This window comes from Dermochelys coriacea, chromosome 2, assembly GCF_009764565.3.
Source record: "Dermochelys coriacea isolate rDerCor1 chromosome 2, rDerCor1.pri.v4, whole genome shotgun sequence".
NCBI classification, from domain to species: domain Eukaryota; kingdom Metazoa; phylum Chordata; order Testudines; family Dermochelyidae; genus Dermochelys; species Dermochelys coriacea.
In genome coordinates, this window is record NC_050069.1 from 64752372 (window position 1) to 64896550 (window position 144179).

At 42.4% G+C, this 144179-nt stretch overlaps 1 protein-coding gene and 3 long non-coding RNA genes across 13 annotated transcripts in view; all 4 read right to left on the reverse strand.

The window, feature by feature from the left end:
- LOC119851440 overlaps positions 1-9081 on the reverse strand; it is a 13672-nt gene extending 4591 nt beyond the window's left edge. Inside the window, exons 1-2 of one of the 2 annotated variants that reach the window (XR_006278805.1) lie at positions 5642-9081; positions 4857-4942 (exon numbers count right to left, since the gene is read on the reverse strand). This is a non-coding gene — a long non-coding RNA (uncharacterized LOC119851440). Of the gene's footprint in view, positions 1-4856; positions 4943-5034; positions 5482-5641 lie in introns of those variants that run through there. The other variant, XR_006278804.1, reaches the window with a different exon arrangement.
- Positions 9082-26752: 17671 nt separating this feature from the next.
- YTHDF3 (YTH N6-methyladenosine RNA binding protein 3) lies at positions 26753-99756 on the reverse strand. 9 transcript variants are annotated; one of them, XM_043507800.1, is made up of 8 exons: positions 99221-99687; positions 97692-97716; positions 88412-88459; positions 87664-87749; positions 83147-84742; positions 28146-28300; positions 27576-27582; positions 26753-27201 (listed from the first exon to the last, which is right to left on the reverse strand). In XM_043507800.1, exons 1-6 carry the CDS (start codon positions 99242-99244, stop codon positions 28244-28246), a joined length of 1836 nt encoding a protein of 611 aa, XP_043363735.1. In that variant the 5' UTR covers positions 99245-99687; the 3' UTR covers positions 26753-27201; positions 27576-27582; positions 28146-28243. The 9 variants fall into 9 exon arrangements, with proteins under 9 accessions (XP_043363735.1, XP_043363733.1, XP_043363734.1 ...); XM_043507798.1 differs by having other exon boundaries at positions 26753-27582; XM_043507797.1 differs by lacking the exons at positions 26753-27201; positions 27576-27582; positions 28146-28300 and adding exons at positions 48675-49645; positions 69717-69861.
- LOC122458669 lies at positions 92338-97683 on the reverse strand. Its single transcript, XR_006278806.1, has 2 exons — positions 96429-97683; positions 92338-96206 (listed from the first exon to the last, which is right to left on the reverse strand). It is a non-coding gene; the product is annotated as an uncharacterized LOC122458669 (long non-coding RNA).
- Positions 99757-126536: 26780 nt separating the features above from the next.
- On the reverse strand, positions 126537-139161 carry LOC122458671. The gene is made up of 3 exons (XR_006278807.1): positions 139002-139161; positions 128249-128499; positions 126537-126645 (listed from the first exon to the last, which is right to left on the reverse strand). It is a non-coding gene; the product is annotated as an uncharacterized LOC122458671 (long non-coding RNA).
- Positions 139162-144179: the final 5018 nt, after the last annotated feature.

Consider the following 144179-nt stretch of genomic DNA (forward strand, 5'->3'; position numbering starts at 1 on the left):
CACTCTTTCTGAGTGGAGGGAACCAGAGTTTATTAAATTGTCTACTTCCCAGAGCAATTTTTCTGGGTGAGACTTCATGGGCCTAATGGTGGAGGGAAAAAATGAGAAATACCATTTGCCATCACAGCTGAAGCACAGTGTTACAGGAGTGCTCTTTAAACGATAGCTGTCTATGTACGTAAATAGTTAATATCAGAGTGCCAATAGATGAAGCTCCAGAATTTATAACATAGTTCCTAGGTTTTATAGGATCAATACAATTTGTGCTCCCTGCAAATGATTTCCTCTGCATAGCTCTTTACACGGAGCTCTTAACACAGAAAATTTTAAAATATCTCCACATCACAATGAATTAGACTCAAAGTGTGATTTCCACCACTAACACTAACCTCTACCCTACATCTGCTTCAGCTCATCAACCTATGAGGGTGCCTTCACATGGAGAGAGAAAGAGACACAATAGGCCAAAAGGAGAATTTTGCTGGGGCAGAAGCAGCATGCTTAGGGCTGGTGAAGATAGCACTCTCTTGCCCTACTTGAAGCGGGTGAGCCAGGAGTGGGGCTCGGTGTATGAGGGGACATATAAAGGCTCTGCAGTCCATATGTAGCCTGGGTCTGGTTGCCTCCCTAGTTGTTCTAATTTATACCAGTGGCCACACTAGCTTCCCAGTACAGGGAGAATCTGGAAGAATGAAGGTGGCATAAGCCTCTGGAGACAGCACAGAAGCTATCGCTAAGTCTTCATGTTTATAAGTGAAAAGCACAGATCACCAAATACCCAATGAAATAAGTTATTGCTTTGGTGAAGAGGAGCATATCCACTAATACAATGCAAAGCAAATCCAACCAGTGAAGTGGTTGTAACACCGACATACCCAGGTGCTCACCCTGGCTCTGCCCCCGCCCCACCCTGCAAAGCGCGGGGCCCAAGGCAGTCACGCCGATTCGCTGTACCCAAGGGACGGCTCTGCCTGGAGGTAAACCTGCACTGACCACTGTTAAGACTGACTTGACACCATTTAATACAAGTCATATGCTTTCCTCCTAATTAGCTAACAAGCCAATTAATTATGAGAGGCATCTGGTTTTGGCCTAAAGCCAACTGCAATGGTGTCATTAGGCTTTGCTTTGTAACAAAATTATGTATTACATTCTTTGAACTCTCAATTCAATTATACTGTACTTAGATTCCAAGTAGGTACAAAATATTTAGACTCACACTAATATTAGGCACAACAACAATAATTCTTCTCACATGTATGAAGAACCTTTAGTCCCAAAGGATCCCAGAACACTTTACAAAATTTGGACTCAATGCTACAAGACTTTTTCATGCATAACTCCTTTTGAAATCAAAGGGAATGCCCCTGGAGGTCAATGGGAATTCCACTCTCCATGGGCTTGCTGACTGGGCCCTAAGCTAGTTCCTATATAAAACTGCTTTTCAATGATGGACAGACTCTTATTATATATGTTTTAATTGGAAGCTGTTTCCATCACTGAAAATGTAGATATCTGCATTTTGTCTGGGGCAAAATGCAGACACTTTGTTCGTTTATGTATGTAGCGTTCATTTATGTAACACTAACATTTAATCTGCGTTCAGCTATAGTAGGGTTGCCAACCTGGTAATATTTAAAAACCGGACACTACAACAGGAGTGCCAATGAGAGACTGCTGAATTGGAATTAATTTGCAAACTGGATACAATTAACTTAGGCTTGAATAGAGACTGGGAATGGATGAGTCATTACACAAAGTAAAACTATTTCCCCATGGTATTTCTCCCCCCCCACCCCACCCCCCACTGTTCCTCTGATATTCTTGTTAACTGCTGGAATTAGCCTACCTTGCTTGTCACCATGAAAGGTTTTCCTCCTTTCCCCCCCTGCTGCCGGTGATGGCTTATCTTAAGTGATCACTCTCCTTGCAGTGTGTATGATAAACCCATTGTTTCATGTTCTCTGTGTGTGTATATAAATCTCCCCTCTGTTTTTTCCACCAAATGCATCCGATGAAGTGAGCTGTAGCTCACGAAAGCTTATGCTCTAATAAATTTGTTAGTCTCTAAGGTGCCACAAGTACTCCTTTTCCTCAGAACAAGAACCTCCATGCAAAGGAGGACTGGGGTCTCCCTGGAACAGAAAGAAGGCTCTGAGTTGCTTTAAACTCAGGCTATTTATCCAGAAGTCCTTTCTTTGACTGTTGGCCTCTGGAAAATGCAGTTGGAAAATAGGCAAGCATCTTCAGGAGGTGGTACGTCTTCTGGCCGTGTTACAATCTGAGTGAATTTGCCTCGTCAACCTTCACTGTTCTTAGTTCCTGGAAGGCTGTGGTCACCCTCCCCCCAGAATTACCTGGTCCACAATGATACATACACTTAACACAGTAAGATCTCCCAAAGATATTGCACAAAATTGCCATATCTGTCACCCTGTGTTCTATATCACCACTGAAGAATTCAGTGACAGAAATGCTTCTGTTTCTTCATTTTGCACTCCAGACTGAAAGCAGCTGTGATGATTGCATATTATAGTGAACCCAGCTGCTTTCACTTTGGAGTATCACTCATTTCCTTATTCAAAATACTGGACAGACTGGCTGTTAATCCTTCTACTTACCTCAAAGACCTTTTCTTTCTATGACTGCACCACCTTCCTGCCTCTACTCATCTAACACTGGCTACCTCCTACCCCACAAGCCTTTTTGCTGTGTCAGTGATGCTTCCTGAGATCTGAAAGGATCCAAGAGGGGTGGATGACCAGCCTGGGGAAGACATTCCCTATTTTCATTAGGTCTGAGCCTGCCAAATCTGGATGTTATATATAATTTTAGCCAGCAAGACTCAAAGGCAAAAATTCAGAAGAAGGATATTTTTGTGTTGAAGGCACTGGACTGGGAGTCAGGAGATCTGAGTTCAATTCCCATCTCTGCTACAGACTTTCTGTGTGGCCTTAGGCAAGTTATTTACTCTTCCTGTGTCTCATCTGTAAAATATGGATAATTCTTCCCTACCTCACAGTGGTGCACCGAGGCTCAGTTCATTAGGGTTCCCTGTGGAAGGGAAGTTTCTGAGCACCCCACAAACCCTAAACATCACATTTTTAAAAAATCAGATGCCCACCTCCCAATGGGGTCCAAAACCCAGATAAATCCATTTTACTCTGTATAAAGCTTATACAGGGTCAACTCATAAATTGTTCACCCTCTATAACACTGATAGAGAGAGATGCACAGCTGTTTGCCCGCCCAGGTATTAATACATACTCTGGGTTAATTAATAAGTAAAAAGTGATTTTATTAAATACAGAAAGCAGGATTTAAGTGGTTCCAAGTAATAGCAGACAGAACAAAGTGAATTACCAAGTAAAATAAAATAGAACACACAAGTTTATGGCTAATACACTAAGAAACTGAAAACAGATAAAATCTCACCCTCAGAGATGTTTCAATAAGTTTCTGTCACACACTGGATGCCTTCCTAGTCTGGGCACAATCCTTTCCCCTTGTTCCAGCTCAGGTGGTAGCTAGGGGATTTCTTGTGATGGCCGCTCCCCTTTGTTCTGTTCCACCCACTTCTATATCTTTTGCACAAGGTGGGAATCCTTTGTCCCTCTGGGTTCTGAACCCTACTTCTCAATGGAAAAGCACCAGGTTAAAGATGGATTCCAGTTCAGGTTACATGATCACATGTCACTGTAAGACTTCATTATCCACTTGCCAGCACACAGATATACAGGAAGACTTGCAAGTAAAACAGAGCCATCTACAGTCAATTGTCCTGGTTAATGAGAGCCATTAAGATTCCAAACCACCATTAATGGCCCACACTTTGCATAACTACAATAGTACCTCTGAGTTATATTTCATATTTCTAGTTTCAGATGCAAGAGTGATACATTTATACAAATAGGATGACCACATCAGTAGATTATAAGCTTTGTAATGATACCTTACAAGAGACCTTTTGCATAAAGCATATTCCAGTTACATTGTATTCACACTCATTAGCATATTTTTGAAAAATCATATAGAGTGCAACGTCACAGTACCCATGAAGTGTAAACTGATACAGTCACCTGCCCCATGAGCGCTATGACTTTGGGCAAATTACATCATTGCTCTGTGTCTCAATTTCCTTAACTATAAAATTGGGCCAATGATATTGACCTCCTTTGTGAAGTGGTTTAAAATCTATGGATGAAATATGCTAGTTAAAGAGTAAGGTATTATTACTTAAGTTAAACCACTCATTGAAGACTGAATATTTTATTATTTTTACTGCAGCAGGGTCAAGAAGCCCTAGTCACTGATCAGGACCACATCATGCTAGGCGCTGTATGAGCAGAAAATAAAGATGATCTGGACTCGAGTACAGGTTTCCCCTCCACACACACATTACATCTTTGCAAACAGTCTATTTTACTAAACACTTCCAGTTATTTTAAAGCACTAAACTCACATATTGCTAGACTGCAGTCGGAACTCCTCTACACAGCCCCTTATATGTAAGATATTGCATCAATGAGGAGATCTATTTTTTTATATTTTGGAAAGGCAGTCAGTGGAGCAAACACCTGTGTTTCATGCCACCCAGAAGATGATGAGTTTGGCACTAGCAGACAATTGACACTTGGCAATGGAACGCTCTGGTGGCTTCTAAGGAAAATGCAAACAAAAAACTCATTACCCAAGAGTCAGTCCCACAGACATGATATTGGATTTAAGGCTGAAACTCATTCTTGCAGCAGCTGGTACTTAGCATTATCTTTCTGTATGTAATAGAAGTTGCAAAAACTACAACAAAAATAACCAGAGATGATTAGGTAATGCCTCCTGATCCAATCATTTGTTACCTTATATGTTACAATTGCCAGTTGCAGTAAGCCTGGTCTCATCAGCATTCAGCACTGCAACTGTACAATGGGTATGGGCAACAGACCTAAAGAAGACACAGAAAAAAGGAGTAAAAATATACCCTTCATGTTAGATATGGAATCGATTATGTACTCCCTCCCCTGCACCCAAGTTCACTTACTCATGTCAGCCAACAAGCATGAATTAGATTCAATAAATGCCATATGTGTGGCATGAAAGCCTATGAATACATAGGCACTTGTTTGCTAGCAAGCCAGAAGTCAGGACATTTCTGGTTGTGGGGAGGGGAGGATTCACCACCCACATCATCTGTTACACCGAAAGAGAAAAGTCTTGATTACTGCAGCCTTCTCCTCCCTTGCTTCCATAACAAACAAATCACATCACCCTCCACGCCCTCCAGCCCAGACATAATGCAGCTCCTGCACTAATTTCAGCCCCCTCACCATTTCACTCCACTGACTCCACCACTGTCACTGCAGCAAGTTCAACCTTCTTTTCTTCCCCTCCAAGCCCCCTCACAGCTTTGCCTCTCCCACGCAATCTACTCTTTTCTGTTATTGTGCTGCCCATCGGGTTGCCAACTGTCTAATCCCGCAAACACAAAGATTCTTGCCCTGCCCCCTGCCCCACCCTTTCTGAGGCCATGCCCCTGTCCCACCTCTTCCCCAGGGCTCCACCCTCCACACCCCCTCCCTCTGTCACCTGCTCTCCCCCATCCTCATTCACTTTCACCAGGCTGGGGCAAGGGGTTAGCACTTACCTTGGGTGGCTCCCAAAAGCGACCGGCACATCTCTCTGGCAGTGGCTCCTAGGACAGGAGGGCCGGGGGTATCCGGCCAATGAGAACTGCGGAGTCAGCGCTCGGGGCAGGGGCAGCACGCAGAGATCGCCTCCCCATCAGGGCTGCAGGAATGGTGCTGGATGCTTCTGGGAGTGGCACAGAGCCAAGGAAGGTAAGGGAGCCTGTCTTAGCTCCGCTGCCGCGCCGAACTGTTAGCACCCAAAATCTCCTGGGTTGGCTGAAGTAGCCTCTGGGAGATAGAGCATGATTCCAGGAGCCTCCCAGCGAAAGCGGGAGGGTTGCCAATGCACCCGCTGCTCCCATAGTGTTGCCAACTCCAACGATTTTGTCATAAGTCTCATGATAATAGTTGATTTCCTTAAAGCCCCAGCTCCTGGAGTCAAGTGATATGTGATGATTTCAGCCTTCATTCTTAAAGAAAAAATAAGTTCCTAGCCCTCATGGCTGTGGAGAAAGCTTCCAAATGTGACCCCAGTGCACCTAAAGGCTCAAAAAGCAGAAGGCAAATAAAAAAAACATTTATTGTTTGAACATAATCTCATTATTTTCAAGCCTCTCTCATGATGTTTGAATATTTGGGGTTGGGCGGTACTGACTCCACCTTTGTCCACTTCTCTCAACTGTCTTCCCACCTTCTTCTATGATGCCCCTTACTTGCAACACCCCCCTCTCCAAAATTGTTCAATGAGGCTACTATTCTTCCTCCTTCAAATCCCTTTTCAAGCTCATCTTGCCAAGATACCTCCAAGCAGTTGGCTAACGAACATTGGCTGGGGCCATTTCAGGATAGCTGATGGTTATTACATGTTGGTTATATTTTGATTATATATTTGATTTCTCTGCCCCACCCTTTGCATGTTGCTTATTTTCGAAGACTGTGAGCTCTTAGAGGCAGGGACTTTGTCTTCATGTGTCAGGGGAAAGCCCCTAGAGCATTATGGGTACTGCCAGAACACAAACACCAATAATATTTGAAAGAAAAATGGGCTTTTTCCTCTTGAAAGTCCATGAACCGGATGATTGTCTTTGAAGCAACTTCTGAGGGGAAATGCCTCAGAGTATTTAGCTGAGGTTGCTGTTTGTTTTGCTATTCCTCCCAGGCCATGGTGTGGTTTTGAGTCCATCTTGGAACCACAAAGATCCTCTTATCACCCCTTTTCCTTTCTTATTTCTTCCCTCCTCCCACCATAAAACTGTATAGTGCAGCAGCAGGTGGATGCCATTCCTAAATCAACCAGGTAACCCACAGTGACCCTAAACCACCTGGAGCAAGCTGTCTCTACAACACATTTGCAAGCCCCCAGGCAGATCTTAGGAACAAAAGGGTTAGGCTCTCAAACTCTGATCCCCACATGGTAGCACATTGTGCTACTGCTAAGCTGGTCGACAAGGTGTCATCTAAGCTGTTTTAATATAATGCAATAAGGAAGCTGTATCCTTTGGTTCAGAAAGGACACGTAACTCTGGATAGTGGGAGAGGGGGGCCCAATTTAAGGGTTTTGGGAAGAGACGGGGCATATGACCACCCCACACATGCTTCTGGAGGAGCAGCAGCTGAGCCAGGAGCACCAGGGTAGCAGTGAGTGAGCCCTTCGGGAGCATCTCATGGCAGCTGGGCTCCACCTCCATGGTCGGGGCCAGCTCCAGGAAGTGTTGCCAGCTGATACTGGGCTCCTTTAGGAGAGAGTCAAGAGCACCTCGGGGCGCAGCTCACAGCTGTGCTGCCTGCCCTGCCTGGGGAGCGCCCAGGTGTGCAGAGATGCCCCGGCTCCCATAGCACGGAGAACTAGGGGCCCAAGTGGGCCAGGTGGCTCCCACCAGCTTCCACTCAACTGGCTCCTAGCAGGAGGCGACAGTTTGAAAACCTCCATGCTAAATGGAAGGCAGAAACCTGGGGGGATATGTGAATCCACATGCCATCATTAATGTAAGATATAAAGAACTGCCTTACATACACATGGGAGCTAGGCACCTAACTGGGCATTTTTAAAAATCCCACCCCTAGAAATATGAGTCTGGTTATTCCATAGATTAGGAAGTAGGAAGGAAGTTCTTTCTTAGGGTGCCAGGAGGGATGAAGTGTAAATAGGAGGCTTCATGATCCAATGATCAGTACACCAGACTGAGAATCAGGACACCTGGCTTCTAACCCTGATTCTGCCACTGACTTCCTATATCAATCTCCCCTCTGTATTTTCCACCAAATGCATCCGATGAAGTGAGCTGTAGCTCACGAAAGCTTATGCTCAAATAAATTTGTTAGTCTCTAAGGGTCCACAAGTACTCCTTTTCTTTTTGTGAAATCAGACAGGTCATTAAATATCTTTGTCTCAGTATCCCAATCCGTGAAAATAGAGATGATGCTAACCTATCCTTGAAAAACACTTTGAGATGTAGAGCAGGGGAGGTCCATATAAGTGCTAAACACTGTATTGTTAGAAATGAAAAGAAAAAAAACAGAAGTCAGGAGACGAGAGTTTTAATGAGAGCTCAGCTATGGTGGAAGCCCACTTGCTATCACCAGACATATTGTCATTGCTTTTTTTTCCAGAGATTATAATCTGTAACCGGAAGAATCTTGAAGAGACCTTCCTGCCTATTTAGTAAAGGACTTCAGTAAACAATAATAGATGATAGATGAGTGCCTTTTGAGGCCCTAGGAAAATGCTATGTAAACAACAACATTGTGCTGTGTAAGCAATCTGTAATTTTATTAGTAACTATTCTCACTAACATAATAGCAGAGTTAACAGCATTTTCACATACTTGGGAAAAGTCAGTGCTAACAAAACACTTCCAAAATTTACTAATAGATCAGAAAGTTCCTAATGAGATGATAAACTTTCTTACAGGAAAAATATTGCGTTCACAATTCTTTGTCAGATTTAAGAGCAGGATTCTGCACACCAAGAACACAAACAATTGGTGGCAAAGGTGCTCTTCTTAACGGAGATATTTTCAAACTCCTACGCTATTGCCATCTGCTGGCAGATTGTAGATACAAAGTCTTTCTGCTGCAGAGTACCACGGAAATGTCTATTAAGGCCCAAAACACTGCTTCACTAAAATCAGTAAAAAACTCCAATAGACTACTACGGGAATTGGATCTGACACTGAGACAAAAGATCAGACTATGGGAGTGGGGAGAACTGATAAAGAATAATAGTTTCTCTTCTTCACTGGGACTTTTAGGGTAGGTCTACGTTTGCGGCAGAGTGTAGAGTACAGTCACTGCCTGCCAATCTAGCATGGGTATAAATAGCAATGTAGATGGTGAGGCCTGGCTAAGGTGAATAGAGTGTCCTACATACCTGAACCCCAGGGCATAGGCACTGACTCCGTGGGTGCTCCTGGGCTAGAGCACCCACGGGGAAAAATTAGTGGGTGCTCTACACCCACCAGCAGCTCCCTGCCCTGCCCCGCTACCTCACCTCCACCACCTCCTCCCCTGAGTGTGCTGCATCCCCACTCCTCCCCCATCCATCCCAGCGCTTGCCGCCGCTAAACAGCTGTAGCAAGCTCCGGGATGGAGGGGGGAGGAGCAGGAACATGCCGTGCTCAGGGGAGGAGGCAGGGAAGAGGCGGGGCCAGAGCCGGGATTTGCGGAAGGAGTCGAATGGGGCAGGGAGGGGGTGGAGACTTTGGGAAAGGGGTTGGAATGGGGGCTGGAGGGGCGGGGCAGGGGTCGAATTGGGGCAGGGCCAGGGGCAGAGAGGGGTCGAACACCCACCAGTGACATTAGAAGTCAGCGCCTATGCTCCAGGGTATATACCCTATAAACCCAAGCAGTGCTCCCATGTCAGTACTGCTGTTTTTAGTAGTGTAGTGTCCTGCTGCCAGAGCCTTTCCCTACCACAGTGAAAGACACCGGCATCAGGAAAAGGCTCTGGCAGTGAGCTGTCTTCAGACAGTGCCCTGTGCCAGAGGCTTCCTAGGTAATGAACAGAACTGGGCAGTTTCGAGAGATCCATGTCCAGTTGTCCAGTCCCAGCTTCTAGCAGCTGGAGGTTAGGGACACCTGGAGCATTGGGTTACGTCCCTGACATTTTGGAAAATAGGCATTGCTGGTCCTATCCTCCATCAATTTATCTAATTCTTCTTTGAACCCAGGGGGGGAGGGCTAATGGGGGGGGGGTCACAACACTGCATGGCAATGAGTTCCACAGGTCGACTGTGCGTTGTGTGAAGAAATGCTTCCTTATGTTTGTTTTAAACCTGCTGCCTATTAATTTTATCAAGTGACCCCTAGTTCCTGTGTGATGACAAGGGTTAAATAATACTTCCCTATTCACTATCTCTATATGATTCATGATTTTATAGACTTCTGTCATACATCCCCCTATTGGTCACCTCTTTTCTAAGGTGAAAAGTCCCAGTGTTTTTAATCTCTTCTCATACAGAAGCTGTTCCATACCCCTCATCATTTTTGTTGCCCTTCTCTGAACCTTTCCAATTCTCATACATCCTTTTTGAGATGAGATGACCAGAACTGCATGCAGTATTCAAGGTGTGGACATACCATGAACTTATAGAGTGTCATTATGATATTTTCTGTTTTATTATCTATCCCTTTCCTAATGTTCCTAACATTCTGTTAGCCCATTTGACTGCCACTGCAGATTGAGTAGTTGGTTTTAGGGAACTATCCATGATGACTCCATATTCTTCAAGTGGTAACAGCTAATTTAGACCTCATTATTTTGTGTGTATAGTTAGGATTTGTTTTCCCCTGCACTTTCCTTCATGCACTTTTCAACACTATATTTTATGATGGTGCCCCCCATAAGGCTTTATGGAAATATGCTTATGAATGTATATATACGACATAACTGGAATATGTTTTATGCTACATATGCCATATAACATATCTCTGTAGAGGTTATGATCTACTGAATCTATTAATCTTATTTGTATGCATGTATCATTTTTGTATTCGAAGTTATGAATATTGGCTGTATACGTGTCTGATTCTAAGCAGGTTTTAGTGAAGCAGTTGGTCAGCTTTCTGAGAAAAGACTATTCTCAGTAAGTGCCCAATCAAAAAGCCCTTAAGCCAACAATGAATTTGGAGACACCACTCCACATCTGTGCTTTACCAGGAATGTGGCTTGGCTGGTAAGGAACTCAATCATGCATGGACATGTGACTTGCCCAGGTGACTCCACAACTCCATTTTGCAGCTGGGCTTTGCATAGGAGAGAGGAGGGGGTCTCCACCCACAAGAGAAAGTCTATTTAAACCTCTGGGAAACTCCTCCATTTGGTCTTCAGCTAGCTAAAGAGAGAACCTCTCCACCCCCTGAAAGAAATTGGAACAAAGGACAGTAACTACAGGGGGTATCCTCAAAAAGATTGCTGGACCCAGACTAGAAAGTGACTAGTCTGTAAAAGGAAGCTGGAACTGGTGAGATTTTATCTGTATTCAGTTTTATTATTGTACTAGACTTAGACTTTCATGTTTTATTTTGCTTGGTAATTCACTTTGTTCTGTCTGTTACTACTTGGAACCACTTAAATCTTACTTTCTGTATTTAATAAAATCACTTTTTACTTATTAATTAACCCCGAGTATATATTAATACCTGGGGGGGGAACAGCTGTGCATACCTCTCTATCAGTATTATAGAGGGCAAACAATTTATGAGTTTACCCTCTATAAGCTTTATACAAGGTAAAACTGATTTATTTAGGGTTTGGACCCCACTGGGAGTTGGGCATCTGAGTGTCAAGGACAGGACGCTTCCTAAGTTGCTTTCAATTAAGCCTACAGCTGTCAGAGAATGTGGTTCAGACCTGGGTCTGGGTATGCAGCAGGCTAGTGGGTCTGGGTCAAACCAGGCAGGGCACTGAAGTCCTAAGCTGACAGGCAGGAAAGCAGGAGCAGAAGTAGTCTTGGCACATCAGCTGGCAACTCCCAGGGGGGTTCTGTGATCCAACCCGTCACCCAGTTTAGTGAGATTCCTCTGTAACTCTTCTCAGTCAGCTTTGAACTTAAAAATCTTGAGTAATTTTGTATTTATTTTGCTACCTCACATTTACCCTTTTTTCCAGATCATTTATAAGGCTGTTGAACAGCACAGGTCCTACTACAGATCCTAGGAGGACTCAACTATTTATCTATTCGTTATAAAAACAGACCATTTATTCCTACTTTTTGTTTCCTATCTTTTAACCACTTACTTGTCCATGACAGGACCTTCCCTCTTAAGCCAACTAAGCAGTCATGGGTTAAGAGCCTTTGGTAAGCCTCTTAAGAGTTACCTTAAGAACCTTTGGCAAGGCTGGTCAAAGGCTTTCTGAAAGTCCAAGTATACTATATCCACTGGATCACCCTTATCCCCAGGTTTGTTACCCTCAAAGAATTCTAATAGATTGGGGAAGCAAGATTTCCTTTACAAAAGCTGTGTTGACTCTTCCCCAGCATATCATGTTCCTCTACACATCTAATAATTCTGTTCTTTACTATAGTTTCAACCAATTTTCCTGGTACTGGAGTCAGGCTTACTGGCCTGTAATTGACAGGATTGACTCTGAAGCCTTTTTTAAAAATATGTATTACATTAGCGATACTCCAATCATCTGGTACAGAGGCTGATTTAAGCAGTAGGTTACAAACCACAGTTAGTAGTTCTGCAATTTCATATTTGAGTTCCTTCAGAACTCTTGAGTGAATAGCATCTGGTCCTGGTCACTTATTAAAAAGAATGGCTCAGGTTTGGTAATCTCCCTCACATCCTCTGTAGTGAAGACAGATGCAAAGCATTTAGCTTCTCCGCAACAGCCTTGTCTTCCTTGAGAGCCCCACAGATCATGCGGCAGGCTTCTGATGTACTTAAAAAGAAAATTGCTAGTCGTTTTTGTGTCCGTAGCTAGTTGCTCTTAATTCTTTCTTGGGCTGCCTTAATATGTTTTTATACTTGACTTGCCAATTCCTTTCTATTTTCATCAGTAGGATTTGACTTCCAATTCTTAAAGAATGCATTTTTTGTCTCTAACTGCCTCTACTCTGTGGTTTAGCCATGGTGGCATTTTTTGTTTGGTTCTTTTTATTTATTTATTTATTAATTTTGGGTATACTTTTAGTTTGAGCCTCCATTATGGTGTTTTAAAATACTGTTTGCAGGCATTTCACCCTGATTATTCCTTTTAATCTCCATTAAACTAACTTTCTCATTTTTGTGTAGTACCCCTTTTTGTTAAATGCTACTGCAGTGGATTTCTTCAGAATTTTTCCACCTACAAGGATGTTAAATTTAGTTACATTATGATTGCTATTACTGAGCAGTTCATCTATATTCACCTTTTGGACCAGATTCTGTGCTCCACTTGCAACTAAATCAAGAATTGCCTCTCCTCTGGTGGGTTCCAGTATTAGCTGCTCCAAGAAGCAGTTGCTTAAGATGTCTAGAAATGTTATCTCTGCATCCCTTTTTGAGATGACATACATACAGTCAATATGAGGATAGGTGAAATCCCCCATTATTGTTGTGTTTTCTGCCTTTGTAGCCTCTTTATTCTCCCTGAGCATTTAACAGTCTCTGTTGCCATCCTGGACAGGTAGGCGGTAGTATATTCCTACTGCTTATACTCTCATTGTTCAAGTATGTAATTTCTATCTACAGAGATTCCATGGTACAGTTTGATTCATTTAAGATTTTTACTTCATTTGACTTTCTTTCTTTCACATATAGTGCCACTCCCCAACCAGCACCACCTACTCCATCATTCCTATATATTTTGTACCCTGGTATTACTGTGTTCCATTGATTTTTTCATTCCACCAAGTTTCAGTGATACCTATTATATCAAAATCCTCATTTAGTGCCAGGCACTCTAGTGCACCCATCTTAGTATTTAGATTTCCAGCATTTTTAGATAAGCAGTTGTACATTTTGTCAATATTCAAGTGCTTGCCTTCATGTGTTAAACGTAAATGAGTCCTATTTAAATGTGACTGTTCCTCACACCCCTGAGCGACGTAAGTTTCACTGGCATAAGTGGTAGCTTGCACAGCACTATGTTCTTCCACCAACACAGCTATGGCCACTCGTGGAGGTGGTTTTATTATGTCGACAGGAGAGCTCTCTCCCATTGGCATAGAGCAGCTACACAAGTGATCTTACAGCGGTGCAGCTGCATCATATAGCTGCACCACTGTAAGCTCACTAGTGTAGACCTGGCCTATGAAAGACTGACTTTCAGTAGCCTGGAAAAGCCTTATAGAATTAAGATAAACTTTACTGAATTAACTTAATCCTTACTAAATTAGTTTTAATACCTTTCGGCCCATTTTATTAAAAATACAATTGTGTACACAGCATTATAACCTCTTTCTAGGAAGGGGATGCAAATGTAATTCCTCCTTTGAAGCCATCCCCCTTGAAAGGTCCATATATACTTCTACAAACTAGACTCACCAGTGACCAAGAGACAAAAAGGATTTCTGGGTAAATTGCCTCGTTTTAAACAGACTCATGGCCTCTTTTCTGATCCAGTATACGGATAGCATTTCTGGTCCAAGGTGGGCCCCAATCCTTATGGAAGGGTCAGAAGCATTAATTACCAACCCAAACTCTTATCAGAGCGAGGGGGGAATCTCTGGTGAGTTTATTAGCATGTGTATAGGTTCTTTTAAATATATTTTTTTCTATAGTGCTTTTACCTTAAGAATAAAATAGGTTGCATAAAAAGAGCTGTGTGGTATCCATAACTGATAGGCAATCACACAGCTAACTGTCTCTGCTAGCAACTGTGTTTGACTGTTTCTGCTGGGAACAACAGTGAAGGCAGGGAACCGTGCAGCCTGGAAATACACCAGTCAGCAGGGAGTGAGTTGTGGGTCTCCCCCTCCCTCCCAAGAAAGGCAACTACTGTGGAGCTGGAAGCCTGAGGGTGGGTGTCCCTGCTGGGCCACTGAAGGGAAATACAGGTGTAGTTGCCCTGAACTGTGACAGAGACAACAAATGGATCCACAGTCAGCTAAGGGAGGAAAAGGAAGCAATGAGACAATATTGGTCAGCATGTGGGCAAGATTCCTTCCCCACTCTGAACTCTAGGGTACAGATGTGGGGACCTGCATGAAATACCCCCTAAGCTTATTCTTACCAGCTTAGGTTAAAAGCTGCCACCAAAGTGTCTAACAATAACAACAGGGGAACTGCCCACTTGGAAATGTCTCCCTCCCCCTCAAAAAATATCCCCCCAAGACCTACACCCCCTTTCCTGGGGAAGGCTTGATAAAAATCCTCATCAATTTGCATAGGTGAATAGAGACCCAAACTCTTGGATCTTAAGAACAATTAAAAAAGCTAACCCTTCCCTTTATATTTATGACAGCATGCTAGGCGGTGGTATCAGCACACCAGCAGTCTAACCCGTGTCAAGTTTTTGTAGTCGTCATGGAAGAGTTTTGAGGAGGAATTTGAAAATGAATAATGAGGTCGTTTGGCAGGTATTTAATCAGAAGTACCTTGCAATCTTGATGGGCAGCACATGAAAAAGCACAAAGGTGCTTGTTTTAAAATTTAACAAGTGAGTGATGGAAGCCAGCATCATGGGCCAATTAGCAGCAGAAATGGACAGATTGACATAAACCAGAGATGATGGGTGCAATTTCTCACTGCATCCTGGCCTCTACCCAATGTTTGCTGAAACCTGGAAGTCTGAGAAGCTAGTAGAATGACAGCCTTAGCCAAGGCACCACTGGTGGGAGCCCTGTTTGGAGGACTGCCTTAGCTCCACCAATTGGTCCAACCATGCTATTTATGCCAGAAGGGAGGCACAAGAAGTTGTCTAACCAACAAGGTGATTTCCTGTTGTGGCTGCATTGGACCATGCTTGTGCTTGCCTCCTGCACCCATCCCAGTTCCTGATTCCTTCTCTGCTCCTAGCTTCTGCCTTCACTCCTGTTCCCACTGTGCTTTCCTCTCCTCCAGTTCCTGCCTTTATCTCACTTCCATCACCAGGTACCAGTCCTGTCTGACCTCAGCTTCGATTCCTGACTCTGGCTTGACCTCTGGCTGTGGTAATTAGCAATTGACTCTGGTGGTGACCCTCAGCTTTGTTCCCCAACCTGGAAGCCTGCTCTGCCCACTAGATCCAAGTCCTGCTTGACTATTAGACCAGACCATCTGCTTCCCAGTCCACAACAATAGGAGTTGTTAGAACAGTTAGAGGTCATGAAGGCTTTTGAAAGTGAATACAAACAGCTTATATTTGATGCAATAGGGAAGAGGGAGCCAGTGGAGGGATGCAAAGAGCAGGGTGATATCGCCAAAGCAATGGGCTAGGAGAAAGATCTTTCTAGCAGCATTTGGAATGGATATGAGCAGAGTAAGACTGCATTTGTTAAGGCCAGAGAAAAGTATATGGCAATATAATTGACACTTGAGATGAGAGCTTAGATGAGTGTTTGAGCTGTGTGGATGGATAGGAAAGGCTGTATCTTACAGATATTATACAGAAAGATTGGAAAGTTTTGGACATAACCTGGATGCAAGAACCTAGAGAGGTCCAACTCGAGGATGACACTCGAGTTATGGGCCTGAGTGATGGTCAGGATGGTGGTGGTGTCCACAGTGATAAAAAAAGAAGGTAGCAGGCAGGGCTTGGGGGGTAAGATAAGGAATTCTATTAGCCATGTTGACATCCACAAGGTGTCAGACAGGTTGAGAATTTAGTTTGGACAGAAGAAGACAGGACTAGACTAGAGAGATAGATCTGTGATCAGCATAGAGATGGCAGTTGAATTTGTGTTTGTGGTTGAAATTACCTAGAGATAAGGTGTAGAGCAGAAGAGAAGGGAACCGAGGGCAGAACCCTGCAGAACACCCACAAAAAGCTCAAGGGCAGCTGGGAAGGATCCTCCAAAGGACACACTGAAGGAGCTATTAGAGAGATAGGAGGAGAACCAGGAGAGGACAGAGTCATGGAAACCAATGGAGGCAAAGCTGACTGTTGAAGATGGCTTACAGGTCAAGGAGAGTGAGGACAGAGTACTGATTCTGAGATTTGGCTAGGAAAAGGTCATTCCAGACTTTCGATGAGAGAGGGTTCAGTGGAAAACAAGGGCTGCTGAACCTGGATTGGGGAGGGTCCTAAAATGGATTTGGAGAAGAGAAACTCCAGACAATGGCTGTAAACAGCATGTTCAATGAGCTCAGAGATGAAAAGAAAATGAAACAGTAGTGGAAGATCCGAATGGATTCAAGGATGAGGATTATAAAATGGAAGAAACCAATGAATGCCTGTATTGTGAGGAGAGAGTGCCAGAGGAGACTGAAGTTAAGGAGAAGAGTAAAGTAGGGGATGAGAGTGGGCGCTAGGGTGACCAGGAGATGGGATGGGATGAGGGTTACTGTGGCACGTCAAGAGGTTAGAAGAAGAGAGCAGACAAGAAACTTCTGCATCTGTGACAAGGGAGAAGGTTTATAGGAGGGGAAGGTCAGATAATAATTTGTCAATTTTCTCTTGGGAAAATTTGGCGAGATTCTGTGCAGAGAGAAGTGGAAGCAGGAGGGGAGGGTTTGAGAAGTCAGTCAAAAGTGGTGAAAAGACAACTGGGATTCAATTAAATTGGAAAAGTACCTCTGGCAAATTTGCAGATGACACAAAATTACTCAAGATAGTTACATCTAAAGCATACTGTGAAGAGTTAAAGGGGGATCTCACAAAATTCGGTGACTGGGCAACAAAATGGCAGATGAAATTAAACACTGATAAGTGCAAACTAATGCACAATGGGAAAAATAATCCCAACCACACATGTAATGATGGGCTCTAAATTACCTGTTATCACTCAAGAAAGAGATCTTGAAGTCGTCATGAATAGTTCTCTGAAAACTTTAGCTCAATGCACAGCAACAGTCAGAAAGACTAACAGAATTTTGGGAACTATTAGGAAAGGGATAGAAAACAAGACAGAAAATATCACAATGCCATTATATACATCTATGGTGCACCCACACCTTGAATACTGCATTCAGTTTTGGTCACCACATCTCAAAAAGGATATAGTGGAACTAGAAAAGGTTCAGAGAAGGGCAACAATCATGAACAAAGGTATGGAACGGCTTCCATTTGAGAAGAAGCTAAAAAAGATTAGGGCTGTTCATCTTAGAAAAGAGACTATTAAGGAGGGATCTGATAGAGGTCTATACAATCATGAATGGTGTAGAAAAAGTGAGTAGAGAAGTGTTATTTATTTACCCTTTCCCACAATACAAAACCAGTGGTCACCCAATTAAATTAATAGGCAGCAATTTCAATACAAACAAGAGGAAGAACTTTTTCACACAAACACACAATTAATCTATGGAACTCATTGTCATGAGATGTTGTGATGGCCAAAAGTATAACTGGGTTCAAAAAAAAGAACTAGATAAGTTCATGAAGGACAAGTCCATGAATTACTATTAGCCAAGAAAGTTAGGGTGTAACCCCATGCTCAGGGCGACCCCAAACATCTAACTGACAGAAAAAGACAGGAATGGATCTCTCCAAAATTGTTCTATCCTGTACACTAATCCTGAAGCTCTAGTACTGGCCACTGTTGGAAGACAGGACACTGGGGAAGATGGACCATTGATCTGACCCAGTATGGCTGTTCTTATATTCTTAGAGTTGTTTGGCTAGAAGATGGCAGAACTGAAGGAGAAGAAAATTAATTTGTAATGGAGGAAGTCAGCCTCGTCACAGAGTTTCTGTCAGACACAACACAGTGCAAGTGCGGGGTGAAGGAAACAGATGTTGGGGGTCAGTCAGGACTGGGGTTTGGCAGGATGGACAGCCCTTAGGATGGGAGAGAGGGGCAAAAGAGTCCAGGGTAGAGAAGAGTCAATCATGGAGAAAATCAACAACCACATCAATGGAAGGAACAGAAAAGAGGGCAGGGAGGAGAGGAGCAGAGAAGTCATCAACATTGTTGGACTGAAAGTCACACAAAGGCGAAGTGACAGGGCATGGGGGTGATGCTGAAAGAGATTGGTTCATAGCTGGAGAGAGAGCAATTCAGCAACAGATCAGAGAAAGAGAGAGCAGTGCTCATTGAAGACCAAGTCAAGTGAACAGCACTTTTAGTGATTGGGAGAGTTGAATCAGCGCTGCAGGCCAAATGAAGAGGTTATGACAAGGAAACGTGGCTAAAGGATCAAATGGGTCTCAGCTATAAATTGAATGGATGTGGGTATTTCAACACCAGCCACCCTTTGCCCTTAACGGTTAGGTGATAGCAAGATGATGGCAAAACTGAAGTTAGAACTCAGGTCTCCTGACTCGCACATTAGTGCCCTATTCTTTGGACCACACCACCTGTCACGACAGCTGTGGAGCACTGGCATGAACATTTGGTACATGACAATGCCCTTTTCTCTCTTTTTGAAGAAACTGGGGGGGGTTGTTTGTTTTGTACTAAAAGATCAGGGATCCCATATTTAAAATAAAACCGTATGACTAAGCATAGATCCCCAACCTGTTTCAATTTTTTTTCAAACCAATGAAAAGTTATGAATGACTGTTAGTATGATCAACAAGAGACGTTTTGAGAGTTCTGATTTATAGTCTTTGCAATAAACATTGGTCTAGATCTATTTATAGTAAGCAAAAAGAGCAAATAGTTTCCAAACCTTATTACGGAACTCATCTTTCTAGTCCAGTATCCTACTTCATGCACTACAGCAAAGTAAAGAAATAACATACTGCACTTTAAACAATTGTAAAATCTCCTTCCTGACCATGGCAATTGTGGACTTTACTCCCAGAGATTTGATTAGCATTGCCTTAACTTATATAACTACAAACTTGATTTTTTTTTAATGCATGAAGGTTGATAAAGGTAATAGCGTGGATATAATATACTTCTGTAAGGTGTTTGACTTGGCACCACATATTTATATTAAAAAACTAGAATATAAAATTAACCTGGTACGCACCAACTGGATTAAAAACTGGCAAACTGATAGGTCTTAAAATGTAACTGTAAATGGGGAATTACTATTGAGAGGGGGTGTTTTAGCGGGGCTCCTCCAGGATCAGTTGTTGGCTCCATGCTATTTTTATCAATGACCTGGAAGAAGATATAAAATCATCACTGATACAGTTTGTAGATGACACAGTAATCAGGGGAGTGGTAAATAATGAAGAGGACAGGTCACTGATTCAGAGTGATCTGGATCGCTTGGTAAGCTGGGTGAAAGCTAACAACATCTACATTTAGCTATATTAAAATGTATATTCTATATACATCTAGGAGCAAAGAATGTAGGCCATACTCACATGATGGGGACCTCTGTCCTGGGAAGCTGTGAATCTGAAAAAGATTTGGTGGTCCTGGTGGATAGTCAGCTGAACATGAACTCCTAGTGTGACACTGTGGTCAAAAAGACTAATGTGATCCTTCCTTGGCTGAATCTGAAGTAGGAGTGGAGTGGAGAGGTTATTTTACCTCTGTATTTAGCATTGGTGCACCTGCTGCTGGAATACTGCGCCCAGTTCTAGTGTCCACAATTCAAAATGTTGTTGATAAATTGGAAAGGACTCAGGAGAATTGTACCTGAACCTGAAGGATTAGAAACCTGATAGCAATAGACTCTATTTAGCTTAACAAAGAGAAGGCTAAGAGGTGATTTGATCAGTCTATAAACACCTACATGGGGTACAATAATTCAATAATGGGTTCTTCAATTGAGCAGAAAAAGGTATAACATGATCCAATATCTAGAAGCTGAAACTGGACTGGAAACAATACATCCCTTTTTACAGTAAGGGTAATTAACCATTAGAACAATTTGACAAGTATTGTGGTAGATTCTCCATCGACAATTTTTAAATTAAGACTGGATGCTTTTTCTAAAAGATTTGCTACAGGAGTTATTTTGGTGAAGTTCTATGGACTGTGTTATACAGGAGATTAGACTAGATGATCACAGTGGTCCCTTCTGCTCTTAGGATTTATGAATCCATGTTCAAGACATGAAGTTACCTGGACCAATCAGAATAGACATTGACCATGAATAGGCTGCCTCAGTGCTGTGGCCAAACCTCAAGCTACATAGAATGAAACTTCTTAAGTAATTCTCAGCTAATATGTTCATAAATAGAGCTGGTTGACATTTTTGGACAAAATTTGTTTTGGACAAAAAAAAATACGCAGATTTGGGTTTACTTCATGTCAAATTCATGAAATTGTTTCAGTTAAAAAAAACAAAATACAAAAATAATCAAAATGTTTTGTTTTGACATTTTTATTCAAAATTAGTTCCCATTAAGAAATGTCCTTGAATTTTATTTAAAAATGATTTAGAAAACATTTTTAAAACATTCAAAATTGAAAGGAAATGTTTCATTTCAGATTGAACAAAATGTTTAATTCGACCGAAAATGAAGCATTTCTCAACTTCTCAATACATCAGAAGTTTTTCAAAATTTTCATTTCAGGTTGACTTTTTTTTTTTTTTGGTAACTGCCAGTGAACTAAAAATATCAATTTCCTACACAGCTCTATTCCTAAACATAGAAACAATAGCAGCAACTTTCTCTAACTGCTTAGCCAGTGTCTAAAATAGTTCCTCAAGTGGAAGGCATTTTTAAAAATAATTGGCTGTACATCTGCCCATTGGAATAAAAATGCCAGCAAGAGAAGTTGTTTATCACTGGGTTCCAATAGCACAATACAGCTATGAAGGTCATACATTACATCTGCAAGAAGTGACACGCAGTTTCAGGATCAACTTCATAATTTTAGTAATGGTAACTGAAAACTATCTAGACATGTGAAAGGCAATGTGGAAAGACACCACATCCAAAGATTAAGGTTAATGTAATATATATTATTGGATGACAGCTGGGACCTAATGAGGTCAACCTTGCACCAGAAATCTTAGAATAATTACAACGGACAGTCTTGTCATAGTGTCCAAGCTTTCATTTGAGGCCCAGCCTAGGAATTAAGAATGACATTAGTAGTTTTGTAGAAGCAAAAGAGTAACAACAACAAAATGACTGAAAACAAAATAAGGTTATTCTCTGGTCAATATAATCTAAATCTGTCACAAATCAGAATGGACTAGGAACCCAACACCCTCCAATGTCATCCAAGTCTGCTGTAGAAAAATCTCAGGGTCTAAATCATCATTTCTTCCAATTTCTGATTGCAAAGAAACCAAACATTCAAAAAGGACTGACAAGCCTCAAAATTAAATGCAAGCTTTCATATCATCTGTTTATGAGATCTTTAAATTGGACACCTAGTGAGACACCATCAACCACAGAGACAAAAAGCCTCTATGACAATTTACTGTAGTTATCAGTGCCGTGGCCTTTACAGATGAATATGGCAGCATCACTGAGTATGGATGGGGTAAGTGTGAGCAAAGCTTAGTGGATGGGGCAAAGCTGAAAGTGTGGGCAAGCTGAAATATGCTCTGCTAAATCAAGGTAAACAAACACACTCTTAGCAGTCTAAGTTACCTATCCATAGTCAGGGGAATTATTCACATGCAGCATACAACACAATCATTGGAGGGAAAAGATGAGTCCCTCTAGCTATAAATCTAATGCATTTTCATTAACATTAGTACATTTCAAAATAAATATACCAAGGAAAGCAGGAAGATCTGCAGCTTGGCTCATAAATGTGCAGATACTTTCTGAAAAGCGTAAAATTCAGGCTTCAGATGATGCACTGAATTTATTCACTTTAAATTAAAAATTAAATTAAATATGATGTCAATAAAATGCACTAAAAGTATTTAGCTGGCATGACATGCTGAACTCTTCCTAGTTTATGCAGAAACATACCTTGCATCCTTACCATTTAACTAGTGTTGCTATGCTACTACATGGTATATTGGTATCCCTTTCAGAGAAAGGGGAAAACACATTCTTTTGATATTTGGAACAAGATACAATATGCTGTAATCACAAACACAGAATAAACCTCATTTGTTTTAAGCAGCAATTCATTATTTGTACATGAGCCTCATGTACCTGACCACCACTTGCAGGTGTAAACAGGTAGCCTGATATTTCACAGCTGACATCTCTTATTACATGCAGTAGGAACCTAAAGGGAAGTATGTGATTTTTTTCCCCCAGTGATTTCTCAATACATTGTCACAGCTGGTTTGCAGGATAAGAATTTTGATTCCAAATGACTAATAACCACTTTAAAATCACCTCTGATCTCTTCATTTGGAAGTTTCTGCAAGAAGTTAGATTCATTTAATAATCTGGACTCCGATGGCACAAAATGGAAGATCACATTTGAGCCATTGAGCGGAGACATTTTAGACTTTAGAGAATTCAGTAACTTCCTCTCTATTCATGCTTTCTACCAGCCTTTTGCTCTTGCATAAGCAAGTGCCTTCATTCCTTTGCATCCTATCTGGCTTCAGTTTGTTTTCTCAAGCCTGGGTGGCCACCAGACCAACCAAGTTCAGGCACCAGGTTAAAAATTATCTTTTTAAGGCCGTGTCTATACTTACAAGCCTACAGTGGCACCGATACAGCTGTGCCGCTGTACGAGCGCTATGCCAAAGGGATAGAGCAAAAAAAAAAAACCCAGCTCAGTGAGCAGCATTATTGTGTCTCCCGCCAACAGCACCACGCATATGAGCGCATATGCTGGCAAAACTTATGTCACTCAGAGGTGAGTGTCTTTTTTGCAACAAGTTTTGCCGACATAAGTGCTAGTGTAGACATGACCTTAGTTGCCATGATTTTATGGATGGAAACTTTCTTGATGGGTGAGAGGGTAAGACCATGAAATCCTCATAATGATCATTACTGGTCCATTAACTGGACTCGGAAGCAAATATCCTGCCCCATTTCTTCAATGTATAGTATTACACAATGGAATAGGTGCATTCCAGGAGTCTTGCCTCTTCCTGTGATATAGGTCACTGTTAGAAACAGGACACCATACCAGGAGACCACTGGTGTGCTCCAAGATGTTGGTCATGGAGGTTCTTAGGCAAAGGGATCCTGGTTCTTTGCAAACAAGTCTTACCTCAGACCTGACAAACTCTCTGTGCTAAGCATACATCTTTCAGGGTATTTACATGCTACTCTTTATGGATAAGGTATCCACAGAAAGCTCATAACTTGTCAAGATTTATAATCATTGTGAGATGTATGTGTGGGTAATATTTAAGGAATAATGTCATTCCTATGCTGAAGGTATGCTTTATAGACTTGGAGTAAAATTAGTCACCCGGGAATAATTTGTGTCAGTGATGACCCATTCAGGCAGAAGGGAGTTGTCACCCCACTCTGTTTAGCCAGTGATGCGACGTAAGGCTTAATTGCTTAGCCTTGCTCAATCCCAAAACTTTCAATGGGAAACCATCAAACACACCCATAAACAATTACAACCTATTGGAAGGGTTAAAAAAAAAAAAGAACATAACAAGACAAGCGTTGGCCCCATCTATGAACAGAAATAAAAGACTTTCACTATCACACACATGAGGGAGAGGTACACTGAGGGCTTGTCTTCACATACAGTATTACTGTACCAATGCAGCTATAGCACTTTAGTGAACACACTACTACATCAATAGGAGAGATTCTCCTGTCCGCATAGTCAGCTACTGACTCTTGGGGAGGTGAATTATATAGACAGGAGAATCTCTCCCATCAACACAGCATTATCTACATGGGGGGAGGGGTTAGGCTGGTATAGCTACGTCACTCAGGGGTGTTGGATATTTCACCCGAGTGACACATTTTATATCGATACAGATCTGACCTGAATCTATTCATTGTGAAGACATTTTCAGGAGTGAGGTGGTTCTCAGGAAAAATTGGATCTTAGTTCTGGTGAAACCAGCCAGTTCTGCAACACACTGAACTTTGGGAGAAAAACCTATTTTATTAGATAGGAAAGGTAACTATCAGTAAGCATAGTTTGTGTTTTATGATTGTGTTTTATCGTATAAGCATTTGTTCCCATTGTTATTCTCTGTTTCTAGTAGAATCTGTATCCTTTCTTGAGTAAACCTACTTTTGTTTTATTCTAAGAGTGGACAAGTGCTGTGGGACTTTACAGGACTGGCAATTTAAGGTAAAACTGGTGTACACTGCATGTTTGGGGGCACAGGATCTGGGGTTTCTGTGAGTAACCAGAGTCAGGTGCTGGATATCACAGGGGAGGTGATTCAAAGGGACTGGTGAGCACCTATTAACCTGCAAGGCACAGACAGGGCTGGCACAGCTTGGAGGAGAGTGCTTGAGTGTCTGAAAGACTGGCAGTGTTAGAGAACTAATACCCAGCTACCTCATGCTGGAGGCAGGGGGTTGACAAGGTGACTCTCAGTCCTGGATACCCGAGAACCATCAGAGATCTCAATTCCTACTGTATTTTAATCCCTCCCCAACAATTCCCCACCCCTCACATTATTCAAACACTGCAACGTTTTCAGAGGAAAATATTTAACTCACTCTACCTTTAAGCAATGATGACAGCACTGGCTCAAGGTGTTGCTGATGATTAATACAGCTTGCCTTATGCAGAGGTAAGCATTATCAAAAAGTTACATAGGATGGGATATAGTACAAAAAATAAAACATCCGATTGCCTACATATGGCAAGACCCTCCCCCTTGGTCCAACCTGTTTATGCTGAGGCAGCATAAATGCACCGATTCTAGCTGGGAGATTTCCCCAGCCCAGGAACAGAATTAGACAGCCATAAGACTGCCTTCCAAGGATGCCCGGTTTGTGTTGGGTTGGGGGCTGCAGAACAGTTGAGATTCTGGGCAGTACTATGGTCCATAAGCAGCAAGGGATAGACTGACAATTTAAGACAGCCCCCAATTACTGAATTATTGTCTGAATTACTCCAGGGACCCCGGAGCAGCACAGGAATAGGAGGCGACAAAGAGGATTTAAAACCACCTCAGCCTCTGCCATCCCCTGGGCAGTAAATTCTGTACTGTAGCATGCAGAGGCAAGCACAGAATCTCACCCACAGTGTCCTGTGCTTTCAGAGATTTGAAGATTGCAGAGTGCAGATTTGGTTATTATACGGATGCACTCTGTGATCATAGAGGTAAAAAGGCTGTCAGAAGGGTTTTATGTATCTAGCACTCAGTATCTTAAAGTCATGTAGTTGTCATACAAGCTGTTGACTACAGAACAGAAGTAATCTGATTAGCAGATCTGTCCCGCCCTTGCAATACATTCATTCAGCCATTTTAACTTTATAGTGGCAGAAGCAAGTTGTCTAGGGTAGAAAGCATTGTAATATCACAATCTAGCTGTGCTTACAGCTTTAAATATGAGCATGAAGTCTTACATTTGTACTTGTTTCAAATTGTGCGGACCAATTTTCAGATTTGAATAAATGAACATTGCCTTTCCAAGCTCAAACATAAATGCTGGCTCTGAATGTATTTTTCTCTGCCTTGTTACTCCTTCATAAATAATGAACTAGTTATTTTTTAAAAACATGTACACCTTGTACTAGGCTTACAGCTGGTCTCAGATATTATAGACAAGTAAGTTGTCGTCCTACATCAAAATTAATTTGAATGACTTCTTTGGGGAAACTTGATTGTGCCACTCCCTGCTTCTAACAGCATCCTGAAACTCTGAAATTCCTTAGTGGCAAAATAGGCCTGCTTGCATCCAGGCCACATAAACACACATGCTTTTAAATAATGTTTGTTTACATTGAATCCTGCCTCAGTGCCTGATGGGAAATGTAGTAAACAGACTTATGGCCAGAAGCCAGACAAGCAAAGCTGGAAAGAAGTGAGATGAGGACAGCCAAAGGATCTAGAAACTAGAACATTTCCTTACAAAAAAATCACATTTTTCCCCCACAAAGACTAACAGACGAGCTATACAAAATATATAACCTAGAAGTGTAGCAACATGCTATATTAATAGTTTAACTGATAGAAATGAGAATAAAGATAATACCTACACCACACACTTCCATTCTTCCAAGGTAATAAATTTGGCTAGAAACATCAAAAGTATGTGAAGTTCTGTGTACAAAAGATAGTTAGACAACCAATTCCCAATAGTTGTTTGTTAATTGAAGTATAAATGATAGAAGGGGACCAAGTAAAGAACTAGCCCATTCTTTTATTGTTTTCCTGACAAGTAATTATTTTCCATTACAGAAGTATCCTGAGGCTACTCTGGTGAACTCTAATTGTGAACCAGAGGAATTTATTTATTGGTGCCTTGTTTGCCTCAGTGGTATTTCATTAGATACCCCCTGGAGGGCCTGTGTTACTGACAGCTGGCTAGGGTTTTTACTATTTTCTGAATGTTCATTCGGTTTCCTCTCTCCTAAGAACTTTACATTGGTGCACTTCCACCACACGTGTTCAAAAGCTTTCTTTATATGTAGCCTTCCCAGCACAGCTCGTGGAAGGATGGCCTTGCTCTTCCTGTGGGATCTTCTGCAAGTTACTTAAGTTCTCTGCTCTCCAGCAATAAAATGGGGATATTTCTCTACTTCATAGCATGTTGTGATAATTTCATTTACAGTTGAGAGGTGTTCAGATTCTGCAGTGAAAGGAAACATACCCTCTTGTCCATTTTATCTTACCTGTAATGGAATGAGGCGTGTCCAATGAACACAAATTATTTTATAATGGACACATGCTGCAGCATCTCCCACCAGAAGAGAAGTGTGTGCATTGGGGAGGAGGTATAAGTGGTCAAGGATGGGATAGAGAAAATGATTGCTTCATGAAGCACTTTCTGTCCAAATCAGTGATAATGATCTTGCATCTTGGGAGGTCTGTAACAATACATGGTGGGGCTGAGGGGAAGCTCAGCTTCTGAAGCTTCAGGAAATTCTGCCTTAGAGAACTGTACCTGTGTGTTCATTGACTGAACAGAACTGACGATTCCATGACAAATCATCATCATCTTACCAGGAATCTAGAAGAAGGAGAGAAACCACAAAGATGGGGCAGGGGTAGCAGGGAGAAAATTTTAAAAATGGCAGTGAGGAACTATGCAAGGAAATACAAGCCTAAAATACAACATACTATATTTCTAGATGGTTCTCACAAATGTGCCGTATTAAATTTGGGAGCAAAGCACACAATAAGGAACTAATCCCATAAAAATTGCCAGTTTCATTCTATGCCTTTGAAAAAGATTATATCCTAGACTGAATTATTAAATACATGGATGGTCTTCTACAGACTACTTACTACTATTTGTATTTAGAGAATAGTTATGTTGTGATGTTTCTGTTGTGATACAACCAAAAATATATTTTAAAAGCCTACATGAGACAATGTTTACTCTATGGCATTTCAAGGAGAGGCTGTGTGATCTAGTATATAGGACTCAGGGGATCATTCCCAAGGCCCTGCTGTATGACCTACAATAGGTCTCTCCATCTCTCTGCTCGTTTCCCCTTCCACACTTTGTCTTGTCTATTTAGAGTAAACTCTCCAGGGCAGGAAATTTCTCTTACTATGTTTGTACAATACCTAGCAAAACAGGCCTCCAATCTTGTTTGGGATTTCCAGTTACAACTGTGATACACATCAATAACTAGAACTGAAATGTCCCATTTCCCCTTCAAAAATCATTTGCTGTTTATTTTCCATTTCACCCAAAATTCTGGGTGGTATGGGACAGGTTTCTGAAAATAAGGACAGAAAGATGTTATTAGTATTCTTGCTCCGAGAATGTCACAGCTTTTTTTAAGTTATTAGTTTCTGGCAGTGCTCACCCAGTACTAGGCACTGTACAAACCAAGGACTATATAGAGCCTGCTCCAGCTGGTTTCCATTGTAAAAAGACAAACGAACAGTCAAAGGGTCAAGGAAAGTAGCATAACATACTATGAATTTAACCAAAGGGATGATTGGCTGTCTTGATAATACAAGGTTTTTTAAAAATTTAAAAATGTAATCTGTCCTTGATGGCCCCTCAAACTTGTTGCAATAGTTCCAATGTAGAATGCTTGAAAAGAAAAGGAGTAACACGGCTGCTACTCTGAAACCTGTCAAGGTAGAATGCTGTAGATTGCTTCTAGACTCTGATACCTAAAGCATTTAGCTATCAAATGGAATTAGCTTGTTATAAGATTGAACTATAGTATTTTTCTGTCTCATGCTCACATCAAGAAAAATGTGAGCCCTGCAAGATTCCAAGACTATTTCTATGTAGAAACCAACTGCGGAGAGGGAAAATATAAATCAAGTCTCAGTGGCTCCCTCTGCTGTTGCATTCTTAGCAGTTTCATTATAATTTGAACTTTTTCATCAGCATTTGACATTATCATACATCATAAAGCGCACAAACTTTGGAGAGTGGATAGTCAAATACGTATGAGCCACAGATAACCCTGTAGTGCAATTGTGGTCAGTTAAATAGCGGTTTGCCAGGGTTAAGCCTTCTTTTATGTTTATTCAGGGCTTAGCACAAGATGAGTGCTACCATAAAACAACAAAGGCTACATTTAATATCTGTGCAAAACTAGCACTTTCTTATTCAGCATCTCAGCACTTTGTAGAGCAAGTCACATTTATTTGCTGATAAAAACATGTTTTCACCACTTGCAAAGGCAAAACTGTTCTGGGAGAATGAGCTGTAACCTACTTAATCTTTTGAAACCAACGGACAGAGTATCCGAACAAGTCTTAAAGAATACATTTTAAAAACATGTCTATGGCACCTTTTATACATAAAAAAAAAAAACAGAAAACAAAAAATTAAGTGAGCTAGAGACCGAAGCATTGCAAACCCCTTGTCAAGCCAGGGCAACAGAGGTGCAAGAGCTCCAAGCTGTATCTCTCATACAAGTGAGTGCTGAAGAGTAACAGCATCAAGGTGTCTAGCTGAGCAGCCTGTAATGACATTTTTAGTACATTTTCACTAGCACCTGCTGTCAAGGCTGATTCCCCACTCCGGCACTCTGAGTGCAGAAGGTAGCAAAGATTCTAAAAATTAATACTGGCCACTCCAGGCTTGTATTAAACTCCCAAGGTCACAGTTTCGCTCTGACCTTGGATGGGTAGATGCTGCCACCACCCAAGTGCAAAGAACCCCTTAGGACCCAGGAAAGCGCACTTGGGTATTCCTGCCTGTGGGGTACCTCTCTCTCTCTCTCACACACACACACACACACACACACACACACACACACCCCTCTCCCTCCCTTCTGGGGAAGAGCCGAGAAAGAAAACAAAGGAAATTAGTTGCTGCCCCAGCTAATTAAACAGCATGTAGAAACCCCCTTCATTTATCACACCTGCACACATGTGCATGTGTATGGTTGTGCCATAACCCCCTATTGTCCACCAGAAGTATGTCTGAAGGTGAGTACAGGGGGAGGAAGCTAGTACACCTGAGGGGTGTGTGCAAGTACATGCCTTAGGTTGTGGCACAGCCCAAACCCATGCCAGTTTGCAGTGTGGCTAGGGGTAAGGGGCACATACCAGGTCTGGAGTTTCACTAGTCCTCTACCCCAGTTGCCACAAGGAACTGAATGCTTTTCTTCCGGACCCTTAACCCAATGTATAAAGGTCCATCTGCTGCATTGTCGCCAGTAGTGGTAAGCTGTGCTAACCACATCAGAACAGCTTCCTGTTGCACTCTTCTGATCAGGACATGTGAACAGTTGTCTAAGAGTAGCTGTCTGGTCCACCGACCACATGCACATGCTGATCAACATGTGGGACAAATACACCACCCTCCAGGAGTTCTCCTGGAGTGGCAGGAACATTTACCTCTACCAGGAAATTTTACACACTCTGGGAGCAGGAGGGCATTGAATGCCAGGGACACACCAAGCACTTGAGACTCCTGCACAGGAAGGCCAAAGACTCAAACAGTTGCTCCCAGAGGGCATGTTGTACATGCCCATTTTGTGAGGAGCTCAACAAGGGCTCTCAATACCGAGCTGGAAGTGGCTCATGCCACTCTCCTGCACCCTGCCAGCCTCCTTCACCAACAGGACATTGATAACGGCCTGGGTGAGGAGACCACAGGGATATGGAGGCTGTCCTGGGGGACATGGAGCATGTAATTCTGCATCTTTGCCCAGAGAAACAGGTTGAGGAAGCCCCTGTGACAAAGCTGAGGCAGACCTCAAGCCAGGGCAGGAACCAGAACCTCAGGCTGGTAAATTACAATGGAGTCCCGCCCTGCCCACCGTTATCCCCTCTTGCTCTGGTGCTACCTTCCTGCTGTATCTCTGAGTCTGAACTGCAGTGCTGAAGCCACATTATCATGCCCCATCCCCTTACTGAACTCTGACAGCTTCCCCCCGGCCCCCTCTATCCAGCCCCCTCTCCACTCCACCCCAAAAGGTCCCCAGGCAAGATACTTATAAAGCAATGATTCCTGATGAACCATGGTTATGAATTTAGCTAACACTAGAGATCTTAAAAATAGATTAAGGAAAATGATCATGCCCCTGTGTCTGTGTATTTCTTGGGAGGAATCGGGCTGTGATGATCCCAGGGCTGCGGGGCCTAGGAGACAGGAGAGGGTGGATTTAAAAAGTCCTGGTTAAGGATGGGACAATTAGATAACCAATTCTAAGTTTTTTCTACAAAGTTGGTAATAGCTGCCTTTTGTCCCTGGGAGGATTACACAGTTTCAGTGCTTCTCCCACCCTCACCCCCCTCGCCCCCCGGAAGCTGTGCAGAACAGCGATGGTGAGGAAGATGCATTGGGGCTGGGGTTAAGTCTGTGAAGGAGCAGGGAAGAGAACTGTCATAGGAGATGCTGGCTGTCTGAGGAAAAAGTTAGTCAGCAGTCTTTTTGCCCTTGGAAGTTTATGAATTTTTTTCTGTCCCTGACCCCTCTCCGCACTGAGCTGTGCTACACAAACTGCAAAAAAATGGGGGTAGGAGAAGAATCCGGTTTGGTGGTCAGATAAACACAATGTGGTGTCCCTTTGCAGTGGAGAAGAGAGGGGCTTGTGTCGCTGATCTGAAACTTCAGGGAACCAAATAAAGTTGTGTTTTGTCTTTCTTTCTCAGTCCATTTCTGAGTTAAGGCACAAGGGCAGGATTTTCTGGTGATGCCAGGGTAGGGGAAGGTGTTTGTAGTTCACATCTCCCTTTGAAGGGAAAATATTTAATGTTAGCTGAGGATATTGTCAGTTTCCAGGCAAATTGTCTCCCAGTCTTATAAGCGTATTTCAGCCAATTTCTGGAACAGCAGAAATTTCAGCAGGGCCTTAAGAGATTCAATGGCTGTGCAAAAATGCCTGATTCACCTTCAGAACTGACTCAACCCCTCCATTCAGCAATATGTAGAGGGATAACAATTAGCAGAAACATCTCTCAGGCCAGACAGGCGGGTGGAGCATGGGGGCACCCATTTTTGTCCCTCCCCCATTGGCCAGGGTCCCTGAGCATAGGCCTTGTTGGGCCAGTGACTAATCTGCCAATGCCTGCTAGCTATTAATTTCATTTGGTGACCCTTAGGTCTGGTGTTGAGTAAATAACACGTCCTTATTTACTTTCTCCACATCAGTCATGATCTTATCGAACTTTATCATATCTCCCCTTAATCATCTCTTTTCCAAGCTGAAAAGTCCCAGTCTTATTCTCTCCTCATACAGAAGCCGTTCCATATCCCCAATAATTTTGTTGTCCTTTTCTGAACCTTTTCAAATTCCAGTATAGGGATGCAGAGGAGAAACCAGGAGCAGTGTGAATTCCTCAGGGCATGGGAAGAGTGGGAAGAACTGATTAACTGGTTCACGGAGCAGAAGATGGGAATGAAGGCTCACTGAACTGGTAGCCAAATGACTTGGGGATCTACTTACTACCATGATCACAGAACCAGTCAATAATCAACAGCCACCATCTCCTTCTCCTCCAGCTGCCATTCCGGGTGCTGCTGAGCTGGAGGATACTTCTTCAAGGACACTCACCGGAGTGACTGGGAGAACATGGAGCCTGCAGGACTCTTGGGATCCCACCCTCCACCAGCACCCAAAACCTCACCCAAGGGGTCTCCCTGAGTGACCAGGAAGGGAACAATGAGCCTATGGGAGTCATGGAACCCCATCAAGTACCCACCCCCTAAACCAGGGGTGGGCAAAGTTTTTGGCCCAAGGGCCACATCGGGGTTGCGAAACTGTATGGAGGGCCGGGTAGGGAAGACTGTGCCTCCCCAAACAGCCTGGCCCCTGCCCCCTTTCACTTCCCATCCCCCTCAGAAACCCCAACCCATCTAACCCTCCCGCTTCTTGTCCCCTGACTGCCCCCTCCAGCGACCCCCTCACCTCTAACCACCCCCTGGGACCCCACCTGCTATCCAACCCCTCCCCTGCACCCTATCCCCTGACAGGCCCTCTGAGACTCCCATCCCTATCCAAACCCCCCCCCCCCATTCCCCATCCCCTGATCACCACTCCCTGAATCCCCAACCCATCCAACCACCCCCTGCTCCCTGTCCCCTGACTGCCCCCTCCTGGGATCCCCCGCCTCTAACTACCCCCTGGGACTCCACCTGCTATCCAACCCCTCCCCTGCACCCTGTCCCCTATCCTCTATCCACACCCCCTGACAGGCCTTACAAGACTCCCATGCCTATCCAACCCTCCCATTCCCCGTCCCGACCACACCCTTCCACAACCTCCACCCCATCCAACCACCCCCTGCTCCCTGTCTCCTGACTGCCCCCCAGGACCTCCTGCCCCTTACCCCCCCCCGCACCCCACCAACCCCCTTACCCTGCCCTTCAGAGCAGCAGGAGCTCGAAGCCCCGCTGGAGCGAGCCACACCGCCATGCTGCCCAGCAGGAGTGGTGGGCCAGAGTGCTGGCGGCATGGCAAGCTGAGGTTGCAGGGAAAGGGGGACAGCAGGGGAGGGGGGCTAGCCTCCCCAGATAGGAGCTCAAGGGCTGGGGAGGACAGTCCAGCAGGCTGGATGTGACCAACCCGTAGTTTGCTCACTTCTGCTCTAAACCTTGCACAGGAGATATCCCTGGTGTCCCCCAAAAGTAATTTTCACTGATTATACAAACAGTATTTGCCAATACAGGCATTCACCATATCTGTACCCTGTAAGCTGATGACATTCAAGATCTGCTGTCTCTGATGTGTCAGAAAATTCTGCCCAAATTTTATCATCTACTCCACTGCATAACCATGTGTCCTGCAATAAGAAGTAGGAGCAGAATCTTATCGCTTCATGTTTCCCACCCACTTTTGCAGGGAACGAGGACCAACATGATGAACCACCTCCATTGGACAAATGTGTCAAGATGGGGGACAGTAACACCACTACACAGCAAAGCAAATCCTAGAGTGCCTCTGTGCAGCACATACTGTCTCCCCGGGACACTACCCCTGAAATAGGAGCACTAACATCGCATAGCGGCCACAGTGTGGACTTGCAGGTATAAGCCTATGCATAGCTTTATAGTTGTGTCCAGCACAGCATAATGGGGACACTCAGCATGTATATAGGGAGCAGGTACACGGTCCAGTATGCACACCAGCATAGATATTGCCTTTGACTCTCAATATTAGCACTTGAGGAGCTTAGTGCCAACTACGCTTGGGGGTTGATCCAAAGTTTCCATTGGACTTCAGTAGGACCAGGCCCTAGGAGAACAGTAGTGAGAAACAACAACATTTACCCCCTGCCTCCCAAACTGGATCTGGAGAGGGAATTTTTGACAGCACAATGACCATTATGCTTAGGATTTTTAGAACACACCATCCTTTACAACGGGCTCATTTCCATCAATTACTGAGAAACGAGACACAGCTGTTCATAAGAACAAGCAATACAGTCATTTACAGTGCTCACCCCAAACATGACAGCATCACTCTTGCAAGATGCACTGCAAGGATCATTACCGCAGAACACAGGAGTACTTGGTTAATAAGGATGCCTCAGCTTCATGAAACCATCCTAGACATATTTCATAAGTTCAGTGACATTTAAGAAGGTCCTCATTTAATGAGTGTAGCACTTCCTACATGAGCAACACTCTCCTGACCTTGACAATGCTGAAGGAAAATCCTTTGCTTATCGACACATTCTACTACTGCTTCCTCAAAGTATATTTGGTTCCTGAGGTTAATGGAGTAAGCGTAGTGAATATTTCCATACCAGTCAGAGTCTGTCTCATCAGTTACCTCTGCCTGCTTTTTGCTCATCACCTGACACCACCCAACTAGAGACTATATTTACTCCATGAATACTGTAATATTTTTCATTCGTGCTTCTAAATAAAGCCACTTCTGTGACATGCAAAAGACAAGCATCTTCCTTCTGTGTTCCTGTTCATTTTCTTAGCTGGTGTAGCATCCTTTGCAAGTAATACATAGCTATATACATTTGAACAGGCCAACATCTCAATAACCTGATGAGGAAATTGTGAACTATTGGCTGCTCCACACACACCCATATTCCACAGGCATGAGCTTTATCATTTTGCATGAACTCAAATAGGATACAAGAGGGTTTAGTTCCATTAGAGCCCATAGTTTGACACCCCTTACACTAGGTTTGAATTTTGCCTAATGACTGTTTCCTAGACATCTTCCTCAAGAAGTCAAACATGTTTCCACCCTTAGCACATCCTTGGCTTAGCAAAATAAGGGGTTTTTGGGGTTTTCTTTATCCCTTTAAAGATCTGAGTTCTTCCTTTTGTTCCCTTCATTCATCTTTGGTACAGCGAGAAATCATTTCTCAATATGCAAATGAATTTACATAGCACCAGTCACACCCAGTTTATTTTATCTTCTCTCCAGTTTATTTTCAGAAACTACGTTTTCTTTTAAAAAAAATCTCACAAAACATTGCAAACTAAGGGCATTTTCCTCTACTAGGAAATTTTTTCATAGGAAATGGCTTTTCTTTGTAGTCTTACTAGTTTGTGTGTATGGACTGAATTCTACCAGAAAAAATCCAGGTAAGTACATGGTCAGAATTCTAGTTCTTTCTTGGACTGGATGTTCCCAATCTCTGACAAAGGAGGTTTACGGGAGACTTAAAGAGACCCTGAAGTTAAGGGTGTTTGATCAATATTAACATGTTCCTATATATAAAATATATATATATATATATATATATATATATATATATATATATATATATAAAGATACATACTAATCCCCCATATTCCTTCAGTTTAGAGTCTTGGTTCCTTTACTATAAAAGCCTATATGTGAGGGGTTTTGCTTCAGTCTGCTTCACCCAGGCTGCAGGTACAAATGGCTATACTGCAGACTTAAGCACCCTATAAAGGTATTTGTTTGAAAATATGTAAAATTACAACCATGTCTTTTTTTTTTTTTTTTTTTTTTTTAACATGGTCACTAAGTGATCTTGCCACCGCACTGTTCATAGAAATCAAAGCTGTATCTTTACATAAGAGCCCAGGGCCTGGGCAAAAAGAAAAGGAGTACTTATGGCACCTTGGAGACTAACAAATTTATTTGAGCATAAGCTTTCGTGAGCTACAGCTCACTTCATCGGAAGCAAAGTACTCCTTTTCTTTTTATTACCTCAGTTTTACTTCATTTAGATTAAAAATGCAGTTAACAAATACTGTTGTAAGCAGCACAAAGATAAACAAGGTTGCCACACACGCACTGTTGATGAGCCTCACTACCAATAAATGCCTTTTATACCCAGTTATCTCATCCTTGTATAAACTATTTCATGATCTATTTTCCTTATGCAATTATTCTAAGGGTTAATAAGACCAGCAGGGGAACATGAGGTATTGTATTGGAAAGAGGAAAAAAGCTTTGTAGTAAACTAGAAAAAGGGACAGAAGCTATGTTTACACCCATTGGTAGTGAGAAATTATTGCAAACTCCTTCCCAAGTAAGATTATGCACATGTGTAAGGGGCTGCAAGATGCAGGTTTATGGTTAGAAGAAATGTTCATCACTATTTTGGCTGTGCTTTTTAAAAAAAATAAAAAAAGCATTTGAATGGCAGTAGCTCATAGCAGCATCAGTCATGGATCAGGGCTCAGCTGGGCTAGGCACTGTACAAACATAACAAAGATGGTCACTGCCCTGAAGAGTTTACAATCCAAGATATGTTTAGCACTTGACTAATGTAATCAGTTAAATTAATGCACAGAGAAAGTACATATTCATAAGTGATGAGGACAAGGGGTTAGCTTAATGTTCATTGATGTAGTTTAGAGAAATTAATATTCAACTAAATAATGAGTAAAACTTTTATGGTACGGCTCTCAAGCTGATAAACAGCAATGGACTGAGTATTTTTAAACATTACATGTATATTTTGTAAGAATTTTCTATAGTTTAATCATTGTGAGAGTCAATATATTTGAAAGGGTTCTGTCAGGTTAATTAAAAAAAATGTTTCTGTGTTACACCTTAGAAGTAAACATTGTGAAGTATCTTTTCACATTCTCCCCCAGCCCCACTCCCCAGTTTCTCAGCTTAGGCAATAGAGACTAGTCAGCTTCATTTTTATTTATAGTCCCAATTTAAATTTTTAGGATCTCATGCATTTACACAATCCTATCAAAACTGTTGCAAAATATTAGTTTAACTACAATTTAAATTTTAGAAGAATGCAAACATTTCTATTTTTCTTGATTTTGTAGAAACTTATTTGTGCATAGCATAAGTTTTGGTCCATATTTCACCACACACTATTGCTTTAAACAACTATATCACTGATTATACAGGATACATACTGTGATGAGATTAAACAGTCTATTATATATTTATGAACATTTGTGGTGTTACTTATCAATTAAATGAACACAATAATTTGATTAATTTTGCCTTTTTCCCTTTCAACTGCACATAAAAACCTCAGAAAATTCTCAAATCTATTAATTTATGATTATTTATGTCTTGTTCTGTAGATTCTATTGATTACAAATATCACAAATATACAGACACCAATCCTGCAATTGGCTTTATGAGGTCTGACTGCACAGAGTTGCAGAAATGAGAGCACAGATTGCAATATTAACTGTTTGCATTGTTGGCTAATTATGGAAATTAATTTAGAAAATTTACACTACAACTTGGAAGTCACAAACATTTGTGCATTCAAGTGAATGATATGCATTTTGTGATATTCAGATGAGTAAAGTTTGGCCATTCAAATGTTTGCAGGAACAAATACATTTTAAAAACTTTTGAGTCTACATTGCCTTTAAAATTTATAATGAATATTGGGGCAATTTTCCACTATTTGCTCATTGCTGCTTTAAGATATAGTTCACATTGAATAACTTGACAGTACAGTATATAGTATAATAAGCGCAAATGTAATCCCTGTTCTATCTGTTCTGACCATTTCAGTGACATAACATTATTCCAGTGCTCTTTTTGGACATTGGTCAAATTTGATCTTCCAACTTCAAAAATATTGTATCTTTACACGTCCCCCAGAAATGCAAGCTAAAAACTGTGTGATGTGCTGGATCAGATGAAAATATACTCATTCAGAATCAGATCTCTCAATTACCATTTCCTTTTAATCAAAAAGATTAAGTGCTTACTCTCCCACTTTTGCTTCATAACAATGGGTCTCTAGTACTTTGCGCTTTTCATTGAGCTGAGAATTATGGGTAGCTGATGAGAATGTGCATAATATTGTGCTGTGGTCAGCTCCCTGGGAGTCCTTCCCTCAGTACAGAGTTTTGTTTTTTGAAGCAAAATTAATCCCCCTCTTCAGTAATTAAGATGTCTCTCTTGCAGAGAGAAAGGGTAATGTGAATAAGACCCCAAACTGGAACACAGAAGACCTGGGTTCAGTTTCTGGGTTTGTCTGTAGAACAGGAATAATACTCTATTCCCACTCTGTCTCTTGTCTAAATTAAAAGCTACTCATTTCAAGTCCACAAATTGCATTGGCTTGAAGAGCTAGCTCAGTTACCACCCTGGCCCTAGGAACTGAAGGCAATTGCCTTCTGTATGTTCCATCATTGACTCACGTTCAGCTGTCCTCCTGCTCCTTTGAAGAGACCCAACTTAGGTCAAAAATTCACGTTTCCCAAGCAGATGCTGCCTCATTTTAGGCAACCCGGGACATGACAAACTATCATCATGATAGGTTTCAAGTAGCAGCCATGTTAGTCAGTATCCACAAAAAGAAAAAAAAGAGTACTTGTGGCACCTTAGAGACTAACAAATTTATTAGAGCATAAGCTTTCGTGAGCTACAGCATGAAGTGAGCTGTAGCTCACGAAAGCTTATGCTCAAATAAATTTGTTAATCTCTAAGGTGCCAGAAGTCCTCCTTTTCTTATCATCATAACAACACCCATTTTTGTTATTCTCAAACATCTTGTTTTTCTTGATCTTTTTAAACTATTAATAGTGGTTCTTCATGGGAAAAACTCAAAGGATAATTAAGCTCCTCCCCCTACTGACATCACTGTTATCAGTAGACCAAGCAAATACAAATAGCATTCCTACTGCGCTCTCCTTTACTCATTCATTGCTACATGGTCTTAGCTAAAGGTGTTGTCTCCCACCACAGTTGTTTGGGGGAGAAGAAAAAACGGATAAAACTCAGATTATAGCCATGATTAAGCGTCCATGGAGTTTGTGATGTCACCTCACAGAAAACCAAGGTACATAAATGGCTGAGTGCGAAAGGATACATGTCCAAAAGGCAAGCTTCAAGAGAAAAAGAAAAGGAAATGTTAAAAAAAAAAAATTGTTAGGATTCAAAATATTATATGCTAACATCTGATCAAGAAATTCTGAAAGTTTTAAGGATCTATTTCACCAAACTACATATTAGTACGGGTATGGATGCGCACGCGCGCACACACACACAAACACACACGCCTTTTTATCCCAAAAACATATGTAACAGTTACACTATCCAAACTTGATACATGTGATTTGTGATAAAAGGGCCTAGTTGCATGTGTCCCCTAATACACAGTGCACAAGATTTAAGGGTCTATCTCAGCAAAGACTGAAGAAAAAAAATTTTGATTCCAATTTTTTTGCATGCATCTCGTTGGTTGGATTCTCTGATTATTTTGTCAGTTGTTTCCACATAGGCTGTACTGTAACTGGACAATGGTAGTCATCTCTCAAGAGCTAGTATTTCATGTTCCTAGCATTATGTTCCTAGCATAATCCAAGCATTAGGTCATTTCTCAAAAGGTCCATTACACAGTAACCAGTTACTACTGTCCATTAGGATTAGTTTGTAAGTCACTGGCAGTGTCATATCAAAAGCTTATTTAAAGTTATCATTTTTGTTCTTTCTCCTGCCTGCCTTAAGTTTCTGTCTCTGGGTGACTGGGGTGTGGGGTATGGAGGGGTGTGTGTGGAGGGAAGTTTATAAGATAAAAAATGGGGAAAAAAAAGCTTAGAACCCTGATCTCTCCTCTTCCAATCTGAGCATTCATTCTAGTTTTTTGCTTTTCTTTATTTTTGTAGCTTTCAATTCACCTATTACTTGCTTGAATTATAAACAACTTGGCTCCAGACTGAAGTAATGTGTCCACAAAATGCATAGTAAAAGATTGCATGGTACATAGGGAGAGAATTTTCTTTTTTATCATCCTGGGCTTGGATGGTTACTTTTCTGTTCCTTGCAGGTGCACTAATCACAAAATTCCATCAGTTTTTCTTTCTTCTTGGACCCACAATCTGCTCCAACCTGATAATCAGACAGCTAATTGTTGATTTTTACTTGGCATAAGTGTGATCAATGCAACTGCAAGGAGGAGGAGAAAAATTAAAAGCTGAGAAACAAAAAGGTTAAAAAAAAACATGAGTGCTCTTTCATATGTGGGAGATCAGATGCATATGGAAATAAATTTATTGGATATATATGTTATCTGAAATCATTCAACATTAGTGCCAATTTTTAAAAGTTTACTCTACAGAAAGCTACCAATGTCCAAAAGAAGTTCCACCAGGGAGTCTCTAATATAAACAATGCAGGAGTGTGGTAACTGTTTAACTAAAGGGAAAAGAACAATGAGCATGTTTTTTAAACGAAGGAACAGACCCAGAAATGTAGCATAATGAAAGCTAACTAAACCCTGCAATTCTTACATCACTGTCATGCAGTCAAGGTGTGGTCAAACTACAGTTTATCAGAACTTACCTTTTTTTTTTTAAAATACCAGTAATACAGCAGAAGTTACCCAAGTGTACACCAATATCTTATTTCTAATTGACTTAGTATTAAACAAGGCACAGCTGATGACAGAATTGTGTCTGGTGAACTATATGAAACAAGAAAGCATATTGGTCTTGTTAACTATTAAGATGAATATCAACACTCAGTACCTGAACTGATTTATCAGATAAATGCCTAGTAATATGACCAATGTAATCCTGGGATATTAGAATAATAATTGACCTTAAGACTTAATGAAGGACTTTAGTAAACTGTGATATCTACAAATACAAATTAGAGACTCATTAAGGGCCAAATGATTAATGTAAAGAATCTTCAAGGCTTTTGTACAAATAAGGTTAATTTGAAAAATATAAAAAAAAGATAGGCACTTTAAGTAACCTGAATTGCATGATGCTGTTTCAAGCCCAGAAGAAAAAGGGACAGTATCTTATTAACAGTGAAAGAAATCTCTATAAAACTGAAGTATAAAAGTGACCAAATTAGGAATTTATTGTACAGGTACTAAGTACCTGCATACCTGCTCATCATCCATACCAGTTCTTTACTCAGAAGGAATTCCCAGCATCCATAAGTGAATTATTAAAGAGTGTCTCACAGTATATTGCTCTCTGCTACCATAAAACTCCTTTGTACTACAACGTTTTGGTTTTCTGTTATTCCAGTATCTCATCCTCTTCCTGTTCCTGTCCCAGCCTTTGATTTTGTAACTCAGGTTTTCCAAGAAGCTATCAATACTCACCAGTAATCTACAAAGTCAGACACCGTATTTATTAATATTAATATTCAAAATAAGCATAGATTTAAAGAACTTAAAAGTTTGTCTGCGTCATTCTGCTAGCCATTCAGCACGATCACATTAACTTCTTCATAGTAAACATTGGAGGAAAATTAATATAACAAAGATCTTGCATTACCATTAAATCTGAATTTGAATGGAACACAATTCAAGTTAATAGCAATTTTTAACTTGAAGAAATTAAATGCACAATTTTTACACATTTCCAGAAAAAAAACAGCACTATCACGAGACCCAATGAGTCAAAGAAAGAAAGAAGCTGTGAACCAGTTCAGCCTGTGGAAAGCAAATTGGCAAGGCAACCTGAAATGGGAAAAATCACATTAAGAATGTAATAGCAACAGCCTTCTAAAGGAGTAGGATCGATTTAACACATATTCCAGTCATGCAACACAAATCTGAATTATAACCAACTTATTTAACAATTCTGTAGCAGTTAGGAGATTCCAACCTTTTTTCTTCCATATCTAAAAACACTAAACATAACTATGCTGCTGCTTCTCAGAGCAGCTGCAATAATACTCAGATGGTATTGAACAGCAACGGCATATACAAAAGTCTGCAAAGCAGTTGAGAAACTGAAAACTAAAATCCTCCTTCTCCTGCCCTTTTGCTGAAATGCTAATCGCTAAAGTTTGTAAACTGACTCAGCCTCCAAACCCCATTTTTGTTTGTTCAGAACTATTTGGGTTGAAACTTCATAAAAGGCAATTTTAAAAAAAAAAAAAAAAACACTAAGAAATTCCCTGCAATTATTTTCAAAACAAAGAAGGAAAAAGACTTGCATACTGACAATTCAATATTAAAATACAAGACTTCACAGGTAGTTTGTCCCTCAATGAAGAAGAGTTGCTGTGAATCTGAAAAACACTTAAGTTCCAAATTAAACATTTAAATTAGTTCAGGCAATGTGAAGTAAGTGTTTAATGTAACTGAAGTAACCATTGCATAATTGCCTACAGAGCTACAGAATTGCACAGAAAGTTATGCAAGTGTTAACATTTCCTAGATATGTCAGTGTACAGTTCCACAGTGCTGCAACTCAGGTCTTTTCCTCCTCCTTTTTGTTTATGTTGTTGAAAGGATACAAAATATGCTACTAATGCAACATTATGGCTATGTCTACACTTACAGCTGTGCCACTATAGCACCCTAGTGTAGAAGTTTCCTAATGCAACAGAAAGGTTTTTTCTGTTGATGTAATTAAACTATTAACCCAGCTGCATCTGCAATGGGGTATTGGCTGACCTAAATATAGCACTTAAGGCATGAAATTTTTCAGTCCTGAGCAACGACCTAGGTCTAGCTAATTTTTAAGTGTACACCAGGCCAAAGATTGCAGTAGCAGACGCACACAAAGGAGGGTATGTAAACATTAAAATTTCTAATCCTAGCATTAACTTACACACATCCATATTAAAAGGGACAACCAGAATTACACCCAATTTGGGTTTGGGAAAAAATTGTGTCCCCAAACCTCATAGTAAAAACCACCATCTTCCTTTTTTTTTTTTTTTTTTTTTTTTTTTTTTTTTTTAAAAACACCAATGAAATTATATCCCTTCCCACCTTCCATATCAAAACACTGGAGCGCCTGCTGAAACGGATGTATGGTAATTTACACGAGTCTGAGTTTATACACACAAATTATGACAGGAATGCTTCTCTACCCACCTATCAGAAAATAAGTCCTGGGGAAAAAAAGGAGGTGCTTCTGTACTGCTACGGATCTGGAAAAAAGCAAATTATGCCAGGATCCCTCCACAAAAGGAATATGCAAAGAACAGCTCGTAATCTTACCACACATCATGAATATAGCAGATGGTAGCCAGAGTTGTGCTTCTCTCATCAGATCCTAAACAAGGAGCAAACAAGGATATGAAGAGGAGCCCTTCTGCTCAGGAGTCCCCATTATCTGAAAGTGGGGCGAGGGGGGAAATGAGAAGCCTCTTACTGTCCCCCTCTTGCACATCTTATCTGGAAGAGGACCCACTTAACCTTGGGGATCCTCTTGGAATTAAATGCTTGAAGCCCCAGCCTGGATGCTTCTGGTATGGTTGTGGCATGAGTGGCTTCTGATCAAGACGGGGGAATCGGGTGAAGGAGAAATCCAAATAGTTTTTTGTTTGACTTCATAGTAGCGATTAATGGCTGGGAGGACGGTAATTCAAATTCTGGAAATATGAATACTTGAAGTTATTAAAATGTATTACTGTCCCAATGTTAGAGTGGAGTAGGGCCCCATTACGCTAGGCATTGTAGCATGTCACCAATATAAATCTGTTTCAGCGTTTATATAATCTGGACAAAAAAACCAAACTATTCTCAAGGGCTGAAATCTGATACAGATTTGACATTGTAGCCAAAGTTCTCTCCTTATTCATGCTGTTAAAATGCATTTTTGGTGTAATTTATGTATAAAAAAAAGTATAGCCTGTATTTTGAAAGAAGCCAAAAACATTTATCTAAAATTCCTTATAACTCAGACAATTTTCCTGTTTTTTGGAATCTGATGATAATGTCAGACTAAAAGCAAATGTTGATATAAAGGGAGCACAATATAGTTCTATAAATCTGATAAAATTGAAATAGTCAGTAACGTCAACAGGTTCTCTTTATTGAAACCCTCACAAGGATTAAAAAGGACCAAATGGTGAGTTTTCATGCCAAACAGAAGCTCTCACCTAATTAACTGCAGTCTAATTCACATGAAAAACAAACAAAATTCAAACACCCATGTTCTGCTATGAATGAAGTTAAATGAACCATTCTCCCTTAATCTTTTCCTTAATTTTTACCAGAAAAATAGATGAAGGATCTTTACATGGCAAAAGAATACACAAAATGTTACTGAAAACAGGTGCCTCATTTCCTTAAAATGAAAATGGCAGCAAAATGAGTTGAAATGATGGAACTGCTTATATTGATTATTTTTCTAAAATTTTTCTAACAACCATTCCCACCCCCATGAACAATGTTAGGTATTTGAATGCCTCTTCAATATCAAGTATCCATTTAAAAAAAGAACGCTTCAAAAAAAAAAAAAAAAAAAAACCCCCTTCCCTTCCCCCTCCCCCCACACAGGCCAGTTCTGCATTAGGTTTTCAAACTGTTAGCAACATCTGGAGAACCATTTAAACATCTTTCTTGCTGCAGAGATATTAATTACTTTGAAAGCCTAGCCTAGACAGGACTAAAATAAGGCAGCTAGCACTGCATTGGAATTTACAAGGCAGTATTTATTTAACTAAATTTCTGCTGGGAAAGATCAACCAGCATCCATACATAGAGAAACATGGTACATTTATTTTTGAATCATTTTTAACATTTAAAATGAGAATTTCCAACTATAAAAAAATAACCTCACAAAGGGACTTTACAGGTAAGACTTGGTGAAAATGTCTCATCTTTATTATTTCAGTTATCTGCGTTAGACCAACTCAATGTTTTGTTTGGTGCCACAGACCTGGGCTTTGAGATAAATTCTTTTTCCAGTGAATTTTGGAAAAACTGCAGTCATGAATTCGGCAGGACGTCAGTGCTACAGGATCAAGCAGGAAGAAGAGATTAGCTCTAAAGGGAGCAAACTTGTTTAAATGCAAAAATGTAATAAGTTACCAAAGGATATGAGGAAACCTAATGAGCTGAAATTTGCCTAAGTGATACTAGGTGAGAGTCTGTCCCAGTACAGAAGTCCCTCAAAGAAAAATAGTACCCATGTTTTGTTAGGCCAGCAGCTTGGGAATTCAAGTGACAAGATGCATTTCTCATTAAAAAAAATTTACAGTCAAGCAGCACTCAAAAGCTAGAGAATGGCAGAAATATGGCTATCCAGGCAACCTTAATATGTCCCTGTTGTACGTATATATCATGACAGTCTTTAGTTACACGATCACTTACTATATTTTCTACCAGGCTCCTGTGCACAAAATGGATAAATGCTCAGTGCACAGAATGGATAATACTAACTGAATGGGTAACTATTTCAATATTTCATTCTCATTTTGTGTGTGACCTTGCGCCTTACCTACAGCACACCATCCAAACCCTGCACCGACTGACTACAGAATTAGTATTTTCTTCATGGGCTTTTCTATGGCACTCATCACTATTGCATCTGAAAACTTATTTTAACAATACTCCAGTGCCAGAGGGGATGACAAATCCTACCTTTGTATAGATGAAATGATGCACAGAAGTTAAAGGCCAAAAATGTCAAGTACTCACAAATTTTGTGTGTGCCCAATACCACTCAGGATCTGATTTTATAGAGCATTTAGTATTTTACAGCATTTTCTATATTCAAAGTATATTGATTTCAATTTTAGGTATGAATGCTCAGGTCTCAATTTGGGCACCCAGAAAAGTTAAAATACAGTTAGCGGCCACCTCTGAAAAGTTTCTCTCTTAAGTGACTTGCCTAGCATCATACAGGAACTCTATAGCAACTACCTTAGCCAGAAGATCATTCTGTCTCATTCTGCAATCCCACGTCATTTTCTTCACATCTTTTAACTTCTGGAACAAATAAGGCATAGCCTCCTTCACTACATACAACCTGCTTTGTTCTGTGCACTGAATTAGGCCGGGTTCTTATGGAAGAAAACAGTATGTGATCATATAATTAAAGACTAACAAAGTATATATACATGGAATTTGAATTAAGAGTACACAAACTTGATTCTCTAGAAACTAACAGATTTACTTGAGAATAAGCTTTCATGAGCTACAGCTCACTTCATCGGACCTCCAGTGGGAGTGGAAGGTGATGGTCAATGGGGAGACGTTCCTGTGGTGGCGAGATCCCAGGACAGAGAGAACTGTTGTCAGGCCCTGGGTGGTGCAGCCTCAGATGCTGAGGGGCTGTGTGAGGGTATCATGGATGAAGTCCCTCGCTTCCCTATGGCCCAGATCCCTGTGCAGACCCAGGAGGGGTGGGGCTGGCTGGTCGTTGGGGTTCTCCAGGATACCAGCTGCAAGACCCTGTTGTGGGGTGACTGTCTCTTTGGGACAGGATCCAGGCCCTGCTCCTGTAACTGCCGAGGGTTTGAATTTGAATCCAAGGAACCAATTGGCGGAGAGGGAAATGGTCAGTGAAAATGCAGATGATCTGGCTGGCAGCAGGGAGGAGCTGCTAGGCTCAGGATACCTGCATGCCTGTAACCAGACCCCTTGGGCTGGGTGGCACAGAGAGATGCTCCCGTCCCCTTGCACACCGGAGAGGGGGCTCATGCTGGCTCTGATGCAGTGAGGAAGGCAGCAAGCTCTCTGCCTGCTTGCACTGGGACAGCAAGGGCAGCGCTGAGCACAGTGGGAGCTGAGACCCCAGCTGAGGGGGGGAGACACAGGCAGGGCAGGTTATCTGTTGGGAGTGGCAAGGTGCTTGGTAAGGAAAGTCTGGATGAGCCTAGGCAGCCTTGTGGGCTGATGGCTTTGTCTAGTCAGCAGTGTGGGAAGGCGAGGAGAGTGGAAGATGAGTGTCCCTGTACCTTACCTGTTACCTGGGTGGAGAATTGTGACAGTGAAGGAAATGTGCCTGTGTCGGTCAGGGGTATTGACTTGCCTATGGATGGAGCTACCCCGGTCTCCAGGCAGTTGTCTGTGAACAGCCTTGTGTGCTGGGACCAGGGGAATGAGATCCCAAGCTGTGTGTCCTGCTCTTCTTTATCTGTGGAGCAGACAGAAGGGGCCTTTCAGCCTCTGATGGTTGAGAATGCATCCGATGAAGTAAGCTGTAGCTCACGAAAGCTTATGCTCAAATAAATATGTTAATCTCTTAGGTGCCACAAGTACTCCTTTTCTTTTTGTGAATACAGACTAACACGGCTGCTACTCTGAAACTTGATTCTGGTATTTCCTAATTTTCGAATGCTTGACTTGCAAACTTAACATTCTTTCACTGTGGTCTCCCTGTAATATCGAACATTGTTTTAAAAAGCAAAAGGAAAAACACAAATTCCATGGTGTGGAAACATGTTGATGCTCACATGGGTCACCAGCAGGATTAGACCCTTTACACTCACAGCATCAATATCTGCCACTTAAACTAACAGACTAGCTGGTAGGAGTGGTAGGCTAATTTTCCTCTGTAGATTAGCCAGGAGAGACAGACGCGAAACATTCTGCCACTATTTTATAGCTATTTGCTATACAATAAAGGAATGCTGGGAGTCTGGGACTCAGGGTTCCAAATCTAGGTCCTGAAGGGAATTGTGCTCAGTGGTTATAGACTCTTCTACCACAGTCCCCTAGCATGTAATTCCATGCGACGAACACAGCTTGCCCCTTTCTGTCCATCCCCTTTGTTCCTGGCCCCTCCCCTTACCCCATAGCATTTGAATCAAACTGCTTCCTTCTCTACACTGCCAGGTGCTATTACCTTTTGAACTTTCAGAATACTGGGACAAGCTAACATTTGTACTCCTAACGCTTTACATCCCATGCTCCCGGGTACTGAATTAGAGCTCCACCGAGGGACTGTAAAATGTTTTAAATCAATGGACAAAGAATACTGTATATTCATTGTGTGTGTTGGGGAAGAGAAAAAAGTAGTGCATATATAGTAAAATAGCCTATATTTAAAAAAAGCTGTGCTTGTCCCTAAGTGTCAGAACTTAGCTGACTAGAAGCTGTTGTAAATGCAAGAGATTCCGAACACAATGTAAACATTTGTGTTGAATAATAAGACACACCAAAGGCATTCAAATCTGCAGCATTGCTATTTTAAGCTTTAACATATCTGTCTTCTACACTGCTGTTCTAAAAAAAGGAAACTATCTCTGGAATTTGTACAGACTGTTCACTATTTTATGCAGTTCAGACAGCCGCTTGACATTTTTGATCATACAAATCTTCCATCAGGTAAAATTCATGTTACTAAGAAACAGGTTATTGTAAAAAATAATTTTCAAAAGGTAAAATTAAAAATTTAGCATAGAAGTATTCAGATTAATATAGTATCTTAAACACTTTGTTAGAGAGCTCTAGCCAGTGACAGGTACACATGGATGTTAACATAGACCTGATCCACTGATCAGTCTTTTTCCAAAAGTATTTTGAATAGAGAGAATGCCTGAATACTGTGATAATAGAGGAAAAAAGCTGAGAAACAGTATATGCTTGCTAAACAAGAATTATGTTTATTTAGCTAGTGAATCACCTAGAGGAGTAAATTTTCACTTCCATGATAGCAATCTGTCAGGCTTGCAAACACCCAGAAATAGGAATTAAAGGTTTTAAATGTAGTTATAAAGGTCATAAAAAGTCTGATTTAGACTGAGGTACATTTACTCAAAACTGAGATTCATTGAGTGGTAGCAAACAAACAGTTCCTCAGACAAATGCACTTTTTTCGGTATACATATTACAGAAAAAATAAAGAAGTGTGCATTAACCGGTGCTGTCCACCAAGCTGCATATTAATATTCTCTTACACCAAACAGTTTGAAACAAGGGAAATGTCATTCTAATATAATTTCATGTTAAGTTTCATTTGGCTAAACTGCATCTTAAAGTTGCTTTGCCATATTAAAAGTTTACTACAATAATTTTCACATGAACATTTAGACTTGAGTTTTACTCCAGGACTAAATATGGCATGATTTTGCTTTTAAATCTGTTGAATAGCTAAAAACTGACAATTAAAAAAAAACTACAACAAAGAAAAAATAAGTTGAAGCAATGTGAATCTCACATCATGGAATCATTTCTAATGGTTAATTGTTAGTATTTAACAAATTCAAAGAGTTAATGAATCCTTGCATTCCTTCCGTCTCCTGTGCCTTAGCTAGGATGCATAAATACAAAAGACAGCAGATACTGGTAAAAGCTTCAGGACAGAAAGTGCTTGACGAAGTTACAGTTCTCAAGTGTGTTTGGTGAGAGAGTATAAGGGCAGATGCACTGATGAGAACCATTACAAGAAGAGTCAATTTTGTGTTAAAGTGTTCAAAGATGTCACCTTAAGCAGAAAAAAAGCTTTAATAACGTCGTCTTAGACATATTAGGCATTTCCAGAGTCTACATCATTAGTGTTGTAATTCTAGCAGGACATCTCCATATAGTTATTGTTTGTTTCTATTTCTCTCCTGCAAAAAAAGGAAATAAAGTTAAAATAAGCATTTTCACATTAAATTCTTATATTCCCCCCTCATTAGCAGTAATAACATCACTTGTTAAGCACATCAACTTCCTTAAAGAATGCAGCATGTTTTAAAGGAAATGAAATCAATGTTCTGTATGTATTCAGGCAAGTGGAATGTTTAGTTCAGGATAACTTTTTTAAAGTACAGTGGAAATTAAAAGGAAAATCTGTTTAAACGACAATTAGCTGTTGAAAGGAACACCTTCCATGGTACATTAGACACCATATTGGAGAAATATTTGCTTCCACTAAAAAGACATTCCACTGAATGAAATGAACACAGTCGGGGGGTGGGGGGGAGGAGGAAAAAAAGGCGCTATTCAGCATTCATGCAAGAAAAAAAAATGACCCTAAATTTGCTGCCTACGTTGTCAGCAAAATACTAATTAAATATATAGTCCAGAGAGTTTTAAGTTTCCTTGAAGCTTTTTATTCCCTACAGTTCTGGAGTCTGGAATGTTATTGAGGTGATACTCAGTCACCAGAAATTTCATCCAAAACCCATCAAAGTCAATGTGAGTCTATTAACTTCACTGTGCTTTGGCTGAATTCTGTTCCACTACTCTGCACATACTGTACCCCCCTCTCTATTAAATTAGCTGTCACAATTAAGGTCCACATGCACCAATAAACGTAGATAAGAAGGAACGAACAGTAGAGAATGTTGGGACAAAACCTCTCTCCCAATTGTTTTTGCTATTAACAGGCAAAAAGGTGATTGGGAGAGTTCAAAATACTGTCTCAGTTCAGTGTGGTTTGAATTAGAAGAAAAACATCTGCTTAATTCCATCCCCTTAAGGGAAGGATTAAGTTCCAACAGAGGCAATATAAGATACAGAACTGATTTAAAATTATTAAAGCTAATGTTAAAATTATATAATACAGTTTGAGAAAAAGAGTGTCTGTACATCCGAGTATAGTGCTTAGATTAAGCACGTTTGTTTTTTTTTAAAAAAAAAAAAAGGCATGATACATAGACTACATAATCAGCAATAACCCCAATTTAGGTGAATATATTTAAGAAAACAGTTTAGGTATTAGTATCCAAGTATTCGGGTACATCACTCATGAGAAGCTGTACAGAGATTTTGTTGTGGAAAGCAAAATATATCAATGAGTGGAGATTGTATTTTCTAAATAGACAACCTACCCTAATTCTCAATTACTGAGGGACAATCAGGGAAGTATTTCAGCTAATTTTATTACACTAAAAGAAAAGGAATACTTGTGGCACCTTAGAGATTAACAAATTTATTTGAGCATATAATCAAATAATCTGCGAATACAGACTAACACGGCTGCTACTCTGAAACCTTTTATTACACTAGATGTTAGCAAAAAGTCATCACTAACAGGACCAAAATGAAGAAGATGCTATCCATTTAAAAGTTTAAAAATAGCTATTTGTGTAATATCTTGATGCCAACTGAAAATGTGAGACAAATCTGGAAAAGCTGTATGGGCAATATAAAACTATCAGGAAAACATCTCTCTCAATATCTGATAGCTTAACTTGTCAATTGTTCTGCTTCTCTATCAGTTTATGACCAAAACTCTCCTTCCTCCCCTGGACTGGTATAGAGAACTTGAAATATGTTCCTTCTATTTCTAACATTGTCCATGTCATGCTTTAATACATATAAACAGACATATATACACAACACATATACTGATTCCCTTTGAAAGAAAGCTGTGAGAACTGCCAATAGGGAAGTTCTATTGTTTCAAATATATATTTCTTAGTGAGATGGGGTTGAATGAAGATTTCTTTTTACCTGGAGAGCAGAAGCAGCAATTTTTTATGACTGACATATCTTATGTTTCAGAGTAGCAGCCATGTTAGTCTGCATTTGCAAAAAGAAAAGGAGTACTTGTGGCAGCTTAGAGACTAACAAATTTGAGCATAAGCTTTCGTGAGCTACAGCTCACTTCATCGGATGCATTCAGTGGAAAATACAGTGGGGAGATGTATATACACAGAGAACATGAAACAATGGGTATTACCATACACACTGTAACCAGAGTGATCACTTAAGATGAGCTATTACCAGCAGGAGAGCGGGGAGGGGGATCTTTTGTAGTGATAATCAAGGTGGGCCATTTCCTTCCAGCAGCTGACAAGAACCTCTGAGGAACAGTGGGGGGGGGGGGGGGGGGGATAAACATGGGGAAATAGTTTTACTTTGTGTAATGACTCATCCATTCCCAGTCTCTATTCAAGCCTAAGTTAATTGTATCCTGTTTGCAAATTATTTCCAATTCAACAGTCTCTCCTTGGAACCTGTTTCTGTAGTTGTTTTGTTGAAGTATTGCCACTTTTAGGTCTGTAATCGAGTGACCAGAGAGATTGAAGTGTTCTCCAACTGGTTTTTGAACGTTGTAATTCTTGACATCTGATTTGTGTCCATTTATTCTTTTATGTAGAGACTGTCCAGTTTGACCAATGTACATGGCAGAGGGGCATTGCTGGCACATGATGGCATATATCACATTGGTAAATGTGCAGGTGAACGAGCCTCTGATGGTGTGGCTGATGCGATTAGGCCCTATGATGGTGTCCCCTGAATAGATATGTGGACAGAGTTGGCAACGGGCTTTGTTGCAAGGATAGGTTCCTGGGTTAGTGGTTCTGTTGTGTGATGTGTGGTTGCTGGTGAGTATCTGCTTCAGGTTGGGGGTTGCTTGTCTGTAAGCAAGGACTGGCCTGTCTCCCAAGATCTGTGAGAGTGATGGGTTGTCCTTCAGGATAGGTTGTAGATCCTCGATGATGCGCTGGAGAGGTTTTAGTTGGGGGCTGAAGGTGATGACCAGTGGCGTTCTGTTATTTTCTTTGTTGGGCCTGTCCTGTAGTAGGTGACTTCTGGGTACTCTTCTGGCTCTGTCAATCTGTTTCTTCACTTCAGCAGGTGGGTATTGTAGTTGTAATAATGATTGATAGACAGAGACAAACACCTACAAGATCTCTGAGGGGTTAGAGCAAATGCGGTTGTATCGTAGAGCTTGGCTGTAGACAATGGATCGTGTGGTGTGGTCTGGATGAAAGCTGGAGACATGTAGGTAGGAATAGCGGTCAGTAGGTTTCCGGTATAGGGTGGTATTTATGTGACCATTGCTTATTAGCACCGTAGCGTCCAGGCAGTGGATCTCTTGTGTGGACTGGTCCAGGCTGAGGTTGATGGTGGGATGGAAATTGTTGAAATCATGGTGGAATTCCTCAAGGGCTTCTTTTCCATGGGTCCAGATGATGAAGATGTCATCAATGTAGCACAAGTAGAGTAGGGGCATTAGGGGATGAGAGCCGAGGAAGCGTTGTTCTAAGTCAGCCATAAAAATGTTGGCATACTGTGGGGCCATGCAGGTACCCATAGCAGTACCGCTGATTTGAAGGTATACATTGTCTCCAAATGTGAAATAGTTATGGGTCAGGACAAAGTCACAAAGTTCTGCCACCAGGTTAGCCGTGACATTATCGGGGATACTGTTCCAGACAGCTTGTCGTCCATCTTTGCATGGAATGTTGGTGTAGAGGGCTTCTACATCCATAGTGGCTAGGATGGTGTTTTTAGGAAGATCACCAATGGACTGTAGTTTCCTCAGGAAGTCAGTGGTGTCTCGAAGATAGCTGGGAGTGCTGGTAACGAAGGGCCTGAGAGGGAGTCTACATAGCCAGACAATCCTGCTGTCAGGGTGCCAATGCCTGAGATGATGGGGCGTCCAGGATTTCCAGGTTTATGGATCTTGGGTAGCAGATAGAATACCCCAGGTCAGGATTCCAGGGGTGTGTCTGTGAGGATTTGTTCTTGTGCTTTTTCAGGGAGTTTCTTGAGCAAATGCTGTAGTTTCTTTTGGTAACTCTCAGTGGGATCAGAGGGTAATGGCTTATAGAAAGTGGTGTTAGAGAGCTGCCTAGCAGCCTCTTGTTCATATTCCGACCTATTCATGATGACGACAGCACCTCCTTTGTCAGCCTTTTTGATTATGATGTCAGAGTTGTTTCTGAGGCTGTGGATGGCATTATGTTCTGTACGGCTGAGGTTATGGGGCAAGTGATGCTGCTTTTCCACAATTTCAGCCCATGCACGTCAGCGGAAGCACACTATGTAGAAGTCCAGTCTGTTTCGACCTTCAGGAGGAGTCCACCCAGAATGCTCCTTTTTGTAGTCTTGGTAGGAAGCTCTCTGTGGATTAGTATGTTGTTCAGAAGTGTGTTAGAAATATTCCTTGAGTCGGAAGCGTCGAAAATAGGATTCTAGGTCACCACAGAACTGTATCATGTTCGTGAGGGTGGAGGGGCAGAAGGAGAGGCCCCGAGATAGGACAGATTCTTCTGCTGGGCTAAGAGAATAGTTGGATAGATTAACAATATTGCTGGGTGGGTTAAGGGAACCACTGTTGTGGCCCCTTGTGGCATGTAGTAGTTTAGATAGTCTCTAAGGTGCCACAAGTACTCCTTTTCTTTAAACTAACAAATCTGAGCATAAGCTTTCGTGAGCTATAGCTCACTTCATCGGACTTAGATGAACTTAGAACAACACTTCCTCAGCTTATGCTCAAATAAATGTGTTAGTCTCTAAGGTGCCACAAGTACTCCTTTTCTTTTTGCGAATACAGACTAACACGGCTGCTACTCTGAAACCTGTCATTAGATAGTTTAGTGTCCTTTTTCTTTTGTAGAGAAGCAAAGTGTGTATTGTAAACAGCTTGTCTAGTTTTTGTAAAGTCCAGCCACGAGGAAGTTTGTGTGGAAGGTTGGTTTTTTTTTTATGAGAGTATCCAGTTTTGAGAGCTCATTCTTAATCTTTCTCTGTTTGCTGTAGAGGATGCTGATCAGGTTGTTCCGCAGTTTCTTTGAGAGCGTGGCACAATCTGTCAGCATAGTCTGTGTGGTATGTAGACGTCAAGAATTATAACATTCAAAAACCAGTCGGAGAACACTTCAATCTCTCTGGTCACTCGATTACAGACCTAAAAGTGGCAATACTTCAACTTCAAAAACAGACTCCAAGGAGAGTCTGCTGAATTGGAATTAATTTGCAAACTGGCTGCAATTAACTTAGGCTTGAATGTGGATGGGTCATTACTGGGAGCGGATGGGTCATTACACAAAATAAAACTACTTACCCATGTTTATTCCCCTCCCCCCCAAACTGTTCCTCAGAGGTTCTTGTCAACTGCTGAAAATGGCCCACCTTGATCATCACTACAAAAGGTTTCCCCCCCCCCGCCGGTAATAGCTTACCTTAAGTGATCACTCTGGTTACAAAAAGAAAAGGAGTACTTGTGGCACCTTAGAGACTAACGAATTTATTAGAGCGTAAGCTTTCGTGAGCTACAGCTCACTTCATCGGATGTAGCTCACGAAAGCTTATGCTCTAATAAATTTGTTAGTCTCTAAGGTGCCACAAGTACTCCTTTTCTTTTTGCAAATACAGACTAACACGGCTGCTACTCTGAACTCTGGTTACAGTGTGTATGGTAATACCCATTGTTTCATGTTCTCTGTGTATATAAATCTCCCCACTGTATTTTCCACTGAATGCATCCAATGAAGTGAGCTGTAGCTCATGAAAGCTTATGCTCAAATATATTTGTTAGTCTCTAAGGTACCACAAGTCCTCCTTTTCTTTTGACATATTTTAGTGTTTGCATATACACCTATGTTTTTATAAGTGCTTTACGTAGTATAGTAATTCAGTGATATGTAGTGAAAATATTTTCAACATTTTAAATACTCTTCTGCAAAAGTCCACATAGAGAAAGGCTTCTGCTGTAGTCACAGGTAATTTTCATTACAATTAAAAAGGAGACTAGATTAATTTTCTAAATTTTTACTGACTTTGCTACATGTTTCTGGTATTCAACAAAAAAGTAGCATGATGCTAGGATGAGATAAACAACCTTTTATATCTGAAGAACGATTGTCATGTAACATGCTGAAGCTACATAGTGTTCCCTCACTGTTCATATTAGGCAGGAAAGAACAGATGATCCTGAATGAATGCTTCCAGGAAGACAGACTACAAGAAAGAAGGTACACAGTAGCCATAGACTGAAGCTGTTCGTATTAAAAGTTCAGAATATGGCTGAGGCCATAAACTGTTCTTTGATGCAACACCTTTGCAGCAGCTCATAATGGTGGACAGTTAGACCCTCACCACTCAAAATACAACCACTACACACACTGGGCCAGATTCTGACCTCCAAATTGCCTGCTTCACACTGCTTTGACAGTGCAAATTATTTGTATTACAATAGTGCCTGGAGCCCTTAAACAGGATCCCACTATGCTGGATGCGACACACAAAAAACCTACCCCAAAGAACTTACAATCTAAACAAGTCTATTTTAAATAATAGGAAAGGTGTTTTCCATTTTTTCATCATTTTATAAGGACCGACTTTTTATAGCAAAGAGTACTTCATTGCATTAAAACCTTCAAAGGAAAGGATTTTTTTACAATGGGAAATTAATGAACCATTCATGTGCATTTCTCAGGTGGCTGAAAACACTTGACCTTTGACCTCATTTTCTCACTGTAAAGGCATGCAAAAATAGCCTACTAGTGCACATTTTGTCACAGCTTATTGCTGTATCAGTAGCAGACCTCCTCCATTGAAAGATGCAATATCAATGTGAAGCAGTGAAAGAGCACACCAGCAAATGATTTCGATTTAGGAAAGGTTTTGTTTTTAAACAATACTGCATTTCTGAAATACTTCACATTATACTTGCAAATGTTGTGAAGAAAGAGCTAACTCATGGAAGTAATCTCAAGTATATATTTGCTATGAAGCATCTCCCATTTCCACCCAACCCCCAACATATTAACCATAGAGACCGTCCTGATGTTTATTTGCATTTTTATACATAGCTTCTGGATTCAAAAACACTTAAACCTTGCCCTTCATGTCCAAGAATTTTTTTCTAAAGAATAACCGAAAAAGTAATGCCACCCTGAAGATATTTGTTGATTTAAAAGACTGAAGTTAGGCATCTTCCAAACTTATAAGTCTCAGGAAAATCAGTCTTCAATTCCATCAGAAAACAAAAAAGGATATAGTCTTTAAAAATCCTCCTTCTCCACACCCATACTACCTGCATATTTTCCATTCCTGAATGTACACATGCACTCCTCACAGAGAGAAATAAACTTTACATTTTTGCAGCCTCACATTTTAAATTTTGATATCTCATTATGAAGTGCACAGAAGAATGCGTCTTAAATGCATCTGAAATGGTCTTTAGTATGACAAGATGAAAAAATGAACAGAAAGACATTTGTACACTATACTGCTTCCCCCCCCCAAAAAAACACAAAGTAAAATTACATTTAATATCAATTGCCTTCTCCTATCTTGACGGCCAGGCAAGAGGGAGAATCAAAATGGATATCCAGGTTCCAGGACAGTGTTTTGGTTCCCAAAGAGTGAAGACAGACCAAACAATACACCACCTTTATCCCAGGCTTTCCACTATTAGAACAGAGCATCTTCCTTGGGATCATTTTCCAGTGCAGAGTCTGAACTCCCTCACAGTTCCCATTCATCTACATTCTTTTCTTTACTTCTCAAATTCTATCAGAATCTTTGCCAAATCTCTCCTTGACACTTCAAGATAAAAAGCTCCTTGAATCAATTCAAGTACTTTGCCAAGGGACAACAATGCAGTCTGTTTCACTTTAGAATTTATCACAAGCAGTGATGTTGCTGGGCTTTGGGTGGAGTTTATTGAGAGCACATGGAGAGTAATTAGCATTTGAATTAAAGCAACAGGAGAATGCAACAGCTGGTTAATGATAATTGCTAGCTATAGACCACATGGTGAGCAGATTTTGCTATACATACCAACGAAATAAAGACAGGTTTCAGAGTAGCAGCCCTGTTAGTCTGTATTCGCAAAAAGAAAAGGAGTACTTGTGGCACCTTAGAGACTAACAAATTTATTAGAGCATAAGCTTTCGTGAGCTACAGCTCACTTCATCGGATGCATTTGGTGGAAAAAACAGAGGAGAGATTTATATACACACACACAGAGAACATGAAACAATGGGTTTATCATACACACTGTAAGGAGAGTGATCACTTAAGATAAGCCATCACCCACAGCAGGGGGAGGGAAAGGAGGAAAACCTTCCATGGTGACAAGCAGGTAGGCTAATTCCAGCAGTTAACAAGAATATCAGAGGAACAGTGGGGGGTGGGGTGGGGGGGAGAAATACCATGGGGAAATAGTTTTACTTTGTGTAATGACTCATCCATTCCCAGTCTCTATTCAAGCCTAAGTTAATTGTATCCAGTTTGCAAATTAATTCCAATTCAGCAGTCTCTCGTTGGAGTCTGTTTTTGAAGCTTTTTTGTTGAAGGATAGCCACTCTCAGGTCTGTGATCGAGTGACCAGAGAGATTGAAGTGTTCTCCAACTGGTTTTTGAATGTTATAATTCTTGACGTCTGATTTGTGTCCATTCATTCTTTTACGTAGAGACTGTCCAGTTTGGCCAATGTACATGGCAGAGGGGCATTGCTGGCACATGATGGCATATATCACATTGGTAGATGCGCAGGTGAACGAGCCTCTGATAGTGTGGCTGATGTGATTAGGCCCTATGATGGTATCCCCTGAATAGATATGTGGACAGAGTTGGCAACGGGCTTTGTTGCAAGGATAGGTTCCTGGGTTAGTGGTTCTGTTGTGTGGTGTGTGGTTGCTGGTGAGTATTTGCTTCAGATTGGGGGGCTGTCTGTAAGCAAGGACTGGTCTGTCTCCCAAGATCTGAGTGAGCGATGGCTCGTCCTTCAGGATAGGTTGTAGATCCTTGATGATGCGTTGGAGAGGTTTTAGTTGGGGGCTGAAGGTGATGGCTAGTGGCGTTCTGTTTTCTTTGTTGGGCCTGTCCTGTAGTAGGTGACTTCTGGGTACTCTTCTGGCTCTGTCAATCTGTTTCTTCACTTCAGCAGGTGGGTATTGTAGTTGTAGGAATGCATGATAGAGATCTTGTAGGTGTTTGTCTCTGTCTGAGGGGTTGGAGCAAATGCGGTTATATCGTAGCGCTTGGCTGTAGACAATGGATCGAGTGGTATGATCTGGATGAAAGCTAGAGGCATGTAGGTAGGAATAGCGGTCAGTAGGTTTCCGATATAGGGTGGTGTTTATGTGACCATCGCTTATTAGCACCGTAGTGTCCAGGAAGTGGATCTCTTGTGTGGACTGGTCCAGGCTGACGTTGATGGTGGGATGGAAATTGTTGAAATCATGGTGGAATTCCTCAAGAGCTTCTTTTCCATGGGTCCAGATGATGAAGATGTCATCAATGTAGCGCAAGTAGAGTAGGGGCATTAGGGAACGAGAGCTGAGGAAGCGTTGTTCTAAGTCAGCCATAAAAATGTTGGCATACTGTGGGGCCATGCGGGTACCCATCGCAGTGCCGCTGATTTGAAGGTATACATTGTCACCAAATGTGAAATAGTTATGGGTCAGGACAAAGTCACAAAGTTCTGCCACCAGGTTAGCCGTGACAGTATCGGGGATACTGTTCCTGACGGCTTGTAGTCCATCTTTGTGTGGAATGTTGGTGTAGAGGGCTTCTACATCCATAGTGGCTAGGATGGTGTTTTTAGGAAGATCACCAATGGACTGTAGTTTCCTCAGGAAGTCAGTGGTGTCTCGAAGATAGCTGGGAGTGCTGGTAACGAAGGGCCTGAGGAGGGAGTCTACATAGCCAGACAATCCTGCTGTCAGGGTGCCAATGCCTGAGATGATGGGGCGTCCAGGATTTCCAGGTTTATGGATCTTGGGTAGCAGATAGAATACCCCAGGTCGGTTGGAACAAATGCGGTTATATCGTAGCGCTTGGCTGTAGACAATGGATCGAGTGGTATGATCTGGATGAAAGCTAGAGGCATGAAAGCTAGACCAGTCCACACAAGAGATCCACTTCCTGGACACTACGGTGCTAATAAGCGATGGTCACATAAACACCACCCTATATCGGAAACCTACTGACCGCTATTCCTACCTACATGCCTCTAGCTTTCATCCAGATCATACCACTCGATCCATTGTCTACAGCCAAGCGCTACGATATAACCGCATTTGCTCCAACCCCTCAGACAGAGACAAACACCTACAAGATCTCTATCATGCATTCCTACAACTACAATACCCACCTGCTGAAGTGAAGAAACAGATTGACAGAGCCAGAAGAGTACCCAGAAGTCACCTACTACAGGACAGGCCCAACAAAGAAAACAACAGAACGCCACTAGCCATCACCTTCAGCCCCCAACTAAAACCTCTCCAACGCATCATCAAGGATCTACAACCTATCCTGAAGGACGAGCCATCGCTCTCTCAGATCTTGGGAGACAGACCAGTCCTTGCTTACAGACAGCCCCCAATCTGAAGCAAATACTCACCAGCAACCACACACCACACAACAGAACCACTAACCCAGGAACCTATCCTTGCAACAAAGCCCGTTGCCAACTCTGTCCACATATCTATTCAGGGGATACCATCATAGGGCCTAATCACATCAGCCACACTATCAGAGGCTCGTTCACCTGCGCATCTACCAATGTGATATATGCCATCATGTGCCAGCAATGCCCCTCTGCCATGTACATTGGCCAAACTGGACAGTCTCTACGTAAAAGAATGAATGGACACAAATCAGTCGTCAAGAATTATAACATTCAAAAACCAGTTGGAGAACACTTCAATCTCTCTGGTCACTCGATCACAGACCTAAGAGTGGCTATACTTCAACAAAAAAGCTTCAAAAACAGACTCCAACGAGAGACTGCTGAATTGGAATTAATTTGCAAACTGGATACAATTAACTTAGGCTTGAATAGAGACTGGGAATGGATGAGTCATTACACAAAGTAAAACTATTTCCCCATGGTATTTCTCCCCCCCACCCCACCCCCCACTGTTCCTCTGATATTCTTGTTAACTGCTGGAATTAGCCTACCTGCTTGTCACCATGGAAGGTTTTCCTCCTTTCCCCCCCTGCTGTGGGTGATGGCTTATCTTAAGTGATCACTCTCCTTACAGTGTGTATGATAAACCCATTGTTTCATGTTCTCTGTGTGGTGTGTGTGTATATAAATCTCTCCTCTGTTTTTTCCACCAAATGCATCCGATGAAGTGAGCTGTAGCTCACGAAAGCTTATGCTCTAATAAATTTGTTAGTCTCTAAGGTGCCACAAGTACTCCTTTTCTTTTTGCGAATACAGACTAACACGGCTGCTACTCTGAAACCTGTTTATTAGTTCAGGTTCTTTTACAAAAGATCTGTAAAAATTCAAGAGGATGAGGGATTTGTAAAATCTATTAATGGAAATTGTGAGAAGATATTTATAGAGCCCTGCAAATCTGCTGGTATCCACGGACTACATTTGCAGATCGTGGATTGGATGTGGATACAAATTTAGTATCTGTGCAGGGTTCTATGCATTTAGTTTTTTAAGCTGAATGTTTACCACACAGTGTGTTGAAAATGCAAGCAGTCACAACAGGCCTACACATAGAAAGCTTTGCTGGTATAATACACCAACAAAGTAGTGCAACAGCATCTATACCAGGGGCTTTTGCTGACAGCTATATCAATCATAAATCACCCCTTGTCACACCCATAGCCAACACAGTCTTGCCATCAAAGTTTTGTAGTGTAGGCCTGGCCTCAGTGTGAGAGAACAAGGAAGTGAAACTGACCTGACTAATGAACAAAATGCAAAAATATAACAGACATCATTATTTACAATGTCACCTGAAAGTGAGAACAAGCATTCACAGGGTACTTTTATAAATAAGAAGCAGGTAGCATTATCTCCAGCAAATGTAAACAAACGTGTGTCTTCATGACCAGCTGAACTAGAAGTAGGACTGAGTCAACCTACAGGCCCTAAAGTTTTACATGGTTGTGTTTTTGAGTGCAGTTATATACAAAAAATTCGACATTTGTAAGTTGCACTTTCATGATAAAGAGATTGCAACTACTGTATTAGCATAAGATGAATTGAAAAATATTATCTTTTTTACAGTGCAAATATTTGTGATCAAAAATAATAATGAAGTGAGCACTGTACACTTTGTATTCTGTGTTGTAACTGAAATCAATGTATTTGAAAATGTGGGGAACACCCAAAAATATTTGAATAAATGGTATTCTATTATTGTTTAACAGTGCAATTAAAAATTAAGCACGAGATTAAAAAAATTACAATTATTGCAGTTTTAATCATTTGACAGCCCTACTAATCATGTCTCACTAATCTATTAAAATTCTTTGGGGGGTGTCAATAAGAATATGGATACAGGTGATCCAATCTATACTGTACTTGAACTTTCAACAAGGGCCTTCACCAAAGGCTCTTGAGCAAAGTAAAAAGTCATGGGATAAGAGGTAAGGTCCTCTCCTTGATCAGTAACTAGTTAAAAGATAGGAAACAAAGGGTGTGACAGGTTTCAGAGTAGCAGCCGTGTTAGTCTGTATTCGCAAAAAGAAAAGGAGTATTTGTGTGAATAAATGGAGAGTTTTCACAATGGAGAGGCAAATAGTGGGTTCCCCAAGGACCTATATTAGGACCTGTGCTGTTCAACACATTGATACATAAATAATCTGAAGAAAGGGGTGAACAGTGAGATGGCAAAATTTGCAGACAATGCAAAGTTACTCAAAGTAGTTAAGACCAAAGCTGAGTGCAAAGATTTACAAAAGGAATTTCATGAAACTGGGCAACTTGAGCAACAAAATGGCAGGTAAAATTCAATGCTGCTAAGTGTAAATAATGTAAAACGGAAAACAATCCCAGCTATACGCAGCTAATTTAGACCCCAATTTTGTATAACCCACTTAAAGATCTTGAAGTTATGATGCATAAAAGATCATGCATAGTTCCCTGAAAACATCTGCTCAATGTACAGTAACAGTAAAATAAGCTAACAGAATGTTAGGAACCATTAGGAAAGGGATAGATAAAACAAATTATGATAATGACACTATATAAATCCATGGTATGCAAACACCCTGAATATTGCATGCAGTTCTTGTTGCCTCATATCAAAAGAGGTATTAGAATTGGAAAAAGTGCAAAAAAGGGTAATAAAATGATTATGGTGTGGAACAGTTTCCATGTGCGGAGAGATTAAAAAACTGGGATTGTTCATCTTCGAAAAGAGACAACTAAGGGAAGATATGATAGGTGTCTATAAAATCATGAATAGTGTAGAGAAAGTGTTATTTACCCCTTCACATAACATAGAGGACACACAATGAAATTAATAGACAGCAAGTTTAAAGACATCCATAAGGAAGTTCTTCTTTACTTAATGTACAGCCAACTTGTTACCAGGAGATGTTGTGAAGGCCACAAATATAATTGGGTTGAAAAAAGAATTAGATAATTTCATGGAGAATAAGTCCTTCAATAACTATTAGGCAAGATGGTTAGGGATGTAACCCCATGCTCTGGGTGTTCCTAAACCGCCAACTATCAGAAACTGTGACTGGACCACAGGGGTTGGATCACTCAATAAGCTGCCCGGTTCTGTTCATTCCTTTTGAAACATCTGGCACTGGCTACTGTCAGAGAAAGGATACTGGGCTAGAAAGACCATTGGTCTCACCCAGTATAGCCATTCTTATATCCGTTATATCCTCCTGAGATCACAATGAAATATTCATGGAGACACTCTTCAATCCTCTCACAAAGGTTTCTAGGGATGGCAGTCTTATTTCTTCCTCCATGCTAGGATACTTCCCCACACCACTCCATTGTAGGTCTGGCTAGCACCATTGCAGAAAACAGGCTAACAGCATTCAGGCCTGGGCAGTTTCTGGCACCTGTGCTCCCTGTGCCTTTGTTACCTCAGGAGTGAGATATGAACTGAAACTACCACTGCCTGGGGAAAAAAAGTGTCAATATTCAGTGCCATAGCCCTATACTTGTACCATGGAATAGTGACATGAAACAATAACATTTCGGTAACTGAAATTCCTTTTCTTGCCCCCCATATCAGCCACAGCCATAGTGAGTATGGCACAAGAGCGGTGCTGCACAGAACCGCTGCAAAGCTAACGTATCAATAAGCATGTCAAATGTTTTTATGGGAATAAGGGAAGGGAGTTTTGATTATCTTTTCCTTTCCAACTAAATCCCAAATCCAGTTGTACATCTGTTTATCAGCAGCTGCTGCAGTTACAGTCTTGAGGAATGCCCCCTCCACAATAGACCCTCAAGAGGAGAAAGAAGAGGACTAGAGAGAAAATGTTCTATAAATACATTAGAAGCAAGATGAAGACTGAGGACAGGCTAGGCCCGTTACTTAGTGGGGGAAGGGGCAGACCAATAACAGAAAATGCGGAAATTTCAGAAGTGCTAAATGACTTTTTTGTTTCAGTTTTCACCAAAAAGGCAAGAAACAATTGGACATCTAACTGTAAACATCAGTGAAAATGAGGTAGGATCTGAGGCTAAAATAGGGGAAGAACAAGTTAAAAACTACTTGGACTCCTCATTGTTTTAACTTGTCTTTATGGCACCGTAGAGACTAACAAATGTATTTGGGCATAAGCTTTCATGGGCTAGAAGCCACTTCATCAGAAGTTAGAGGTCTTCAAGTCACCACGGTCTGATGAAATACAACCTAGAATACTCAAGAGCTGACTGAGGAGATATTTGAGCCATTACAGATTATCTTCAAAAAAATCATGGAAGACGGGAGAGATTCCAGAGGACTGAAAAAGGGCAAATATAGTACCAATCTATAAAAAGGGGAATAAGGACAACCTGGGGAATTACAGACCAGTCAGCTTAACATTAGTACCCAGAAAGATAATGGGGCAAATAATGAAGCAATCAATTTGAAAACATGTAGAAGATAATAAGGTGATAAGAAATAATCAGCATGGATTTGTCAAGAACAAATTGTGTCAAACCAACCTATTTATTTTCTTTGACAGGATAAGAAGTCTTGCGGACAGAGGAGAAGCAGTAGATGTAGTACATTTTGACTTTAGTAAGACTATTAATACAGTCTTGCATGACCTTCTCATAAACAAACTAGGGAAATACAACCTAGATGGCGCTACTATAAGGTGGGTGTATAACTGGTTAGAAAACGGTTTCCAGAGAATAGTTATCAGTGGTTCACAGCCAAGCTGGAAGGCATAACGAGTGGTGTCCCACAGAGACCAGTCCTGGGTCCAGTTCTGTTCAACATCTTCATCAATGATTTAGATAATGACAGACAGTACACTTATAAAGTTTATGGGCGATACCAAATTGGGAGGGGTTGCAAATGCTTTGGAGGATAGGATTAAAATTCAAAATGATCTGGACAAATGCTCTGAAGTATATAGGATGAAATTCAATAAGGACAAATGCAAAGTATTCCACTTAGAAAGAAACAATCAACTGCAAACATACAAAATGCGAAATGACTGCCTAGGAAGGAGTACTGCGGAAAGCGATCTGGGGATCATAGTAGATCACAAGCTAAATATATCATTCAGCAGTGTTCCACTGTTCCAAAATCATTCTGGGATGTATTAGCAGGAGTATTATAAACAAGACACGAGACAATTCTTCCATTCTACTCTACCCTGATACGACCACAACTGGAGTAGTGTGTCCAGTTCTGGGCGCCCCATTTCAGGATAGATGTGGACAGATTGGAAAGTCCAGAAAAGAGCAACAAAAATGATTTAGAAAACCTGACCTATAAGAAAAGTTTTAAAAAATGGGTTTGTCTGGACAAGAGAAGACGTGGGACATGATAACAGTTTCAAGTACATTTAAAAGGCTGTCACAAGGAGGAGGGAGAAAAAAAATTGTTCTCTTTTCTTCAGAGGGATAGAGCAAGAAGCAATGGGCTTAAATTGCAGCAAGGGAGGTTTAGGCTGAACATTAGGAAAAACTTCGTAACTGCTAGGTAGTTGGGTGCTGGAATAAATTGCCTGGGGAGGCTGTGGAATCTCCTTCACTGAAGGTTTTTTAAGAGCAGGGTAGACAATCACCTGTCAGGAATGGTCTGAGAAACTTAGTTCTGCCTTGAGTGCAGAGGACTTGACTAGAAGACCTCTCAAGGCATGAATACGTCTCCCATTGCTGCAGTACTTATTGTGGGTCTGCAAATTCAGGAGAATCAGGTGCTCTGTATTTGCAACATTAATGAAAATAGCGTAGAGCTTTGCAGGCTCCAGGCTTCTGTCTGAGATGGAGGACACCAAAAAGTGGTGTGCCCGTTTGTGAGATTTTTAAAAAAAACACACACACAAAAATGATGAGATACAGATGGCATACGGGATGGAGAAAGTTGCATGCTGGGAACTTGATCCCTAGCTCCAAAGATCCTTGTGCAACTTATTTCTACCCTACAACACATTGTGAAAAGTTCCCACAAGGCATCATGCCAGGTGATGGACCATGGCACATTGAGATACCTAGCCCCTGGTGAATTGTATGTTCCATCAACAAATAGACCTCTCAACTTTCTATGCACAAAATTTCATGCATTTTTCTACAATTTATTAACGTGATTACTCATTCCCTATCTAAACACTTGAAACTACTCAAGTTAAAAACAGAAAACTCTTACTTGTTTTCCTATAGTTATGACTCTGCAATTTCCCAGTTTCTTTCACAAGTCTAAATATTAGAAGTTCAACTGCATTTCAGATCAGTATTCTGTGGATAGTTTAAAAACTGGATATTGGCCAAAGTTTATTCCATAACCATGCTCAAAAATACCAAGTTAAAGACTGCATTTGTAGATTGTTTTCTTTAATGAAAATGTACTACATTTTGGTAAAAAGATTAAACAGAGCAGATATATAGGTCCTTGTAGTTTCTCACCCCCAATATGCTCATCAACAACAAACAGAGGTATTCTATTTGCTGTATTAGTGTTAGAATTGCAACAAACAGTGCCAATGCAGAGAGGAGAACATACACTATGTGTGTATTATTGCAAATACCACATATCAACGAAGTACAGCACTGACAGATTTAAGCTTGCTGTCCCTCTTTCAAGAACTTTTAGTAATCTGGCACAACAGCCTGGCATCTTGCAGAGAATTAAGATAAATAAAAATTGATGGATAGTTTTGCTTAAAATCCAACTGCTCACAAAACACCACAAAAAACTTCAAGAAATATCCAGGAAAGAAGCATGGTTTTCTTTATTTTTAAACCACTCCCCCAGTTTTCCTTTTCTTTGTTACTAAAGATTTTTGCATAAAAACAGACTAAAAGACCTAGGCTACAGTGACAAGGAAGAAAGAAGACAGACCATGCCCCAAAAGACATGAACTGCCCCCTTCTCCCAGACAGCCTAAGAGCTGCTGAAGGAGGACTATTCTCAGCACACTGATTGAATGTCTCATCACAAATTTGGTCACATGCAGCAGATAGTTTACGGCAGAGCACCTGGTTTGGATATGGTACTCTGGAGAGTTTGTTCACAGACTTTTGATCCAGAAGGCAGCAACTGCAAAAAATGTAACAGGTAAGGGAAGCCATCAAAGGAGCATGCAAGCCAAATACAAGATGGGATCTAGTGGGAGAGACTATATCTAGACACTTGAGAGCATGCTCAAAAAGGAAGACAGATATAGGCTCCTTAGTTGGAATCTGAATGTCTGAAAGCCACCGAATAACAGCCTGAACATAAGAGATGCATAAATGACTATGGCAATTTCCATTCCACCTACAAAGGTCTTCCTGTCTGTCCCTTTGATCTTCCTGTCCAACCAGCCATAGAGAAAGATATTAGCATCCAAGAGAAGATCAGACTGCTTAAAAAGGGAGGCAAACTGCCAAAAATACTCTAGGCTGAGAATTCAAGCATCCATGCAAGCATATGAGCACCTAAAAGACTTGGATACTGACTTAGGATGAGAGATGCAAGTCTCTCAATGGAGGCGAGCAGTAAGTGGGAGAAGAGAAAAGACGCTGCATAAACCCTGCTGCTCCATCAGATTGTTCTGGTATCTAGCACTTTGTACTTTTCCTGAAGGAAAGCAAGAATGCATGTAATTCTCTCCCGACTCCACTAGGGAAATCCATGTCATTTTTCTTCTCTAGCTTGTCTGGAGGAATAGTTGGTACTTCAAGCATGGCACAATCAACTGGCTTGACCTTGCTCCTGGAACCTGATTCAAGGAAGGCTAAATCCAATTTACTATGCTCACAGCTGAGGGAAGAGACACAACCAGGACACTTAACTTTCGCCTTGAAGATTTCTCCTGTTGCTCTTCTTAGGCTTGATATAGAGACCATACCAAGCCAAATGGAGAACACTGGCATAATATCCCAAGATGCTCTGTTGTAGTTCCAGTAAGAGACAGAAAGCAACTAGCTAAGGCTATGTCTATGCTACACAGCTTTTAGCAACACAGCCGTGCTGCTAAAAGGCATGAAGTGTAGCCGCTGTTTGTCCGCAGGAGAACGCTCTCCTGCAGACAAAAACTTCCACCCTCAATGAGTGGCATTAGCTTTGTCTGTAGGAGAGCACTCCTGCCAACAAAGCCAAAGTGTTGTTCACACCGGCGCTTTTGTCTTTTGGGGGGTGAGGGTGTTTTTTGACACCTCTGAACAACAAACATTTTGTCTTTCACTTCCCAGTGTAGACAAAGACTAAGTTTTCTTGTGTAAGTGAGGTACAGAGGAGGAGACAACTGTGTATGTAAATTCCTTCAGAAATAGCTAACACATGCATGAACCCAAAAGTCTGTGCTTGCAGCAGCCATGCCATAGATTGGTATTGCCACAAAATAATGACATTTCTTGTGACTAAAATTTAAACACAATGGTACAATTAAGTTCCAACCACTCCTACTGGATTATAAGAACCACATTTAAGAGAACAGCTTGTTGTGCATTAAAGTTTGTGTTTTTTTCCCCCGACTTAATTAACAGGCTCTCAAATTTGGTTTGCCAAATCACTAACAAAACCAGCTCCTGCTTTTAACTTATCACAACAACAAAAGGAAACAAAAGTTGTAATAACCTTCAATTGTTAAAGCAGATGTTTAAAACAGGTGGGGAATACCAGCCCTGAGATTATTCGCTAATCTTGCCCTCAATAGTGTCTCACACCACCTAGATAGTGGGTTAGTCAGTAGCATCAACTCAAGTTTATGAGGTAAAGCCACAAAGCAGAAAGGATTAATTTCACACTTGTTCACATAAAATCTGACATTAAAATCCAAAAACTAAATTGGCACATGTTGATTTAACATGTTGGATGTAGCTCTGGCATAGCAGTATCAATTTATAATGGTGTTCTTTATACTGTGAAAGAAAGTCTCTAACGGTATGTCTTCACTACCCGCCAGATTGGCAGGTTGTGATCGTCGATCTATGGGGGAATCAATTTATTGAGTCTTGTCTAGACGCGATAAATCGATCCCCGAATCGACGCCTGTACTCCACCTTGGCAGGAGGAGTAAGCGGAGTCGACGGGAGAGCCGCTGTGGTTGACTTGCCACCGTGAGGACGGCCAGGTAAGTCGAACTTACGAACTACGCTCGTAATAGCGTAGATGAAGTTGCGTATGTTAGTTCAACCCCCCCCCGGTGTAGCCCAGCCCTAAGCAAGCAATAAGGAGGGAAATAAAATGAAGTTCTGAGCTCTGTGGAATGTGCAGGCTTTTTCTAAAAACTGTTGAGAAATTTTCCCACTAAAGAGGGTGTTAAGAACAGAATTCTAAATATTTCTGAAGTATTGAGTAGCTGTCTCAAAACTAGAAGAAAGGGCCCTGTAAATCTTAAGTTTGCAACTGAAATATAAAAATTTACACATACAGTTGTACTCTACAAAAAACTCTTAACCTCTACTACATACAGAGCCATTATTACACTGTCATACACAGCAGCTTTTCAAAATAAATGTATCCATGTCTTTACCACTTGTCTTGGCTATTGCAATTCCTTTTTGTAGTCTTTCTACACTTCAAGCAGTCCAGAACACCATAGCCAAGTTACACCCTGAATCTCCATTTCTGTTACCTGAATTGGCTCCCTATCAATTTCAGAATCCATTTAAAAACTTTGTCACTTCCACCTCCCTCCTTAGGGATGTTCCTCCAGTCTATTCCTCTATCTGGACTCTGATTACTTCATCATTTCCTCTTCTCTTCAATTCTATAGGCTTCTGTTAGAAGTGAAAAAGAGCAGGAGACAATGTCATTTATGTTGTCACAATCAGATACACCATCTGTATCTGAATACCTCCTATTTTTACCTTAAAACCTTCCTCTTCACTTTAGCACCTAGCCTCCTCCCTCTCTCGCATCTTTTATAAATGTGCAAACATGCTTATTTGCTACTTAAATTACCACTTAAAACTAGCTGTATTCTGGCTTCTCATTGTGAAGTAATGAGATACCTTGCACTACATGAAAGATGTATTAAAATAAACAAACTGAACTATTCAGCTACAGTAATAAACAGCACCAACTTGACCTGCGAAGCGATATATTCTTGCTACCCAAGTGGGTGGCATTCCCAAGTCAGGAAGAAGGTCAATATTAATGCAGGAAAATTTGCACTGCAGCTGCCCACTCTATACAATGTTTTCTGTTGCCCTTAAAGTAGTATACAAAAAAATCTCAGCCTGGGTTGTAAGCAAATATCCAAAGATTCAAAGCAACATTAACAAGCTGGAAGCATTCTCTAGTAAGGGGACCTAAGCTATCAATTTCAGCATCGTTTTATCTTTCATTTACAGTACTACACACTCCACTTAAAAAAAACAAAAAAACAAACAAACAAAAAAAAGACACCACACCCCTACAGCTACAGATAACTTTCCAGGTGTGATCCAAATGTTAACTGATGCAGTGTTGCTTTACTAGTCTGCAAATAGCTAGTGTATGTGCATCTGCTGTTGCTCAAATCTTCACCATGCAGAAACTGAGCAAAATTAATAAGACCCCAGCCAGATTCACTGATACTAAATCAGAACCCTCTGGCATAGCAGTAAAATAAAAATAATCAATTTCATTCTTCTGCTGCTGGGAAAAGCAATAAGCAGCAGCCACAGCCAATGGTGTTTAATAGGAAGGACCTCCCAAACAGTGTCCAGAAAGAATTTCTCAAATAGCACATACTTCATTGTCATTTAGAATACAATTAGACAAATCAACATGAAAATGTACAGTATTAGTATTTATTCTGATAGAGACTGATGTAACTGCAGATGTGCAATAAGCATATTGTATTCACGATAACAATGTTACCAAAAGTTTTAATTTAAGCAAAGCTTGTAATTGAGAAGTTTGGCTGATGGACAAGATTCAGCACAGCCACCACACCACCAAAGTTTAAACACATACAGCTGGCCTCTGGGAATTCAGCTCTAAAAATCCATTGTGAACTCAACTAAAGCAATGTACAGTATGTAATCAAAAGCAATCCTCTGCAGTACGCATCTTGTCAAGCACCACTGAATAAAATTCTAAAGTTTGTAAGAAGCCATTTTTGAGATATGGCTTGCTTGAAACCAAAGCATTTTTCAAAATCGAAATCCACCTAATTTTCCAAAATACCGTATTTTAGTTATATTTCAGGTACAGCCTTAGCTATGATGCTTCCATAAGAGTTACGAGTTAGCTCAGATACTACAGTGGAGGCTGTGTAAGTATATACATAGAAAAGGTTTACCATTTCCAGTTACTTATGAACACTTTCACCCTTATACTTTAAATCTAACTCATTACAGATATAGGTTATCTATAAGAAAAAAAGACTTTCTATCATGTCTGTCTTTTCACAGAAGCAGCTGGGAATTTTTTTTCATAAAAAAATAATCAGAACAGATGCTACAAGCTTAATTTTACACTAATGTATTCCTTGAATTAGAATACTGGAAAGTTGAAACATTTGTAGGTTGTAAAAGTTATGGAGCTACTTACTTATACTTTTCCAATTATAAAGTACAATACCAATTTATATATTTGTTCTGTACTATGCATGCAAGTGTTTAGATTAAAAACTTTGTTCTGTATATTTTCTTACTGTACACTGATATGTAAAATTAGATTATATTTTTTTGCATGCATAGGCAAGTTAGTGCAGATGACCTGCTTAGAAAAACTTTCTTGGAAGAATCAGCAGTATCAGAAAAAAAAAAAAAACCCCTGCTTACAACATGCTTACCTGGAAAATATCCTACTGCCCCAAGAATAACTTAGATTTACTAAAACAATCCATATTCATAGTAAATCAGCTATTTTAGGAGTTGTGTGTATGAAGTTTTTATTCCTATCACTACACAAGTCCAAATTGTGCCAGAATGTAGTCTCATATTACTGCCTAAAGCTAAAATGCTTTGGTTAGAGAGGGTTTTTTCCGGACCCACTAAAAACTTTCTAAAGCACCTTCTTGCAGACCAAAATCTCTCATGATTTGCTTCAGTGTAGAGTTTTATTTTTAAAGTAGAAAACTAAAATAAATACTGGTTTTGTCCCATGTTTATCTCCCACTATGTATAGCAGTTTTCCACATATGTGGAAATGATGTAATCTGGTGGATAGAAATGTGATTTATGGTCTCTTTGCATTGCATGTGAACCTGAAGCTAGGGTGCGAGAGTGGATAATCCCTCTGTTTCACTATCTGAGTTGCTCAAATGCCATAGTGAAGACTGGGGCAATACAAGTACAGCTAGATAAGATTAGGTAATGTTCAGCTGGACCTTCCCATCCATTTGGAGCTGCGAAGCCTGAATATAGTATTTGGATTTGTGATCTTATGGGAAATATTAGCAACTTCTTTGAGTTTACCAATATGGTGAGTTTTTAAACCCCTTTTGCAAGTAGTGTCTTGTTGGAAGGAACCAGAAGCCTTTATATTCTTAAAAGGTTTGAAGAATGTCTGCAAGCTACCTTTCCTGAGAGAAAATTTCTGGTTGAGGACAATGACACTTGTGGCTACACCTCTCTGTGTAGAACTTGTTTCCACTCATTCATTGCAAGTGACAAAAGCTAGACAACTACTTACATTTCACCCAGCATCTGCTCTTAATACAGGTGGAACTATGAGAAAAAGAGGATGCAGCAGGGAGCAGATAATGTTAAAGGAAAAACAGTTGCATGCTGTATGTGCGTGTTTTTAAGAGAGTTGTTCATATGATTGAGGTTAACTTCCGTACCTGTGTTTTTCTCCAATAAGTCACTTTTTATTTTACCCTTCTTTACTTAAAGTGCAGCTATCTTCTGACCATAACCACAGGTTGTAACATCATTGAGGAAGTGAGAGTCTTGTTCTTTCAGATTTAAGTATCTGGGCTAGAAATGTCGAATTCTGATATGCTACATTTCAGGTCAAATACCCTGCATCTGGGAATTTTCAGATTCAGTGGTATATATGGACCTGTCTACATAGAGCACTGTGACGCATGGTTAGAAAGGGTTAAGCATCCTGCAAAATAAATAACCCTCAAAAGACATGTGGGGAGACAATATTTGTGTTTTTGTATATTTACATATATATGAGCAGGGTCAACAACGTAATCAACGGTTTCTGTCTATGCTGTATTCTGATATTTAAATGAATTGTACTGTGAACGGTGAAGGAACAAACAAATGGCCTTATGTTAATTTGTACAGCTAAGTACCAATGATGGAACTCCTTCAAAGTCATCCTAATTATCTTTTGTTCCCCGAGGAAATCTCAACTTGTCAAAGAAGACATGAAATTATATAAAAGATTCTTGGGCCTTGATTTCGTCATCTCAGATCTGCTTAGACTTCATCAGGGGAAGTTTGAGTTGCAAGACTGAGGTCCCAGTTATACTGGTATGCCCTGTATATGAGATTTGGGGTATGTCTACACTACCCACGTTACAGTGTGGCCGCAGCAATGCTATGACATGGGCAATGTTGATATGCTTTATCGCCAGGGGAGAGCTTTCCTGGTGATTAAAAAAAAAAAGCACCCCGAAGGAGCGATAGTAGCTTTATCACCGGGAGCCATGCTGTCTATACTGGTGCTTTTCAGCGCTAAAACTTTTGTTGCTCAAGGGGGTGTTTTTTCACACCCATGAATGACAAAAGTTTTACCGTTGAAAGTGGCAGTGTAGACATAGCCTTGGACATTGGACTATGACCTATGAACTGAATTATAAAGGAACTCTTTGCAACCACAAAGCTCATCATCTCTGCTATGAAACTGAACCTTAATGAATTCAACTCATGTCTGTACGTATAATGATCTTTTAATCGTACTCTCTCTCGTTTTTTAATAAATTTTAGTTTAGTTAATAATTGGCTGTAACATGCATTTGGGTAAGATCTGAAACATTCATTAACCTGGCAGATAATGTGTCCAATCCTTGGGATTGGTAGAACCTGTTCTTTTATGTGATGAAATAAGATTTACAGAAATTTATCATAATATTTGATGTGGGCACCTGGATGGAGGCCTGAGGTTGGATCACTTCAAGGGAACTGTGTTGTTTGGACTTCTGAGTAACCAGTAAGGTAATAAAGAAGCTGTTTTATGCTGGGTTGGTGAATCTAAGTATTGAAATAGCCTCCAACTTTAAAGGGAGTGTCTGCCCCATTCTTTGCAGTTCACCATAATTGAGTGACCACAGCTGGCTCCCCACCAAGACCCAGTCACAACCACCTACAACAATTGTGTCCCAACAATGACTGCAGGTCTGGGCACTACATTAATATAAGTAACCAGTTGTGTTCCTGGCTTCCCTATTAGGCTTCCAACTTCCTGCAAACTCTTAATAACATTCCCAGTGAAACACAAGAAAAAAATTTAACTTCACCCAGAGGACTCCTCAAGCAACTGCTCAGCTGTTGCTTGTCCTCCAGAAAGGCAGTCCAGACTGTAAAGGAAAATGCCAATGCTAGGAATTCTTGATAGAGCAGGTGGCCACTTACTTTAATAGCTGGAAAAGGGAAAACAGCAGCAAGACTATATCCTTTGGAGAAACTGCAGGCAAGCAATCCCCAAGAAATTCCTTTTATTGAATGGAGCAGACCCCTGGAATGGAACACTGGAAGTGGAGTCTTTTAGTTGGGAACTAAAAAGCCCCTTTCTCCTCCATAGCCTCAACCAAATTTGGTGTTTATGCAGTATTTTCTGACTTGCAGTACTGTAACAATTTCATTTTACAGATGCTCCCCGGGTTATGCAAGATGCAACTTATGCAAATTCACACTTACGGAAAAAGTTCCGGAGTACTTGTGGCACCTTAGAGACTAACAAATTTATTAGAGCATAAGCTTTCGTGAGCTACAGCTCACTTCAACAGACTAACACGGCTGCTACTCTGGAAAAAGTTCCGTAAGCCAGAAATAGGATTTTCAAGTGTGGAAATATCTGCGTAACATACAGGTATACGTTTCTGACTTGCACAACATTCGAGTTCCGCAAGGCTTTCCGGAATGGAACGATTGTGTAAGTCGGGGGGTGTCTGTATTACCACCCTGTTTTGTTAAAATTCTATAATCACTTAGATCCAATATCACTGTTTTCTACTGCACACTGGTAATGAAATTAGTATTCCCCCCAAAAGTTATTTAAAAAGCTCAGATTTTATACTGTGTAGCAAGGAAGAAGAGCAAGAGAAGATTACAGGGTAAAAGCCACTATCAGACGTTAGAAAACAAAGGACACATGATGGACTATCCAATTTAGCGTTAGGAAGAAAAAACTTGAGAGACATGATCTTAAGAGTACTTAGAAACATTGCTCAGAGAATGTATTCATTTTAACAGTTGTGCCTTTTTATGCAAAGATCATTTCTATTTTACTATCTCTGTATTTGCGGATGAGTATTTACATGGCCACTACAGAAAATACATGACAACTCTTCTCAAAGGGTGCAATTAAATTTTTTGAAACTTGTCCCCGTCTCAAAAATTGCCAGTTTTAGAAACATCTTTACCACTTTCAGTTGGAAGACTGTCCCCAGGTGTTCTATTTTCTGAATTGTTTGTATAAATGCACAGGATTTTATACAATACTGAATACAAACTAATAATTAACAAGACCTCAGATGATTTCTCATTACTGCTGACAGATCACGAGAAACGAGATTAAAATTTTGTAAAAATTGTACACACGTACAATGATTATTGTACATATGTAAAATTTAAAAGCAAAATCTGTTTCCACCCTTAATGTTTGCTACCTTGCCCATAATGGAGTAAATAATGTCAAATAAGGCTAAAGTGGAATACTTCGAAAGGGGATTTATTCAAATGAATTTAGAGATGGTAAATAATCACTTAATAATTTTACTAAACATAGGTATTTCAAAAGATTACTTTCATCCTGGTCAGATAAAACTGTATGCACTTTAATAGGGATACTGTCATATTTTAATAGAACAAAGTCAAGTCCTATTTGAAATTAATTATTGATCATCCCAAATTGTTAGATTAAATTTTTAAAACCAATTATTCTAAAATAAGTTAGTTGGAACAGTCACAGTTATAAAGGTAATTATATCCATAAATAATTTGCTTTGTTTAGATAATTGACTAAAGAAAATTATTATTACATATGCACAATAAAATCCTAATTGAACTTCAAGAAATTGCAAATGACTACTGCTATTTAATGTATTTAATATTTGAACAGCAAAAAACAGCTTTTTTATGAAGAGTACACACTGTTAAAAAGAAACAAAGCAATTATCACAGCTGCTATAGAAAACAGGCATGTACTTAACCCATATAACACCCATAATGTGTAGTTCTTCCAGCATTACTGAATACACCAATTTAGGTATGATGAAAATAAAAATCTAGCCTGGCACTAGAAAGAAAAGGATTATCCAATTATCTATAAACAGCACACAGTTTCAGAGATATAAATTACTGCATTTCTGAAACTGTTCTCCAATTAAAAAGAAATGGACTGTATCATATATTTATAATTGAAAGATGAAAACAAAAAATAAAAGTTATGCCATAGAAAGAAAAAAATAAACTACCAATTTTAAGGCAAAATTCTATTTGCCCAGGTAAGTTAATGATCAAGAGTTTGGATCTTTTGGTAGCCAGTGTTATATTTTCATTAGACTTCCTACTATGTTTTAAATATACATTAAATCCATTTTAACAATACTTCAAATGCATGTACGATGAAGACCTAGTGGGATAGTTATGCAGTTCTAAACTTGTTATTAAATTGTCAGATGTCTCTAAAACACTTTTATAGGACTGTGAAAGTGAATGCAAAATATTACATACACTTTTTATAAAAGCATCATGACAAATATTTAGCTCTGTTAGTTTTCTCTCAGTTAGCCTGTCACAGAAATACCATTAAGAAAATGCAACTAAATTATTTACCATACTAGAATTACATATGCCAGTATTTGAGCCATATGGATACTATATTTTTCCTATTAAAGCCAACAACTTGGAAAATATTACACGAAATATATGCATAATCACACAACTGAATCCAGTCTATATTAAACTGTAGAATTTCGTGGTTTGGATTTTAAGTTGAGAAAATACATAACATCACTGTACTAACAATCCAAAATTTTTCCACTACATTTTATGGTTTTCTTTCTGTAATTAGTGAAAAACACCACCATAATGCATCCGATGAAGTGAGCTGTAGCTCACGAAAGCTTATGCTCTAATAAATTTGTTAGTCTCTAAGGTGCCACAAGTACTCCTTTTCTTTTTACCACCATAACTAAGACCCATGGACTAAGGTCAGAAGGGACTACCATGATCATCTAGTCCAGGGGTAGTAAATAGGCGGACCGCAGACCAAATCCAGACCGCCAGATGCTTTTGAGAGGACCCCTAAATCTTAGTACTTATTATTGTTATTTTTTATTATTTTCTCTGGAGTCTGAACCTTGACAAAAAATGACTACCTTGATCTAGTCTGACCTGAACATTGCAGATCACAGAACCTCACCCACCCATGCCTGTAATAGATGCCTAACCTCTGACTGAGTTACTGAAGTTCTCAAATCATGATTTCAAGACTTCAAATTACAGAGAATCCACCATTTACACTAGTTTAAACCTGCAAGTGACCTGTGCCACATGCTGCAGAGGAATACGAAAACCCCACAAAAAGAAAAGGAGTACTTGTGGCACCTTAGAGATTAACATATTTATTTGAGTATAAGCTTTCGTGAGCTACAGCTCACTTCATCGGATGCATTCAGTGGAAACTTCCACTGAATGCATCCGATGAAGTGAGCTGTAGCTCACGAAATCTAATGCTCAAATAAATTTGTTAGTCTCTAAGGTGCCACAAGTACTCCTTTTCTTTTTGCGAATACATACTAACACGGCTGCTACTCTGAAACCTGTCATTATGGAAAACCCCACAGGGTCTCTACCAATCTGACCTGAGGGAAAATTCTTTCCCGACCCTAAATATGGTGATCAGTTAGCCCTGAGCATGTGGGCAAGACCCACCAACCACACAGCTGGGAAAGAATTCCTGAAGTATCTCCATGCCCTCTTCACCTTTTTAATTTCCTTAGCTCTTAAAGCACTGATGTTTGAATTACTAGCTCCTTTGATAAATGCTCCCACAAAGTAGTAACTCTCAAATTATCAGTTTAAGCAAAGACAATAAGGGCATGTCTACACTTGCCATTTAAAGTGGAAAAAGTCCCTTTTTTGTGCAAAAACCATGGAAACGTCTACACTTGCCAATGACTTTTTGCAGGGCAACTCAGAAGTTTCATCGCAAAAAGAAAACCACCTCCACAAGAGGCATACAGCTCTTACCAGTGATGCTTTTGTGGTGATGTGCAAGTGAAGACATGTTCTTCCTGTTTACACAGTTTTTAGCCTTTGGAAGATATCCCACAGTGCCTAGGTGACCACTCTGACCAGCAGCTCTAATGCCAGGTAAACAGACATCCACCCCTCCCCCTGTAAAGCCCAGGGAACTCAAACTCCCCTTCCTGTTTTCTTGGCAAGTGCTCACTTATCTGGTCAGGTGATAATGCCTGCTCCAGGGAGCAAAAGATCCCCTGCCTGGAACAATGCTGAGCTACTGGAGCTTATCAGTGTTTGGGGAGAGGAGGCTGTGCAGGGACCCAGGATGCCCCACAATCACCCCCTTTCCCCCCACCCTCCCTGCTTTCCCACAAGTCTCATCATCAAACTGGAGAGCGCTGCACTGTGGGATAGCTGCTCTAGACAGCGAAGTGCTACTAATGTAAACACTTTCTGATCCCTGAGGAATTGAGTACACAAACCAGCACTTCACTGGTGAAACTTAGGGCTTCTCTACACTGAGAAGTTGTCGACAAAATATTTTGTCTTTCACCGGTATTTAAAAAAGCCCTCCAGCAAAAGACAAAAGTTTTGCAGACGCAAGTGACAGTGTGAACGCAGTTTTGTCGGAAGGCATGCTCTCCTGCCGACAAAGCTAATGCCGCTCACGGGGCTGGAAGTATTTTGTCGGCAAAAGTGCTGACAAAGTACCAACAAAGAGCGTTTACACAAACTGACTTTTAGTGACAAGGCTGCGTGGTATAGACAAGCCCTTACATCGCAAAAACTCTACAAGTGTAGACATACCCTAAAGTAAAAGTATATTAGGGCACCAAAAGAAAAAAAAACGAAAACTTCAGAAACTTGGTAACCCCTCTCGATAAACAGAACATAAATCTTTCAAAAAGAAAAGGAGTACTTGTGGCACCTTAGAGACTAACAAATTTATTAGAGCATAAGCTTTCGTGAGCTACAGCTCACTTCATCGGATGCATGTAGCTCACGAAAGCTTATGCTCTAATAAATTTGTTAGTCTCTAAGGTGCCACAAGTACTCCTTTTCTTTTTGCGAATACAGACTAACACGGCTGCTACTCTGAAACCTGTCATAAATCTTTCAGAAACTGTAAAAGAATGCCCTAAAGATATGATAAGTCTACACATATATAAATCTGACAGGATTTTCACTGTATTAACCTCATTTGATAATCCATTTAAGTAAGTTTCACGGAATTAGTAAAATGCACATTTCTCCCCCTTTAAATTTAATATACACTAAAAATTAAACATTTAAAGGCTGTCTCACCTTCTCCATCTTCTCTCAACCTTTAAACCACCTTCTAGTGACAGCCAACTGCAGAGGCATGCAATATATCTATGTACTGATCTCAAACAAAAATACATCTCTGGCCCATCAAACAACCCAGGGGGACGCATCCAGCCCACCAGATCATTTTATTTGGCCTGATTATAGGCAGAGTTGCAGTCCCAGAATGATTTTTTTTTTTTTTTTTTAAGACTGAGGCCAGGTCTAGACTAAAAAGTTAGGTTGACCCAGCTGCATCACTCAGGGGTGTGAAAAATGCACTCCTCTGACCAATATAGTTAAGCTGATCTAACACCCAGTGTGGACAGTGATAGGTTAATAGAAGAATTCTTCCATCGACCTCACTATTGCCTCTCAAAAAGGTGAATTATCTATGCCTGTGAGAGAGGTTCTACATAGTATAGCGTCTACACTGAAGCACTATAGCGGTGCTGCCGCAGCACCTCATCTGTGCTGCTGCAGTGTTTCAAGCGTAGACAAGCCCCGAGCTAGGTTGCTGAAGTGCGCAGATTTTTAGTAAAAATTGCTGCATGTAGCGAAGACTCATGCCACTCTGCTCAGATTTGCTTCTACATTACAGGCCTCACCCCTGCCCAATGTCAACCAGAACCAGTTACTGTGGACCTACTGACTGTCTGGAAGCTGAAAGTCAACCAGGTTTGGTGAGTGGGTGGGTCGGTCAGAGCACACCTTGGCCACTGGGGAAGTAATCAGAGGTGGGTCGCATGGGACAGAGATAGAACCTGTGTTGTGGGGAAGGGAGCAGACCCTGGGAACAGGAGCCCACGTGTCAGGTTGCAATGCCACTCATCTGGCCCAATCACCTCTTCATCACTCACACAGGAGAGGGGCTCTGCCCCACACCACCCCGCTCTGGTTATTGCCTTCTCTTTGGCTGTGGGACATGGAAACCAATCTGACTGGCCAACGGTGGGTTGGGGGGAACCTCTGTCAGTGGGGAAGCAGTAAACAGAGCTAGTTGGCCTAACTGCTAAGCCCCTTCCCTTCAGGTATAATGGAGGAGTGGATGGGCCAAATTCAAGTGGCACTGCAACCTGGCGCATAGGCTCCTGCTCTTAGCCCTGAGCCTGTGTCCATGAGGCAGCAAAACAGAGACTGGAAGCAGCAAAGACAAAACGTTGACATTCGTGTTTTTGTTATTTTCGTTTATCAATCCTGTGCTTTTCAGCACACTAAAAAAGGGTTAGAGAGTTATGTTTAATCTGTCTGTGGGGGGTTTTTGGGTGGGGGTTTTATTTAAACGTTGTGAGATAAGGGTCTTTTCTATTTAGGAAAACTCCCGTTTTATGTTAACATGCTGTATTTTAGCAAACAAACATTCTGAGTTATGCAATATGTGGCCTCCAAAAAATTTTGTCGAACGGTTTTAATGGTTTTGTAGCCATCTATCACCTTAAAGTTGCCCATCCCTACAGCAGGCAGTCCTAGAGAGGAGGCAACACAAATGCAAAGTGCAGTGGAGGTAAACTGGTTTGAAAAATTAACTTGAAGTTTGTCCTAGCAAGTGATGGGACTTAAACCATTAATTTTTGCTAAAGTTAAAAACTTTCATTATGAAAAAATAGTTTGTACTCTTCTTGGTGTAAAATAATAGTTCCAAATATGAATGTAATGTAAGTCAATACAGTGTCATTTTTGTGCGTCTTTACACTATTACAGTGCCTCTGCGATCATTCAGCTATGGTAAGGAGAACTAGAGTGAAATTAACAAGACTACAGTTGGACTACTGCTATTTCAGAAAACATATGGGTAGCACTGGAACTGTCAATTTCAAGATGACACTGATTGATAAAGCTACAAGCAGCAAAAGAAAAACAATTGTTTTTATTCACCAGAGAGGAAGACATAACAGAGGTTAGGTACAAAGCACTGTAGTAGAGGCCTTCTTCTGACAGCAGTTTGGAGGCCCCTGAAGAGGGGGAAGGTATTAATTTCATATTTAAATGGAAATCCTCCTTCACAGCTGCCAGGAAGCCCTTGAAGTGGACAAAAAGATAAGAGTACTAGACAGCCAGTATGAGGTGATGCATCAAGAACTCCTAGTAGCAGGGACAGATACAAAAGACTGAGCCCCCCTGAGCAAGGTCCAGAGAATACCTTGGTATAAATTCCAGGACCCTCATTTTGCCTAGCAGCACATGGTGGCAAAAAGAGTTAAGGCTTCAAACCAGAGCAAAGTCCCCAGACTTCACTGATGCAAGCTCTTCACAGTCTTTCCAGATTCTTGCACCCATCCCTGCAATATCTGAGCACATGAGCTAACAGGCTAGTAGATCTGACTAGTCGATCTGGTAAGTTTTTCAAGCCATCAAATGAACCTTCCATAAATCCAACTACTACTCAGCTTTGACAGAGAGACTTGTATTTCCAAAGGAAATAAGTCTAGCACAACTGGACTGTGCGGACCAGCAGTAAATTAAAAAAAAATTAAAAAAAAAAATGCAGGGGAAAGAATCTTCCCTAAAAATGCAAAAACAAATACCTAGTAGGACAAAGGGTGGGGGGGGGGGAGGAGACAGAAAAGACAAAGCAGGTGAACACCATAAAGCAACTTTAAGAGGAAAAATTTATATTTAATATTTTTCAAGAAAATTTTCTGAAATTCTAACACCATGAAAAAAAGCACAATTTTTAGAAATTTTTTCCTAATGAAATTATATTGTTGCAGGCACATATTTGCTCTACAGACAACACAACACTGCTATTAAAGAGCCACTATTTCTAACACTGTAAAGGTGATCACTGTGCTGCTTACACATTTTAAAACTTTAAAAGCTAAGACAGACAACACAAACTGACCTAAGCACAAATTTTCAGATTAGTATTCTGTTAGAATCTTGATCTAAAATAAATAAATAAATAAATAAATAAATAAATAGACCACATTTTACTTGAGAATTATCTGTTACAGCATTAAATACCTTTATTTCCCTTGTAATTCAATGCCCTAAATTGATTGTGGCACACCTAATTTCAATATGGCACTAAGTTGTCAAAGAATTGTTAACATTGCACTAAAAACGAGACTCCATTAGGAATGTTATATTACACTGAAAGTTTTTTTCACTTTGTAACAATAAGTAAAACATCTTCTTACACATAAATTTAGGTTAGGATTGTTCTGTTCAAGTTAATCCACAAATAATTTTGGTTTAACCACAAGAATTAAAACAATCTAAATAGTAGGAGTCAGTTACATCAAACTACCAAAGAACTATAACCAGCTTTGGACAAAGTAGCATTACTTTCTGTTTCAATGTATACTGCACACTGAGTTGTAAGAAATAACTAAGTTACAAAAATAACCACAAAGAAACTACAGGAAAAATTACTATAATGAAATTTGATTCTTACCCTACGCATGGCTTCCTCCTCCTCCTGACGCTTTTCATAGTGTGCAAAGTCATCAAAGATTGAGGTGGTATGCTTGAAAGTAGCAATTATTTTAAGCACTTGCTTAGCTTTTTCTAGGGGTACCTCTTGAGTGTCCCTCGAATTGGTAACCGGTTTGTTGTCATTGTTTTCCAAACGAATGTGCCGCAGCTGGTTATTGGGAACGTCTTTGACAAAGATCCACTTAACATCAAACTTCCCCTTCCACTTATCCTGAGACCAGACTCCAGCATATGCATTGTAGTCCACAACAGACTTCATCTCAGCCACTCCACAAAAATGTCCACTGCCATTCACACTGAAGAGTAAATAGAGTGGACCTTTTCCATTCAGGGAACGGTAAGCAGCATCCAAGCGTTTATTACCATGTTCAGTACTACACCAGATAGAGTATTTAATGGAGCGGTGTATATCGTCCTCCGAATAGCTTTTGATTATAAACACACGTCCATTCTTCAGATTCCAATCAAAGTCTTTGGGATTATAGTTATTTATGGCCTTTAGTTTCTCCAGTACTGGGTGCACCTCTACACCAGGTGAAGAGCTGACAGGTACAACACCTAAGCCAAAGTTTTCGCTGCCAGCTCCTCCATTGTTCTGGCTGAAGCCCATGCCCCTGTTACGAGGAGCTACCCAGCGGTTTTGCAGCTGCTGTTGCTGCTGCAACTGGTGAGGCTGCGCCTGCTGCTGAGGTCCTTGTTGCTGCTGTGGTTGTGGTGGCTGAGACTGCTGTTGAGGCAGTTGGCTTTGCACCAATGGTGGTGGTTGAATTAATGGCTGAGGCTGCTGAATTATAGTCTGAGGAGGCAGTATTGGCTGGGAAGGGGGTGCTTTTACCACTGACCCTTTGTCATCCCAAGTTCCAATGTTCATGTTGTGTTTTATAGGAGGTGGTGGTACAGCAGGGCCCCCAATTCCCACATTACCCTTAGGCTTGAGTTTCGGCTGAGGTTTAGCAGGCTTCCTAGCAATGGCAGCCCATGAGGTTGGTTTAGGTGCTGAACTGCTAACTGGGGGCACACTATTTGCTGCAATGCTTGTCATACCTGTACTGCTCAGAGCTGAACCTACAGTTTTTGTCACAGCAGCTGTCATATCCCCACCAATTTTCAATCCCGTCATGCCTTGCTCAATGCTGCTAATCCCAGGCACCTTGCTCAGAGTATCATTGCCAAATCCAGCCTGTCCATCTGCTATGGCTCTACTAAGAGAGCTAGGTGGATAGCCATAGCTGCTGCTATAAGCAGAGCTTTGTGTTGATTGTCCCTGAGATCCACTTGTCCCCCATGTAGAGAAATCTGCATTCCCAGGAAAAAAATTAAATCCATGCTGACCAAGGAATGGAGGGGTGTTTCCTAAAGCCCCAGGTTGACTAAACACACCATCAGGTATATAGTGATGTTCACCATTGCTCATCTGTCCATAGGTTGTCAAGTATGGCATTGGAGGGTCACCTGCAGTGGACCATGCTGCTTCACTTAGAGAATATGGAAATCCAATGGATGGAGCATAATAACTAGGCATGTATGGGTCTGACATTGGTGGATAGCTGTTACTCTGCAAGAAAATAAGTAAAATCAGCAGTGGAACTTTCCATCATCAACATAATTCAAGGGAATATGGCAGGCATCAGACAACAAATGTTGATGCTCTGTTTACAGTATTCCCTTTTACTTTTCCTTTAAGGCTACAGAAATCTCAAACCACATTTTTATCTGAGAATATCTAAGACCTTGAGCTCCACATGTATCAAGTCTCTTTTTTTCAAAGTTGATTTTAGTGTAAATCCACCTTTTCCTCTAGTAAAAAATTGCATACAGTAAAACCTCAGAGTTACGAACACCTCAGAAATGGATGTTGTTCATAACTCTGAACAAAACTTCATAGTTGTTCTTACAAACGTTTACAACTGAACATTGATTTAATATAGCTTTGAAGCTTTAATATGCAGAAGAAAAATGCTTTTAATCTTAATTTAAATGAAAAAAGCAGAGTTTCCGTACCTTGTCCCATCTTTTTTTAAACTTTTCATTTTTTTAGTTCTTTACGTTTAACCCAGTACTGTACTGTATTTGCTTTTTTCCCCTGTCTCTGTTGCTGCCAGATTGCGTTCTTCCATTTCCAAATGAGGTGGTTGACCAGTTGGTTCAAAACTCTGAGGTTCTACTGTACGTAATACCAACCAGAGTATTAACTGTCATCCTAAAGGCTACCATGAGTATGTTGATGTTAACCTTTATTTATATAGATAGATATGGAAGGATGAGATTTTTTTATTGGTAAATGTCGGTAACCATTTATTTCACTGTGTACATACAAGCCAACAAAAAAAATCCGTTTGATAACAGAAATTTACAAATAATCCAAGAAAAAAAAAATGCTGCTTGAGAATTTAAGAGTTTGATTTAAGGATATTTGTATATTTTGACATGTGATGTTGACAGTGTTTGTTTTAATGATTATTAAGCTTTAACTTTTTGAATCTCAACATCTAGTGTCATTAAATAGTCTGATCCTACCAGGGTCTGATCCTCCCAATAATATCCCATATCTAAAAAAAAATGCTTAAAAAAAACAACCCACTGGTATCTGTCAATTTGAAAAACAAAACTGAATTCTGCCATACCTAGTTATAGACTGATAAAGAACTTGAGAAATGTAGTGCTTAATACATTAAGCAAGATTAAAGATACCCAAGCGTGAAGAAGAACCTATTCAACTAACTTGAAGTAGATCTTCAGTAGAGATGGAAATGCTTCATGCAAGTGCTGAGAGACTATTATAACATAAGCACATACAACTGATGCAACAAGATGTGAGTTTTGCGAATTGTATTTGTTATAAGCAGCTCTTTCTTCAAATAAAAATCCATTCTCAATAGGCCTTATAATATTAAGTATTACTTAGACATACGTAAAACCATTTAACATTTTTCCTAAAATCCAACTGCTAACAAAAGAAATCTCAGAATATTCAGTGTTTTACCAACTAACGCTTTAAGTAACACATTTAAAAGAAAGCAATAAACTATGACAAGGTGTGAATTTCAACATGAATCCAAATATTGGACATTCCAAGGCCTAGTCACGTGTTATTGCACTTAAAATTAGAAACGCTTACAATTATTTTAAGTTTACTGTGTTTTAGAAAATAAAGTTTCAAACACGGGCCTTATCCAATCCTTAGAATTAGAATCATGCTAGCTATAACTAAAGAGAAACAGAAGGATATTTATCAGTAAACATCTACATTATGTAGACCATCTAAAATTAAAAAGTTCAAACCTGCGCATGCAAAATACTACCACCAAATCAAATTCATTCTTAACAGCAAAGGGACTAAAGTAAGATATTTTTAAAATAAAAAGTAGCTCAAGAAATTAGTAAATAAGACAACATAATTTGTAAATATGACTGCAGTTTTCTCATATTTGTTTCTTGCTGAGGTTCTCATTACTATTAAAATGAAAGTATTTTCAGTGCTTCATGGGAGGACAGCAGGATAAGAGATTATAAAAAGTACTCATGTATCTCATAAAAACAGCCACACAATATTTAAGAGTGGATAACATCAAACATATGATTCAATTCAATGTTCTAGAGAAGTAATGCAGAATTTGCATACTGAGTTCACTCCTAGCACCCAGGGCTTATGGAATAAAGGTTCTCAGGAAGCAAAGCATTCAGCCTTTTGAAAGGTATAGCTCAAGTCACTTTAAAGATTCCCTGCAGATGACTCAAGTGGCATTGATTGGTTTGCAAAGATGGCACTTCCCATCTTCCTCCCACAAAAGACAGCCCACTGTTGTATCATCAAAGCAGATGGGCAGGCAAGGAAAATCCCCAAAGCCATTTTGACAACCTTCATTCCCTCCTCTCTCCCGAAAAGAGTATCCTGGAATTTTCAGGTTTATCTTAATTATTGAATTAAATGTTTTAATAAAAACTGAATTTAGTATTATGAAAGATGGAGGATCCACAGCTCCAGAAAGTGAAGTCATCCATTTACTGGCAGAAAACTTACACAACAGGCAATATTAAACTTCAGGGGCCTTGATTATGCTATCAACCATGTATTAACAACTCCCGTTGACTTCAGTGGAAATCATGTGTATACAATTACTATTACCTAGGAACCCAGGAACTATTATCTCAACAATATAGCAGGGGCATACTGAACTCACTTAAAGTTAGAAGGCAAAAAAAGTATATTTTTGATTCTAGAATGCATACATATGCATATCTATGTTAGACACATAGAACTGATTAAACTTAATTCCATCCTTTACTTGAAACATCACAAGAACGTTGCTATTAAAAAGAGGACATGCTGTAGACCCATTACATGCTAAGCATTAATTTATATTTCAAATATGCAAGCAGATACATAGTAAACTTTCTTAGTTCAGTGTAAGATGAAAAAATCTTAGCTAGACAATTAAACTCTGAATATACGTCAAAATAGCAATGAATGCTCACCTGATTTGTCTGGCTACTTAGATATGGCTCAAAGTCATCATCATTTACTGCATCCTTTTGATGAATCGAACCGTTTTGTACTGAAACTGAAAAGCAAGCTTGTATTAGGCACTTTTTTAGAATTATTGTGTTGTAATTTTAATTCAAAACAAAAACCAGTTCAGTCTTAATTCCTACTAAATTGTCATCTGTATGGTGAACTGCCTGTTCTCCTGGGTTTTTTTTTGAGAAACAGAGCATCTTGTATTGATTCAATTACCAGGACTGTGTCACATTTTAGATCTCATAAGTGTTTAAAAGCCAGTACATGATATTTCCCCTTGTGAGAGACCACCATCTAAAGCGTAGGCTATTGAATCAAATGAGGTAACAAATTTTGATGACTGATAAATACATACAGTCTTCACAAAAGCACTGCAAATACGTTTCGCTTGTAAAATTTAATTTCAAGATAATCATTTCATTAAACAACTATATATGTTATAAAGTACTTGTTACAAGTAATCAGGCAGACAGGTTCTCTTCTATTTAATCCTACACTGCATTGTCGCATCATTTTAATGAGTGCTTAGATGACAGTTGTCATTAGAAAGTAATCCAATGAAGAAACAACAGTGTCTTATAGCTCAGCTCAAGCTTTACAAATACTTGTTAGAAAAGGAAAAAACTTATGTTTCATGAATGACAGAGGTCTGATGGTTTACAATTCACTTTTTTCCTGTGATAAAGCACCTGCAGACGCACTCATTTGGCATAATTTCACAGTGCAGGACTGTGTCAGAGCAAACCATTTTTCCTGCAGTCATAAGGGGAAAAAAACCCAAACAAATGAATTCAGCATTGTCGTCTGCAGAAAACCTGTACAAATGAAGAACAAACCAAAACTATTGTGTCACAGTTCAGTCTATAACACTATTAAATTGCTTAACTGTTGAAGTGCCCTGTTTCTCAGAGCTTCACATTTATACTACTATGGTCATTGTGCTATTTCCACTTTTTTTTTTGGACAAATCTGGAGGTTATTAATATAGCTATGTTACTTTCGCTGTACAAGGAAATTTGCCATACCAAGTTTGTATAACAGTTTTAAAAACTGTTTACTGAGTAATTATGCTATACATTATACAAAGACATAGGAAGGCAAGTTCCATGACCTCAGAAAGCTCACAATCTAAGGGCAAAATCCTCTAGGGAAACACACACGACTACTTGGAAGGAATGAATACATTTCCCAGTTCCTTCCAGCCATCAACAGCTTGGAACAGTGTAAAGTGAGTGACTCAACAGGTGGATGGGAAGTTCATGCAAATGAGCTTCTTACCCACCCCCTTTGGCTCCTACTCCTCTATCCCCTGCAACCTTGCAACAACACTTGCAAGGAGAGAGGAGAAAGAAGCAGGAGTTGAGTCCCTGAAGCGATGTTACCCTCCCTCCCTCCCAACACACTTCCTTCGATCAATTGGGATACCATAGAATCAGAAGGGGGAAAAACACGACCATCATATCACCCAGTCTCTCCCTCACAAATTCCAAATGTTTCTAAACAAAATACTAAAAAAATGAGAACAAATATTATGAAGTTTCCACCACTTCCAATGGGAGACAAGTCTAGAGCCTAATACTTTCCTTGCTCTCTCTTTTTCAAGCTATCACTTGGGATTTCCACGTGAAAGGTGGGCAGACCTTCCATGACACCCCACAGCTGCATTATATAGCATATCTGCTTGCTTCACAACACCAAAGCACGATACTTAAGCACAACACTTCTCCAGAACCAGAAGAGTACCCATAAGTCACCTACTACAGGACAGGCCCAACAAAGAAATTAACAGAACGCCACTAGCCATCACCTTCAGCCCCCAACTAAAACCTCTCCAATGCATCATCAAGGATCTACAACCTATCCTGAAGGACGACCCATCACTCCCACAGATCTTGGGAGACAGGCCAGTCCTTGCTTACAGACAGTCCCCCAATCTGAAGCAAATACTCACCAGCAACCACACACCATACAACAGAACCACTAACCCAGAAACCTAGCCTTGCAACAAAGCCTGTTGCCAACTCTGTCCACATATCTATTCAGGGGACACCATCATAGGGCCTAATCACATCAGCCACACCATCAGAGGCTCGTTCACCTGCACATTTACCAATGTGATATATGCCATCATGTGCCAGCAATGCCCCTCTGCCATGTACATTGGTCAAACTGGACAGTCTCTACGTAAAAGAATGAATGGACACAAATCAGACGTCAAGAATTATAACATTCAAAAACCAGTTGGAGAACACTTCAATCTCTCTGGTCACTCGATTACAGACCTAAGAGTGGCTATCCTTCAACAAAAAAGCTTCAAAAACAGACTCCAAGGAGAGACTGCTGAATTGGAATTAAATTTGCAAACTGGATACAATTAACTTAGGCTTGAATAGAGACTGGGAATGGATGAGTCATTACACAAAGTAAAACTATTTCCCCATGGTATTTCTCCCCCCCACCCCACCCCACCCCCCACTGTTCCTCAGATATTCTTGTTAACTGCTGGAAATAGCCTACCTTGCTTGTCACCATGAAAGGTTTTCCTCCTCCTCCTCCCCCGCTGCTGGTGATGGCTTATCTTAAGTGATCACTCTCCTTACAGTTTTCAGAGTAGCAGCCGTGTTAGTCTGTATTCGCAAAAAGAAAAGGAGTACTTGTGGCACCTTAGAGACTAACAAATTTATTAGAGCATAAGCTTTCGTGAGCTACAGCTCACGAAAGCTTATGCTCTAATAAATTCGTTAGTCTCTAAGGTGCCACAAGTACTCCTTTTCTTTCTCCTTACAGTGTGTATGATAAAACCCATTGTTTCATGTTCTCTGTATGTGTATATATCAATCTCCCCTCTGTATTTTCCACCAAATGCATCCGATGAAGTGAGCTGTAGCTCAGGAAAGCTTATGCTCAAATAAATTTGTTAGTCTCTAAGGTGCCACAAGTACTCCTTTTCTTTTTGCAAATACAGACTAACACGGCTGCTACTCTGAAACTTCTCCAATGTTATACCCAAGGCTAGAGTTACATCCCATTCCCCAGATAGGGTACTGCAGCTACCTAACATCTAACACAGTCACTCTCCAGTAGATGGAAATTGGAGCAAGTATCCCTCTTCATGATATCAATACCACTTTCCAAGCAGATTCAAATTGTCTTGACACAGTTTTGGCTGAGCTCCATGCAAACAGAATATGGATCTAAATTAGACAAGCCATACAATAATACAACAGATAACTGACCAGTCTGAAAGCTGTGTGGGTGCTTTCCTAAAAGCCATTATTTCTATAATCTACCATCTACAGACTTAGTGAAAGAAAGGTGTTTTAAGGTTTTCATGTGGTACACTATGAAAGAGGAAGTTCCAAGCATAAAGAAAGGAATTTTTGTCAAGCTGGAGTCAGAAAGGAGAGCTGTTTTCCACGATTTCCCCCTTTTTGGCAAAAGCCTCCGAGGAGCATATACAGCCACGAAACTAGGATTTACAAGTAATGTTTAGTGAAAGCTACGAAGTTTAAGCCTGCAAACTAGCTGGTGCCTGTGCCCAATAATTTTGCAAAGTTTTCATAGTTTTTATGTAAGTAAAGCCCTAAAAAAGACTCATCTTGGGGACAAATAACTATACTGTCAGTTGAACTACGATGACTAAGAAGCAGGAATAATTTAACAATAGCTAGGGTTAAAATATATAGCAAAAGCAAACTACTCTAACAGTTCCAAAAGGAACTGACAATTCAGATCCTACAACAGGGCTTCAGCAATAACACTGAGCACATCTTCACTAGTTACAAAATAAAAACTTAACAAGTTTGTCTCTTGTATTTCTTCAACACTCAAGGGAGTCAACATCAAAACCCCATATGCTATAATGGTTTATAAAGACATATATTATGATACAGCAGCCAAATATTTATGACCATTATAAATGGGAGGGGATAAGTGAAGCATAAGTTATCTAATGTAGAAATATTTAAGTTTAAAAATTAACCTTAAGCAAAACAAATATTTAATAGAATTTTCCCCAAAATAGATGGCTTGAATCATGAGCTAACAAAAAATCTAAAATAGACATACTCCCGATTAAACCAAGTCTGTAGACAATGAGAACATTTTGAAAACCTAAAGAGTTCATTCCTTCTTGTGTTCAGCTGACACACAAGGATAGTAATCCACAAGTCTGTTGCTGATGTCATTTAGAAGGAAGGATTCATTGCCTGATCCTAGCTAAATGGAAGGCACAACAGGTACAATCTTTATAAGAAACAAAGTATATTGAGAAACAAATTCCTCAAAAAACACATTATAAAAATAGTTGGAGAAATTAGATGAGTCACATCTCCAGAGCAGAATCCTTCTATTAGGTGTAATTCACTTATAACATCTGTATAACATCTGAATGTACAGAAAGGGCATTTATTGGTTTCAGAGGTATTAAGGATAAATCAAACCACTGAAAACAGATTTGGCCAACCGTTAATTCCTAGCTCAGATTTATTTTTAAAAAGTGCTTGCCTTCTTACTGTTGGTATCTATAATCTAAAACTAAAATGAGACCAAATAGTTCTGGATTGCCACACTGTCAATTTCCTAGTGATGAAGAATTCCAGCCTTGAAAATGTTTTATTTAGGCTCTTCGCTTTAACTTGAACTGGATTATTAAAAAAACATAATACAGCACCACACATTTAGTCAGTATTTTTCAAACAGAGCCTACTTCACTTTCACCTTGCTTAAAATATTAACTGGTAAGTAACCAACAGTTCCCAAAAAATGTCATTACCTTAATGCTACCCTCAAAATAAAATTCTGTTGTCTACTTCTGTAAATAATTAGTCAATCTACTGACTAATCACATTTACAGTATGTTCTCTTTACTATCATTTTGCATTGAATGAAAATTTGAGGCAAAATATTCACGTGTGTCCTTTTTCACAAGTGATGGACACAAAAATGTAAGAATGAAATTTGCATTTGTGATGAATGGCTAGAAAAGGGTTAAACATCCTGCAAAATAAACAACCCTCAAAAGACATGTGGGGAGATAATGTTTGTGTTTTTGTGTACTTAAATATGTATGAGTAGGGTTGACAATGTAAATCAACAGTCCCTGTCTATGCTGTATTCTGATCATTCAGGTTGCAGAGTGGTAGCCAGAGATCAAAAGAATATCCTAGCATTAAAATGAATTGTAAACCCTGGATATCTTTGTATGCATCTCCCTTTGAAAGGTATAGCAAATAATCTGTGAAAGGTGGAGGAACAAGCAAATTGCCTTATGTTAATTCTATAGCTAAGTACCAGTGATGGACTTCATTCAAAGTCATCCTAATTACCTTTTGTTCCCGGAGGAACTCTCAACTTGTCAAAGAGGACATGAAATTGTATAAAAATTCCTTGGGTCCTGATTTTGTCATCTCAGATCTGCTTAAGCTGCATCAGAGGAAGTTTGAGTCACAAGACTGAGGTCCTAGTTATGCTGGTAAGTCCTGAACAGGAGATTTGGACATTGGACTATAACCTTTGAACTGAATTCTAAAGGAACTCTTCACAACTATAAAGCTCACCATCTCTGCTATGAATCTAAACCTCAATGAAATGAACTCACATGCATTTGTATGTACATTGATCTTGTACCCATTCTCTCTCTCTCTTGTTTTTTTAATAAATATTAGTTTAGTTAATAAGAATTGGTTGTAGGGTTTATTTGGGTAAGATCTGAAACAGTCATTAAACTGGAAGGTAATGTGTCCGACCCTTTGGGTTTGGTAGAACCTTTTCCTTTATATGATGAAATAATACTTTCAGAAATCACCATATTTGACTTAGGTACCTTGATGGAGGCCTGAGGCTGGATCACTTTAAGGGAACTGTGTTGTTCAGACTTCTGAGTAACCAGTAAGGTAATGAAGAAGCTGTTTTATGTTGGCTTGGTAAATGTAAGTATTGAAATATCCACCGGCTTTATGGGGATTGTCTGCCCCATTCTTTGCAGTTCACCCTAATTGAGTGACCTCAGCTGGCCCCCAGTCACAGCATTAAAAGAGTGAAGCTGATTTTTCTTGACTAGTGTGCAAAATACTCAATAAAAATGCCTATTAAGCTTCCATTCCTATGCTTCATTCTAGTTGGAGACCTCATGGTTAAATTTAACAGTTTTATTTCAGATAAGAAAACATAATACAGTGGAATATGATAGGAAGGTACTAACATCTGCATGTTTTGTAAGTCTAATACTTCTCAATCTCCATGTTCTAATGTAAGTGTTTTGGGAAAAGCAATAAACAAACACTTTCATAAGAAAAGGCACCTTTTTATGGGTTGAAGCCTATTCCAATCAACAAGCTCTCTCAGTAATTGTTCAAGAGTTGACCATTGTACAGACAAAACCTTCAGAGAAACGTGTTTTATTCATTCAATTCTTGCAGCAACACAAACTCTTGGCTCTTTCACATAAACCCCGAATTATATATTATTACTCTGCTACATATAGATCTTCCTAGATCTCTACTTTTGGTTGCCATAGTGTATGTGTTCCCTCAATTTATAATTGTCAGTAACATGTCAGAAAAGAGAAGTCTCACAAGATCACATAATTTAGTTACTTTAACAATACTGTTTAAGGTATTTTACATTTTTAATGTTAACGGCTCTCATACAATATCTTACTACTGTTCCTACTTATCCACTTATACCTTACTGCATACTTCCTTCTCGTCTGCCAAAGATGCCACCCACAACTACCCTTTTTTCCCCATTTTCTTCCATGTATGGAAATATATATAATCCCCAAACTAATCTGTCAGCTCACTACTCTATCCTGCTTCAAAGACCACTTCAAACAGGAACCCTATCATGACCCCAGCAGATTACCACTGTTAATGTATAGCCAAGTAGGGACTACCAATATTTACTTTATTTATGCACATGAAGTAAAGTCTCTGAATGACTCAAAACCATCTAATTGTGTATATTAACTAGTCTATGTAACCAAGCACTCCTATCACTGTTCCCTTCATCCTCCTTCCCCATTCCCTTTATCATCTGCCATATCTTGTTTTATTAAACTGAGCTATTTCGGGCAGGGATTGTCTTTTACTATACGTTTGCACAGTGCCTAGTGCCGTAGGTCGGCAATACAAATAAATCATTTTCATCAGCATCTAGTTATACACAGTTAAAGTATTTAAACAGGATGCAATCTAAAACAGTCTAGATCCCATAGTTTTTCCAAAACATAAATGTTGGGCCTAAAGAATCCAAATAAAGCTCTTAAGTAAAACCTGACACTATGCAGTGTTCATAATGCACCCATCACAAAATTATGCTAGTGCACATAAATCAAAGTAAAATTCACTAAGCTATTTTCATCATTAAATAATTACATGCAATCCATGCATCAAAATGTTTAAATTCTAATTCAAGTACAGACAATACAGATCAAGTAAAATACTGGATGAAAATCAAATTGGTGCAGATCTCTGTGAGATCACCTTTAAATAGCTTAGAAATAGTGTAGGAAAAAGTTGAAGGTAGAGACCTCTAGGCATAAAAGAGGAAGAGGCAATGCCATGTACAGAGGTAACATGGAAGACAAGAGTAGAAAAGGAAAAAAGCAGGTGGTTAAAAGCCAGGCTTGAAAAGAGTGCAATGAGTGCCAAAAGAATAAGACATGAGAGAACAGAAATGGAGGAAGGAATGGAGCTGTGCAGGGCTTTGACAACCAAGGAGAGAGTATTTAGGAGGTAAAGTTCATTCAGTGTTTCACCACAAAGACTGAGATTATGATGGAACACTTTGAGAGGTCAAAGTTGGGAAGGCACCTGTAAGGAGCTGTGTTGATGAAACTGCAGGAAAGGTTAATGCTGGCCGGGGACAGCCTATATGTAAGACGAGACTGAGAACAAAATCTTAAAACAGTGACAAGTTTACTACTTGATTCATTAAATGCAGTGAATAAGAAATTCAAGTAGTACACAAATGATACAAATGATGAAACCTTCCTGTTGGATGATTTTTAGTAATAAATATGGCAATAAATATGACATTTTAAAAAATGATTATGAATTTGATGGTATCGTTTTCAAGCAAACACTTTACAAAGAATATAATGTTCATAGTTTAATGACAGAATATTTTACTGCTATAAAAATGATTTTTTTTTTTGAGTATCATCCATCAGAAATGTTTCTTACACTATGCATGAAGATATCAGTGAACGCAGATTTGATCTATCATAGATTGCATTCTGTATGTGTGTTATTAATGTGATACAACTGCTGATTTCCCAGGAAAATAAACAAACATGAGAAAACTGGAGAGATGGGGGTGAGGGGAGGGTGTCACAGAATAAAATCAGATTACTGTATTAAACAAAAGTTATAAATTGCAGGACCGAGAGACGTTTCAGATAATAAAATATGATCTGAAAAGGCACAGGCTTTTCCAGATACTTTTAGCAGGAGGAGTGTTAAGGAAAGTGAGTAGAGTTTTTGTGGGGGAGGATAAGCTAAAAGAGTATGCTCAAAAAGAAAAGGAGTACTTGTGGCACCTTAGAGACTAACAAATTTATTAGAGCATAAGCTTTCGTGAGCTACAGCTCACTTCATCGGATGAAGTGAGCTGTAGCTCACGAAAGCTTATGCTCTAATAAATTTGTTAGTCTCTAAGGTGCCACAAGTACTCCTTTTCTTTTTGAGAATACAGACTAACACGGCTGCTACTCTGAAACCTAAAAGAGTATGGAATTTAAAGAGCATACGTAAGGTGCTAACAGATAGAGGGAAGAAGTGAAGACAGCGAATCTGGATAACTGCTAGAAGGAATACTCTGTACTGGATTCTGAAATGAACAAGATACCAGTGAAGATTTCTCAGAATAGAAGTGGTAATATGCTCTGTTCATGGCTATGAGTAAGAAACTAAATGAACACACATGATCATTGTTCTTTAGATCAAATGACCCTCATTAGACATTAACAATGAATAGGGTTGGTGTAAATGCCTAAGGTATACTCAAGGACATCATGCCAACATTTTCACTGAAAGATAGCTAAATGAAAAGAGCTATGTCTTATCCCTTAATTACTCATGACTATTACTTTGATAAGCATATTAAAGCATTTTTACAGTGATGTATCATGTTAAAAGTACTGGAAAAATACTTTTAGCACACCACTTCTAGTCATGTTGGTGTGATAAATCAGGGTGGCATGGGATTTACCAGAGGTGGTTTTTACCAGATAAAATCATGGTTTTTACTGTCTCAGGAAAAGCTAGTTAGTGCCAGTATAAGGCATTATCTATTTTTAACACTGCTTCTTTAATAGACACCACAATATATTTAGTTTTAGTTGCATATTCAAACTGATTACATAAAGCAGTAGATTTTGCGATTAATTTAGAGTCATACAAATAAAAAGTAAAACTGCAGTAAGCATAATACTAATACATGCCAGTATAACCGTGAACATTAGAACGTCTGATTTGGTATTTTCTCAAGCAAGTCATTACTCGCATTTCAGTTTTCAATATTACATAAACAAAAGTCCAAAACATTTGATTATATGAAAAACGACAATACTGCAGTGTAAAGCATTAAGCAATCAGAAGCATGCAGTTTCAGACTAGCAGTCCAGATCCATTTGGCCATGCAACATTCTGTAGCACAGGACCAACTTTGATATAGTGGACAGACCAAACCTATCCCTCAATTTTGAATGGATGTATCTAAAGTTTGAAAAAATTCATTCTCCACTTGCTGGCCACTGAAGCAATTATTTTTCCCAATTTCCTGGTCTAAACCAGGGTTAATCTGGTATTTACCAACATCCTGTCGTAAATTAGTTTTTCTAAGGAAATTGCCAACCTTGGATAAAATGGATTTTTAGAATATCTTGTGGTTACATTCACTTTATATACTTGGTTGAGGACATCTTTTTCCATATATTACAGGATCAGGGCCTCAGACATTATAAATAAAGGAATCATCTTACCTTTATTTCCTTGTCCTTTAGGTCTCTGTATATAAAAAGGTAAAAAATACAAGGAAAAATATTAATAGGGAAATTAGCAAAAACTAAAATCCTTGAATTTTCCATTCATGATGGTTTATGTTTGCTGATTTTATCATTTAAAGTAACAGCCAACTTAAATTACACCCAAAACTTAAAATATGGTAAAAATAGATTTTAATAAAATGTAAGACAAGTAGAAATGTCTCCATGTTCAAGAAGCTCTAGTGAAAACCACACAGTTATTTTTAATCAAAACCACTCCTTTGTAGTGTTTGAAACGTAAAAGCTGCAACACTGAATCTGCAAGGTAAATTTTTTTTTTAAATTGTCCAAGGTGAGAGAAAAGCATTAAACAAAACAAAAAGTAAAATAAAATGTCAAGAACATCTTCCCTTTTAGTAGACTACGGCTATTGCAAATACAGAAACTTGTTTACAGCATGTGACCTTTTAAACTGACAGATAGGCACTACTGTTATGGAAAAATGGACCAAAATTTGTGTGTAGCTCAGTAAGACACTTTTTATATTGGCCCCCAAAATGAATGGGATGAAAGAAAGAGAAGGTACTCCCAAATAGGAATGAAGAGCCAAAAAAATACGCTGCTAAGAAGCAGTATGGCAGCCCACAGATAGAGGAATTATGGAGCACGTACACTACACAGTACAGATGCTAAGAGGCACAGACCGGATTTGAGAGGGGAGAGGAGGTGGCAGGGGCAGAACATTTTGGGGAGTGGCAGAGGCCCAAGAAGGAGGCAAAGGCCTAAAGAGGATGGGGGGCAAGAGGTAAAGATGCAACAGAGGCCCAGTGAACAGGCAGAGAAGGGGACAACTGAGGCCCCGGGGGCAGGGAAGAGTGGAAGACAAGGAAGCACAAACCCAGGGAGGGGGGTGTATGGGGGAAGAGGAGATCACGCAAGAGAGAACTCTGAGAAAGGGGAGAAGTCAGAGGCCCAGAAAGAAAGAACAGAAGAGGACTAAGGACAAGAGGAGGGAAAGGAAGCAGCACCACAGACCCAAAGGGAGTTTTGGGTGTACAGGAGAAGAGAAGGCTCAACCGTGACCCGACGAAGGGGATAGCAGAGACCCAGATCCAAAGAACCGTTGGGGATATTGGGGGAAGACAGACTCCTAAAGAGGACGTGGGCCCAGAGAGAGGGATAAAGGGGAATCAGCGGCCCAGAGGAGGAGGAATGAAGGACGCATCAAAAAACAAGATGTTGGGGAGCAGGAGGCAGCAGCCCTGGGATGGGGGGGTGCAAGGAGGCTCGGAGCGGGGGAGGGAAACTGGCGCGGCTCAGATGCGGCTATAAATAGGGGGCTGCGGCTGCCTGGATCGAGGTGAGGATCCCACGATGCTGAGCGCGAGGATGAGGCCCGGGAAGCCGCGCTGGCCGCCCGACGGCGAAAAGGGCCCGGCCGGATTCCGACCCGCCTGGCCGCGCAGGCCCTTCCGCCCGGGGCGCCTCCTCCTCCCGCCGTGCGCCCAGGCCGCGACGGCCCGTACCTGGTCGACGCTAGTGGCTGACATTCTTCACGGGGAGCCGCGATCCCCTCGCTCCGCCTGGGCCTCGAGTGACTCCCGCACACACGGACCGCGCCGCTCTCCCCGCTGCCGCTTGATTGTCGCCGCCGCTGCCGCCCGGGCTCGCCGCCGCCGATCGGGTTCCCGCTGGAAGGAGCCGGCCGGACGCAGCGCTGCTTCCCGCCCCCCGCTCTAGGCGCCGCTTCCCCACAATGGCGGACAGGCTCCGGCTCCCACTTCCGCTCCCGCCCTGACCTTCCGCTCCGCCGACGTCGCCACTGACCTTTCCCTTCCTCTCTCCGCCTCCATGTCACGTGAGGCTGGAAACGGTCCCGCGCGCGCACCATACTAGGGACTCAAAGAGCGGGGGCGGGGGGAGGCGTAGGGGGAGGGGAAGGAAAAAGTGGCGCCGAGAGCGACTGCGCGCTCCAGCTCTCCAGGATGCGCACGCGCACAAGAAAGGAGGCTGCTGGAGAATCCAGGGAACGCTCGGGAAGGGAGTTGGAGGCGTCTCCATTTACTCCAATGCGCATGCTCGCTGTGAGCTTTAAGGGGCAGCCTCCAGGAGCTCACGGGCTCCGCATGCGCATATGCGAAGCGTGTCCTCTGAAGGGGTTTGGGCCAGCTGATTCCTGTCACTAGTGGGGCGGTCAGCCAGCTGTCCCTGGTGGCAGACGCACTGGCGGGCTGGGGGCATTTTACAAGTTCTGGGACTGTTTGCTAGGGATCTGAATTATTCCCCGTGCAGCTCTAGAGGCTCCCAAAGAGGAAATGGAGAGAGATGAAGGGGACAATTTATTAAAACTTGCTGAACTTACCATTGTGTTTATATACAAATTGTGCCCAGTGGATCAGGGACATGATCGGTGCATGTGTCACAAGACCTTTGGCCTCCAGAAACCTTTTGGATTCTTCTGGTTACTTCTGTCAGCCAATTTAATGGCTGATTTAACTTACAGAGTAAAAAGGTGTCTAAATTAGCCGCAAGAAACATTTTTCCCTTCAGTGCTAATAGACAAAGACTCCAAGAGAAAAAACGTGTGCTGTATTTTAAAAACAGCTAGGTTTTAGAACATAGTTGTTAGGTTTTCAAAGAACATGGTGATGTGAGGTATGTTTAGCTCAATAGGTTCTCTCTGTTGGTCAAAGTTGAAACATGCATGCCAGAGAGTACATTGACTGTGTGGACATTCAAATTAGATGTCAGTGCACTATAGAAACAAGGAGAAGAATACGCTCTGAACTGAGGTATACTTCTTGATACATTTGTAAGGAACAAGGACATCTAGTCTGGCAACTGTCAAGTTCATAGAAAAAGACTGTATAAAAAGGACTGAAATTATCAGGATTTTTTAAAAATTGCAACTATGTAATTAAGAGATGGTGCCAAGACCACTTCTGCTCCTGCTTTCCTGCCCTGTCAGCTTAGGACTTCAGTGCCCTGTCTGATTTAAGCCAGACCCACTAGCCTGCTGCAAACCCAGACCCAGGTCTGAGCCATGTCCCCTAACAGCTGTAGGCTTAATTGAAAGCAGCTTGGGAAGTATACCTGTCTTTAACACTCAGATGCTCAACTTCCAATGGGGTTGAAACCCCAAATAAATCCGTTTTACCCTGTATAAAGCTTATACAGGGTAAACTCAAATTGTTCGCCCTCTATAACACTGATAGAGAGATATGGACAGCTGTTTGCCCCCGTCCCCCCCAGGTATTAATACATACTCTGGGTTAATTAATAAGTAAAAAGGGATTTTATTAAATTCAGAAAATAGGATTTAAGTGGTTCCAAATAGTAAGACAGAACAAAGTGAATTACCAAGCAAAATAAATAGAACACTCAAGTCTGTGTCTAAGAAAACTGAATACAGATAAAAACCTCACCCAGTAAGTTTCCTTTTACAGACTAGTCTACTTCTAGTCTGGTCCAGCAATCACTCACACCCCCTGTAGTTACTGTCCTTTGTTCCAGTTTCTCTCAGGTATCCTTTTGGGGGTGGAGAGGCTACCTTTAGCCAGCTGAAGACAAAATGGAGGGGTTTTATATAGTTTCTCTCTTGTGGGTGGAAACCCCTCCCTCTCCCATGCAGAGTCCCTTCTACAAGATGGAGTTTTAGAGTCACATGGGCAAGTCACATGTCCATGCATGACTCAGAACTTACAGGTAGCAGCCATGGTTTAAATGCTTCCATGAACATCCTCAAGTAGACTTCTTATGTGGATTGGAGCATTCCTAGATCCATTGTTCCTTAAGTGCTTCTTGACTGGGCACTTAATTTGCACATTCCTTTCTCAAGAAGCTGACCAAATGCTTTACAAAGATTACTTAAAAATCAAGCCAGTACACAGCCAATATTCATAACTTCAAATACAAAAATGATAGATGCATACAAATAGGATTAATAGATTTGGTAGATCACAACCTTTATAGAGATTTGTTACATGGCATATGTTGCATAAAACATATTCTAGTTATGTCATGTATACATTCATAAGCATATTTCCATAACGCCTTATGGCAGGCATCGTCACAATTCTTTTCTTATTTTTCCTTAAACTAACCTTCGGTATTTGAGAAATTTCAAATATGAACTTCTCAATGCATGAATGATTCTACAGTTCCCTTAACCCACCTTTTTTTTGGGTAGTTTCAGCTGCAGCTCATTCAAAACTAAAAGTAAATAAGTCATATTTGAACTACAACTGACAATTCAGCAGCTCTTCACTGAGATTTTCATCATTTGGCATTTACTGTACATATTCATAGATTCATAGATACTAAGGTCAGAAGGGACCATTCTGATCATCTAGTCCGACCTCCTGCACAGCGCAGGCCACAGAATCTCACCCACCCACTCCTATGAAAAACCTCACCCATGTCTGAGCTATTGAAGTCCTCAAATCATGGTTCAAAGACTTCAAGGAGCAGAGAAGCCTCCCTCAAGTCAACCATGCCCCATGCTACAGAGGAAGGCGAAAAACCTCCAGGGCCTCTCCAATCTGCCCTGGAGGAAAATTCCTTCCCGACCCCAAATATGGCAATCAGCTAAACCCTGAGCATATGGGCAAGATTCACCAGCCAGATACCCAGGAAAGAATTTTCTATAGTAACTCAGATCCCATCCATCTAATATCCCATCTCAGGGGATTTGGCCTATTTACCCTGAATATTTAAAGATCAATTACTTACCAAAATCCCATTATCCCATCATACCATCTCCTCCATAAACTTATCGAGTAGAATCTTAAAGCCAGATAGATCTTTTGCCCCCCCTGCTTCCCTTGGAAGGCTATTCCAAAACTTCACTCCTCTGATGGTTAAAAACCTTCGTCTGATTTCAAGTCTAAACTTCCTGGTGGCCAGTTTATACCCATTTGTTCTTGTGTCCACATTGGTGCTGAGGTTAAATAATTCCTCTCCCTCTCCTGTATTTATCCCTCTGATATATTTATAGAGAGCAATCATATCTCCCCTCAACCTTCTTTTAGTTAGGCTAAACAAGCCAAGCTCTTTAAGTCTCTTTTCATAAGACAAGTTTTCCATTCCTCGGATCATCCTAGTAGCCCTTCTCTCTACCTGCTCCAGTTTGAATTCATCCTTTTTAAACATGGGAGACCAGAACTGCACACAGTATTCTAGGTGAGGTCTCACCAGTGCCTTGTATAACGGTACTAAAACCTCCTTATCCCTACTGGAAATGCCTCTCCTGATGCATCCCAAAACCGCATTAGCTTTTTTCACAGCCATATCACATTGGCAGCTCATAGTCATCCTATGATCAACCAATACTCCAAGGTCCTTCTCCTCTTCCGTTACTTCTAATTGATGCGTCCCCAACTTATAGCTAAAATTCTTGTTATTAATCCCTAAATGCATAACCTTACACTTCTCACTATTAAATTTCATCCTATTACTATTACTCCAGTTTACAAGGTCATCCAGATCCTCCTGTATAATATCCCGATCCTTCTCCGAATTGGCAATACCTCCCATCTTTGTATCATCTGCAAACTTTATTAGCACACTCCCACTTTTTGTGCCAAGGTCAGTAATAAAAAGATTAAATAAGATTGGTCCCAAAACCAATCCCTGAGGAACTCCACTGGTAACCTCCCTCCAACCTGACAGTTCGTCTTTCAGTAGGACCCGTTGCAGTCTCCCCTTTAACCAATTCCTTATCCACCTTTTGATGTTCATATTGATCCCCATCTTCTCCAATTTAACTAATAATTCCCCATGTGGCACGGTATCAAATGCCTTACTGAAATCTAGGTAAATTAGATCCACTGCATTTCCTTTATCTAAAAAATCTGTTACTTTTTCAAAAAAGGAGATTAGGTTGGTTTGGCACGATCTACCTTTTGTAAAACCATGTTGTATTTTGTCCCATTTACCATTGACTTCAATGTCCTTAACTAATTTCTCCTTCAAAATTTTTTCCAGGACCTTGCATACTACAGATGTCAAACTAACTGGCCTGTAGTTACCCGGATCACTTTTTTTCCTTTCTTAAAAATAGGAACTATATTAGCAATTCTCCAATCATTCGGTACTATTCCTGAGTTTACAGATTCATTAAAAATTCTTGCTAATGGGCTTGCAATTTCAGGTGCCAATTCCTTTAATATTCTTGGATGAAGATTATCTGGGCCCCCTGATTTAGTCCCATTAAGCTGTTTCAGTTTCGCTTCTACCTCTGATATGGTAATATCTACCTCTATATCCTCCTTCCCATTTGTCATGCTACCATTATCCCCAAGATCCTCTTTAGCCTTATTAAAGACTGAGGCAAAGTATTTGTTTAGATATTGGGCCATGCCTAGATTATCTTTAACCTCCACTCCATCCTCAGTGTTAAGCGGCCCCACTTCTTCCTTTTTAGTTTTCTTCTTATTTATATGGCTATAGAACCTTTTACTATTGGTTTTAATTCCCTTTGCAAGGTCCAACTCTACTTGACTTTTAGCCTGTCTCACTTGATCCCTACATGTTCTGACCTCAATTAGGTAGCTTTCCTTGCTGATCCCTCCCATCTTCCACTCCCTGTATGCTTTCTGCTTCTTCTTAATCACCTCTCTAAGATGCTTGCTCATCCAGCTTGGTCTAGAACTCCTTCCTATGAATTTTTTCCCCTTTCTTGGGATACAGGCTTCCGATAGCTTCTGCAGTTTTGATTTAAAGTAATCCCAGGCCTCCTCTACCTTTAGATCCATAAGTTCTTCAGTCCAATCCACTTCCCTAACTAATTTCCTTAATTTTTGAAAGTCAGCCCTTTTGAAATCAAAAACCCTAGTTACAGATTTATTTTTGTTAATCCTTCCATTTAGTTTGAACTGAATTAGCTCATGATCACTTGAGCCAAGATTGTCCCCTACAACCATCTCTTCTTGAGGTCCTCGCTACTCACCAAAATTAAATCTAAAATGGCATCCCCTCTAGTCGGTTCAGCAACTACTTGATGAAGGAATCCATCAGCTATCGCATCTAGGAAAATCTGAGCCCTATTATTATTACTAGCACTGATCCTCCAGTCTATATCTGGGAAGTTAAAGTCTCCCATGATCACACAGTTTCCATTAGTATTTACTTTATTAAAGACATTAAAAAGGGCTGTATCCATATCCAAATTAGATCCCGGAGGTCTATAGCACACCCCAAGCACTATCGTAGGAGAGGCTTTACTAGTTTTCTTCCCCAATGTAATTTTTGCCCAGACAGACTCTGTCTTATCCATTGCATCGCTTCTTATTTCTTTACATTCTACCTCATCGATATACAATGCTACTCCACCCCCTTTACCTTTGTTTCTGTCTTTCCTAAAGAGCACATACCCTTCAATACCTGTAGTCCAGTCATGACTACTATTCCACCATGTTTCTGTTATCCCTATAATATCTGGTTTCACTTCCTGCACCAGTAGCTCTAGTTCCTCCATTTTGTTACCTAGATTCCTCGCATTGGTGTACAAACATCTTAATTTTTGCTGTTTGGCCTCGCTCACATTTTGTACCCTATTAGGCACAGTCATTCTACATCCAGTATAACCTATTAGACTAGTATCCACACCACCCTCACTCCTTATATACATTCTCCTACCCACGGCTGTATCCATTCTTACTTCATCTTCTTCCCTCTCAATGCTAAAATCTGGCGTGGAGATTTTCTGGACATCTCCCATCCATCTCCCCCCAATTCCTAGTTTAAAGCTCTCTTTCTCAGTTGTGCCAGCCTCGATCCTAGAAGTCTATTTCCTTCCCTACTGAGATGAAGTCCATCCCGAGAGAACTGACCTCTGTCCATGAATGCCTCCCAGTGGTCATACATCCCAAAGCCCTCCTTATAGCACCACTGCCTAAGCCATCTGTTGACAGTCATAATCTTGTCAGACCTTTGTTGCCCTTCTCTAGGAACAGGAAGGATCCTGCTAAAGATCACCTGAGCCTCAATTTCCTTAAGCGTCTTCCCCAGCCTAGCATAGGCTCCCTTAATACTTTCCAGCGAGAATCTAGCCGTATCATTTGTTCCCACATGAAGGATAATTAGGGGATTCTTTCCCGCTCCCTTTAGGATCCTTTTCAACCTCAGGTCTACATCCCGTATCTTAGCACCCGGAAGACAGCACACCCTTCTATTCTCAGGATCAGCTCTAGTTACAGGCCTGTCTATTCTTCTCAATAAAGAGTCCCCGATCACATAGACCTGTCTTTTCCTGGTGACAGTGCTATTCTCCAGTGTCTCCCCTGTTCTCTCTGGCTGCAAGTTCTTTCCATTCCTATTTTCCCTTACAATCTTCTTCAACCCATCCTGTATCCTCCTGGGGCTCATATTTGGTGTAGTCTCCCTTGACTCTTCCCCTTTTTCTATAGGGCTAGCCTCTCTTCTCTTCTTCCTTACCTTTCCACCTTCAGCGACTACCTGCTGAGCCCCTTCTTCATTTTCCAACTCTGCAAACCTGTTCCTAAGCTCTATTTCTCCTTCACTAGCCCGTCTTTTTCTCTGCCTGGTTCTTTGAGTCACATGTTTCCACTGACCACTTTCCTCATCCAGTCTCCCCTCAAAATTCCCCAGCCCTGCTTCCATCCGTGAGTCTGAGCTTTTCCCTTCAGATACCTCATATCTTTGCTCCATCATCTGCTCAAACCCCTTCCTAAACTCAACCAGACTTTCCACCTGCATCTCCAAACCTCGGATCTTTTCCTCCATCAGCTCTATCAGACGGCATTTCATGCAGAAAAAACTCTTACCCCCCTCCAGGATCATGTACATACCACAGCATCCACATCCAGTCATCCTCAATGTGTCTTTCACTGCAGGAGTCACTCCTACAGCTGCCTCTGTATCTGTCATCTCCTTCCCACCTAAATCCTGTTAATCTGGGAAACACAAGCCACACCAAAAAGACCACACACCCCCCAGCAAAAGCAAACCCCAAACAAGCACCACAATACAAACTCCCACTCAAACTCCCCTGTTTAGAGCTCTGTTTGCTAGCTCCTGTGCCGCTGCAGCTGTCTGTGCCGCTGCACGACTGGCTGGCTACCTTTATAGGGCCCCTAGTCAGAAGCCCCACCCCCTAGGCAGTGACATTGAAGTGATATGTCAGTGACATTTCTGTATTTTTTGTAATCAGATCATGATCTGAATATCAAAGTTGCAGAATTTCCTAAGTCTTTAAAGGCCAAGTGACCTAAGTATGTGTTGACTTAAATATATTGGTGAAAATTATGAAGGCTACAGACAAATGTCAGTATTCTGAACAGAAGATACAGCATCTATATTGTATAGAATAAAAGTTTCCTGTCATAAAAATCACTGTCCTACCCTTAGAAAATCCCAATTCCCAAAGCTACTATACATACACATACAGTAAACAAACATTACTGTCAGTAGCCAGATAATTTCTTCTTAAAAAGAAATATATGAATAAAATCAATATATGTACTCAATACAAGGGATGCAACAGTACTTCCCGAGTGCACAGAACAGAGTAATTATTAAAGAGATAATAAATAGTACTCTATAAATAATTAAGTTAAATTACATCAAAATATGCTCTAGTATATCCTCCGCATTTAGATATTTGCCATGCTACATTTGTAACTTGCTATCATCTTGCGCTCCTATGTTTCTTCCCTCAGTAATCTTAGAAAAAGGAAACGGAAGCCTTTTACACTGTAAACCAGATAGGAAAATAATAAACTCATTAAAATAGGTCATATTTAATAATGTGTTACATCTTTCCATGGGTTTAGCTTTAATGGTCTGGACCTAAATTACACCCTCTAAATCCTTGCGTGGAGGAGAAACTAGACATAGGAGTGATAGGATTCTCCTGCAACAAATAGGTAAAAGCCCTCTATAGGCCTGACACTATTCATAATTGTGAAGGTATTTGCAATTGTGCACATATGCCCTGCTGAAAGGCCTAGGAGACTTAACTTCTTTCCTTAGTGAACTTCCCCTCCTTTTGACCTCTTTTCTACATGTGAGAGGGACCCCTTACCAGTGATCAACTAGTTCTGATTTTCTGGGCAGTGGATTTGATCCATGAGCTATAGATATATATATCGCCTTCCTCTGTAGCATGCGGCACGGGTCACTTGCTGGAGGATTCTCTGCATCTTGAAGTCTAAACCATGATTTGAGGACTTCAATAGCTCAGACATAGGTGAGAGGGTTATTGCAGGTGTGGGTGGGTGAGATTCTGTGGCCTGCGTTGTGCAGGAGGTCAGACTAGATGATCATAATGGTCCCTTCTGACCTTAATATCTATGAGTCTAACAGCATCCTAGTTTTCATTAAATCTCCTAGAAGGCTCTTTGTGCGGTTTTCAGGTGGGATGGAAGGGGACAGGATCAAGGGGTGTGACACAGGGTGTAGTCCTCATTGCCAAACTGGTGCCTCCTCCTGGTCACTTTGGAGATTAGCGTAAGGTAGATATCCCTGTCAGTGGTCTGCACACTGTCACTCCATTTCTGCTTCCACCTATGGCCTCTCTCAGCTTCCGGAAGCTCAATGTCCTCTTTGCATCTCAGCCCTTCACATAGTCTGCCAGATGTGTTTCCCACTTCCGGGGGTGCATATTACAGTCCTGTTGTCTAGCCACTTCCCCAGTTACCTCCATTGCTCCTTCTGAGGGCAGGGCATGGTTAATCCTTTCTGTGCCTGTGTGGGGTAGGCACACATACTCTCAGATATGGATGCCTCTGGCCCTGCGTCTCCTGCAGCTGGGCTTCTAGGGGCATGTCTACACTTACCGGGAGATCGACGAGCAGCGATCAATGCATCAGCGGTCGATTTAGCGGGTCTAGTGAAGACCCGCTAAATTAACCGCAGATCGTTCTCCTGTCAACACCTGTACTCCATGGGATCGAGAAGAGTAGGGAGAGTCGATGGGAGAGCATCTCCCATTGACCTCTCATACTGTGGACCCTGCGGTAAGTAGATCTAAGCTACATTGATTTGAGTTACGCTATTCATGTCATTCAAATTGCATAGCTTAGATTGAATTTCCCCTGTAGTGTGGATATCTGATTTTAGGCGAGTAGTGTACTACATTATTTGCCTACTTGTTGTACCTCTTAGTCACAAAAGCTTCTTTAATACTGTTTGGCCTGTGACATTTGGCATTCCTGCACAGCAGCCCAGGCTTTCAATTCCTGTTTCAGTAACATTTTGTTTTGAGGAATTATGGGTAATTGTAGGTCGGTCTGGTCCCATTTGGGCACTAACTCCTTAGGCTCCTTTGAAAATCCCAGCCTTAGGTGGTAATGTGTTTTCCTGAGAAAAAGCTTAAAGGTGACAGTTCCAGCTCACAGAGAAGCATGACCTGAATTTATTATTTCCTTTGTTACTCATGAACAATGTCAGATGTCAGATTTCATGATCAGCTCTCTTTTTCCCTGACCTCTGAATGAAGGATATTCTCATAGTTATATCGATATTGCTACATCAAACTAGACAACAGTCCCATTTAGCTACTTAATCTATAAACTTACTGTGGTGCTTTATTTCAGAAAAAGGGTTAAAAATTAGTGAGCAGATAAATGTTTCTACCCTTAATAGATGGGGAGTTCCTCATCATGCACAATCAGGCAGGCGAAAAATAGCCATAAAACATTTCCTAAGTGTTGCCTTAAATGTAATAGCGTCTCTCTTTCTGCCTTCATTTGGTTCATATTGACATCTGGACAAAAAACCACTCTTTTATTTTGTGGCAGTTGCCATGGTACAGTACTGACTTGTAGGACATTTTCCCCCCCAAAATAATTACTGATTATTTGCAGTGTGTAAGAGGCTACCATTTTTTTCCATTGGTGCCTCCTTTGTCCATTCTTGCCCTTGAGTCTGACAAGGACAGTCCTTGGTAGAATAATGTTGTTGGCTCAGTTCCCAGCATCTATTTCACCTCGTGTTACATTAAGCTGATTTCTAAATTTGGGAAAGTTTGATCAGTTTTATAACCTTGTAAAACTTGTTAAAAAGCTGCTGTCCCTGATGCATGTCTTTTTCTTAGGGCTTTCTTTGCTAGGTACTTTAGTGGTCAGATTCAGGGGTCATATGTTGTACTAGATGTGCTATATAGAATAACCTATCAGGTAACTGGAAGAACATCAGTTCTAAAGCAAGCTCCAAATTAGTTTACTGTGACTAATTCTTGAAAAGAAAAAAAAATAATTTCTCATCCCACACTTTATCCCTATTTATAGACACTTATCTGTGCGGGTGCTCTGACTTCGGATGGGCATTCTATTAAAGTCCTGAATAAGTCAAACCTTTTTTGTAATTATAGGCCTAGTATTTAGAACCTTGTTGTTAAAGCTGCATCCCAATTACCTCATAATTCCTTTTAGGGATTTATAATACCTTATTTATAGAAGTATGTAATATCAGTCAAACCTCTATGAAAATTCACTCCAGCCTAAAAATCAGATAAATCGCAGGCCAGAAGCAATATTTTTTATTTTTTATTTTTATTTTTTTTTGGTCATGGTTACTTTTTTGAGAGGGAAAAGGAGATGTTAGAAATACTGGTCATTTAAGTAACAAAATAAATAAACATAGGTCAAGAAAAATGTTTCCTATTTGAGTGTGTCCGTGAAAATATTCATATTATCCATCATTCTCTAGGCCAGGGGTGGCCAACCTGAGCCTGAGAAGGAGCCAGAATTTACCAGTGTACATTGCTAAAGAGCCACAGTAATACGTCAGCAGACCCTGCATCAGCTCCCCGCTCCTCCCACCCACCAGCAGCCCCACCGATCAGCACCTCCCCTGCCCTCCCCCACACCTCCTGATCAGCTGTTTCGAGGAGTGCAGGAAGCTCTGGGGGAGGGAGGGGGAGGACCGAGGGCATGGAAGGCTCAGGGGAGGGGGCAGGAAGGAGTCAAGTGTGGGTAGGGCCTGTGGCAGAGCCAGGGGTTGAGCAATGAGCAAACTCTCCCCCCCCCCCCACGGCACATTGGAAAGTTGGCTCCTGTAGCTCCAGCCCCAGAGTCGGTGCCTATACCAGAAGCCGCATATTAACTTCTGAAGAGCCGCATGTGGCTCTGGAGCCACGGGTTGATCACCCCTGCTCTAGACATTTATACTCACTCCACTCATCAGGTACTTAAGCAGACACGTGTGTGTGTGTGTGTGTGTGTGTGTGTGTGTGTGTGTGTGTAAAGATAAAATGTATGTGATGTAGTGTACAAACCCTTCTGGCTCAACAGGGAAACACTCTTAGACTCATTACCACCCAATTTCTCTGCAGTGCACTGTGGCAAATCTTGTATTGGAGAACATGCTGGAAAGTACACATCCTTCCCCCAGGGAAGTTGAAGCTTTGCTAATAGATCCTGATCTGGATTCTAACCAGAGTTTCTGAGTCCTTGGGAGCACAATCCTTGCAGAACAGATGGCAGGTGTTTGTCCCTCTGTAGTTTGACATGGACTGGGAGGTCTCATTGTACAACACAAGTCCTTTAAGGGACTGTTTCCCCTTTTTGACCTGAGTGGCTAGTCAAAGGTCAGTGCTCTGGTGATGTTCCTGTTAAATTTGTTAGTCTCTAAGGTGCCACAAGTACTCCTTTTCTTTCTGCTGTTAGGAGGAGAAATTGGTGATAGTCAGGTATTTCTTTGATGCAATCTTGTTTGTTTCCAAGGAATGTACAAAGTCCTGTGTCTCTAAACACAGCATAGCAGGAATCACATAGCAGGAGACATCTTCTTTTGCTTATAACACCAAGAACTCCTTTCAGCCTGCACCTTGATCTAAAAACCTCTCCCCAGGTTTCTTCCAGGGTCAGAAATGATGCATCCAGCTGCTCCTTCTGGCTATTTGTCTGTCTCTCCCAGTTTTTGTTCTGCCTCCTGCAGGCACACTTAGTCATAATAACCAGTGGAACCCTCCACTGATGCTAGTTTCTGGGCATATTCTATTAGTGGTCGTTTTAGGTATGGTCCCTTAAATGTTCTTACAACTCTCTCAAGTGAAGGGTGCATTCACTCATCAGTTTTAACAAGGGTTTCACCCAGCTCATAACAGTACAATATCACATTAAACAGGCTAGTCTTCTTTCAGAAGAGGGCAGAGAGGAACGCCCTGGTGTCAGTGCACAAAATTAATGGAGCTGTGACCACTGACACAGGGGCTGAATTTGGCCTGCAAAGCACGGAAGATAGAGTAGGGAGATTTATCATTTTAATATGGGCTAAATGTATCAAAACTGTCATTAAAATATGCCAGTCAATGCACAAAATCTATCCACCCACCCTTTCATCATTATGATGATGGGGGAAAATTAATCATACTGGGTACATAGAATTTTGTAAAGCTGGTTTAGTTTCTCTACGAAACTGTTTCTCTGGACCTGTCTGTGTGGGAGACTATAGCTTATGACTCAGGATTTTTGATATTTTTATTTGAGTCACTTGACTATAGCACATAAGTACAAACCTAGGGAAGGGGCTTAGCTTTTTAGCCATAAATCTTATGACCTTTACCTATTTGGTGACACAGATCCAGAGCCTCCCACAAGATCATCATTAAAATAACATTTTTAACCACTAAATAAAGAGAGACTTTTTGGGTGGGATTTTGGCATTTACATACTTACAAGCGAATATTATGAGCAAATGGACATAAAAATATGATTTTTCCATTTTGATAAGGATAATAGGAGTACAACTTGAATTCTGTTTTAAAGTGACAATAATTTTAAGCACACACACCCAGACACAAATATCTCCTCTATTAATAATCAAAATAAAGAAGGAAAACTAGTGATTCAAATTTAGAAGTAACCATACACTTAACAGGCATATCATTTAGTCATTGCTGCTCTTTAGATTTGCAGAGCATGCAAATCTAAAATAAAAATACCTACCTGTCCTAAATCATAGTCTGTCAAACACAATACTACTACTATGTAATTAGCTACACCTTCATGACAAAGGATGCACAGGGTTTGGCTGGATGGAGGAGCAGCTCCCCATACAGTGACCCCTCTCCCCACAGCTGAGGAGTGATGGGGGGGTAGGAAGTGAGGGGGTGGGGGTGTGGAGCTTCCTTCAGCCAGGAGAGGTTTCTGGAGGTGGGTCTGATCTGACTCTGGTTACTCCTTGCAGGGGAAGAGAAGTTGAGCCTGGTGCTAGGTAGGAGCCACCAGCCAGGGCGTCCCCATCCCTGCCCCATCCCCCCACAATGATTTATCTCTCTGCCGGAGTCCGGGCACACAAAACAACGTGCCTGCACTGCTGGGGAGGGGCACACGACTGCTCTTGTGGCTTATCTTTGCTTCCCCATCAGAAAGTCATTTTTCTGCAGGGAAGCACAGAAAACCGCAGGGGATATGACTCCTGAGCATGCACAGTGGCACAGAATTCCCCCAGGAGTATTATATGCTTTTATTATTTTTTTTTTTATTAATAAAATCCAGAGATCTCAGTATCTCTTGCTGTCTCTAGTTTTAAAAGAACTTTTTTTGCTAGCTTCCTGCATATAGATGTTTGCATTAATTGAACAATTTTAGGTTAATTCAAAACTGCTCATTACATTTCATATAATTTTTTTAAATGTTTGGGACACTGAGTGGGAAGGGGGACATTTTCTTTTGAGGTCCAGTATGAAATATTGCAAATATTTGGTGCACTGAACATCTAAAATAATCATATTATTGGTCTTTTACTAGTATTTGCAAGGACTGGCTTGATGTGTTGTACAGGACCAATCACACTAGCTAAGGATAGCAATAAATTAATTATAATACTATTTAGAGATAAGAAACTGGTCACTGTTATGATTGGCTTTGTAAACTGACAAGATTTTTTTATATCAATTCTTTATTTTCTTAAACAGATCCACTAGGTGGTGCTTGAACTAAGCTACTCTACTCTGTGCTTGTTTTGAATTACCAGACCTAACTCAGAAACTTATAATTAACAGTAAATTGACTTTTGATGCTCAATAATAAATAATAATTAATAATAAAATTAAGCCTTTAAAGATCCATATGTCCTATTGCTCCATTTCTGATTTTACTTCAAGGGTGAAATCCTGGTCCCATTAAAGACAATGGAAAAAAACTCACATTGACTTCAGTGGGGCCAGGATTTTACCCTCAGCCCACAAATACACACATGACTATGAAGATGACTCTTAAAATGCATTTCCCAGTGCTGGGAAGACTCAAGGAAATGTGCCCCTCCGATCTACCATTTAGGTGTGGAAGAGGAAGAAAGAATATTTGTCCCCTAGCTTCATGCTCCCAGGTCAGAGGCATCAGATGCCATCCTTCTTGAATCAGCAGGGTAGTCTCACTGGCGTTCCCTCAGAAACAGAATGCTGTTCTTTTACAGCAGCAGTGGAAGCTTCAAAACCCCATTCACAAGGTGTGTGATGGTGTAGTCTTCTGCACTCTGTTTTGGTAAAGCAAGCACCATTAGAACTTTCACCAGCACCATTTCCTCCCTGAATAGCAGAAATGGGTAGCAGTCTTCACACTGCCTTATGCCAAGAGGTTGGCAAAAGCATCTTCACACAAGCATACCCTTCCTGCTTCTCCTCCTCCTTTAGAACTACTGTTGGGGAAGGGTATGCAGGAAAAAATTTGTCCAAGCTGGCAATGCGGCAGACCTCAGATAGAGAGTTATAAAAGTCCGGAGAGCATGCAAATCTAAACTCAGAGTAGACACATGTACTGATGTCATATAAACTGTGTCATTTAGGATTAAGAGCTTGTGTTGAAGGTCTCTGAAACACATAAACTCTTTTCCACATATAAATATGGAAGCAGAGAAAGGTATGTAAATTCTGAGTTAAGATTATGCATTTATGAGAGGTTACTCTGATTATGCTAGAATGCCTGGAACATTCAGGTTCCCATTTTTATGTTTATGACATTGCCTTTGAAAAAATTGCCTGAGAATATTGATCTTGACTAAAAAAAAGTTTATTTAGGGCTTTAGAAAGATAACCACCTATAGAGAAGAAATGAATCATTAACTCAGATGGCATCACATGAAAAGGGGAGTTAGAGGCTACAGGAAAGAGTGGACGCATTTGATTATATCTGTAATACATTTTTGGAACAATATTGTATGCAGGATTAGACTATATAAAGGCTTCATCTCAGTCAATATTAAGTGATGGTTCAGTATCTTCCAACCACCCTCTCGCTTTCTCTATCATTTTGAGTCAGACCAAAATGTATACAACTGTTTTCTTTCTATGATATGTATGCAGCTGTTTTCTTTCTTCATTTTATGTTGCTGTTGTGACAATATAATAAAAAAAATGAACATTAAAGTGTGAGTTCCATATACTTCACTTTGATAAAATTGAAGTCTGTGTGACCGAAAATCTCAACTGGGTTTGATGGATTTATTAATTATTTCAAGATCTAGTTTGCTCTTTTCTAGTATCACTTCAGTTTCCTGGAGTACTGCTGTAGTGACATTTGTAGCAAAAGCATCTGAGCAGCACCCAGGTAGAATCCTAACCTCTGCAATATGTATGCCTCTACCTTGGCGGGGGGCGTTTATATCCCTCTAACACGGGAAGAAGAGTTTATGGGAGACAGAGTATTTGGGGAGCAGTCTCAGATTTGTGAGCCATTACAAGGAGAAGGGAGCTGTTGGTTGGACCGACCCACTAGACACCACTTCTCCAAATCCACATAGGTAATTCAGAAGGGACACCCCTGGACCAGGCTATTTCTCCTGCCTGTGCCTCCCAAATCACACTTATTATCATCAGCTGCAATTTACTTTGACTAGTAAGAATTCTATATAATTCAAGTTTGTGTTAGCCAGGGGACAAAAAGGGGGCTAGCAAAATTTACTTGCCTTACATTTAATTTCTGTGGCAGTCTTTTAGAAATTCAGAGACTGATTGCTATAGATCCCACAGAATCCCAACTGAGTAACATGGAGAAGCTGCATGTATAGTTCACTCACAGAAGTGAACACAAGCATTCATTGGTGTAAGCCAACTTACACTCTTAGTTTGTTGCTAAAAGAAATAAAATAACTAATACAGCAGCGAGTAAGTTCCTAGACTATAGAAATAAACCTTGCTGACTTACTATTTTCTACTCCTTAGGGGATTCTGCACCAAAAAATGCAAAATTCTACAATATTCTGTATACTTTATTTGTCAAAATAATGCAATATAATCTCACCAGTTTCAAATGTTTTGGTAATTTATTTAAACTACAATACAAAAAAAAAGTCACAATAACTATTCAACATTTCCTAACCACATGAAAGTTAATTTACAAACACTTGGTAACTATTACCCTGCATTCCAGTTATAATCCTGGATTTTCATTTAAATTACATTACAGAACACCAAATAGAAAAAAAAATAGAATGTCATTTTAAATTAATCAGACTTTCACACATGGAAGGCATACAGTTTTGCTAATTATTGTCCTGAACCTGTCTGGGTACTTTGGGAAATGCTTGGTTCTGATTGTCCTGACATTTTATTGACTGTTTGGAAAATATTTTATTTGCCCTCAAGGTCTTTTTTATTAAATGGGTAAGTAAAATAAATCCTGAGCTGTAATCTAACCCCACTGTGCCACTTTGGCACAGGAAAAAAGTGAGAAAGCACATAGATCTTCCTAGCTGAGGATTCCCTTGCTGTCACTTATAATAAGGCTCCTTTACATCACTCTGGCAATGTAGGGGCCTTAAAACTTTCACAGGTTTTAATGGTTCTGGGAGAATTGACTGAGAATGGGAACAGTTAACTAACTCTAGAAACACTAACAATGTTAGCAGGCTGCTACATTTTTGCCTCAGAGAATGAGATCAATTAACTCAGGCAGGCTGCTACATTTTTGTCTCTAGCCTGTCTCATGCATAATAAAAAGCCCTATCCGTCCATGCCAGCAAGCTGCTGTCACAAGAGATATGCCCAGCACGTATGCCCAGCCCCGCACCCCCCAAAGGTGTTGAACTACACAAGGCATGCACGCCCAGCCTTCCTCCCCCGTCTCTGAAGCTGGTCCAGGCACGCTGGAACAGACGTGCTGCCTGGGCTGCCAGGGAACAGGCACATGTCCCCTGGCAGATTTTTTTTTTGAGTTTTTCTGCCCAGGGGCACAGAAAAATGGGACCATATAAATCCTGCGCCCCCTAGGGGTGCATAATCCCCCCAGGAGTAACTTTCTGAGTGTTGAAAAAAAACAAGATGTGGGAGAGGAGGAGAGAGACTAAGGACGTTTCCATTTTTCTTCCTGGTTAGTCACAATAAGCAACAAGTTTCCCCATCCCTATGTACAGGAGTTGCTATTCATTATGTGACAAAGCTCTGTCCTTGCCTCCATGGGTCCCACGTTTCCTGGCGGATTTCGCTAGCCTCAGAGGCTCACTGTGACCCTGCACATAACCGTTCCCTCACTAGACACAAGGGTCACAGTCTACTGAGCCATTTTAATCATAAGCCAGCAAGGGAGGTGAGGAGAAGTTATCCTTCCTTGCACAGTCTCTGTTATCTCCCAGTCTCAGTGATTAATCAGGGGGCAAAGGTCGAGGGGGAGCCCAGGCCCACTCTTTATTCCAGGCTCCGGCCCAGGGACCCTAATAGTATCAGCTATGGTAGCTGACCTTTTAGAAACATGACATGTACTATTCCCTGGGCTACTTCCCCAACAGCAGCCCTCACTTCCTCAAGCTCCACTTCACCCTTACCTCAGGGCCTCCTTCCTTGTGCCTGATATGGTGTGTACTACTCAGCCTCTCCAACCGCACAACTTCTTCCCACACCTCCTGACCTGCACACCCACCTGACTGGCTGGGAAGCTTTTAACTAGTTTCAGCCAGCCCCTGATTGGCTTCAGGTGTCCCAATCAACCTAGCCTTCTCGAAAGTTCTTAATTGGCCCCAGGTGTCTTAATTGACCTGGAGCAGCTGCCATTTCACTGATCCTGGTACCAGGGATTTGTTTAGCCTGGAGCGAATCTCTCTCCCCCACTGCTCTCCCACAGCCTTCTAGCTTGGAGGGAGGTGGGAAGCTGCTACTCCTGCTGCTGGGCCCTGAGCTCTCCCTGCTGCTCCAGCTGCTCCCCTGGTTGGGCCAGACACCCTGCATTCTCTGCTACTTGGCTGCAGGACCCCCCACTCTCAGGTGTTGCTATTGCTCTGCAATAGCAACTGCAGCCCCGGGAGAGGGGGGCTGCTAGCCCACTCCCCAGAGAGGAGGAGTGAGGGACCCCAGCCACTGCTGTTGTGGATACCACCACCACCACCTGAGAGGGGTCCTTTCTGCCTGCCTGGACCACCACCTGGAGTTCCTGGAGCTGCTGCTGCTGCTGTGGAGTCTGCTGCCTGGAGCTGCTGAAGCCCGAGGAGGAGAAGAAGAGGACCATCTACCAGTGGGGGAGCACCTAGAGACTTTGCAGACCACCATGGAGGGGGCCTAAGACTGAGTAATTTTCAAACTGTGCTCTTGTGGTGGGGGTCTTGACTGTGTTTCCAGGGACACAGGGGGTGTGGTGTGGAGTTGCCCCCCAAACCATCTGTGTGTCCCCCCAACCCCCACCACTACTACCACCACCACTGCCCCCTCCACCACCCCCACTGGCTGTATACCATCTGCCTCAGATCCTGCCTCTGGACTCAGCTGCTTGCTTGGCTTGCCACGCCCTATTTCCACCCTTTGGGCCAGAAGCAGCAGCCAGCTTAAAAAAGACTTGTGCAAGTGCACGTGGGCACATGTGCCCCCCTCCGGACTGCCTACCCCCCAGCTTTGCCCTTTAGTACCTGCCCCATTTGCCACTTGTAGCTTTGCCCCCTCTTTTGCCCCAGCCCCCCTTACTAGCTTCAGTTTGTTTGCCTGCCCCGCCCATTTCCTTCTGCAGCCTTTGTTTGTTTGCCCCGCCCCAGCCTCTGAAGCTAGCCCCTTGGTTTCCCTGTTCTACCTCCAGACCGCTTAGCCCCTTGCTCCCTGTGCCTATGCCTCCTCCCATGCGCTTGTGCAACTCCCCATTTTAGGTTAAACCCCTTTCACTGCACCCCGAATGTTGTTGTATCCCCCCCACCCTACTGCACCAAGAGGAGCCGGAATTCCACCTTGTGTCGGTGACTGACCCCTAACCCCTGATTGCCCCCCGTCCAGCCCATCCCTTTTGGCGCCCTCCTCCCCTGCCTGCAGCCTAGCGGGGAGGAGTGGTCGACCTGCTTCCCCTCTCCCCTCCTCCTTCTAGTGTCCTCCCTTCCCTCCTTGCTCATGATGGCGGGGGATGAGACGGGTGGGACCCCTCCGGCAGCCCGAGCTCTCCCTCCCCCGCCTACCCCTCCGTCACCCCCCCAAGTTTCTACGTCCGCTGCCGAACCATCTGCCACCGCCCCCCGCTGGGGCACCAGCAGCGACGGGCACCGGGGTGACCTCCACTGCTGCCACGTCTCTCACCCCCTCAGATTCGGGGGGAGCCCCCCCAGCCGGCGGGAAGGGCCAGGGGAAGAAGAAAGGGAAGGGCCCTGCTAAGAAGACCAGGCCCTCCATGGCAGGGGCTGCCCACAATGCCCCGGCCCCACCGCCGGCTGGGGCGTCCCTCCCCGCTGTTCCCTCCACCAGCTCTGCGGGTGTCCCTCCCCCGGACCCCAGGGCGTACGCCCAGGTGGCGGCAGCCCCCCCGCCTGCCGCTATGTCATCTCTCCTGCCCACCGCCTCCACTACCATCTATAGCGGCCGGGGCCCCTTTCCCACCATGACCAGGAAGCACGGCGTCCGTTGCCTCCTGGTGCCCGCCTCACCCCATGTGGAGACCTATGTGCGGGCGTTGGCGAGGGTGGTGGGGCCCACGGCCATTGTGGCAGCCTCCAAAATGTATGGCAAGGTCGTCTTCTTCTTAACATCAGAGGCCGCTGCCCAGGAGGCGGTGGAGAAGGGCCTGGCAGTAGGGGGTGTCTTTGTCCCCTTGGAGCCGCTAGAGGACCTGGGCGTCCACCTGGTCCTGACCTCCATCTCTCCCTTTCTCCCCAATGCCGCCCTGTTACCCGCCCTTTCTACCTTGGGGAAGCCCATCTCTGTCATCAGCCCTCTCCCGTTGGGCTGCAAAGACCCCGCCCTCCGTCACGTCCTCTCGTTCCGCCGGCAAGTGCAGGTTCAACTGCCGCCGGCGGCGCGTGACGGAGAGGCGCTGGAGGGGTCCTTCCTAGTCCCCTACCAGGGGGCCCATTACCGGGTGCATTATTCCACGGGGAAGGCCCGGTGCTACCTCTGCCGGGCGAGGGGCATGTCCGGAGGGACTGCCCCCTGGCCCGGGAAGGAGGGGCATCCGGGACCCCCCGAGCCCCGGCAGGGCACTGGCCCCATCATCGCCGGCACCCCTGGCTGCCCGGCGCCCGAAACCACCCCTCCTCCTTCCCAGTCCATCATTGCTCCCGCTTGGGCCCAAGGGGCACCCCCCAACTATGCGCAGACGAGCGGGAGAGCCCCGCCCCTGCTGCTTGCAATCTGGCGGGGCCTATGGAGGAGGGTGCGGCAGGGACACTGCCGGGCATGGGAGAGGGCCAGCCCCAAGGGGAATCTTCCCTCCCTTGTGCTGCTCCACCGTTACCCCCTCGAGTCCCTGAGCCATCGCTTCTACCCCCTGACACAACCCCTGCTAGCCAGCCCCGAGATGATGCCACGGAGGGCTGGGCCCTAGTCCAGGGGAAGCGGGGCAAGCGGAAGGCTCGAGCTCCGCTCCTCCCATCTGATACAGAGGCCCCCTGCAAGACCAGGAAAGGGGGCACTGATGCCAAGCCTTCCGCTTTACCCACGGGTGTGTTCCATCCACCGGTGCCGGCTGGGGAAGACGTGGCAGCACTGGAAGGCAGTGTCTCCCCTCCACGGGAGTCCCTCTCCTCCAAGGCCCCCGAGGCTCCATCTGAAATCTCAGTGTGCCCCGAGGCAACAGTAGCGTCAGGTGGCAGCGGGGAGAATTCCGGGGTGGAGGAAACTGATCTTCCATCAATATACGAGGAGATCGAGGCCCTGGGTCTGACCCCGGTTACCCAGGGGGAGGACGACCCTATGCCAGCAGGCCTCGATATAGGCGACTTCACTCCAGCCTCCCTTTCCCCATCCTCCGCCGCCCCAACCGTTGCTTCCGCTCCCACCTCCGAGGGGCCCCTGGACTCCTCCATAAACCCGGCTGCAAATGGCACCCCACTGAGAGCCGCCGAACCTGTTGAGGTGACGGCCAGTGCCACGCGGCCGGGACCTGAGCCACCAGGGACAACCGTTGTTGGTGAGGAGCATTCGACCTCCTTCCCGGGAGAGGGCCCTACAGAAGAGAATCCACCCCCTGATGCCGTGGCTGCCAAATCCACCATAGAGCCTGCGCCTGGCATCACTGAGAGCCCTCTCCCCACCCAAAATCTCACCTCTAACCTTGCCCCTGCACCTGTCTCTATCCCATCCACATCCCGAGATGTTATTGCCACCCCTGGGGCTGTCTCCTTCCCCTTGCCAACAGATGACCCCCAGGGAGCGGACTTTGTGTTTACCCGTCCCGATCTACCAGGGGCTGCTATCCTTTCTCCGCCGCCCCCTATCGCCCCAGCATTCAGGAGTCCCGTCGGGGGTCCGCACCCTGTCTGCCCGTCTCGGTGGGCCACGGGGCTGTTTCAAGGGCCCCGTCGGGGAGTAACCAGACCATAACCCCAGCCCCCCATGCGCTGTGAGAGCAGTTGCGGGAGTTTCTAGAAGACGTCCGTGGCTCCCGCAACAAAGTACAGCTTGCCCTCCAGCGATGGGGGGACTTTAATCAAATCCTCCGGGCCGCAAGGGCCCTCATTGGGGAGGGTAAAAGGACCGTGAGGCAGGGCACCGCGGTCTACCAGCAGGTCCATCTCTTCCATGACTCCTTACTAACCTACGGGGTGGGTCACGGACTGCTGCGCGGCCCGCCGGGAGCCGCGAGCATCCCTGCCGGCGAGGATCCCCCCCAGCCCTCCTCATGGCACCCTTTACCATCGCAACATTGAACACCCGCAGCTGTAGGATGGGTCTCTGCAGGTCCCAGGTGCTCTCCTTCCTTCGGGAAGGGAGGTACTCTGTGGTTTTCCTGCAGGAGACCCATACGGATCCGACCGCCGAAGACAGCTGGCGGCTGGATTGGGGGGACAGAGTCTACTTTAGCCACCTTACAGTTCGTACGGCTGGAGTGGCGACCCTGTTCTCCCCCGACCTACGGCCCGAGGTGCTGGGGGACGCCGAGGCTGTGCCGGGCCGCCTGCTACACCTCCGGGTCCGCATGGAGGGGCTGGTAGTCAACCTCGTCAATATCTATGCCCCGGCAGCGAGCCCGGAGCGGCTGCAATTCTATCAGCAGGCGTCCGCCTTCCTCGGCACCTTGGATCCTCAGGAGTGCCTGGCCATGGGAGGGGACTTCAACATCACCCCTGAGGAGCGGGACCGCTCGGGGACTGAGCAGAGCCCGGCCGCCGTCGCCGTCCTCCAGGAGATAGTCGAACACCACTCCCTGGTGGACGTCTGGTGCGACCACCACCCGGATGACACTTCCACGTTCACCTTTGTCCGGGTGGAGGCCCATCGGTCGCGCCACTCCCGGTTGGACCGCATTTATTTAATCACGCTTTCATCTTCCACGAGCCCACTCCTCCAGCATCCGGCCGGCCCCATTTTCTGACCATCATATAGCCACCAAGACAGCCTCCCTCTTCGCGGAGAGGCCGGGGCCGGCCTATTGGCATTTTAACAACAGCTTGCTGGAGGATGTGGGCTTCATGGCGTCCTTCCGGGAGTTCTGGCTGGCCTGGCGAGGGCAGCGGCATGCCTTTCCCTCGGCGCGACGGTGGTGGGACCTAGGGAAGGTGCGCGCCTGGCTCTTCTGCCGCGACTACACCCGGGGCGCCAGCCGACGGAGGGATGCGGCGATAGAGCAGTTGGAATGGGAGGTCTTAGAGCTGGAGAGGCGTCTGGCCGCCAGCCCCGAGGATCCACCCCTCTGCGGAGCGTGCCGGGAGAAGCGGGAGGAGCTCCGGACCCTCGAGGACCATCAGGCCCGGGGTGCCTTTGTTCGATCCCGCATCCGTCTCCTTCGGGAGATGGATCGCGGCTCCCGCTTCTTCTACACCCTGGAGAAAAAGAGGGGGGCTAAAAAACATATCATCTGCCTACTGGCAGAAGATGGCACCCCCCTCACGGATCCGGTGGAGATGTGCGGGAGGGTGAGAACCTTCTACGCAAGCCTTTTCTCCCCGTATCCGACCGATCCTAACGCTTGCAGAGTGCTCTGGGAGGAGCTCCCGACGGTCAGCGCGGGCGACCGAGACTGGCTAGAGCTGCCTCTCACTCTGGCCGAGTTCTCGGAAGCCCTCCGTCGAATGCCCACCAATAAATCTCTGGACATAGACGGGCTGACCGTGGAGTTCTACCGTGTGTTCTGGGACGTCCTGGGCCCAGACCTAGTCACCATCTGGGCCGAGTCTTTGCAGAGCGGGGTCCTCCCTCTTTCGTGCAGGCGAGCCGTGCTGGCCTTATTGCCGAAGAAGGGGGACCTCCGCGATTTACAAAATTGGCGTCCCGTCTCGCTCCTCAACACGGACTACAAAGTCGTGGCAAAAGCCATCTCGCTGCGGCTAGGGTCCATGCTGGTGGACGTGGTCCACCCAGACCAGACCTACACCGTCCCGGGCCGCAGCATCTTCGACAACCTATATCTGGTCCGGGACCTATTGGAACTTGGGTGTAGGGATGGTCTGTCGTTCGCCCTCCTGTCCTTAGATCAGGAGAAGGCGTTCGACAGGGTGGATCACGGGTATCTCTTGAGCACTCTACAAGCGTTTGGCTTCGGACCCAGGTTTGTGAGTTTTCTCTGGGTTCTGTACACCTCCGCAGAGTGTTTGGTCAGGCTCAACTGGACCCTGACCGAACCGGTCAGCTTCGGGCGAGGAGTACGGCAGGGGTGTCCCCTCTCAGGCCAGCTGTACGCTCTGGCGGTCGAGCCCTTCCTCTATCTCCTCCTAAGGAGGTTGACAGGGTTGGTGCTGTGGAGCCAGAGCTGTGGCTGGTCCTGTCAGCGTACGCTGACGTGCTCCTCGTGGTCCAGGACCCGGGCGACCTGGCATGGGTGGAGGCTTGCCAGGCCATCTATTCGGCAGCCTCTTCCATGCGGGTCAACTGGGTCAAGAGCTCTGGCTTGGTGGTAGGGGACTGGCGGCAGGCGAGTTCCCTCCCACCCGCGCTTCAGGCCATCCGGTGGAGCACGGGTCCGCTGCTCTATCTGGGCATTTACCTTTCTGCCACGCATCCCTCTCTGCCGGAGAACTGGCAGAATTTAGAGGGCGGGGTGATAGAGCGGCTCCGGAAATGGACAGGACTACTCCGGTGCCTCTCCCTTCGAGGGAGAGCGTTAGTGCTTAATCAACTAGTCCTGTCCATGCTCTGGTACCGGCTCAACACCCTGGTCCCGGCCCCGGGTTTCCTGGCCAACCTCCGGACATTGATTCTGGAGTTCTTTTGGTAAGGACTGCACTGGGTCCCTGCAGGGGTTCTTCATCTACCTGTGGAGGAGGCAGGGCAGGGCCTAAAATGTCTGCTCACTCAGGTCCATGTCTTCCGCCTCCAGACCCTGCAGAGGCTCCTTTATGGTGCAGGTAGTCCGGCGTGGAGCATACTGGTGCACGCCTTCCTGCGCCGCTTCCGAGGGCTCCGATACGACCGGCAGCTCCTTTATCTCCATCCGAGAGGTCTTCCGCGAGACCTCTCCGGGCTGCCGGTCTTCTACCAGGACCTCCTCCGGACCTGGAAATTCTTTACAACGACCAGGTCCGTGGTGGCCACCGAGGGGGCAGATCTCCTCGCAGAGCCCCTGCTACACAACCCCCAACTCCGTGTACAGGTGGCGGAGTCCTGCTCGGTGCGCCAGAGGTTGATCCTGGCAGAGGTCACAAGAGTCGGAGACCTCCTGGACTATGACCGGGGAGACTGGCTGGATCCCTTGACGCTCGCTCAGCGCATGGGGCTTTCCAGACCTTGTACTCCCCGGCGCATACTTCAGGAGGTGAAGGCCGCTTTGCCGCCCGCTGTTTGGGTTCATCTCGACCGGGTCCTGCACGAGGGCACGCCCCGCCCACCTGTTACCCCAGGCCCACCGGACCTTTTAATTGGACCCCTGCCCCAACCGACCCCTTCACCCCTTCACTAGAAGCCGGCTGCAGTCTGCTTCCAAACCACGCCAAGAAAACATCTCTACACGCTCGCGCTCCACACCCTTCACGCCCGCACCCTCGTGTCCCGCCCCGATACAAAATGGCGGGACCTCCTGCCACCTTTGGAGGGTGAGGAGCCCTGGTGGGCCAGCCTATATTCCACCTTAGTGCCAAGGCCCGCCAGGGATGTCAGCTGGCGGCTCCTTCACGGAGTCGTGAGCATGGGCGTGTACTTGGCGCGATTCACTTCAATCCCAGACACCTGCCCCTTTTGCGGCGTGAGGGATACCCTGGCACATGTATACCTGGAGTATACCAGGCTGCAGCCCCTATTCCGGCTCCTCACCAATATTTTATTACGTTTTTGGTTACACTTCTCCCCTCACCTTCTCATTTATGCACTCCCTATCCGTGGCCCCACAAAGTCACGGGATCTCCTGGTCAACCTCCTCCTGGCCCTAGCTAAAATGGCCATCTACAAAACCAGAGTGAGGAGGTTGGCCGATGGAGTCTCCTGTGACTGTGGGGCCTATTTCCGATCCTCGGTCCGTTCACGTATCCGGGCAGAGTTCCTCTGGGCGGCGTCCTCTGACTCCCTTGACGCCTTTGAGGAGCAGTGGGCGCTGTCCAGGGTTCTCTGCTCGGTGTCCCCGTCCGGTTCCCTTCGTTTGACCCTTTGACCACACTCCTGTCCCTGTTATTTTATTAGTTGTCCCCCGGAATTTTTTGGGTATCTAGGTCCTGTGGATCCCCCTTTTAGGCTGGGGGGGATCCTTTAGCGGTGGACGGGCTTCGCCCGCCCACTTCCCGGATCCCAATAAGACTACTTTTCTATAGCCATCTGGCCTTGCCCCGTCACGGTTATTAAATGTGCCATATTCGTTCCTGGTGCAACTCCACCATGTATCACAGATATTAGGCTATACTGAAACAACTTCTTTGAATGGCATTGTAAAAAAGAAGTACAGATACTGAGTAATCTGATGCAGAGTCTAGATAAAGGATAGAACTGAATAAGTATAACTTGATAGATGGCCAGACCAACACAGCTTCTGTGAGAGAAAAACTGTGCTTTTTTAGATGGCTTTTGAGAAAGTTAATGAAGTAGAAGATAAAGATGACCCTGTGGGCATAATTTATGCAGTTTTCTGACAAGCTTTGGAAAAGGTTATCAAAGAAAATAAATAACCACTGGGTTTTTGCATGACTTAAACAGTGAATATGGGATGGAAAATGAAAAGCTGGAGTGAATGGCTGCTTTTCCAACAGGAGAGCAGTTAATAATGGACCCCCCCCAAGGGTCTGCATTAAGACCATATTTTTTCTTATTTTAGAAAAAATAATTATTTATGTATTCTAAAAATAAGTATATATGGGATGGGAAGACATCTGTTAGAAGCCAAAACTATTTCAGTCTAGTTCCCATTGGGAAAACACGGTATTTCTTCACAACCAGATATATTCAACTGAGAAATGCTTAAAGACACTACAGTATGAACATGTACAGTATTCTAATTATACTGGACTGTCAGTTAGTGCTAACCTTAGAGGAAGTACAAGAAATCCTTCTGGGTTGGGCCAATTTCATTAATTCAGCTTCTCCCTTCCCTTCCATGAGGCTTCTGCTATTCTCATTTCGTTTTCTTATTTCCTTGCCATCACACCCAGTTCCAGTGCTCTGGTGGCAAAGAGGATGTGTCAGGGAACAGACTGACATGTGTGACCAGTGTGGGTTGCTCGTTAGCTTCACAATCTAAAAGGAAGTAAAATGTTTATAGAAGTCAGAGGGAAACATAAGACCATCTAGTACATCTCCTTGAATATTGCCATACTATAGGCTGCAAAGATGGGAAACAGAGCTCTGAGAATCAGAAAGTAAGTACTTAAGGCACCTTCATTAGTTTTTTTAAGTTGAATTCAATTAAGGAATCTTTAAAAAAAATCAATAACTGACTGTAACAGCTGCATAATTCACTTTTTATGAAATCAGATGAGTCAGCAGTTAAAAAACCCAACAAGTATAAATCTTGGTGACAAGTTTGTACAACATTCATGGACCCAAATACTATTTCATATTCTAGATCGTGGAACAAAGGTACAAGTAAACAAGGTGTCCCTAAAGGTTGCAAGTCGGGGTGATGCAATCAGGGTTATTTATTAGCTTTGGTTTTCCTGTGTTGAGAGATGAGCAAATACTGCATTAAGTCTCCAGCCAGTGGTATTAATCAGAAATGATTGCCAGGGTGATTGTTTGGCTTCCTCTTACTTTTACTGAGAAAACATTAAAAAATAATCACTGCTGGAGACCGATGCAGTACAAGAGATAACATCAAATGATGCCAGCCAGTAAATGCTTGCTCTGCACTGAAATCACTCTGTTCTTTAACATAATCTTGCTATTTATTCTAAATGAATTCAAAAGTAGACTAAAAGAAAATTTTAAGCCAAGATTTTCAAAAACAAACAAACAAACCTACAAATGGGGGCCTAGGCTCCTAAGCAAATGGCCTGATTTTCAAAAGTCAATGGCATGGCAGCTGGTGAATACAAGTACTTTTGAAAATCAGACCATTTATTTACGCATCTAACTGTGGATGCATTCAAGAGCCTAGCTTAAGGCACCCATTTTAAAAAACTTTGGCCTTAATTTAAAAAATTTCAGAACTATTTCATTTTCTTGTTCTTAAAAATAACTTAACTGGCAATTTGGAAAGACTGGGTGAAATGCTGGGACCTCTGAAGTCAATGGAAAAATTCCCAGTATCTTCAGTGGGGCCAGTATTGCACTCTCTATATGCATTCTTCATCCCAGTGGATCAGCACATCATAATATAATCTCTTTGGAATGAAAAGTTAGACCCTCTGCATAAATCACAGTGTAAAAGCATTGCTGACAACACCACTGCCCTTTGTTATTTTAAAGTGGTTTGAAATGCCAGGACCTGATTCAGGAATAGGAAAGGCCTTTTAGGTTTCCATTCACTTACGTTGAGGGACTGGGATGCTAAATCCCTTAGGTGCTTTTGAAAAATTTTACACTTAAGTCCTTATGGCAGTCTCCATCACTTATAATTTTAAATGCCCTGGGTGGGATTTTTAAAAATGTTTAAGGCTTAGATCCTTCAGGTGTTTAGGCACTAATTTGGGAGTTAGGTGCCTAAACACCTTTGGGGATGTAGGCCTAAGTAACACAAGTCCCACTGAAAGTGACTTAGGGCTTTTGAAAATCCCACCATCAACCTTTGAGTCTTGGTCTCTCAATGATTTTTTTATTCTTCATATCTCCAATGGGGACTATACCATGTACAAAATTGCTTTCCAGATAGATGAGAAGAAAGAGCAAATGAGTTGCTTACCACATGTTCTGAAAAAAAAATCATAATTCATCATATAATGCCTTAGCTTTCTGAGTATGCATCAGTACTATACTCATCACTTACTAACTTTGAACAGGTCAACAGGGAATAGTCATTTATAAGCACGCTTCTGATAAATAAATCTATTTTAAATCATGAGGGATGAGTTTCCTCATATTGCCTCCACATAATCATTTCTTCAGTATTAGCAAGTTCTGTAGCTGTTCTTTGGATCTCTCCTGTTTGCCAATCTGAATGGTGAATATATTGCAGCAGCTGTATGGAAAGGTTTACTTCAGCAACTACTATGTACAAAACTCCCCATGCTAAATCTGTTCTATGACGTGCCACCCAAGATGAGATGCATTGCAACCTGTTCTTAGTTTGCATTGGATAACATTTCTCTGCCTCCAATGTTAGTATATTCATCGTCTTGATCTGGGGTTATCAGTCATCAGCCAGCAGGGCATATATGGTATCAACAGGAAGCAATGGAATTCATATCCATGATCCTAGCTCTAACATGGTATCCCAGAAAGGCAGCTCAGTGTCTTCTGTGTCCAAGCTGTGTCATGAAGGCAGAAGGCAGTGATAATGCATGAATCATAGAATCATAGAATATCAGGGTTGGAAGGGACCCCAGAAGGTCATCTAGTCCAACCCCCTGCTCAAAGCAGGACCAAGTCCCAGTTAAATCATCCCAGCTAGGGCTTTGTCAAGCCTGACCTTAAAAACCTCTAAGGAAGGAGATTCTACCACCTCCCTAGGTAACGCATTCCAGTGTTTCACCACCCTCTTAGTGAAAAAGTTTTTCCTAATATCCAATCTAAACCTCCCCCATTGCAACTTGAGACCATTACTCCTCGTTCTGTCATCTGCTACCAGTCTAGAGCCATCCTCTTTGAAACCCCCTTTCAGGTAGTTGAAAGCAGCTATCAAATCCCCCCTCATTCTTCTCTTCTGCAGACTAAACAATCCCAGCTCCCTCAGCCTCTCCTCATAAGTCATGTGCTCTAGACCCCTAATCATTTTCGTTGCCCTTCGTTGTACTCTTTCCAATTTATCCACATCCTTCCTGTAGTGTGGGGCCCAAAACTGGACACAGTACTCCAGATGAGGCCTCACCAGTGTCGAATAGAGGGGAACGATCACGTCCCTCGATCTGCTCGCTATGCCCCTACTTATACAACCCAAAATGCCATTGGCCTTCTTGGCAACAAGGGCACACTGCTGACTCATATCCAGCTTCTCGTCCACTGTCACCCCTAGGTCCTTTTCCACAGAACTGCTGCCGAGCCATTCGGTCCCTAGTCTGTAGCGGTGCATTGGATTCTTCCATCCTAAGTGCAGGACCCTGCATTTATCCTTATTGAACCTCATTAGATTTCTTTTGGCCCAATCCTCCAATTTGTCTAGGTCCTTCTGTATCCTATCCCTCCCCTCCAGCGTATCTACCACTCCTCCCAGTTTAGTATCATCCGCAAATTTGCTGAGAGTGCAATCCACACCATCCTCCAGATCATTTATGAAGATATTGAACAAAACGGGCCCCAGGACCGACCCCTGGGGCACTCTACTTGACACCGGCTGCCAACTAGACATGGAGCCATTGATCACTACCCGTTGAGCCCGACAATCTAGCCAGCTTTCTACCCACCTTATAGTGCATTCATCCAGCCCATACTTCCTTAACTTGCTGACAAGAATGCTGTGGGAGACCGTGTCAAAAGCTTTGCTAAAGTCAAGAAACAATACATCCACTGCTTTCCCTTCATCCACAGAACCAGTAATCTCATCATAAAAGGCGATTAGATTAGTCAGGCATGACCTTCCCTTGGTGAATCCATGCTGACTGTTCCTGATCACTTTCCTCTCCTCTAAGTGCTTCAGGATTGATTCTTTGAGGACCTGCTCCATGATTTTTCCAGGGACTGAGGTGAGGCTGACCGGCCTGTAGTTCCCAGGATCCTCCTTCTTCCCTTTTTTAAAGATGGGCACTACATTAGCCTTTTTCCAGTCATCCGGGACTTCCCCCGTTCGCCACGAGTTTTCAAAGATAATGGCCAAGGGCTCTGCAATCACAGCCGCCAATTCCTTCAGCACTCTCGGATGCAATTCGTCCGGCCCCATGGACTTGTGCACGTCCAGCTTTTCTAAATAGTCCCTAACCACCTCTATCTCTACAGAGGGCTGGCCATCTCTTCCCCATTTTGTGTTGCCCAGCACAGCAGTCTGGGAGCTGACCTTGTTAGTGAAAACAGAGGCAAAAAAAGCATTGAGTACATTAGCTTTTTCCACATCCTCTGTCACTAGCTTGCCTCCCTCATTCAGTAAGGGGCCCACACTTTCCTTGGCTTTCTTCTTGTTGCCAACATACCTGAAGAAACCCTTCTTGTTACTCTTGACATCTCTTGCTAGCTGCAGCTCCAGGTGCGATTTGGCCCTCCTGATATCTTTCCTACATGCCCGAGCAATATTTTTATACTCTTCCCTGGTCATATGTCCAACCTTCCACTTCTTGTAAGCTTCTTTTTTATGTTTAAGATCCGCTAGGATTTCACCATTAAGCCAAGCTGGTCGCCTGCCATATTTACTATTCTTTCGACTCATCGGGATGGTTTGTCCCTGTAACCTCAACAGGGATTCCTTGAAATACAGCCAGCTCTCCTGGACTCCCTTCCCTTTCATGTTAGTCCCCCAGGGGATCCTGGCCATCTGTTCCCTGAGGGAGTCAAAGTCTGCTTTCCTGAAGTCCAGGGTCCGTATCCTGCTGCTTACCTTTCTTCCCTGCGTCAGGATCCTGAACTCAACCAACTCATGGTCACTGCCTCCCAGATTCCCATCCACTTTTGCTTCCCCCACTAATTCTACCCGGTTTGTGAGCAGCAGGTCAAGAAAAGCGCTCCCCCTAGTTGGCTCCCCTAGCACTTGCACCAGGAAATTGTCCCCTACGCTTTCCAAAAACTTCCTGGATTGTCTATGCACCGCTGTATTGCTCTCCCAGCAGATATCAGGAAAATTAAAGTCACCCATGAGAATCAGGGCATGCGATCTAGTAGCTTCCGTGAGTTGCCGGAAGAAAGCCTCATCCACCTCATCCCCCTGGTCCGGTGGTCTATAGCAGACTCCCACCATGACATCACTCTTGTTGCACACACTTCTAAACTTAATCCAGAGACACTCAGGTTTTTCCACAGTTTCGTACCGGAGCTCTGAGCAGTCATACTGCTCCCTTACATACAGTGCTACTCCCCCACCTTTTCTGCCCTGCCTGTCCTTCCTGAACAGTTTATAACCATCCATGACTGTACTCCAGTCATGTGAGTTATCCCACCAAGTCTCTGTTATTCCAATCACGTCATAATTCCTTGACATCACCAGGACCTCCAGTTCTCCCTGCTTGTTTCCAAGGCTTTGTGCATTTGTATATAAGCACTTGAGATAACCTGTTGATCGCCCCTCATTCCCAGTATGAGGCAGGAGCCCTCCCCTCACAGACCTTCCTGCCTGTGCTTCCTCCCGGTATCCCGCTTTCCCACTTACCTCAGGGCTTTGGTCTCCTTCCCCCGGTGAACCTAGTTTAAAGCCCTCCTCACTAGGTTAGCCAGCCTGCTGGCAAAGATGTTCTTCCCTCTCTTCGTAAGATGGAGCCCGTCTCTGCCCAGCACTCCTCCTTCATGGAACACCATCCCATGGTCAAAGAATCCAAAGCCTTCTCTCCGACACCACCTGCGTAGCCATTCGTCAACACATTCATTATAAAGCCTATTAGATGAGATGATCTTTCAGCTAGAAGCAGAGAATCAGGGGACTCAACAGGATTAAAACCAACTGCCAAGTGCTCATCTGAAAAAATTGGTGACTTCATATATAGAAAGTACCAAAAGGAGGCAGCACAGACCAGGTTTTTAATTTAGCATTTTCCATTCCAGAAGCAAAGGTGTGGTAGAGGAACAGCTTGATTAGCTATTAAGAGAATGATTATAGAGCACAGCGAACAGTGCTACACTTAATGACATTGAATGAGACTGCTTTTTCTTGACACCAGGCGCTAATGCCTGGTTCCTATGTACAATGCCCAGATCATTACAAGATAAATATTATGTGATGGAAATCAATTTTTATTTTGCTTTTTCAAAGGTCATAACACTGTACGATATCTTCCTATCACCACCATAAAAGTGTTCAGGTCAGTTATAGCAGTAAATCTGAGAGTGGGAAAACGTGCTACATTGTCATTCTTTAAACTGAAAATTCTTAGGAAAGTGAGCAATTAATACCACTGGCTTGGTCCAACCATAATGCAATAGGTGTTGTACAAAATTCCACACATAGCTTTACTGTGGTTGGTGGATCTTGATCATGGCATTTCTGCTGTCCCAATCCAGAGCCTCTCTTGAGAGCAGAAATGTCCATCAAACCAAACTGTGTTGAATAGAGCTGTAACTAAGCATTTTAAGTGCTTGGGTGAGCAAGTATATTTACATCCCTAGGGGCGATACGTGGGGGGTCATGCAGGGTCATGTGTCCCTGCCCCAGTTTCTGCCTTCCATTCAACACAGAGGTTTCCAAACTGTGGGGTGCACCTCCTACCAACCATAGTAAAGCTATGTGTGGAATTTTATACAACACCTTTTGCATTATGCTTGGACCAAGCCAGTGGCATTAACTGCTCACTTTCCTAAGAATTTTCACTATAAAGAATGACAATGTAGCACTATCATAATGCCCTATCACAATGTGCTATCCCTCTCCTTTCTCATTGGTCCTGTGATAGCAAATTGTGACAGGACTTCAACTATCCATCACAATTTGCTAACACTAGACCAGCCAGTGACAAAGGTGAGAGGTAGCAAATTGTGACAGGTGGTTGATCCATACCCATGGTTCACCATACTCTGGCTAGGCTCCTCTGGGGTAGAAAAGAGCTCCTGGCTGCATGCATCTCTGGCCTCTGAGTCGTCCTCTGCCTCTGTGTCCCCCTCCCCCTCTTCGTCCAAGATTTCCTCCTTCTGGCTCGGTCCACTCTCAAGTGGCATGCAAGCCAACGAAGTATCCACAGTGGAGCCTTTGCAGTGGAGGTGGGGTTGCCACCAAGTATCGTGTCCAGCTCTTTGTAGAACCAGCAGCTCATGGGTGCAGCACCGGAGCAGTGATTTGCCTCATGCACCTTGTGATAGGAGTTCTGCAGCTCCTTCACTTTTACCCTACACTGCAATGTTTCCTGGTCATGGCCCCTTTCTATCATGCATCGTGAAATCTGTCTGTAGGCATCATAATTCCTATGGCTGGAGCATGGCTGGGACTGCACAGCCGCCTCTCCCCATATGCTGATGAGGTCCAGCAGCTCAGCATTGCTCCAAGCGGAGGATCGCCTTGTGCACGGAGCAGGCATGGCCACCTGGAAAGATGCGCTGAGACCACTGCACGCATCACCGAGTGAACAGGAAGGGGACTTTCAAATTTGCAAAGGAATGTATGGGGTGGGGATGACAGTTGTCCATTTGAGGGCAGGGCAGTAGAGTTCAAACTGACGACAGAAAGGTGAGAATAGGAATTGTGGGACACCTCCCGGAGGCTAATTGTAGCGCTATAATCGCCATGGTGTCTACACGGGCACTGTGGCACTGTACCCCCAGCGCAGAAAGCTGTATGCCTGTCGTTGAGGTGGTTTTTTTAGAGCGCTACATCTGCACAGTTTCTGTGCACTAAGTGGGTGGCAGTGTGCACACCTCGGGAGTTACAGTGCAGAAAGCTACTTTACTGTGCAGAAACTTGCCAGTGTAGACAAGGCCTAAGTCTACACAAGTGCTCCTGGTGAGTGCACTCATCATCAATACAAGGAGCCAAGTCAGCACATGCCCAAGTGACATTTTAACTGCAGCGACTGTATGCTTTCGTAACTTGAGTTAACATAAGTTTGTGGTGTAGATATGGCCTTAGGTATATGAATTGTTTGGGAGAGGTAACAGCAAAAGTATGAGGCTAGGCCAAGATTCACTCGGGGTTAACTCCTACTTTTGTGGACTGGGCTCTAAGGGCTCAGGAACAAAAAGGCACATAAAAGAACCCAAAATCATTTATTTCTTTTTTTAATTGTCATGTCTTGGGGGTGTATAGCTCATGATTTTTGAATTCTTGTGGTTGTCTTGGGGTTGTAGATGTGTGTTCATTATGTTGTGAAGGCCAAAACTAAAACTGGGTTCAAAAAAGAATTAGATAAGTTCCTGGTCCATCAATAGATGCAACCCCATGCTCTGGGTGTCCGTGTCCCTGGCCTCTGACTGCCAGAAGCTGGGAGTGGATGAGAGGGGATGGATCACTCGATGACTGCCTGTTCTGTTCATTCCTTCTGAAGCACCTGGCACTGGCCACTGTCAGAAGACAAGATACTGGGCTAGACGGACCATTGGTCTGACTCAGTATGGCCGTTCTTATGTTTAGTAAAAATTAAAGTAGATGTTTGTCTTTGAGAAGTATTTAATAGGAGATAGTATACTACCCTTAGTGAATATTTGGCACCCAAGTTCTACACACAAGCAGTGACATGTGAAAAAGCACTAATGGATGGATTGAGAGGCAAAATAAAAGCTGAGAAAGCCAATCTCCATTGGTAGATCAAATGAAAATGAAGCAGACCAGAAAATCAGTCAGTTTGGAAAACACAGGATCCAAAAGAATAAACTTGTGCTATAAAAAAAAGAAAATAAAAATTCCAAATTAAGAATCACAGTAAAAATATAGGTTTCAGAGTAGCAGCCGTGTTAGTCTGTATTCGCAAAAAGAAAAGGAGTACTTGTGGCACCTTAGAGACTAACAAATTTATTAGAGCATAAGCTTTCGTGAGCTACAGCTCACTTCATCGGATGCATTTGGTGGAAAAAACAGAGGAGAGATTTATACACACACACAGAGAACATGAAACAATGGGTTTATCATACACACTGTAAGGAGAGTGATCACTTAAGATAAGCCATCACCAGCAGCAAAGGGGGGGAAGGAGGAAAACCTTTCATGGTGACAAGCAAGGTAGGCTAATTCCAGCAGTTAACAAGAATATCAGAGGAACAGTGGGGGGTGGGGTGGGGGGGAGAAATACCATGGGGAAATAGTTTTACTTTGTGTAATGACTCATCCATTCCCAGTCTCTATTCAAGCCTAAGTTAATTGTATCCAGTTTGCAAATTAATTCCAATTCAGCAGTCTCTCGTTGGAGTCTGTTTTTGAAGCTTTTTTGTTGAAGGATAGCCACTCTTAGGTCTGTGATCGAGTGACCAGAGAGATTGAAGTGTTCTCCAACTGGTTTTTGAATGTTATAATTCTTGACGTCTGATTTGTGTCCATTTATTCTTTTGCGTAGAGACTGTCCAGTTTGGCCAATGTACATGGCAGAGGGGCATTGCTGGCACATGATGGCATATATCACATTGGTAGATGCGCAGGTGAACGAGCCTCTGATAGTGTGGCTGATGTGATTAGGCCCTATGATGGTATCCCCTGAATAGATATGTGGACAGAGTTGGCAACGGGCTTTGTTGCAAGGATAGGTTCCTGGGTTAGTGGTTCTGTTGTGTGGTGTGTGGTTGCTGGTGAGTATTTGCTTCAGATTGGGGGGCTGTCTGTAAGCAAGGACTGGCCTGTCTCCCAAGATCTGTGAGAGTGATGGGTCGTCCTTCAGGATAGGTTGTAGATCCTTGATGATGCGTTGGAGAGGTTTTAGTTGGGGGCTGAAGGTGATGGCTAGTGGCGTTCTGTTATTTTCTTTGTTGGGCCTGTCCTGTAGTAGGTGACTTCTGGGTACTCTTCTGGCTCTGTCAATCTGTTTCTTCACTTCAGCAGGTGGGTATTGTAGTTGTAGGAATGCATGATAGAGATCTTGTAGGTGTTTGTCTCTGTCTGAGGGGTTGGAGCAAATGCGGTTATATCGTAGCGCTTGGCTGTAGACAATGGATCGAGTGGTATGATCTGGATGAAAGCTAGAGGCATGTAGGTAGGAATAGCGGTCAGTAGGTTTCCAATATCGGGTGGTGTTTATGTGACCATCGCTTAGTAGCACCGTAGTGTCCAGGAAGTGGATCTCTTGTGTGGACTGGTCCAGGCTGAGGTTGATGGTGGGATGGAAATTGTTGAAATCATGGTGGAATTCCTCAAGGGCTTCTTTTCCATGGGTCCAGATGATGAAGATGTCATCAATGTAGCGCAAGTAGAGTAGGGGCATTAGGGGACGAGAGCTGAGGAAGTGTTGTTCTAAGTCAGCCATAAAAATGTTGGCATACTGTGGGGCCATGCGGGTACCCATCGCAATGCCACTGATTTGAAGGTATACATTGTCCCCAAATGTGAAATAGTTATGGGTGAGGACAAAGTCACAAAGTTCAGCCACCAGGTTAGCTATGACAGTATCGGGGATACTGTTCCTGACGGTTTGTAGTCCATCTTTGTGTGGAATGTTGGTGTAGAGGGCTTCTACATCCATAGTGGCTAGGATGGTGTTTTTAGGAAGATCACCAATGGACTGTAGTTTCCTCAGGAAGTCAGTGGTGTCTCGAAGATAGCTGGGAGTGCTGGTAACGAAGGGCCTGAGGAGGGAGTCTACATAGCCAGACAATCCTGCTGTCAGGGTGCCAATGCCTGAGATGATGGGGCGTCCAGGATTTCCAGGTTTATGGATCTTGGGTAGCAGATAGAATACCCCAGGTCGGGGTTCTAGGGGTGTGTCTGTGCGGATTTGTTCTTGTGCTTTTTCAGGGAGTTTCTTGAGCAAATGCTGTAGTTTCTTTTGGTAACTCTCAGTGGGATCAGAGGGTAATGGCTTGTAGAAAGTGGTGTTGGAGAGCTGCCTAGTAGCCTCTTGTTCATACTCTGACCTATTCATGATGATGACAGCACCTCCTTTGTCAGCCTTTTTGATTGTGATGTCAGAGTTGTTTCTGAGGCTGTGGATGGCACTATGTTCTGCATGGCTGAGGTTATGGGGTAAGCGATGCTGCTTTTCCACAATTTCAGCTCGTGCACGTCGGCGGAAGCACTCTATGTAGAAATCCAGGCTGCTGTTTCGATCTTCAGGAGGAGTCCACCCAGAATCCTATCACTTCAGCCACACTATCAGAGGCTCGTTCACCTGCGCATCTACCAATGTGATATATGCCATCATGTGCCAGCAATGCCCCTCTGCCATGTACATTGGCCAAACTGGACAGTCTCTACGCAAAAGAATAAATGGACACAAATCAGATGTCAAGAATTATAACATTCAGAAACCAGTTGGAGAACACTTCAATCTCTCTGGTCACTCGATCACAGACCTAAGAGTGGCTATCCTTCAACAAAAAAGCTTCAAAAACAGACTCCAACGAGAGACTGCTGAATTGGAATTAATTTGCAAACTGGATACAATTAACTTAGGCTTGAATAGAGACTGGGAATGGATGAGTCATTACACAAAGTAAAACTATTTCCCCATGGTATTTCTCCCCCCCACCCCACCCCCCACTGTTCCTCTGATATTCTTGTTAACTGCTGGAATTAGCCTACCTTGCTTGTCACCATGAAAGGTTTTCCTCCTCCCCCCCCCCCCCCCGCTGCTGGTGATGGCTTATCTTAAGTGATCACTCTCCTTACAGTGTGTATGATAAACCCATTGTTTCATGTTCTCTGTGTGTGTATATAAATCTCTCCTCTGTTTTTTCCACCAAATGCATCCGATGAAGTGAGCTGTAGCTCACGAAAGCTTATGCTCTAATAAATTTGTTAGTCTCTAAGGTGCCACAAGTACTCCTTTTCTTTTTAGTAAAATATAGGAAGTGATTTACTAGAAATAGATGTCATTGCTAAAACTACTAGCAACTATTTACTTATAAATATTTGTAATGATTATTTGCTATTAAAATATCAATTAAATAGCACATTGACATCCATCTGGACAATGTTGACAAAGATAAGTGATGAAGTGCTAAAAGTAATAGGAGTAAAATAACATTTTAAAAAGTAAACTATTTGAAGAGCAAAACTATATTTAAAATGGATTACAAGAAAGGGAGTGCAATTCAGAGAATCAGCAGCAGATACATTTATGAACTGCTATGAGACTTTATGCAGACATATAAACTGATAAGGGACTCTAAAACACTCAAAAAGGGTGAGACACAGTTTTTGGGGGCTGTATGTAAAATAGTTTACTGAATGAAGTCTCCTGTACCACCTCAGTATGTTATATAAAATAGAGAAAAGCTGCCATGTCTAGGCCTTGGGATGCCCTGTGCCTTTGAGAACACAGCCCAGGGAATCGTGCTGTGATCTACACTCCTGTGAGAGGGGAAATAAAAGAGCCCCTCTGCCCCACACCCCATTTTTACAAACATGGCAGGTGACTCAGCCCATCGGATAACTGTTACCCCCTCTGCCACCGTCAGGCAGTACCTCACCCCGGGCAGGGGCATGCACAAGGGGGAGCAAGCAGGGCACAGCCCCTATGATAATCGGCAGGGGCACAGAACTCCTCCAGCCCTTGAGTGAGATCCTCTGGGTTGCAGCTGGGGCACAGAACATGCCCCTCCAAAAGCTGTCAAATTTTTATTCCTGTACACGCCCCTGTCCCTGGGCTTAACCTCGACTCCTACCCCTCCCTGTCCCTAGTTTTGCTCCTCAGCCCTTTTCCTACCCCTACCCCCAGCTGTTTGACCCCCTGCCAGTCAGTTGCCAACCCCTGGTCAGACACTGCCCATCCCCTGCTCTGATTTGCCCCCCTTTGCACCTCTGTGATCAGCAGGCAGCAGATTTTAACCCCAAGCAAGGGGGATGTGCAGCTTCTCCCTGCACCCCCTCTCTGCGCAGCACATCCCAGGCACTCAGTGCAGCTGGTTTCCTACCTCCAGCTTAGGAAACAGCTATGCAGCTTTTCATCCTGTTTCTGCATTACTGCTAAGGTGGCCCTCAGAGCCCTGCCCGCCTGCCGCCACTGCTGCAGCAGTCCTAGTGCCCAGCAGAGCCTTCTCTGGCTGGGGTCACTGAGCCTGAAATCTTGCAGGGATTGGGGGCACTGAGCACCCAGGGTTCTGCCTGACGCTGCTGGGCCTGATCCTGCACCCTTGTTGGCTTTGCGCCCTGAGCAGCTGCCCCTCTTGCCCTGCCCTAGTTATGGCCCTGGTGTCGATATTTGGTGACTGTGACATCCCCCAGGGTACAATCTGGACTGTTGGATCATTGTGGCCCCTTAATTCTCCAATCTGGTGTGCACTATGCCCTGTTTTGCTGTGTGAGCTGCCACTCTGTCCACTCACCCCAACCTCTAGCATGCAAGTCACGCCCAGATAAATACCAGAGTGCTATGCCCAACCACTCTTGAACAACATATAGGATGACACCACGTATCCCTAGTCCCACCGTCACCCCAGAAATGTGTGTTTTACACTGCTCAAGGCCCGCAAAGTAAGCTCTGATCAGATCAGAGTAAGCTCATTAATTAGTTCATCATAGCATCACAGGGTATGAATATGACCCAGCCTTTGTTACCTGAGTAAATTCCCCAAACTTCAACCAAAACCACAGTGGCTTAGATAAAAGATTCAAATACGTTTATTAATTACAGAAAGATAGATTTTAAGTGATTATGAGTGGTATAAGCATAGAAGTTCAAAATTGGTTACAAAAGGAAATAAAAGATAAAAACTGCAAGCTCTTTCCTGAACTTTAATCAGGCTAACTCAAATCTGAAGCAATAACATTTCTCTTAGCACAGACTGCTGTAGATTTTTGGGTAACTGGGAAGCTTTTCCAGTTAGGATCACTCCCCTCAGTTCAAATGTTTCTTTGTCTTTCAAAAAAACTTGTTGCCTTCAGTGTAGGTGGGAGAGGAGAGGTGAAGTGGTGATGTCATTGTCCCTTATTTTATACTCTGCTCCAGGTGCTGGAAAGATCCTTGCTGTGTCATGGGGGTTGGCAGCCCCATGATATACATGCTCCAGCAACTGTCTTTCATGTGAATTGTAAATCTCCTGTTTACAACTCACCTGCTGGTGAATGGCCTATGGTGGTTGCTTAACACTTGACTACTGAAGAGCTAGTCTGTGGGCATTTCCCTGACGCACAACATTTCAGTAACAATCATATCGCAAAATCTCATAACTTCATAGTCAATGACGATACAGATTTGTTTTGACAGAACAATAATGCTCAACAGATTATAACTTTCCTCACAAGGCATATCCTAATCATATAGCCATGGTGAATATGAGGGTTTTGGAGTCCTATTTTGAGGTGCAGTGCCTCACAGTGACACTGAAATGATTTGCACTCTAGCTATCACAAAAACTGCCTCCCTTTCTGCCTCCCCCTGCCTCTGTGACTATGCTAGAAAGTTTGACAGAGGCTGGTGAATGGCATTCTCAGTGGCAGGCCTTTGTCTCTGCAGTTCAATCCCATCAGGGTGACCAGACATTCCGATAAAATCTGAACTGTCACTATATTTAGCTGTTTGTCCCACTTCCCAACCGATGTACGGTCAGGATGCCATTTGTCCTGATTTTTGGTGCGGGGCTGGACCAATCACCCTAGCTGGCAGGCTCCCTACCTGGCTTCGAGTTCATGGGAAGCAGCCGGCAGGACTCTGTGGCCCCTAGGTGGAGGGTCGGCCAGGGGGGGTCTCTGCATGCTGCCCCTGCCAGGAGCGCCAGCTCCGCAGCTCCCATTGGCTGGGAACTGCAGCCAATGGGAGCTGTGGGGAAGGGGCCTATGGACATGAGCAGAGCCCCCTGGCTGCCCCGACCCTAAGAGCCAGAGGAACCTGCCAGCCCCAGGTAAGTGCTGCTTGGACCCCGCCCCAGCCCCCAGAGGTCCCTCTGCCTGCTAGGGTCGGGGTGGCCAGGGGCTGTGTGCGTTCCTCATGCCTGCAGGTCCCAACCCCACAGTTCCCATTGGCTGTGGTTCCAAGCCAATGGGAGCTGTGAAGCCGGAGCTCATGGCGGGCGCAGCATGCACAGACCCCATGGCTGCCCCTGACCCTAGGAGCCAGAGGGACCCGACGGCTGCTTCCAGGGAGCTGCACCAAGTAAGAGCCGCCTGGACCCCACCCCCACACCTCCGCCCCTTGCCCCAGTCCTCCAGTGAGGAGTCTCATGACGGGCGGAGGGGCTGACCAGACGCAATGGGGCATGCGTGGCATGGCCAGACTCACATTGGTTCACCTGACCTTGTGCTGTGAGCATGCCACTTCGTGTTTGGGGCAGGCCCATGCTGCGCCACATAGCTCATGTGCCAACACCCCCCAGACTTGCTATGCCCAGTGCCCCCTGGACCCGCTATCCCCAATGCCCCGCACAACCCCCCTGTGCCATTATCTGATTAAATATGACCATGTAGATTATTGTTGCTACCACTGTTATATAGTTGCAACAAAACTTGTACAAATTATGTCAAATAAGGTGTCTATGGAAAGGTTATGATTTGCTGAATATGATTATGCTATTTGTATGGCATGTATCATTTTTGTAATAGAAGTTGTGAGTATTGGCTCTATACCTGTATTTCAAATATGTTTGCAGCGGTAATGCCCCAAGATATTTAGCCTGCACACCTTGAAGGGCCTATTCAAATTAAGTAGGTCATCAAGGAACACTTAACTCACAATGGACCATGGGAGATGCACATCTACACTTAATGGACTTTCTTGCTGTGACTAAGCAAAATCATGCATGGATATGTGACTTGCCCATGTGATTCCAAACTCCATCTTGCTACCTGTAATTTTTAACTCGCTATGCTGAAAGCTTTGTTTGAAACAATGGATTTCCTTCTGTGACAGCTTGGATCACAGAAATCCCCATGGGGTTGCCAACTGATGTGCCAAGACTACTTCTACCCTGCTTTCCCTGCCAGTTTGGGACTCCAGCACCCTGTCTTACTGAGCCAGATACACCAGTCTGCTCCAACACAGATCCACGGTCTGAACCACGTGCCCCAAAGCTGCAGACTTAACTGAAAGCAACTTAGGAAGTGTTCCTGTCTTTAACACTCAGATGCCCAACTCCTAGTGGGGTCCAAATCCCAAATAAATCCATTTTACCCTGTATAAAGTTTATACAGGGTAAACTCATAAATTGTTCTCTATAACACTGAGAGATATGCACAGCTCTTTGTGCCCCCCCCACACCCAGTATTAATACATACTCTGGGTTAATTAATAAGTAAAAAGGGATCTTATTAAATACAGAAATTAGGATTTAAGTGGTTCCAAGTAGTAACAGACAGAATAAAGTGAATTACCAAGCAAAATAAAATAAAACACACAAGTCTAAGTCTAGTATAGTAATAAAACTGAACACAGATGAAATCTAATCAGTTCCAGTAAGTTTTCTTTTACAGACTAGTCTCCTTCTAGTCTGGGTCCAGCAATCACTCACACCCGCTGTAGTTACTGTCCTTTGTTGCAGTTTCTTTCAATTATCCTTGGGGGTGGAGAGGCTCTCTCTTTGGCCAGCTCAAGACAAAATGGAAGGGTCTCCCATGGGTTTAAATAGACTTTCTCTTGTGGGTGGAGACCCCTTCCTCTCTCCTATGCAAAGACCAGCTCCAAGATGGAGTTTTGGACTCACATGGACAAGTCACACATCCATGCATGACTCAGAATTTACAGGCAGCCATGGTTCACGTGCTTCCTTGAACGTCCTCAGTTAGACTTTTTATGTGGATTGGAGCCTTACAAGAGTCATTGCCCTTTAAGTGTTTCTTGATTGGGTGCCTAATTTGCACATTCCTTTCTCAAGGAACTGACCAAATGCTCTACTAAGGTTACTTAGAAATCAAGCCAGTACACAGTCAATATTCATAACATGGCATATACATGGCATATGTAGCATAAAACATATTCCAGTTATGTCATATATATATATTCATAATCATATTTCCATAAAGCCTTATGGGGGGCACCCTCCACATGGTAGAAGCTATAAAAGGTGCTGGGAACATCTCCATTTTGCCTCTTTCCTGCTCAAGTCTCTTGCCTGCTCAAACTTCTGGACTATGAACTTAGAATGCTCCCATTGGTGTAATCAAGGGACTGAGGACCTTCCAATGATTTGGAAGCAACCAGATGTTATGCTTATAAGAAGCACATGGGATCTTTTTTAGAGGAAAATGCAATGCGCCACATTTACTGAAGATACAACAATTAGCATATGCATTCAATTACACCACCACCTCCCAGACACACATAGTCCCACCAGTTGATGTTATAGTTACCAGTCCAGAGTTTGGATCAACTTAGTGGCTAGCTAGGCTGATCACCGGTAGGGAGGAGCCGGGTTCCGTCAGTCGCAACACGATGTTCTGGGGAAGTCTTGGCAGGATGAACCCAAAGATTCATGGCAAGGCACCCTGTTTATATAGTGATTTTTCTTCATTGGGACCAATAAGTTTTGCAACATCATGCTGTAATAAATTGTTGTTTGACAAGTGCTTGTTTTTTTAAATTGTCCTTATTTTTTATTACAGCTATTTTATCCCCATTGATAGGTGCCTATCTCATTTTTAGAGTTGTTAATTTGCTCTCCTCTGACATTTCAATAGGCGCATGTTGCAGCCTGCTGGCGCCCTGGTGTCTGTTTCTGGTTCCTCCCTCATACGTCTAGCTCAGTGATGGCCTTTACACTTCTCTCTTAACACATACATTCCTAATTTACACACAAAACAAAATTAATTTACACAGAACATTTTGAACAGGAACATCAAATTGCAAAGCAAAAGAAAAACAATCATTGCGTTCTTTTACTTATTCTAAAATGCTAAATTGGTGACCCTTTAAGGTCTGTCACTGCCTTTGAAATTAGCACAGACAAAGATTCTGGTTGATGCATTTTTATCAAATGGCCTATTAGGCCATTCCTTTTTGCCATTCAAAAAGGATGGCTGGCAGAATATGATCAAATCATACATCCAT

Excerpts from the sequence above, each read along its gene's own strand:
- YTHDF3 (XM_043507795.1), bottom strand. The coding sequence starts at position 99,244 with ATGTCAGCCACTAGCGTCGACCAG. Across the intron at positions 97,717-99,220 it reads CAGCCACTAGCGTCGACCAG|AGACCTAAAGGACAAGGAAA; the intron begins GTACGGGCCGTC and ends TTTTATATACAG. Across the intron at positions 84,743-87,663 it reads TAAGTAGCCAGACAAATCAG|AGTAACAGCTATCCACCAAT; the intron begins GTGAGCATTCAT and ends ATTTTCTTGCAG.